Below are 144,179 nucleotides of genomic sequence, written 5' to 3' on the forward strand. Positions count from 1 at the left end.
CTACCCTTCTTTATGACTTAAAAAAAAAAAAAAAAACATTTAAAATCACTTAAGTCCTAGGAAGATTCTTAGATAATTGAAAAAGGAATGAGTCATAATGAGTTTTCACTGATGCATGTTGCCTCTCATCACTAATTCCACTGATATCCTATAGGGAACATAAAGAGCCTCTCATCTCACTGATTGGTGGCATGAAAAGGCATACATCTGACACATAGAGTTTAACTCTGCCCTTTCTGAACCAGATGGACTTGCCTAGGGACAGAAAGGAAAATGCCTTTGTTCTCTGGCCCTCTTGCCTACAGAAGCTCTAATCCAGTCAATGTTATTCCTGATGGATTGGAGAATCCCAGATGTCATGCTCCATCATTATCCTTCCAGATATTTATCCCACATTTGCACTTGCTCTCAGTTGCTATGCCATTGGGACTGTTAGAAGATTTAACTAACCATGGCGTAATTCCACATTTAGTGTAAAAGTTCTCTTTGGTTTTGATATATTAGCTATTCCATTGCCGGTTTACCTGATAGTTGGTTATAAGACAGTTTTACATTTCAGTCCCACAGGCAATTGAGAAATGAGTGTTTAAAATATTGTAAACAACACAGGGATCTTTTTTCCCCTTAATTTTTGTATCCTCAAAGCCTGCAGCGCCTGATGACTATAAAGTGCTCAATAAGTGTTTACTGAACCAAATCAAAATCTTAAGCAATTTTCATTCCAGAAATGTTTGTAAACGTTTTTGGATTTTAGAGACATATTTCTACTTCCCTGATGGCTCACTGGGTAAAGACTTTGCCTGCAATGCAGGAGACACAGGAAACGCAGGTTCAGTCCCTGGGTTGGGAAGATCCTCTGGAGAAGGAAATGGAACTCACTCCAGTATTTTTGCCTGGAAAACTCCATGGAGAGAGGAGCCAGCCTGGCGGGCTACAGGCCAAAGAGTGACAAAGAGCTGGATGTGACTAAGCATCCATGAACACAAAGACATATTTATATTTTGATAACCTCGTGAACTTAAGGGAGTCTGATTAAGACATTGCTGAATTAATAAATTATTCCCTCTGATACAGAATAGAGAATTCTGGTGACTATAACTCTTCAGTTCAGTTCAGTCGCTCAGTCGTGTCCGACTCCTTGCGACCCCATGAATCGCAACACGCCAGGCCTCCTTGTCCATCACCAACTCCCGGAGTTCACTCAAACTCATGCCCATCGAATCGGTGATGCCATCCTGCCATCTCATCCTCTGTCATCCCCTGCTCCTCCTGTCCCCAATCCCTCCCAGCATCAGAGTCTTTTCCAATGAGTCAACTCTTTGCATGAGGTGGCCAAAGTATTGGAGTTTCAGCTTTAGCATCATTCCTTCCAAAGAAATCTCAGGGCTGATCTCCTTCAGAATGGACTGGTTGGATCTCCTTGCAGTCCAAGGGACTCTCAAGAGTCTTCTCCAACACCACAGTTCAAAAGCATCAATTCTTCGGCGCTCAGCTTTCTTCACAGTCCAACTCTCACATCCATACATGACCACTGGAAAAACCATAGCCTTGACTAGACGGGCCTTTGTTGGCAAAGTAATGTCTCTACTTTTAAATATGCTATCTATAGAGGTTGGTCATAACTTTCCTTCCAAGGAGTAGGCGTCTTTTGATTTCATGGCTGCAGTCACCATCTGCAGTGATTTTGGAGCCCCCAAAAATGAAGTCTGACACTGTTTCCACTGTTTCCCCATCTATTTCCCATGAAGTGACTATAACTGTATAGAAGTATTAGTACAACCAGAATTCCTTATGTAAATGAACAGAGACTTCTAAATAGCGGGAAGGGTAAAAAGCTGTCACAAGACTGTGCACATTACAGGAGAGGTACATAGTATTAAAATCACTGAATTAAAGAACTTAGTCTTTAGTTTCTCTTTTAATCTTCAATTCTTTTGGTTCAAGGGAAGAAAAGATATTTGTTCCATTAAATAAATGGCAGTAGAGGGAGAGCAGTGCTGTGCTGAGCCATGTTGGAGGCTGAGGCAAAAGGGACATTTAGAATATTGCTTCTGATTTTTTTCCAAAAAATCAATATTTTGTTCACCATGGAGTTTATTCATTAATTTTTATTTTTAAAGATATTTTATTAAAATAGTATTTATCTGGATTACAGAGTTTTTTGATCCTCCCTTAAATTTTACAGCCAAGGCAAGTATCTCATTTGCCTTACCCTAGTTCTGGTCCAGGATGTGACAGTAGAAATGTTATTTTCTGGCTGGTGTAACTTAAAAAAAACCTTAGCCTCACATCTTATTGTGATGCTGCATCACTAAGGAAAAAATGTTAAAAAAAACAAACATCTAATGTATTATTTTTATTAAGGGAGGAAAAATATCCTATTTTAGAGAGATTTATATCAGATAAAATAAAATTATAAAAGCCTTTTGGTTTGAAATGCGTTCAGCTGTAAGTAATGGCATATTCAATGTATGTGGGCTTAAATTTATGAGTCTGTTTTTCTTACATAGCAAGTGGTTTGGAGGTAGGCACTATGGAATTCCTTTCCTTGGTCTCCTAATGCTTGTTGCCTCATAGTTGTGAACTTTCTACTCCAGTTCTAGCAATTTCTTGCTTTTAAATGCAGTAAGAAAGGGCAAAAACCTTGATAAGAATATATATCCCCTTTATTAGGGGTGCCCATGTCTTCCCAGAGGCCACACCAACATGTCTTTGCTCATATCCCCATTCAGAATAAAGAGCCAACAAGATCTCTTAAGGAGGCTGGGAAAGCTAGCTTTCACATGGACCTAGTCACATTCCTTCCCTGAACAAAAGACCCTTAAGCCAGAAGGAAATAGTCTGGAGATAAGAGTGTCCTGATATGAACTAGCTCCTGTAGAATTCCTGTAAAAGATGCTGTAACTATCTGAGAGTAAACACGAGCTGTTGTGTTTATAAACTCATCTTCAAGGATGACGTTCTTGAAATTGTTCTTTTTTAGAGACTTTGTAGTTTTTATTACTTTTTATTTAGAAGTGAGTACCAATTGCCATCTCCTTAACATTCCCATTGTTAAATCTTAAAATGTAAATAACAACAAATATGTGCACAGTTCTGCCAGAAAGAATAGGTGGATGGCACGTGTTAGCAACTGTGTTTAAAATATTGATTTCTATGAGTTTGATTTTGTTATCTAGCATGCTTTAGTCAAGCTCTCATTCATCAGCATTTGGGGTATCAATCCATTGACCTTCCTTTTCAAGAAAATGGAAACATAAGTTGGCCTCTGTTGACCATTACATATATGACAGTATTTTAACCAAACTATTTGCTACCAGAAAACTATAGAAATGTTTAAAAATAAGAATATTTACTCATTCTCCTACAATGTTGACTTTTCCAAATTATTTTGTTCATAGGTGCTTCTTACCTTTTAAATGGTAAATACTTCCTATTTTTCTTCAAATGACTTAATTAAGATGCTCCTCAGCTTGCAATGGGATTATGTTCAACTAAACCCATCGTAAGTTGAAAATATAAGTTGAAAATGCATTTAATACACTTATCCTACATCATCATGGGTTTCCCTGGTGGCTCGGGGGTAAAGAATTTCCCTGTCAATGAAGGAGATGTGGATTCAATCCCTAGGTTGGGAAGATCCCCTGGAGAAGAAAATGACAATCCACTCCAACATTCTTGACTGGGAAATCCCATGGACAGAGGCGCGTGGCAGCCCACAGTCCATGGGATCCACAGGAGTCAGACATAGTGACTAAACAACAGCAACATCATCATAGCTTAGTCTCGCTTACCTTAAATGTGCTCACAATGTACCATACAACATCCATTTTTCACCCTTGTGAATACTTGGCTGACAGGGAGCTGCGCTTTGCTGCCACTGCCCAGCACCACCAGATAGCATCCTGCAGCATACTGCTAGCCAGGGAAAATGATCAGAATTCAAAGCATGTTTTTTACTGAATATACATCACTTTTGCACCATCATGAATTAAAAAAATCATGTCGCACCATGGTTAAGTCAGGAACTGTCTGTATAGTATACAGCCATGTGGATATAAGGATGATCTTTCCCAAAGTCCATAGAATAGGATAGCAATTCTTTTCTCTAGTTTGTGAGTCACAGAGGAAGGATCAGCAAATTTCAGCTGGCCAGTTAGGCTTCCTGGAGGTCTCACAGGTTTAGGGAGGTTAGGGGTCAAGTTCTGGAAGCATTGGACAATCACTGTAGACTTGATGAGGCAAGAGTTTGGAGATCTTCCTGACATAAAGTGTAACATACTAACATAGGTACACATCATGGTAATTAACAGAATAGATTTTTGTTTCCTTTGTTGGTTTCTTTTCTTTTAGGATTACTTTTGTACCCCGAGAGAACATTATGAGTTGAGTGATAATTGTAGTAGGACTGGGACTCAAAAGACCTGGGTTAGCTATAAATGACTGCTAATATTTATTTATAACAACCTTGGCTTTATTACTCCATCCTTGGGGCTTGGCGTTCAGTTCAGTCGCTCAGTCATGTCTGACTGCTTGCGACCCCATGGACGGCAACATGCCGGGCTTCCCTGTCCATCACCAACTCCTGGAGCCTACTCAAACTCATGTCCATCAAGTTGGTGATGCCATCCAACCATGTCATCCTCTGTCATCCCCTTCTCCTCCCACCCTCAATCCCTCCCAGCATCAAGGTCTTTTCCAATGAGTCAGTTCTTCACATCAGGTGGCCAAAGTATTGGAGTTTCAGCTTCAGCATCAGTCCTTCCAATGAACATTCAGGACTGATTTCCTTTAGGATTGACTGGTTGGATCTCCTTGCAGTCCAAGGGATTCTCAAGAGTCTTCTCGAACACCACAGTTGAAAAGCATAAATCCTTTGGTGATCAGCTTTCTTTATAGTCCAAATGTTACATCCATCCATGACTACTGGAAAAACCCATAGCTTTGACTAGACGGACCTTTGTTGACAAAGTAATGCCTCTGCTCTTTAATATGCTGTCTAGGTTGGTCATAGCTTTTCTTTCAAGAAGCAAGTGTCTTTTAATTTCACTTATTCACAAATTGGTGTGTTTTTTTTTTTTAAAGAATAATTTCTTTCTTTGAATCTAATCTGGTAGAGAAACTGCATACATTTGGACTGATGAAAGCAGATCTACTCTACTTAAAATTATGCAGAGGGTCATCACCAACCCTGCCACTGAGAACCTGTCTTAGAATTTGAAATTCTGCTGCAAAATCCATAGGCTGCAGGGGAGAATGCTTAAATGCTCAGAGGGAGGAATGAAAAGTGAATAAGATCATAAGGGATAAATTGAAACTCATTTCTGTTGTCACTTTCCTGACTTTTTTTCTTTTTTAATTTTTTTGGGTTCCCGAGAAGTTCTAAGAAATTGCTTTCATGGCTCACCTTATGATTGCTTGAGTTAACTTGTTTTGAATATATAATTATCTTCATTCTAATCATTTTTCTATGCATGTGACATACACTGACTTTTACTGACATGCAGATGCAGCATCTGCATCAGCAATTTTCTGTTAATGATTTAACCTTCTTATTGTGTGAAGAGCAAAAATGAATGTGTCCATGAATTTGTCACAAGGCAGTCATCCATGGAACCCCCGACACAGTGCAAGAAGTAGAACATTGATAGAATTCCAGAAATGAGATTTGTGGCTGTCCCTTCTCCCCATTCCATGCCCCCATCGTGTGCCCCCTTTGTTATTCCGGTTTAGGATGGTGATGGGGTGCTACTGCTTCCATATCCGAGGCTTCACCATTCCTTTCAGCTTCCCTCTTCCTGCAGGCACCTCTTTTTTCACGTCTGTTCAATTAAACTGCTTGCATTTGCTCTGTTTCCTGTCAGAAATCTGAAGGACACGAAACCTCTGTAGAATGTTTAATAGACATGGTATTAGCAGTCTTATTCAAAAGCTTTTTAACATTTCATGATTAAATATGATTCTTGCTGAGAGTTTTTTTTTAAATACACATGATTTATCAGATCAAGGATGCTTTCTTCTTTTCCTAATTTCCTATATACATTTTTAAATCATGAATGGATACTGAATTTTATCAAGCCATTTTCTGCCGTGATTGAGACCATCATGTGATTTCTTTCCTTGATTCTGTAGATATTTGAATTACATTAATAGCATTTTGAATGTTAAGTTCTGTTGAGTTCCTAAAATAAAGCAGTTTGGTCTGGTGTGTTATTTCCTTTTTAAAATATTACCGAATTTAATTTGCATGTATCTTGTTTAGGATTTTTCCATCTATATTTTGAGTGAGAGTTATCCATATTTTTACTCCATTTAAAATATGCATTTAAAGCTCTAGTTTATTCCCTACACTAGTGATTAGTTATATTTTGCAGATTTTGATATATAGTATATTTGTCATTACCATTTATTTCAAAATATTTTTCTAATGGAAATGATGATAGTTTTATCACCATGCGTTATTTGAAACTGTATTTCTTAATTTCAAACTATGATGATTTTCTAGTTATCTTCTTGTTATTAATCTCTAGGTAAATGGCATTGTTGTCAAATGAGATACTACACAATTTTAATTTATTGATATTTGTTGATGCTGGCTTATTACTCGGAATATGGTTAAATTTTATAAGTGTTCTGTGTATGTGTAAGGATGTTTACTCTGCAATTGTTAGATAAATTATTTTCTATATATTCAATAGGTAAAATTGACTGTGCTTTTGAGCTATCTTATATTCTTAGGGAAAAGCAATCTTAGTGAAAAACTTTTTAACAAAACGCTGAATATTTGTCTGCTTCTTTTATCAGTTCCAAGTGAGATGTGTTGAAATGTCTTCCAATGTGATTGTGAAATTGCTTATTTCTTTTACGTCTGTGAAGATTTTGCTTTAAAGTTTTGCAGGTACTTTATTAGGGGTAAAAGTAGAACATTTTTATATCTTCCTGGTAAATCAAATATTTTATCTTTATGATACGTATTTACTTATCTCCAGTAATGCTTTATTTTCTTTAAAATTTGCTTTGATATTAATGTAGTCACCCCTACTTTCTTTCGGTTAGTGTTTTCTAGATCTTCTTCCATTCTTTGCTTTTCGAGTTAAGTATATCCTTATTGTTTTTTGAACAACATATAAAGTTATTTGAAACTGCACTCTGGCAATATATGTCTTTGAATTGGAGCATCAGTTCTTTCACCTTCACAATGTACTCACTGATACATTTTGGTCTAAGTTTAAAATCTTAGTGTTCCTTGTTACTTTTTTTTCTATCAATAATATAAATTTTAATATCCATAAATAGATAGTCTATGCATTCTATTTTTCTTCTGTGTACTTGTAAGATGTACATTCTTTTACCATCTTCCCAGTGCTTACGTAGAGTATGATATACATCCTTAAGTTACCGATAGTTCATGTTACTTGGTGTGAACACAAAACAATGCACATTTACCCAGACAGCGCACTGGGACCCTATAGGATGAGATGGTTAGATAGCGTCACTGACTCAGTGAACATGAATTTGAGTAAACTCCACGAGATAGTGAAGGACAAGGGAGCCTGCTGTGCTGTAGTCCATGGGGTTGCAAAGAGTTGGGCATGACTTAGCGACCCAACAACATCCTCTGCTAACATGTATGGTATTGTTTTTTGTCTTTTATTTCATTCTATACTTTAATCTCAAGGCGTTATTAATATTGATTTGATTAGCCAACATGCATTCATATTTTCTCAAAGACGTTTATTTTAATGTTTATTCTCCTTTTTCCGTCCTTGACCTTCCCTCTGTGCTCACTATTCTTCTGCCAATAATATATCTTTAGTATTTATTATAGTGTGAGTTTGATGATGGTTAAGTCTATTTGTTTGTCTAAATCCTATTTATGGTTACCTTAATATTTTCACTTGGAATAAAGTTTTATATTATCTGCCCTGCATTTTGCATTGCACACCTGCCACAGAATTTTGCAGATATTTTGTTTTCTGAATTGTATAGTTTTTGTTGAGGAGTCAACAGACACTCTAATTGTGGCTTCTTAAAAGATAATCTCTTTGTTTCTCTGTCTCTCTTTCATCTCTTTTAAGATTTACTTTTTGGTATTTAGTAATTTTGAAATGATTGTCTATATTTATTTTATTTTACTTATTTTATCTTGCTTAAAGTTCTCAGAACTTCTTGATTCTGTGTTTTCCATTATTTTTGGAAAAATCTCAGCTATTATATCTTTGCTGCTCCCTCTGTCTCATCCTCTTTTCTCTGCCACTTCATAGGTATATATATATATTAGACTTATGGATATATGCTATGTATCTACTTCTTTCTCTTATTTTTTAATTATTTTATTTACTTAGTTTTGGCTGTGCTGGGTCTTTGATGCTATATGGGCTTTTCTCTAGATACAGAGAGTGGGACTATTCTCTAGCTATGGTACATGGGCTTTTCATTGCAGTAACTTCTCTTGTTGCAGAGCATGGGCTCTCAGCTGTGTAGGCTTCAGTAGTCGTGGCACATGGGCTCAGTAGCTGTGGCTCCAGGGCTCTAGAGTACAGTCTCGATGATTGAGGCACACGGCTTAGTTGCTCTGCTGCATGTGGGATCTTCCCAGATCAGAGAATGAACTCATGTCTCCTGCATTGGTGGGCTGGTTTTTTTTTTTTTTACCACTGAGCCACCAGGAAGCCCTCTCTTCCTCTTATTTTTAAAGTGCTTTGCTCTTTTTATATTTCCTTTGAAGCCTTAGAATTCTCAGAACTCAAGACTTGTCAATTCAACTATTTCTTGAAATATCCTCTCCATCTATCTAAAACCAAAATAAGATTTTCCCAAAATGATATTTCTCAAACCTCACTCTTTTCCAATCATTCATATTTAAATAACTATCATTATTTCCATTTCCTCTTAATGTATATGAAAAATTAAAATAAAGTAGACTTTATTTCTTAGAGCAGTTTTTGTTCAGAAAAATTGAACAGAAAAATATGGAGAATTCCCGTTTAATCCCTTTCCTCCCGTCTCAGTTTACCCTGTTACTAATATTTTGCAAGATGTGGTACATTTATTTAAATTGATGATCTAATGAATGAACTAAAGAATGAACTAGGTTCATTCTTTGTATTGTGCAATTCTGTGGATTTTGCTAAGTGGATAATATCATGTATCCATTATTATTGTATCACACAGAATACTTTCACTGCTCTGAATATTCCCTGTGCTCTGCCCATGTATCCCTCCTTCCCATCTCCTGAAACCACTGATTTGATCTTTTTTACTGTCTCCATAGACTTACTTTTTCCAGAATGTCATATAATTGAGATGAATTATATGAAAATATGGGCTCCCAGGTGACTCAGTGGTAAAGAGTCCACCTGCCAGTGAAGGAGCTGCAGGAGACACAGGCTCAGTCCCCGAGTCTGGAAGATCACCTGAAGGAGGAAATGACAGCCCATTCCAGTATACTTCCTTGGAAAATCGCTTGCACAGAGGAGCCTGGCGGGCTACAATCTATGGGGTTGCAGACAACTGAGCAACTGAAGATGCATGCATAAGAAACAGATGTTGCCTTTTCAGATTGGCTTCTTTCACTTCAGTTCAGTTCAGTTCAGTCGCTCAGTCGTGTCCGACTCTTTGCAACCCCATGAATCGCAGCACGCCAGGCCTCCCTGTCCAACACCAACTCCCGGAGTTCACTCAGACTCACGTCCGTCGAGTCAGTGATGCCATCCAGCCATCTCATCCTCTGTCGTCCCCTTCTCCTCCTGCCCCCAATCCCTCCCAGCATCAGAGTCTTTTCCAATGAGTCAACTCTTCGCATGAGGTGGCCAAAGTACTGGAGTTTCAGCTTCAGCATCATTCCTTCCAAAGAAATCCCAGGGCTGATCTCCTTCAGAATGGACTGGTTGGATCTCCTTGCAGTCCAAGGGACTCTCAAGAGTCTTCTCTAACACCACAGTTCAAAAGCATCAATTCTTCATCACTCAGCCTTCTTCACAGTCCAACTCTCACGTCCATACATGACCACAGGAAAAACCATAGCCTTGACTAGACGGACGTTTGTTGGCAAAGTAATGTCTCTGCTTTTCAATATGCTATCTAGGTTGGTCATAACTTTTCTTCCAAGGAGTAAACGTCTTTTAATTTCATGGCTGCACTCACCATCTCCAGTGATTTTGGAGCCCCCAAAAATAAAGTCTGACACTGTTTCCACTGTTACCCCATCTATCTGCCATGAAGTGATGGGACCAGATATCATGATCTTAGACTTAGCAATATGCATTTAAAGTTCCCCTTTGTCTTTTTTGTAGCTTGATAGATAATTTCCTTTTATTCTTAAATAATATTCTGTTGTCTGAATGTACAGTTTAGCCGTTCACCTACTGAAGGACATGTTGCTTGCTAATTTTTTGGTTATTATGAATGAAGCTTTTAATAGTGTGCAGGTTTTTACGTGGAGACAATTATCAACTCATCTGGAAAAATACCTAGGAACATAGATGTTCAGTTCAGTTCAGTTCAGTCACTCAATCGTGTCTGACTCTTTGCGACCCCATGAATTGCAGCACGCCAGGCCTCCCTGTCACATCACCAACTCCCGGAGTTCACCCAGACTCATGTCCATCGAGTCAGTGATGCCATCCAGCCATCTCATCCTCTGTCGTCCCCTTCTCCTCCTGCCCTCAATCCCTCCCAGCATCAGAGTCTTTTCCAGTGAGTCAACTCTTCGCATGAGGTGGCCAAAGTACTGGAGTTTCAGCTTTAGCATCATTCCTTCCAAAGTACACCCAGGACTGATCTCCTTTAGGATGGACTGGTTGGATCTCCTTGCAGTCCAAGGGACTCTCAAGAGTCTTCTCCAACACCACAGTTCAAAGGCATCAATTCTTCGGCGCTCAGCCTTCTTCACAGTCCAACTCTCATATCCATACATGATCATGTTAGATCTTATTTTAAAACTGTGTTTAGCTTTGTAAGAAAGTGCCATACTGTCTGCCAAAGTACCTGTACCATTTTGAATTACTACCACTGATAAATGAGCATTCCTCTTGTTTCACATTCTTTCCAGCCTCTCGTGCTGCCATGTTTTAGATTTTAGCCATTCTAATAGGTACGCAGTGGGTATCTCATTGTTCACATCCATTAGCCTTTACAAAGTAGACTCTTTAGCCCTCTTTTTCTCTCCCTTAGCTCTTATCATCAATCTCTTTTGTAGATTTTCCTTCTACACATCTTTCCATTTTATCCATTCCCATCTTCAAAGCTGTTATCCTAGCCCAATCTGTTATTACCTCTAGACTACCTCAAATCTCTCTTATACCCTAAATAATACAACTAAAGCAATCTTTTCAAAAAGCAAGTCTGATTATATCACATCATCTGCAAAACTTGCTGGAATCTTCCCAATACATTTGCACTGTGTTAAAATGAAATCAGATTTTTTTTTTGTCAAGACCTACAGTGTTCTGTATCGCTGTCCTCTACTTACATCTTCAGTCTCATCTGGAATCACACCTCTGTACTCCCTGTGCTGACCCCGCTGGTCCTACTGAGATTCTTGAAAACACTCTTACAATGTTCCATTTCTTCTGCTAATTCTGATCTTCTTCCCCACTTCACTCCACTTCCTTCGCCTAGTTTGTTCCTATTCATCCTTCCACTGTAAGCACAAAAGTTATATTAATACATTATAGAAAGTTCTCCTGAGCTCACCAAATAGTGGGTTTTCCTTTATCCTTGAATGATACCATATATCTTATGTGAAAGTTGTAACATTTTACACTTGTTTATGATTAAATTAGGTTTTAAGTTTGAGGAGGGGTTTGATATTTGTTCATATATTTCTTTTTTTATTTATTTGAACTTAGTACATTCTCAGCAACAAACACACCACCTAGAATCAAGTAGATGCCTCATAAAAAATGTTGAATAAGTTCTTTTTTCTAGAGAATAATGAGATTTATTAGAAATCAAAAGTTAGGGGCTTATGAGCTATATAGTCAGATAAATCTAACTGGCAATTAGATATAAAGCAAAAGATAAAAAGAGGAAAGAAATAGAACTATCATTTTAATGCATAGTATTTTCTTCTTCTTATCACATGTAAAGAACCTATAGGAGAGAAACAGCTACTTAGGGGAAGCATCAAAGATCTTAAAAATGATGGCAATTAAAAATATATCTTAAATTAAAAAAAAATGCTTCTTTTATCTTCCAGTATCTTATAAACCCAAGAGGTTTTACTGTATTTCTACTTGGATAAAATACAGAATTTGTGGTTTTTAAGTGGCCCTGTCCATATGCATTAATGCTCCCTTAATCATGATGCCTTTCTACTTGTATTATCCCCAAGTTAAAAAAACACAAGTATATGTATGTCTATGGCCCAACAGGTTACAAGAACATAATAGAAAACAGCCCATTGTCATCCTTTCAAGCCCATTCCCAGATGTCTTTTCCACGCACTAAGTTTATTTGCATGTGATGAGATTTTGGCTAAACTTTGGACCACATTGTGCCTTTATAGTATTGCCCACTCTAAATAAAGGGTCTGCATTTCCTCTGAGATCTGAAAAATAGCCAGCACAAGGCTCTGCACCTTAAGGAAATTTGTGAATTATAATTAAGGCAATGAGAAGGAACTGTGTTTTGGGATGGTTCTTTTCTTTTAAGAATCATCATGAAGGCTTTGGATATGCATTCTTAACCTCTGATATAGACTGAGTCACAATGAAATCTTCTGGTAAGTCTAGTTTAGCCTGACTTAGTGCATTTATGTTCAAAGCTGAATTTTCTGCTGGAAATGGGTGGGGATAAACTGGATTGCAGAGAACTATTGACAGATTCTTTGGGAAGACATCACTTATTTCAGTGGAGGCTGGCATTTCAAAATTTCAAAAACCTTTTTGGGCACTAGTCATGTGCCAAGTGTAGAATTAACACGTAGGGATAAAAAGCGATTTATTTAGCTTACAAATGACAAAGGACCTACGTGTGCAGTGGACTATGAACTGTGTGAGAAAAAAGCCTTAATTAATGTGTGCATTGAGGTCAGGTAACACAGTGCTCCATAATTTGGTCCCATTCTATCTATGTGATCTTATTTTGTGTTTCACTTGGCTAGTAATTTACTCAGAGGAACTCCAGTGAGGGAACTCTGGGACTCTGGGCAGGGTGTTGTTAAGGGGCAACTCACTAGGCAGCCTCTAATCTTTCACTAGCCTCCTCTTTGTACTGTAGTAGTTTTGTTTTTGTCAATAACAACAACAAAAATGCACAATGTGAGAGTTGCAAGTTACGTTTTATTTGGGGGCAAAAGGAGGACTGCAGCCTGGGAGACAGCACCTCAGATAGCTCTGAGAAACTGCTCCAAAGAGGAAGGGGGAAGGTCAGTATGTATATGATTTTGGTGAAGGGGTAGTTCATGCAATCAAGGACTTATATTTGCCTAAGTTTTCTGCTAGTCACAAGGAGCTGATGTCACCATGAAGAGATTAAGTGCTTTTCTAGATATGAGGGGATACAGGGATTGGGTTCATAAAATCGGTTCCTGAAAATATCTATCTGAAGACCTGTCAGTTTTCCCAGAGCAGAGAGTGCCTCATTCCTGATCTCCACCCAGAACTCCCTTCAGGGGTGTTGAAGGTCAGCGGCTGCAGCAGCATGTGATTTGATCCTTGTAGAAGCAGATTGCAAGTGCCCATGGCAAGTGAAAATTTGCAGTTGGTGTTTGTTTTACATATTGTGCTCTTTCATCTGATTTTATTGGAAGGAGTGAATGACTAATACATTTTGAAAATTCTGATTCCAGGATAAACCATCTCTTCTAGTTAGACTGCTCATCTTTATTGTCTCCACTCCTCAATAATATATGTCATGCACCTTTGTTTGCTGTTTCTTTTTCCTTCTTCCAACTTGGAAAAATCTATGTTTTCCCCATCTATCATGTTTATGCTCATGGAAGATCCTTCCTCCAAGGTTTGGTTCCATGGAAGCTTCCTTAGTAACTCTCACCTAAGTCTATAATTGTTGTCTTTTCATCAAAATGTTGAGCATAACTCATTTCGTACAGTATCTTTGCTGCTAAGTCACTTCAGTCGTGTCCGACTCTGTGCGACCCCAGAGATGGCAGCCCACCAAGCTCCCCCATCCCTGGGATTCTCCAGGCAAGAACACTGGAGTGGGTTGCCATTTCCTTCTCCAATGCATGAAAGTGAAAAGTGAAAGTGAAGTCGCTCAGTCCTGTCCGACTCCTAGCGACCCCTTGGACTGCAGCCCACCAGGCTCCTCCGTCCATGGGATTTCCTGGCAAGAGCACTGGAGTAGGGTGCCACTGCCTTCTTTAGTAGATATTTATTAACTAAATGAGTATATAACAGAACAAAATATGAAAGAAAATAAGAAATTATCTGAAGGGTAACCCTTGTGAGTTCAGCTGTAGAAAGCATACAGATTTTCATTTTTCAGTCTTATTTTTGGAAACTTTATACAATTTCATTTCTTAAAAGAATAGAAAGAATTGGGAAGGGAAAAGCTAAATACATTTATCCCTCAGTGTCCCTGGGAATTGGTTTCAGGAACCCCTGCAGATATAAAAATCTGAGATTCTCAGATCCCTTATATAAAATGGCATAATATTTGCATATAACCTAGGAACATCTTCCTCTGTACATCTCTAGATTACTTATAGTACCTAATACAGTGTAAATGCTATGTAAATAGTTTTTAGTACAATGTAAATACTATGTAAATAATTACCACTGCACAGCAAGTTTAAGTTTTGCTTTTTGGAACTTTCTGGAATTAAAAAAATTATTTTTGAATCCACAATTTCAGACCTTGTGGATGTGGACTGACTGAAGTTTCCTTCAATGGAAAGCAGTTTTAATCTCTAAGAGCTATGCTATTCTCAGGATTCCCAAGTGTCTGTTTGGCCTTAAAGAAAGACACCTGACCAGTATGACAGATATTAGAGCTCTTTTTAGAATTTTATAATCTCTAAGGGAAGGTTGTCTCTTGTTATAAGTTCTTCTATTTCAAAAATTGAGTAAAACTTTTTGTGTATCTATGTACTCTGAAAAGGATAAGAGAAATGTAGTAGATTGAGGCATAATTTCTGCTTCTAGTGACTCACAATTCAGTGAAGAAACCATAACAAGAGAAGAAACACTGCAGCCTATGGTAAGAATTAGAGTCAATGTAGAAAGTGCAATAGTAAATAGAGGAGGGAGAGGTTGTTTTTTTCTGAAGGGATCCCTAATAGACCTGATACCTCTGTCTGATACCTCTATCTACCTTCAGCACTGCCTAAAGACTGTGTACAAATTCAAAAGGGGGAAATGAGGTCAGAGTATTGAAGGATCAGGGGGCATCATGGGAAAGGCACAGAGTCAGGAAATTATAGGAAATATTTGTCATTCGGTGAATCGTATGTGTGACCCAAGCGCCAGTTACAACTGGGGTGGCATATAAGATGTAATGTAGAAAATCATTACAACCAGTTCATAAAGGATATTTGATTTGATGTGCAGGTAGGGGCCACTGAATGTTTTGAGAAGGGGCTTGATATGACATGGTGAGGCTTTGGAGTTTGGTGACAAAACAGAAGAGGAAAAAAGACTTAGAAAACTGTTGGAATGCTCCTGACAAACTTTAATGATGACTGAACCTCAGGCAATGGCAAGGAGACCAGATGGAAGGACTGATGGTGAGAAATGCTTCAAGAACCAACCCACAGGATTTGATACCTCTTTGATGGGATCGAGATAGAATATATTTTAATAGAAAGATTAAGTACTTAAAGATGTCTGTGAAGTTTTGAGCTTGAAATACTGGAGGGGATGGTGATTATATTTATTGAGATAAAAAATATAATAGAGGAAACCTGGGGGTAGAGAGGAAGAACTAGTGGAGAAAGATGGTGTCTTTAGTGGTGCATATGTTAGATGTCAGATGTCTATAGGTTATCCATGAAGTGGTGTCCCATGGGGATTAAAGATGCATGGTCTGAAACAGGAATGGAGAATGTATTTGGGAATCATTACTTCAGAATTTCACCTGGAGAAAGGATAGGCTACCCACTCTAGTATTCTTGGGCTTCTCTGGTGGCTCAGATGGTAAAGAATCTGCCTGCAATGCAGGAGACCTGGGTTGAATCCCTGGGTTGAGAAGATCCCCTGGGGGAAGGCATGGCAACCCACTCCAGTATTCTTGCCTGGAGAATCTCCATGGACAGAAGAGCCTGGCGGGCTACAGTCCATAGGGTACCAAAGAGTTGGACATGACTAAGCAACTAAGCACGACAGAGTCAGACTTTATTTTCTTGGGCTCCAAAATCACTGCAGACAGTGACTGTAGGCATGAAGTTTAAAGATGCCTGCTCCTTGGAAGGAAAGTTATGACCAACCCAGACAGCATATTAAAAAGCAGAGGTATCACTTTGCCAACAAAGTTTCGTATAGTCAAAGCTATGGTTTATCCAGTAGTCATGTATGGTTGTGAGAGTTGGACCATAAAGAAGGCTGAGTGCTGAAGAATTGATGCTTTTGAACTGTAGTGTTGGAGAAGACTTTTGAGAATCCTTTCAACTGCAAGGAGATCAAACCAGTCAATCCTAAAGGAAATCAACCCTGAATATTCATTGGAAGGACTGATGCTGAAGCTGAAGCTCCAATAATTTGGCCATCTGATGTGAAGAGCTGATTTATTGGAAAAGATCCTGATGCTGGAAAAGATTGAAAGCAACAGGAGAAGGGGGGAAACAGAGGATGAGATGGTTGGATGGCATCATTGACTCAATGGACATGAGTTTGACCGAAGTCTGGGAGATAGTATAGGATAGAGAACTTTGGCGTGCTGCAGTCTGTGGGGTCACAGAGTCAGGCATGACTGAGTGACTGAACAACAACAATTATAAAGTAATAATTAAGTCACAGAGGAAAGCATAGAGCCTCAAATCCTTACAGATACTCATGGACAGTCTGGCTGAAGAAAAGATGTTGACCAAGTCCAATCATGCAACCAGGAAAATACCCTCTCAGGGAAGCCAGGAGAGGGAGTTATGAAAAGCAGAGAGAATGAGTAGATGAAGAATGTGAAGATTTGATTCTGCTAATCAGGCAGGTGTTAATGATCTAAAAATGTAATTTCCCTAGAGGAAATGGGGCGTGGAGGGTAGAACTCAGACTTCAAGATGTTGTGTAGTTCATAAGAGGGGAGAGATGAAATAGAAGCTTGCGGAGGAAAAGGAAGAGGACTGATTCTTGGAATATGCTTTGAATGTGTTTGTAGGGGCAGGGGAAAGAAAGAAAGAATCATCACAGGGAATAAGCTGCACACAAAATAAATTCTAATCATATGTAGAAATAAGTGGATAGAAGCAAATGAAAGTAAGTCTCTGCCAGAGAACAGACCAAAAGATAAGAGCAGTGGAAAATAGATAGGTCAATTTAATATCGGTGGGCATCAGAGAGCTCTGCCGGAAAAGGATATCTGGCTCTTAAGCAGTTTAGATCACAGTGATTTTGGTCACATATGGTGTGCACACATTTGGAGGGGAACCAACTAGCTAGAGTTTTATCTCCAAGGAAGGACTAAGAAGGGGTGAAACAAGGGAGCCTGGGTGCCAGCCACTCCCCATATTATGATGACATGATAATGATAGTAAGGGTGGCCTGCTCTGGCTCCAGGGCAAGAACCTGGAGGAAGTCCTGAGTAGGAAGCCTGGATGGAGTAAAGAGAGAACAAAGGAGGAAGGGGTCTGGAGTTTTTCAAAAGCACACAAATCCAAGCTAGTATCCTGAGATGATCTGGTATTGCACACTTGGCTTGTCAACCTTACTCTGATTTGGGTCCAAATCAGTATTTGGTTAGACATCATGTATTAAATAATTTTGAACCAGGTCACTTACTTTTTTACTCAACAGCACTACTGACTAGAGTAAACCTTAAACCAGAAGGTGGGGACAAGGGACTTTGCAGGCAGAATGTATAAGGGATCTGACTCAGAGAAGCCACAAAAGCCTCCTGCTTAGGTCACTCTCCCTGTTCTCAGAGTCCAGAAGGGTTGGGGCTTATCACTGTGAAGGGGATGGAGGAGAGGTAATCAACGATGGGAAGAAGTGGAAGTTATGAGAGGCTGAAGGGAGATGGCTGATTAGCTACTTAAGAGATTCAGTCAAAAATATGGGTAAAGAGAAAGCTATTGGATTTGGAATGAAGCAGAACAAATGGAAAGAAAATACATAAAGGGTTGGATGATTAAGTTTGAAAGGAAGGGAGCTAAGGGAACCATTGGCTTTAAATTTCTTTCAAACTGTCAATGTGGATAAGGGTTTGGGAACTTGGAAAGAACTGAAAAAGGTTTTCCATAGTTTCCATGGGACATTAAATGGTATACTTGAAAGTGGTTTATCAGAACTCATGAGCAAAGAACTAGAAATGTGAAATGCTAATGGGGGTAGCTGAGGAAGTCGATGGAGGCTGGGAAAGAGCCAAGAGATGGAAGTCAAGGCCCAGCAGCTGAAGGATGGACTTAATTGTGGTTAAAGAGTGGGACAATAGCAAAACTCTTGGACTGCATTCTTCTCTTGAGGTCAACATTAGAAATATTTTGTGCTTTTTCATTCAGCTGGGTTAAGAGCTCCTTGAATTATTTCAGTGACTCCTGCCACTAAGGGGAAGTGCAGAGAGATACAAATAGATATTCAAATCCCCAAAACAGTTGTCCAATAGAAACAAAGTGTAGATATCATTGATACTTAATTTTTTTTTAATAATCACAATAAAAATACATTGAAGCAGTTGTAAAGAACATTTTATTTAATCCAATATATCCAAAACATTATCATTTCGACTCATAGTCGATATAAAATTATGATAGATATATCTTACATTCTTTTTTTCTAAGTCCTTCAAATCTTGTGTGTATTATTTTTTTTCACCACTTCTCAGTCTGGATCCTAAATTGTTATTAGAAGTACTTGCCCTGTACTTAGATTTCATATAATTTACTGCTGTAAACGTAGGTTCCAGCTTATTCCAAACTTAATTAGAATTTTAGAAATTTCAAAGTTTAACTTTATATTCATTAAAATGAAATAAAATAAAAAATTTAGTTTCTCAGTGTCATAGCTATGTTCAAGTGCTCAGTGGTCACTTGTGCTCAGTGGCTGCTAACACTGGGCAGCACAGCCCAACACATTGGATACCTACTAATGTTATTAAGTGGTTATTGACTGTTATTGGGGTTTATGTAATATTTTACTGAGATTAAGAGGTGAAAATTGGACTCTGCTCTTTGGGAAATAAAAACCACGAAGGCATGAGAGAGGAGCGTATGATTCTTGTTGTTTGGGAAAGTGCCAGGAGACATACCTATATCAGCAGAGCCATACTCTGTCACAAAGAAAGGTCCTGTGCTTTGCTTTCATATTCAGATGATTTATAAAGCTGGCCATTCTTCTTAAAGTATAGCCCCACCTTAAGCATTTAAATGCAAATGATGATAAGTATATGATCAAATTATTCCCCCTATTTTCCAAGTCCTTTACTAGACTGTGGGCCATTGATAAGAGGCTTCTTGGAATTACCTTCCATTTTCATTATTTTTAAAAGCATGTGGCTCTTGCTCTTGCCCCAATTAGTAAACCTGGATAAAAGGAGCTGGTGGAAAGAAAAGAGATCCACATCGTTGTTAGCTTGATTTACACTGCCTGCTCTGTCTCACCTGTATAGAGCTCATAATGAATTTGCACATAAAGTTGATTGAGCTCTATGGGAATATTTAGATGAAAGAAATGCTGTAAATGCCAGGTATTTATTATCTTCATTATGGTCATATAATGTGGTAATAACAGATATGTTACAATTGATTTAATGGAGCTCTGTAAATTGAAGCAAGTTTTAGAGTTATTAATGCTAACTTATTTCCTGAATTTTGATATTATTCATGCATGTTGTTTCATCTGTGAACTTTTTCTGTGACTGGATGCTGAGTAGATCTGGTCTCAGGGAAGTATCATAGTGTCCTACATACACAGTTTACGAAGAAAATATAAATCGATTTGTCTATTATTAGTTTCTTACAAAGTAGGGAGGCTTGTGTAATCAGCCTTATTTTAAAGGTGAAAAAAGTGAGGCCTAGAGACATGTAGTTTGAGATTACATAATTAATTAGCAAATGACTGTGTGAAGATGAGTACCTATCCCTTTTTATCAAGAATTCACAATTTGTGAATTATGTGCTAATGAATAATATTCTGGAGAAGCAATATTTTTATATTCTTTTGAATGGTTAAGACAGCAGGCTCTGAGTGCAATGGCCCTGGTTCAAATCCCACTCTGCCTCACATTTTGTGATCTTAGCCAAGATACTCTCAAAGCTTCTGTTTCCTTACTTATAAAAAGGGAAATAATAGTGATTAAATGAGATTTTTAAATATTAGGCTAAAACTATTATTTAATCATAATTTGTAGTTGAATACATATATTTACAAGTATACATATATTTATAAGGACTGATGTTAAAGTTGAAGCTCCAATACTCTGACCATCTGATGTGAATAGCTGACTCATTGGAAAAAACTCTGATGCTGTAAAGATTGAGGGTAGGAGGAGAAAGGGGTGACAGAGGATGAGATGATTAGATGGCATCACCAACTCAATAGACAAGAGTTTGAGCAAACTCCAGGACATGGTAAAGGACAGGGAAGCCTGGAATGAGTGCTGCTGTCCATGGGTTGCAAAGAGTCAGAGTCAGACATGACTTAGGGACTGAATAACAACCAACAACATGGCATGTTAGATAAATAAATAACTGGAGACATGAACATTAGGTATAAGCACCACTGTGGCTACCATCTGAGCACTCATTTTCTCTATCAACCGCAGCTCAAGCCTCTTTGCCCTCTTATCCTCTACCTCCCAGCCCTACTAGCCTCTTTTTTCAGAGCTTTGAAACTGCTGAGCTCTTTCCCTTCCATGGGCCTATCTGGTAGCTCAGCTGGTAAAGAATCTGCCTGCAATGCAGGAGATCTGGGTTCAATCCCTGTGTTGGGAAGATCCCCTGGAGAAGGGAAAGGCTGCCCACTCCAGTATTCTGGCCTGGAGAATTCCATGTGGAGGCCTTGGGATCGCAAAGAGCGGGCACAACTCGACTGAGCGATTTTCACTTTTGCTTTTCCTTCCGCAGAGCCTTTGCAGAGGCTGGTCCCTCAGTCCAGAATGCTCTAATAGGCTCTTTGCTGGGTCCTTCCTTCCTTCCCTCTTTCCTTCCTTCTGGTCTCAGGTTAAATGTACCCACCTCACTTTCATGACTATCCCATCTAAAGACACTCCCTTTATCCTCCAGGTCTCTGCTTCTGCATAGCCAGGATCACAGTTTATTAAATTTTTGTTACTGCCTGATTCGATTTGCTTGTCCACGTAAGATTTTCCCAGTAATATTCTGGGAACCATATACAGTGTGTGTCTGTGCTTGAAAATGTTTTCTGCTGTTTAGTCCCTCAGTTGTGTCTGACTCTTTGCGACCCCGCCAGGCTCCTCTGTCCATGGGATTCTCCAGGCAAGAATACTGGAGTGGGCTGTCATTTCCTTCTCCAGGAGATTTTCCTGACCCAGGGATCAAACCTTTGTGTCCTGCTTGGCAGGCAGATTCCTTACCACTGAGCCACCTGGGAAGCATGCTTGAATATGTGTATATCCAATTTTGCATTCTGCTTTAATAACCTAGCATTTTACACTGGATACTTTCCAGTGATTAAAATAGGGGATGCTTATAAGTTTTTAATGTTGTGTCTTATTTGGTCACATGAATCACACTGGCCTATTTATTCACTTTTGTTTCATTGTACATCTTTTAACTTTTAAAAAACTATTTTAAGAAGCATTGTACTTAAGTCCCTATTCAAACCTTTGTGATAAATTTCTTTCCATAGAGATTATAACAATTTGTATTCTGTGATGGTGTTTGAGAACACCTGTTTTACATACTGTGAGCAGCACTGAATGTTAATCTTCATAAATTATGCAGGTTTACAGGTAACAAATAGCATTTCCTTATTTTAACTTGCATTTATTTGATTACTCAGGAATAATCAAGTTTCCATGTTTATTAGACGTTGATATTTCTTCTTCTAGATATGGGCTTTTATTCATTCTTCCATTTTGACTCTATGTTTTTCTCATTAATATGACCAGTTTTATGTTAAGAATATTAAACATTGTCTACATTAATACTGCAAATGTTTTTCCAATGTCTTGCTTGATATTTAATTTTGTTTATATTTGATACATATGCTTTAAAAATTTTAGACACTCAAGTTGACTGAACTTTACTTTTATGTTGTTTTTCTTCATATTTAGAAGGTCCTTACCTATGACAAGATCAGCTAAATATCTATCATTTTCTCAAACATATTTGACATTTTATATTTAAAATATTTTTATTTATGATTTTAACTTGCTAGGCCTTCTATTCTGGGGCTCTATGTCACATGATGTATTCTAATTTGTCTTTTCTTTTTAAAGAAAAATAACTATATTTTCTAAATAATCCATTTCCTCCTCATTGGCTTATGATGTTTTATCACATATTCTGTTCTTATGTATATGAGAAGGCTAGCTGGATACCTACACTGGTGCCTTTTTTCCTGTAATTACTGTAGGTTTAAATTATAATTTAATATCTAATAAGACAATTTCCCCCTCATTACTCTCCTTTTCCAAAGTTTTTTCATCTGCTATTACTTATTTATACTTCCAATAAGTAAGTGACAATTATGGTGGGCTGAATTATGACTCTCAAAGATATCAAAGTCCTAATCCCTATAACCAGTGAATGTTATCTTACATGGAAAAAGAGTTCTTACAAGATATAACTAAATTAAGGCCTTTTTAATGGGAAAATTTCCAGGGTTATCTAGACAAGCCTTATATGTAATCATGAGGGTCTTCTTAAGTGGGAGACAAAGAACAAAGCCATGTGAAGATGGAGCAAAAAGAGCTTTGAAGATTCTATCTACTGGCCTTGAAGATGGAGCAAGGGACCATGAAATAAGGAAGACAAAGAATGCAGGTCTAGAAGCTGGAAATACAAGGAAAAGGATTCTCCCCTAGGGCCTCCCAAGGGAGTATGGCCTTGCCCACACCTTGATTTCAGTGCAGTGAACTGGATTTTGGACTACTACCTCCAGAAAGTATGAGAATAAATGTATATTCTTTTAAACTATCAAGGGGTAAGTTATTCCAGTAGCCATAGGAAACTGATATTTCAATTTAATAAAGAAATGCTTGAGATGTTTGTGAATTTTTATTAATGTCATCCATTAATAGTTAAAGAATTGACACATTTAAATATTCAGTATTTCCTTCCAAGAAAATATATCTCTTATTTTTGAGTAAAATATATGGTTTTTGGGGAAGTTTCTTTCACCAATATTTTCAATGAAAAAGATTTTCATTTTTCAGAGAATCAGCAGTATATTTTTTATAAAGCAATTTTCTGGAGGGTAAACATAGAGGGAAAATGAGTGTCATTAAGATTGGCAGGAGCTGGGCATTTAACAGGTCAATTTCTATAATATTATGTAAGAAGCAACAATTTGATTCCTTAAAAGAGGTTAGAGCTTAAAGAAACAAACTTACAATTTTCCCCAAATTATTTGTTTGGAAGCCTCTTCCATAAGCAGGTTTTGTTCACTCTATCATTACAGATGATGAATAAATGGAAATATAAAGCTTCGTTATCTCTCTAAAAGACATTTTTCTGAAACACTGCATCATAGTATACCCAAAATAATTTTTAAAGACGGAAATAATGTTTTCCACCAAGATATTATAACTCTGAGGTTTCTGGCATTTTCTATATACTCATCTTCTCTGGTTAGCATTTGATTTTTTGTTGCCCTAATTTTGATAACCAAGTTACTATCAATGCAGACATTAAAACTTCTCTGTGTTTTTTAGAAATATTTACAGGAGGAAATTTGGACATGTTAGGAGTAGAGTTAATCTACTCATAGATTTTTAATATGACTCAATGAGACATTTTGGGCTGGCAACTTTTCTAGTATGTGTTTCTAAAAATGCAGATGCCTTGGTCTTCCTCAAATTATACAAGAGAGAAGCACAGCATTTGTATTTTTAAAAAGCTCTAGACATGATTCAGGGGTGCACAAAAGTTTCCTCACCTCGGATTGTGTAGTAAGCCCCCAGGAAGCAGAGATTTTCCTGAACTGTCAATCACCACCCGCCCCCCGGCAAGGCTTCCTGTTTGTTATCTCACTGACATCACCGTGTCCCCTTCTGTTTATGATGAGACGAGTCTAATTACTCTTTTTGCTCTAGCAGTATCTCTTAGAGTTTTCTCTTAAATAGTAAATCTTATTAAGGATCAGAAAGGACAACTTAAAATATTTCATCAATTTTACTTTAATTCATGGGGAAATTTTTATGATAGTGCAGCATTTGTGAACTGAAAATTAGACAGTTCTCTAGTGTACCTCTTTCAAAGGTCAAGGGTATATTATTTCTAGTTTATACTGATGTTGTGAATGTAAGTTTGATGGGAAAATGGAAAATGTCTTACAAATAGTGATTTTAAGAAATGGAAGTATGTCATCTTTTCTTTCCGACCTCTTAATCCTAAATCGTCTTCAAGGAACTGTTTGAACCCAGCCCTTTCCTTAAAGACTTCTCTTTCAAAAATTTTTATTTTTTAATTGGGGGATAATTGCTTTATGATGTTGTGTTGGTTTCTGCCATACAAGAATGCAAATAAGTCATGACTATATGTATACATATATATATATATATCCACATATACATATATATATTCCCTCCGTCTTAAGCCTCCCCGCACCATCCCACCCCTCTAGGTCTCCAGGTCATCACAGAGCACCGGACTGGGTTCCCTGTAGTGTACAGCAGCTTCCCGCTAGCTCTCAATTTTACACATGATAGTTTATATACGTCAATACTGCTTTACAATCTGTCCCACTCTTTCTTTCCCCCACTGTGTCCACAAGTCCAGCTGTATTGCAGTTCCTTTCCTGCAGATAGGTGTATCAGCACCATTTTCTAGATTCCATATATATAAGTTAATATAGAATATGTTTTTCTCTTACTTACTTTACTCTGTGTAACAGGCTCTAGGTTCCTCCACCTCACTACAACTGAAATTCGTTCCTTTTTATGGTTGAGTAATATTTCATTGTATATATGGACTACAACTTTATCCATCCGTCAGTGGACATCTAGGTTGCTTACATGTCCTGGCTACTGTAAATAGTCCTTCAGTGAATATTGGGGTATGTGGGTCTTTTTGAATTGTGGTTTTCTCAGGGTATATGCTCAGTAATGGGATTGCTGGATCATACAGTAGGTTTTCTTCCTAGTTTTTAAAGAAATAACATACTTACCCTTTCTTATTTCTAATTGTAAGGCATTTGCAATTATTTTGGCACCTGAATATTATAGCTTCTATTTTGCTTCACTTAATGTGCTAAATTTTCTTTTCAATAAGTTTGGGGCTCTTAAAGTCTGAGAACTTTAGCACCTTATGCGGCACTGAGAAAACAGTAGTCCCTCCTTATCCGTGGTTTCACTTTTTCTGATTTCAGTTACCCATGGATAACTGTGGTCTGAAAAATATGACATAGAAAATTCCAGAAAAAAACAATTCATAAGTTTTAAATTGCAGTCATTCTGAGTAACATGATGAAATCTCTCACCGTCCTGTTTAGTCACACTTGGGACATAAATCATCCCTTTGCCCAGCATTTTCTGCCCATTAGTCACTCAATGGCTATCTGGGTTATTGGATGCCTGCCATATTATTGCAGTTCTTGTGTTCAGGTCATCCTTATTTTCCTTAATAATGGCCCAGAACACAAGAGGATGATGCTGGAAATTTGGATATGCCAAAGAGAAGCTGTAAAGTGTTTCCTTTAAGTGAAAATTTCAAGTTCTCAAATTAATAAAAGAAAAAAAATAACTGTGTGGTGAGGTTTCTGAAATGTGCAGTGCAGGAAGAATCTTCCATCTGTGAAACTGTGAAGAAAGAAAAATTTATTTTAGTTTTGCTGTCACACTTCAAAAGTTATGGTCACAGTGTGTGATATGTACTTAGTTAAGATGGAATGGGCATCAGATTTGTACAATGAGAGACAAACCACATTGATATAACTTTTATTAAAATATATTGTTATAACTGTTCTATTTTATTATTTATTTTTATTAATCATTTACTGTGCCTAGCACATAAAATAAACTTTATTATAGGTATGTATGTATAGGAAAAAATATAGCATTTATAGGGTCCAGTCAGTACTATCCTAAATTTCATGCATCCACTGGGTGTCTTGGAACATAGATCCCATAAGTGAAGGGAGACCTACAGTATTGTCAAGTACATTTTAAGTGTATGAAATTCATATATTTATTTGAATGAAATAACATTTATCTTAACAGAGAAATTGATTCAATTGTCATGTACTTTTTTTTTCCATATAGTTAGAAAATTTAATGAAACTAAAGAAAGTGAGCACTTTTTTTAATGCATTTGGTCCTCAAAATATGATGGCCATCTTGGTATCATGCATTATGTTTTTTAGAACAATGCATTTAAAAAGCTATTGCACTCATAGGTAAACAGCAAAACCAAACTTTGTAGCTATGGTAATGTGCTTCTGGGGGGTACATACATGTTCTTATGTCTGTGTTTGGTTTACATGTGTGTGAGAGGTGAGGAGAAATTTCCTTAATGTAAATATAGAAGTAATACTTAGATGAGAAACAACAGGTGTATGATTTGAGATCATTTAAATCCATTATTATTCAAGAAATTTAAATCTCTCAACACGTCACCTGTCTGGATAATTTCTTGGCAATACTGGCTGAACTTGTTCAGTTGCTCAGTCATGTTCGACTCTTTGCTATCCCATGGGCTGCAGCACACCAGACTTCTCTGTCCTTCACTGCACCATCTCCTGGAGTTTGCTCAGACTCATGTCCATTGGGTCAATGATGCCATCCAACCATCTCATCCTCTGTCACCCTCTTCTCCTGCCCTCAATCTTGATCAATATCAGGATCTTTTCCAATGAGTCAGTTCTTTGCATTAGGCAGCTAAAGTATTGGAGCTTCAGCTTCAGCATAAGTCTTTCCAATGAATATTCAGGGTTGGTTTCCTTTAGGATTGACTTGTTTGATCTCCTGGCTGTCCAAAGGACTCTCAAGAGTCTTCTCCAGCACTGCAGTTCAAAAGCATCAATTCTTTGGTGCTCAGTTTTCTTTATAGTCCAACTCTCATATCCATACATGACTATTGGAAAAACCATAGCTTTGACTAGACAGACCTTTGTCTGCAAAGTAATGTCTCTGTTTTTTAATATGCTTTCATAAAAATAAATGACCCAATCAAAAAATGGGCCAAAGAACTAAATAGACATTTCTCCAAAGAAGACATACAGATGGCTAACAAACACATGAAAAGATGCTCAACATCACTCATTATCAGAGAAATGCAAATCAAGACCACTATGAGGTACCATTTCACACCAGTCAGAATGGCTGCGATCCAAAAGTCTACAAATAATAAATGTTGGAGAGGGTGTGGAGAAAAGGGAACCCTCTTACGCTGTTGATGGGAATGCAAACTAGTACAGCCACTATGGAGAACAGTGTGGAGATTCCTTAAAAAACTGGAAATAGAACTGCCTTATGATCCAGCAATCCCACTGCTGGGCATACACACTGAGGAAACCAGAAGGGAAAGAGACACGTGTACCCCAATGTTCATCGCAGCACTGTTTATAATAGCCAGGACATGGAAGCAACCTAGATGTCCATCAGCAGGTGAATGGATAAGAAAGCGGTGGTACATATACACAATGGAGTATTACTCAGCCATTAAAAAGAATTCATTTGAATCAGTTCTAATGAGGTGGATGAAACTGGAGCCTATTATACAGAGTGAAGTAAGCCAGAAGGAAAAACACCAATACAGTATACTAACGCATATATATGGAATTTAGAAAGATGGTAACAATAACCCTGTGTACGAGACAGCAAAAGAGACACTGATGTATGGAACAGTCTTATGGACTCTGTGGGAGAGGGAGAGGGTGGGAAGATTTGGGAGAATGGCATTGAAACATGTAAAATATCATGTATGAAATGAGATGCCAGTCCAGGTTCAATGCACGATACTGGATGCTTGGGGCTAGTGCACTGGGACGACCCAGAGGGATGGTATGGGGAGGGAGGAGGGAGGAGGGTTCAGGATGGGGAGCACATGTATACCTGTGGCGGATTCATTTTGATATTTGGCAAAGCTAATACAATTATGTAAAGTTTAAAAATAAAATAAAATTAAAAAAAATGAAATTAAGTTATACAATCATAAAAAAATAAATAAACAAACCTACATGTGTATGGTCAATTGATTGTCAATAAAGTTGCCTAGGCAATTCCACAGAGAAAGACAAGTCTTCTTTACAAATGGCTCTGGTAAACCTAAAGATAACACCAAAACCCTTACAATCTTTTAGAAGAAAAAAAAAAAGAAAAGGACTTTATGACCTTGGATTAAGCAAGAATTTTTTGTTTAGGGCACAAAAAATAAAATAATTAAATTAAAAAAAAATAATATGCTTTCATAAATACAGGTTTAGGTGGAGACCTGGGTTTGATCCCTGGGTTGGGAATATCCTCTGGGAAGCAAATGGCTACCCACTGCAGTATTCTTGCCTGAAGAATTCCATGGATAGAGGAGCCTGGTAGGCTCCACGGGGTTGCAAAGAGTCAGACATGACTGAGGAACTAACACTTTCAACACACTCGGTGTTTGTTAAAGGAGTGTCATTGTGTCTCTTCCACCTTTATGAAAGTGGAATTAAAATGTCTTTATAGAATACAACATTCTTTTTATTAAACTTTGCAGAAGGGCTCAGTGAAAAAAGGCTTTCACCATAAATTCCTTTCCTCTTATCTTTCTTTCCAGCTGTTCTGATTCTCTTAAAAAGCAACTTCTCTTGATGGTTTCTGCTAACAGGTAGTAAGACCAGTGATTTAAATCACTGATTACCTTCTTCTGGCTTTCAAACTATTCTAGCATGCTTCTAGTTAGAATAATGATTGCAGTGATAAGTCAATGTGAGAGTATGGTAATTTTATACATTAATGCTCATCGAGCTTCTTAGATTTACATTAGCTCCTGCGATAATAAAAAAGTTCTAATAGTAGAAGAAATATTTATGAATATGTGAAATATATATGTGCCTTCTGGCAGAATTAGAGAGCTTCACAAACCATGTTGGGATTCATTTTACTGCAACAAAATATGCATATCCAGGATGGGCAACTGGTTAACTTAGATTATTCTTGTATTCTTTCTCAAAATGCTGTATTTTGATCAGGTCTTCTAGCTGGGTCTTTAGAGCTCTTTAAGGGAAATTCACATATATTTATAAGACAAATTTAAAATAACTGCAAGTGACTACTCCTCCATCTTTCCTCCCTCAGGTACACAAGGGCACACAGACATGCTTATATTTACTATTTCTGTCCACAGAGTCTCAGTAGCCTGGTGACTTGCTCTGACATGTCTCGTAACAACTCTGACATAAAGGAAGATATATACTTTTTAATTGAAAGTAGCTACATTTTCAAATTCTTTAGTGAACCATTACTTAGCATAAAGTCACTTTGGAATCAATTAAATATGAACCTTTGTCACATCAGTATTCATTGTAAAGCACTTAGGTGATTAAAGACCCTTGGCTTCTAAATATTTGACTACTTACCAGCACCAGCCATTTAGAAGCTCTTTACACTTCCAGGGCTGACAGCATGAAAAAGTAAAACAAAATGAGAGGAAACATAATTGCCTTTAAATGAATTTTCCTTCACTATCTACATGGCTTGAGCTATTCTAGGGTGCTGCTATGCTCTCTCCAGTTCCCCATGCCTTCTGCTAACTTCTGGGGATTCCAGACCTCTCTGCATCTACATGGAGTATTTTTACATGAAAACACAAGATACACATAAATGAATAAATTTATAAATTTTCATCATCCAAGTGGGATTGAGCTAAAATATACATTTTACATCTAGCAAATGAAGCAAGTAAGAGCATGTTTAATATTTCAAGAGCTTTCTTGAAACAAATTTTTAAACATGTTGGAATAAATGTAAACAAATATATAGGAATGTTAATTTTAGATCATAATTTATGATACTAATCATAGTAACTACTCTCTTGAAGGAATTATATGTGAAGCTATGTGGCACATACGTGTTTCTTTCATATTCTCAACACCAATGCTATGAGGGTCCCATCCCCGGGTCCCATCCCTGGTCCCATCATAGAAAACTGAGACTTGGAGAAGTCAATTAAATAATGCAGGTAATCTATAGAAGATTATGCAGTGCTCTAATTTGGATTAGAATCCAGGTTGGCGAAACCACTGTTTTGTTTCTTGACCACTAAGCCCAGTGATTCCTCATAAAGGTTCTGTAAGAATCTTCAAAGAAATTTCTTTTTTTGTGTGTTTGTTTTGTTACTATTGTTGTTGTTGTTATTTTGGCCGCACTGAGCAGCGTGGGATCTTATTTGCCTGATCATGGATCGAATCCATGCACCTGAAGCGGAAGTGCAGAGTCTTAAACCCTAGACCTCTAGGGGAGTCCCTAAAGAGATTTCTCAGAAACTGTTCAAGTTCCTAAGTGCATAACTATTCTTTGCCTAGACAGTCACTGAATAAAGTTAAAACTATTTTAAGAATATCTTCTGCTCAACTTGTTTATAATTCGTAATTTTACCTGTTCAGATGGAACTTTCTAGTCATTAAATACATGATACTTTCATGAAATCCAGTTGCTTCATATACCAAGACTGTAATATATAGTCTGTATATTTAAAAATACACATGGTTTTGTAATCACGTGCTTGGCTAAATGCTTAACTAAAATTTACAAAATGTTTACCTGTGCTTTATTTGGATAATCAATGTCATTTAAAACTATTCCACATAATAACTATCCTAATTTAAAAGGATAAATGTTCTTTAATAAACTGAAACAAGTAATTATAAAAAGGAGATACATTTTTCTCCAACAGGATAATAATGACCATTGACAGTCATTAGTGAGTAGCTAATAGCCAAAGGGAGCATGAAACAATTATTATGAGACCATGAAATTGATTTATAATAAAAACAAATGATACACATTGGCAAATTTTTAAAAAAATGTCCTTTGATGTATTTGAAAATAATGATTCTTTCCAAGTTTATAATTCTACATTTTCCCTTCTCTCTAGGACCCATTTTTTCAATTCTACCAAAATTATTTTAAATTCAAATCAAATAAAATTTACATGCTTATTAATATGACTCATGCTTGATGAGAATTAAAATTTGGGTTTTTCTTGCTGTCAGTGAAGTCCTCCAATTGTCTCAGTTTTGTAAGATTACTGCCAAGTCATGCAACTTTGTTAGGAATGTTATGCTAAGTATTTACAGGCATGGAGAGTACTATGCTTGAATTTTTACACAATGTATTGTTCTGTGTATGTGTGTGTGTGTGTGTGTGTGTGTGTGTGTATACACGCACTCAGTCACTCAGTCATGTCCCACTCTTTGCAACCCCATGGACTGTAGCCTGGCCAGGCTCTTTTGTCCATGGAATTTTCTGTAAGAATGCTGAAGTGGGTTGCCATTTCCTTTCTCCAGGGGATCTTCCCAACCCAGGGATTGCACCCACATCTCTTGCGTCTCCTGCATGGGCAGGTGGATTCTTTACCACTGAGCCACCCGGGAAGCTCTGTATTGTTCTGTAACTTTATTTAACCTGCAATGTCATGAAGCTTCATATTTAATGCCAAGTTTTAATTATGTTGCACATTTTATTTTTTCCTTTCAATGTTCAGTTTTCTTCTATTTCATACCTTTTAGGTCAGGCACACATGTTATACTTCCAGTTACCGCCTGGGTGCTGAGTGCATTGCTATTTGGGGACTCACATGGCATCTGACCATCTCATGGAGTCCAGGTGGAGAGAGAAATATCTTTTGTGAGGCAAGATGCTGGAAGGATGAAAATGTTTTAGGTCAGTCAGTCAGAGGTTGCAGCAAAGTGAGGTGAGAAGAATTCCACTCAAATATTTCTATATTCTCTGTGGAATAAAAGGTGATCTTATGGCTTATGGTGAAGAGCTGGGAAAGCAAGCATAAAAGGGATCATAACATCTTAGAACAGCTGCCACAGAGAATGTGGAGGGGGCTGACTAGGGACAAAGGAAGTGATGATAAGGAATCTTCAAGCCCCCAGACCCATTTAGCCTGCATAAGTTTGCAATATGGACAGAATGTCACTTCAGGATGAATGCTGGTATAACTGCCTCTGGGCTGCCAATGCTGAACTATGCCCAAATATTAATTTGGGGGGATAAAAAAGTGCCATTTTCTCATTCCCACTACTCTATTAAATTAGATATATATATAATAAGATTCTTTTTCTATAAGACTGAAAGAAAATGTTTGTTAATTTTGAATTTTTAAAATAAGTCATGACATATCAATGCAATTGAATACTATACATATTTAAAGGATAAGGATTTCACAGAGATATTAACTATAGTTGCAAAAGGTACATGCAGCAAGTCCTCTTTTTTGTGTGTGAAAAAGTTGTAGTTAATACGTGCCCCAGTCTATAGGTGTTAGGTAGAAGTTTATAGGCTGCAACTATGAAAATTAGAAATGGCTTCATAACACCATATTCCTTTGCTTCCAAGGCTGAATACCTAACTGTCCTTTAAGTATATATGATAAACTCACAGTATATAAACTACCCACTTAATTATATCAGATATCAGTAGGACTTTGGATGGAGTCATTTGACTAAGTATATGGATGTGGCTTGGTGATTTAGATCTGATTAGAAATGCAGTACTTGGATGCAATCTCAAAAACGACAGAATGATCTCTGTTCATTTCCAAGGCAAACCATTCAATATCATGGTAATCCAAGCCTATGCCCCAACCAGTAATGCTGAAGAAGCTGAAGTTGAACGGTTTTATGAAGACCTACAAGACCTTTTAGAACTAACACCCAAAAAAGATGTCCTTTTCATTATGGGGGCCTGGAATGCAAAAATAGGAAGTCAAGAAACACCTGGAGTAACAGACAAATTTGGCCTTGGAATACAGAATGAAGCAGGGCAAAGGCTAATAGAGTTTTGCCAAAAGAAAACACTGGTCATAGCAAACACCCTCTTCCAACAACACAAGAGAAGACTCTACACATGGACATCACCAGATTGGTCAACACCAAAATCAGATTGATTATATTCTTCACAGCCAAAGATGGAGAAACTCTATATAGTCAGCAAAAACAAGACCGGGAGCTGATTGTGGCTCAGATCATGAACTCCTTATTGCCAAATTCAGACTTAAATTGAAGAAAGTGGGGAAAACCACAAGACCATTCAGGTATGATCTAAACAAATCCCTTATGATTATACAGTGGAAGTGAGAAATAGATTTAAGATCTGATAGAGTACCTGATGAACTACGGACTGAGATTCATGACATTGTACAGGGGACAGGGATCAAGATCATCCCCATGGAAAAAAATGCAAAAAAGCAAAATGGCTGTCTGAGGAGGCCTTACAAATAGCTGTGAAAAGAAGAGAAGTGAAAAGCAAGGGAGAAAAGGAAAGATATAATCATCTGAATGCAGAGTTCCAAAGAATAGCAAGGAGAGATAAGAAAGCCTTCCTCAGCAATCAATGAAAAGAAATAGAGGAAAACAACAGAATGGGGAAGACTAGAGATCTCTTCAAGAATATTAGAGATACCAAGGGAACATTTCATGCAAAGATGGGCTGAATAAAGGACAGAAATGGTATGGGCCAAACAGAAGCAGAAGACATTAAGAAGAGGTGGCAAGAATACACAGAAGAACTGTACAAAAAAGATCTTCACGACCCAGATAATCACGAAGTGTGATCACTCACGTAGAGCCAAACATCCTGGAATGTGAAGTGAAGTGGGCCTTAGAAAGCATCACTACGAACAAAGCTAGTGGAGGTAATGGAATTCCAGTTGAGCAATTTCAAATCCTGAAAGATGATGCTGTGAAAGTGCTGCACTCAATATGCCAGCAAATTTGGAAAACTCAGCAGTGGCCACAGGACTGGAAAATGTCAGTTTTCATTCCAATCCCAAAGAAAAGCAATGCCAAAGAATGCTCAAACTACCGTACAATTGCACTCATCTCACACACTAGTAAATACTCAAAATTCTGCAAGGCAGGCTTCAGCAGTACGTGAACTGTGGACTTCCAAATGTTCAAGCTGTTTTTAGAAAAGGCAGAGGAACCAGAGATCAAATTGCAAACATCCTCTGGATCATCAAAAAATGCAAGAGAGTTCCAGAAAAACATCTATTTCTGCTTTATTGACTATGCCGAAGCCTTTGACTGTGTGGATCACAATAAACTGTGGAAAATTCTGAAAGAGATGGGCATATCAGACCACCTGACCTGCCTCTTGAGAAACCTATATGCAGGTCAGGAAGCAACAGTTAGAACTGGGCATGGAACAACAGACTGGTTCCAAATAGGAAAAGGAGTATGTTAAGGCTGTATATTGTCACTGTGCTTATTTAACTTATATGCAGAGTACATCATGAGAAATGCTGGGCTGGAAGAAGCACAAGCTGGAATCAAGATTGCCAGGAGAAATATCAATAACCTCAGATATGCAGATGATACCACCCTTATGGCAGAAAGTGAAGAGGAACTCAAAAGCCTGTTGATGAAAGTGAAAGAGGAGAGTGAAAAAGTTGGCTTAAAACTCAACATTCAGAAAACAAAGATCATGGCATCTGGTCCCATCGCTTCATGAGAAATAGATGGGGAAACAGTGGAAACAGTGGCAGACTTTATTTTTCTGGGCTCCAAAATCACTGCAGATGGTGACTGCAGCCATGAAATTGAACAACGCTCACTCTTTGGATGGAAAGTTATGACCAACCTAGATAGCATATTCAAAAGCAGAGACATTACTTTGCCAACAAAGGTCCATCTAGTCAAGGCTATGGTTTTTCCTGTGGTCATGTATGGATGTGACAGTTGGACTGTGAAGAAAACTGAGTGATGAAGAATTGATGCTTTTGAACTGTGGTGTTGGAGAAGACTCTTGAGAGTCCCTTGGACTGCAAGGAGATCCAACCAGTCCATTCTAAAGGAGATCAGTCCTAGGTGTTCATTGGAAGGACTGATTCTGAAGCTGAAACTCCAATACTTTGGCCACCTCATGCGAAAAGTTGACTCATTGGAAAAGACTCTGATGCTGGGAGGGATTGGGGGCAAGAGGAGAAGGGGATGACAGAGGATGAGATGTCTGGATGGCATCACCGGCTTGATGGACATGAGTCTGAGTGAACTCCGGGAGTTGGTGATGGACAGGGAGGCTTGGCGTGCTTGATTCATGGGGTTCCAAAGAGTTGAACACGACTGAGCAACTGAACTGAACTGAAGAGCAGGTCAGAGCTTTTTTGGAAAAATCTGTACTTTCCCAGAAAATGGAGGAGCCCTCAAATTCTATTAGTGAAACATTGTGAGAGAGGAGAGAGAGAGGCAGTTGATTATACAACTGGGCATCAAAACTGTGTAATAGGTTTGTTCTTTGAAATTTCAGAGCTTACTTGTGTCATGAATATAGTCCATGGGTCATCATCCCTTTGAGGTTGACAGGTGCACAAAATAGTTCCTAAGCTAAAATGGAGTGCTTAGTGAGTTGCCTTTTCCTGCCTTTCATTCCCCCAACACACAGACACACATACACACACAGACACACACATACACACAAGTGGGAGAAGGTAGAGAAAGAAATCAGACTTTTCTTTGTTGTATGTCCATCTCAGCATAGGAGAATCTGTATATTTCTTCAAGTGGGAAGCCAGTGGAAATAATCACAGACCAGAGTTATAGAAGAACAGAAGAAATGCCTTATGGCGTTGGAGACAGTAAAAGAGGAGATACAAGAGCATTTCCTCTGGATTCCGAAAGGATTGGAGAGAATCAGTTTGCCCAAGTAGGATGTAAAAGTAGTGGAGAAGCAGGGCTAGGATGCCTGGCATCCTAGTATTTGAAGAAGCATAAGTGGAGGGGAAAATCACAATCCTGTAGCAGTAGTGAGGAGTGGACAATCCAAGTCATAGATAGTCAGTGTTTGTGGTGGGAATCTCTAAGAATCCCTCCTCCAGGGAACACCAGCTGGGCTGAGAGCTGAGGAAGCTCTAGGACTGGGAACAGATGGGAGGACATATCTGTAGAGTCCCAACAATGACCTAACAATGGCCCCAGTTGCTTAACAATGATCCTAGTCAAAAAAAATGATCTCTTTTTTATTACTGGGATGGTTAACTGTATGTGTCAATTTGACTTGGCTAAAGGACAGCTGGTAAAACATTATTTCTGAGTAAGCCTGTGAAGGCATTATTGAAAGAAATTAGTATTTTGATTGGTGAAGCAGGTAGTTCTCCCCATGTGAGTGGGCATCATTCAATCTATGGAGGGCCCAGATAGAACTAAAACGTGGAGGAAAGGTAAATTCATTTTGTCTCCTTGAGCTGAGACATCCATCTTCCCCTATCTCCAACATCAGCCTTCCTGGGTTCTGGGTCTTTTGGATTCAGATCAAGACCAACATCATTACCCCACACCCTATCCCTTGCCCTGTTCTTAGGCCTTCAGACTTGGACTGAATTGTACCACCAGCTTTCCTAATTCTCCAGCTTGCAGACAGCAGGTCTGGGATTTCTCACCTCCATAACTGCTTAAGCCAATATACATGCATATGCTTATGTTAATATATATGTATATATAAAGCCTATTGGCTCTGTTTCTCTGGAAAAGTATGACTAATACATTGACTAACCCTCTAACCCTATTGGGAAGTAGGCTAGCAAACCCATAAGAACACAGATATGTTAGAAAACAAGTGGATATAAAGAAAAACCTGGACATTAATGTAAAGCTAGGATGTTGACTATATCATAAACCTAAACCTGTTAAGAAATCATTGTACTGGGTTGAAGGAAATACTGAATTTGGAGTGAAATGTTCACATTAGTTAGCTAGCATTTCAGAGACAGTTATAAATTGATAATAAAAATTAAGGGAATTTGTTTAGAATTTTGACTATAATTCTTATTATATCAGCATGTACATACAGAAAGAGAAGCAGAAGAAAGATTATACCAAATTTCTTGTGGTGATTTGGAGCTGGGGTAGTCTGGAGTGGAATGGGGATGTGGGATTATAGCAATATTCTTTTAGTACATTGTATGTTTCTCAAATGCTTCAATTTTGTATAAGAATAATAATTTCTTTGGAGTAAGGAATATTCCTTCCAAACACAACAAAGATAGCATTGACATGGGGAAATGGCCTGAGCAAATACCATCATGACTTTCCTCCTACTGGGGTACTGAACTGGCAGTGAAGCCTAGCATGGAACTGGGACACCTAGAGTAGATCCCAAATGTTACATATGAGGCTTCAAATTCATTAATGAGAAGATGCCTGCCCCGGGCACCACTGTTGTCACTGCTGAGATGCCCAAGGGCCCAGTCATTTAAGTGTGGTTCTTTCTTTTTGGAAAAGCCCCATGGTAAGAATCTGACTCATGGCTAAGGTGAAATCTGAGTTAATACAGGGAGAAGCAAGGACTGTCGTCTTGCTTCATGCGTCCGTGAAAGAAATGCTTTTCCTGCTGACGGGAGTTGTCTGACAGAAACATTCAGGTAGAGTAGAATTACCGCCTCCCCCATTTAGCTCAGGGAGGATACTTGTCTATACAGGAGATGCCTCCTGGCAAAGTGGAGAGGACTTGATTTAGCTCCGTTACCTCCCATCTGATGATGGAGAAAATCTTGTGTCTTTCACTGCCTGACCATCCTCTAAGGCTGCAGAGCTGAGGTGAAAGTTCACACTGAGGAGACTCACTTTCTGACAAGAGACGGCAAGGGAAGCTCAAGAAGGAGACAGAGCTAAAAAATGGAAACTGGCGGCTCTGATGGAGAGGTTGCACCAATAAAATTGAAACACAGAATTAATACTGCTTAAAAGGGAGTTTGTGATCAGAAGGTTAAATGGAGGAACAACCTTTCAACACAAAGGAGAAACACTAGGAAATGGAAATCATGACTGAAGATATGAGAGACATGGAGGATATTCCCAGGAGAAATAATGTGCAAATAATCAGCATTCCAGGAGGATAAAGAGCAGATGGAGGTGGAATCAATAATCAAAGCAATAATCTTCAGCTCCCTGATCTGAAGAAAGATTAAAAGGGCTTACTGATTATGAGGCAAAAGTGTCAGTCATACATCTAGACACATCTTGTGAAATTTTGACCTCTGAGGAAAGAGAAAAAATATATACATTTTTCCTACAGCTCAACTCCAGAAAAATAAACGACCCAATCAAAAAATGGGCCAAAGAACTAAATAGACATTTCTCCAAAAAAGACATACAGATGGCTAACAAACACATGAAAAGATGCTCAACATCACTCATTATCAGAGAAATGCAAATCAAAACCACTATGAGGTACCATTTCACACCAGTCAGAATGGCTGCGATCCAAAAGTCTACAAATAATAAATGCTGGAAAGGGTGTGGAGAAAAGGGAACCCTCTTACACTGTTGGTGGGAATGCAAACTAGTACAGCCACTATGGAGAACAGTGTGGAGATTCCTTAAAAACTGGAAATAGAACTGCCTTATGATCCAGCAACCCCACTGCTGGGCATACACACTGAGGAAACCAGAAGGGAAAGAGACACGTGTACCCCAATGTTCATCGCAGCACTGTTTATAATAGCCAAGACATGGAAGCAACCTAGATGTCCATCAGCAGATGAATGGATAAGAAAGCTATGGTACATATACACAATGGAGTATTACTTAGCCATTAAAAAGAATACATTTGAATCAGTTCTAATGAGGTGGATGAAACTGGAGCCTATTATACAGAGTGAAGTAAGCCAGAAGGAAAAACATAAATACAGTATACTAACGCACATATATGGAATTTAGAAAGATGGTAACAATTACCTGGTGTACGAGACAGCAAAAGAGACACTGATGTATAGAACAGTCTTATGGACTCTGTGGGAGAGGGAGAGGGTGGGAAGATTTGAGAGAATGGCAATGAAACATGTAAAATATCATGTAGGAAACGAGTTGCCAGTCCAGGTTCGATGCATGATGCTGGATGCTTGGGGCTGGTGCACTGGGACGGCCCAGAGGGATGGTATGGGGAGGGAGGAGGGAGGAGGGTTCGGGATGGGGAACACATGTATACCTGTGGCGGATTCATTTTGATATTTGGCAAAACTAATACAATTATGTAAAGTTTAAAAATAAAATAAAATTGGAAGAATAAAAAAAAAAAAAAAAAGTTCAAATTTAATGGAAAAGGAATGTTTGGCTTCTCATATGTGACACTAGAGGGGCTTCCCAGGTAGCTTAGTAGTAAAGAATCTGCTTGGCGATGCAGGAGACCCAGGAGATGTGGGTTCAATCCCTGGGTTAGAAAGATCTCCTGGAGGAGGAAATGGCAACCCTCCCAGTATTCTCCAGTGTTCTTGCTTGAAAAAATCTCATGGATGGAGGATCCTGACAAGCTGCAGTCCATTTAGGCACAAAGAGTCAGTCACGACTGACTGACTGAGCATGCATGCAACATATCACATTAGAAGCTAGTGGAATACTGGTTATAAAATTTTGAGAGAGAAAGCACTGCTATATAAAAATTCTACACTTGTAAAGGTTATTCACATAATGACAAAAAAGGACGTTTTTTGATATGTAGGAACTCAAAGTATTATACACAAGTTCTCATTCAAAAGCACAAGGATTTCAGTTCAGTTCAGTCACTCAGTCGTGTCCGACTCTTTGCGACCAACCCCATGGACTGCAGGACGCTAGGCCTCCTTGTCCATTACCAACTCCTGGGGTTTACTCAAACTCATGTCCATTGAGTCAATGATGCCATCCAACCATCTCATCCTCTGCCATCCCCTTCTCCTCCTATCTTCAATCTTTCTCAGCATCAGGATCTTTTCAAATGAATCAGTTCTTAGCACCAGGTGGCCAAAGTATTGGAGTTTCAGCCTCAGCATCAGTCCTTCCAATGAATATTCAGGACTGATTTCCTTTAGGATTGACTGGTTGGATCTCCTTGCAGTCCAAGGGACTCTCAAGAGTCTTCTCCAACATCACAGTTCAAAAGCATCAATTCTTTGGTGCTCAGCTTTCTTCACAGTCCAACTTTCACATCCATACATGACCACTGGAAAAACAATAGCCTTGACTAGACGGATCTTTGTCTTCAAAGTAATGTCTCTGCTTTTTAATATGCTGTCTAGGTTGGTCATAGCTTTTCTTCCAAGGAGCAAGCATCTTTTAATTTCATTGCTGCAGTCACCATCTGCGGTGATTTTGGAGCCCCCAAAATAAAAGTCTCTTACTGTTTCCATTGTTTCCCCATCTTTTGCCATAAAGTGATGGGACTGGATGCCATGATCTTAGCTTTTTGAATTTAGCCTTTTGATCTTAGCTTTTTTAAGCCAATTTTTTTACTCTTCTCTTTCACATTTATCAAGAGGCTCTTTAGTTCTTTTTTGCTTTCTGCAATAAGGGTGGTGTCATCTGCATATCTGAGGTTACTGATATTTCTCCCAGCAATCTTGATTCCAGCTTGTGCTTCATCCAGCCCAGCATTTCTCATGATGTACTCTTCATATAAGTTAAATAAGCAGATACAAGAATATACCCCAGCATAAATTATAGTAATTGCTGACAAAGATCTAAAGCAAACTGAAAATAATATAATAAATAGCAGTGAGCAATGAATCCAGTAAAATATGTAGGTAAACTGAAGTGGATGAGGAAAAAGTGATTGCAAATTGTAATATCACTGGTGAAAAAGTACACTGAGAAGAGGCACATAACTTAAGGAAATAATATGGAATTACATTTCTGAAGTACAAAGTTCAGAAAAATCTAGAGTTTGGACATGGTATGAGTGAGTCAGACAATAAAATATTCTTAAGGTTTTGCCATTTAAAAAAATTACAAAAATGACTTTTCATTTTCTGTTCCTATGTACTATATAGCCAAATAATGCTAAGACATTGTATCATGAATGATAAATGTATTACTAATTTTAATAAAACAACAGATAAATATGGGTTTTAGTATGACTGTTTAAAACACAGGCTGATCATATTCAAGCAAATAAAAAAAAATTCCAAATTATTTGTAGGGGGCAATTGAAATGCAAAACAAAATAAACTGAGCACAAAAACAACTTGTTCAAATCAGTGAAAAAAAATAAGAATATAATAAGGAAATTAACATAAAATTAGATGGAAATGCAAATAAACACATCACTTTTCATAATAAATGTAAATAGACTGAATTCTCTATTTAAAGACAAAGTCCAGTTAAATGAATTTTTATAAAAAACATAACTAAAAAAAAAAAAAAACACAAGGGCTATAAATACAAGGAAGGGCAAAGACATATAAAGTAAATGCAAAGAAAATGGGGTGGTTATCATATCAGAAAATGGAGAATTCTAGGCAAAAATCAATCAGTAAATATATCAGAGAGCTATCATATAATAACATTTTTTAAAAACAGCAAAACTACCTGGTGTATGTAGCAGGAAGGGTCCAGTCAGGAGATAATATTCACAGGGATATGCCAGCAAATCTGGAAAACTGAGCAGTGGCCACAGGACTGGAAAAGGTCAGTTTTCACTCCAATCCCAAAGAAAGGCAATGCCAAAGAACGTTCAAACTACCACACAATTGCACTTATCTCACATGCTAGCAAAGTAATGCTCAAAATTCTCCAAGACTGGCTTCAGCAGTATGTGAACCGTGAACTTCCAGATGTTCAAGCTGGATTTAGAAAAGGCAGAGGAACCAGAGATCAAATTGCCAACATCTGCTGGATTATCAAAAAAGCAAGAGAGTTCCAGAAAAACATCTACTTTTGCTTTATTGACCACGCCAAAGCCTTTGACTGTATGGATCACAACAAACTGTGGAAAATTCTTAAAGAGATGGTAATACCAGACCACCTGACCTGCCTCCTGAGAAATCTGTATGCAGGTCGAGAAGCAACAGAACGGGACATGGAACTACAGACTGGTTCCAAATCAGGAAAGGAGTATGTCAAGGCTGTATATTGTCACCCTGCTCATTTAACTTATATGCAGAGTACATCATGAGAAATGCCAGGCTGGATGAAGCACAAGCTGGAATCAAAATTGCCAGGAGCTATCAATAACCTCAGATATGAAGATGACACCACCTTTGTGGCAGAAAGTGAAGAGGAACTCAAAAGCCTCTCGATGAAAGTGAAAGTGGAGAGTGAAAAAGTTGGCTTAAAACTCAACATTCAGAAAACGAAGATCATGGCATCTGGTCCCATCACTTCATGGCAAATAGATGGGGAAACAGTGGAAACAGTGTCAGACTTTATTTTTTGGGGCTCCAAAATCACTGCAGATGGTGATTGCAGCCATGAAATTAAAAGACGCTTACTCCTTGGAAGAAAAGTTATGACCAACCTAGATAGCATATTCAAAAGCAGAGACATTACTTTGCCAACAAAGATCCATCTAGTCAAGGCTATGGTTTTTCCAGTGGTCATGTATGGATGTGAGAGTTGGACTGTGAAGAAGGCTGAGCACCAAAGAATTGATGCTTTTGAACTGTGGTGTTGGAGAAGACTCTTGAGAGTTCCTTGGACTGCAAGGAGATCCAACCAGTCCATTCTGAAGGAGATCAGCCCTGGGATTTCTTTGGAAGGAATGATGTTAAAGCTGAAACTCCAATACTTTGGCCACCTCATGCGAAGAGTTGACTCATTGGAAAAGACCCTGATGCTGGGAGGGATTGGGGGCAGGAGGAGAAGGGGACGACAGAGGATGAGATGGCTGGATGGCATCACTGACTCAATGGACGTGAGTCTGAGTGAATTCCGGGAGTTGGTGATGGACAGGGAGGCCTGGCGTGCTGGGACTCATGGGGTCACAAAGAGTCGGACATGACTAGGTGACTGAACTGAACTTAGAAAATATATAATGATAGTCCCTGGATGGTGATGTTCACCATGGTACTGCAGATTGCAGCTGACAAGCAGGAATTTCTTGGTGGAAAAGGAACAAAAGTTCCAAGAGGCTGCCCATATGGGGCTGTTGAATCCCCTTGGAAGCTATCTAGGGTGCCTGTGAAACGTAAGTGGAAGCTGGCTTGGGTGCCTGTGGAACTCAGCTGAAAGCTGCCATTAGAAGAACTGCTAAAATTTGCTGGGGGCCAGTTCCATTGAGAGTCCTGCATGCCTGCCATCTGGCAGAGGCTCAAGGAGGCAAGCTCACTGGAACCAGAAAGATAAGCCCTTTCCTCTGCAGTGTCCCTCTACCGTCCTCTACCAACAAAGGCTAATATTGTGCCCCAAGCGGAAGGAGAAAACGCCCATAGGTGCAGCTCCAGGATCACAAATTGGGCAATGAAGGGTAGACGGACAGCTGAGAGACAATAACTTGATAACTGGCAGAGGATTCAAGGAGAACTTGATCAAAGAGATTTGAAACAGTGGGACTTAAATATCCCCCTTCCAGAGTGTGATAGATTACATTAAATGTAATGCAATTAAAAGGATTTCAGACAGAAAAGGTAAAAAACACAATAAAATCATCACATTCAGTTCAGTTCAGTCGCTCAGTTGTGTCCGACTCTTTTGCGACCCCATGAACCACAGAACACCAGGCTTCCCTGTCCATCACCAACTCCCGGAGTCCACCCAAACCTATGTCCATTGAGTCGGTGATGTCATCCAACCATCTCGTCACGTCCTCTGTCATCCCCTTCTCCTCCTGCCCTCAATCTTTTCCAGCATCAGGGTCTTTTCAAATGAGTCAGCTCTTCGCATCAGGTGGCCAAAGGATTGGAGTTTCAGCTTTAGCATCAGTCCTTCCAAAGAACACCCAGGACTGATTTCCTTTAGAATGGACTGGTTGGATCTCCTTGCAGTCTGAGGGACTCTCACGTACTTGACCACAAAAATAACTCTTAAATCTTTCAAAGTATGGCTATTTAAAGGTCATTATTTGGTGACAAAACAAAAATAAACAAAAACAGCACCTCAAGAATGAGGTAACTAAAATAAAGTTTAATCATGTCTTAAAACAATTTCAATTGAAATTGAGAGGTTTTTAAAATATCTGGATCAATTAGAAAACAAAGTACATTGTAATCTTGAAGTTGATAGAAATAACATTCATTATCAAAATCCATGGGCTGTAGAATAAAATTTAAAATGCATAATCAAGGATTTTATTATTAGCAAAAGAGAGACAATATATAAGTTTAAGTGTTCAACTTTAAAAATAAATAAAACTCAATAAAATAAAATGTATAAGGTTAAAGCTAAAATAGAGGATTAAAAGCAAAATAAATAGAAACCGAATGAAATACTAAATAAAAGCAAGAGCAGATAGAGAAATAAGTGATTTTAGCAATCTATAACATAAAATAATTACACAGAAAGAGACAAAATATTTGAAAAGACCAATATCAAATATTTCAAAAATATTTGAACAGACAAATTTTTGTATTGTGTGTGTTCCCAATTCTCTAACATTAAAATGTATAAGGTTTTGCTGGTTTTATAGTTAAGTTCTAACTCACCTTCAAAAAAGGCATTTTCTAGGTATTTGGATTTTACTGGAGCATGGGAGGAAAAAAACACCTTTAAAAATTTATTTTATAAAGAGAACATAATCTCTCACACAAAAACTTGATAGTACAAAATTTAGTCTAGGTCACCTGTGAGTATAGACATAAATAGTCCAACTATAAATAGAATTGCAGCAGTGTTTTAAAGTAATAATACGCTGTGGGCCAAATAGTTTATCCCAGGGACACAAGAATGTTTCAAAATTAAGATCCAGCTATACAGTTTGTAATATTATATTACAGGGGAAAAAAACACTTGCCTTTCCCTTCTCCAGGGGATCTTCCCAACCCAGGGATTGAACCCAGGTCCCCTGCATTGCAGATGGATTCTTTATCATCTAAGCTATCAGGGAAGCCCCTCATTATCAATAGAGTCTGAATAATTTAATTAAAATAATCAATTTAAAGGAAAAATAAATTGTGAATAAAAATTGTTGATTTTGTTTTCCAAGAAAAAGAAAATTCTAATGAATGATAAAATAGTGAGGCTGTTGATTTTAAGATAAAATGCAAAGGAAGGTTTCTTTCTGTATAATTAAAATAACCAATTTAAAGAAAGACTAAATTGTGACTAAAAATGGTTGATATTGTTTTCCAAAAAAAAAGAAAGAAAATTCTAATGAATGATAAAATACTGAAGCTGTTGATTTTAAGATAAAATACAAGGGAAGGTTGCTTTCTATAAATCACTATTTTAAATTTTATTTTGTATTTCTAGTTCATGCAACATAACAAAGGAATAAAGTAAGTTGAAAATAAGAAATAAAACTACTATGACTTTCATATAATTTGTTTGTATGCCTAGAAAATTCCACAAGTCAGAAAAAAAGACTATTATCAACAACAAGAGGATATAGTAGGTTACCTGAGTATGTGATAATGATACAATTTAATGACTTTCCTTTATAGTTAAAAAACTCTTTTAGAATGGAAATTTAAAAAATATACTCATTTCAATAGCAGCATTAATCATACTCTCCTTAGGAATAAACTAACAAACTAAAATGTTAACAAAATTGTATAAAGAAAAACATTCACTGAAGGACAAATAAAAAGTGATGTTCCTGAGGGGAAGATTTACTAACAAGCATATAAATCCTTCCCAAATTAGTATTTGCAATTAACATGTTTCCAATTCTAGTCCCAATGCTATCTCCTGGATTCAATTCCACAGTTCCTTTGCATATAATTAGCTTTCTGGCAGAAAGCAGATGGCACATTCAAATGGTGTAATTGAGGAAAGTTTAATGAAGAGATAATTTACCAAGGTTTTGGTAGGGTGATCTGAAAACCACAGGAGATGGTGAAGCCCTCGAGACTCATATTACCATTCTGAGTCCTAAGCAAATGGGCAAGGGGAGGGAGTGGAGAACAGAGAGTTCCAACTCCAGCTATGGGAGAGGACCACCCAAGGAGAAGTGTGGTGCACTGGACGGAAGCCACTGAGGATTGAGGACTGTGGACTGTAGCCCTGCTGGGAAGGAGCTGAGTGAACAAACGCCATCTTCCTTTAGTCTACTCTTGCTGCCTCTCATTGGCCAAACTCAAATGGAAACAAGAGGCAAGAGATTCAGGGTGAAGCAGTCCAAAGATGCCCAGCTCCCAAGATAAAGAGGCAAGCGAACCTGGAGAAGCAGATACAGATGTCCGGTTCTGTGTTAAAGAATCATGCATAATGAAAATATTGATGACTACATGTAAGAGAAGAGGATTGGTCCTATTTCAGATCTTGAAATTTTCAACAAATGCACGGATTGAGAAAAGGAATAGGCAAGCAAAGAACAGAGTGGAACAGAGATCCCAAAATAAGCTTGAGAATGTATGCAAACTAGATATATGTTAGAGATTCTATTCCGTTACATAGAGGAAAGAATGACTTACCTGATAGTTTCTAACCATTGATTTGGAATAAAAGAAAGTTGATATTCAACTCATACAACAAAAATAAATTACAGACTAATGAAAAACCTAACTAGAAAAAACTATAATGTATCTGAAGAAATTATGGTGGGTTATTTCTTATAATTATGGTTTTGATTGAATTTCCTAAGTAAGACATGTCACAAAGAAAAAAATGTAATGAATTTGAGCAGATAAAAATAGAGTTTGGATCACAAGAACTAGCAAACAAACAGATTCATGACAGCAAGAACATATCTGTGACAACACACAGAGGATTAATTACTATAAAATAAAGCTATTCCCTAAAAATATGTAAAAAAGTCATACCATTAAACAGAAATGGGTAAACTGTATGTTTGTATAGATGGTGTGAGAAGAGGAAATATAAATAATAAGGATATGAATACATGTTAAACCTAATAGAAAAATCTAGAACTTGAAAGCATCATTATCAGAATGGAAAAGTTAAGAAATATTAGGAACATCTAGTGATGATGAGAATGTGCAAAAACAAGTGCTTTCCTACTTACTGTTGGTAGGAGTGAAACTACTACATATTTCTACAAATTATTTTTCAAGTACCTCTTAAATTTAAAATGTGAATATAGTTTGTTCTATAATTCCACTTGGAAATGTTAATGCATTCTATAGGAATAAAATAATTAAACTGTAAAGGATATCTTTTCTTTCCTTCCTTCCTATGGCCCTCTCTTCCTGTCTTACTTCCTTCTTGTTAGTGATTTTTAATAAAAAACATGCATTTAACATGGTTTAGTTATTAATAAATGTACTTCAGCAATGGAAAGCTGTATTGCAGAAACTGTTAGTGCTTTCAAGCACTCATAGTTTCTCCTATATTTCCAAACTGCATTGTTTTAGCTTGGGACCACACAGCTACCTCTGGCCAATGAATATATAGCAAAAGGACAGACCACAGAGGCAATTGGCAGGAGTGTGACTCTTCCCACCTTCTCTTCCTTTGCCAAGTGTGCCTTGGAGGCCATGTTTCCATAGATGACATAGTTACAACATGGAGGAGAGCTGCCTGACCCTTGTTGGATTTACACCATCAAGAAGTAATCTATTGTGTGATGCACCCGAGATTTTGGAGTTTATTTGTTATGACAGATACGTTAGTTTTCCTCTAAAGTTCTCAACTGATTGGCTAAGTCTCACCCGCAATGTCAAGAGTAATGGTCTACTTAAAGTCAACTGATTGTATTTTTTAAGTTTATTTTTTAAATTTTGGGCTTCCCTGATAGCTCAGTTGGTAAAGAGTCCACCTGCGATGCAGGAGACCCTGGTTTGATTCCTGGGTTGGAACGATCCCCAGGAGAAGGGATAGGCTATCCAATCCAGTATTCTTGGCTTCCCTTGTGGCTCAGCTGGTAAAGAATCTGCCTGCAATGCGGGAGACCTGGGTTTGATCCCTGGGTTAGGAAGATTCCCCTGGAGAAGGGAAAGGTGCCCACTCCAGTATTGGGGCCTGGAGAATTCCATTGACTGTATAGTCCATGGGGTCGCAAAGAGCGGCATACGACTGAGTGTATTTGCCTGCTCAGGGTTTTTGTTGCTGTGCAGGGACTTTCTGTCTAGTTGTGGGAGCAGGGGCTATTCTTTCATGGCAGTGCATGGGCTCTTTATTGAGGTGGTTTCTCTTGTCGTGGAGCACAGGCTCTAGAGTGTGCAGGCTCCAACAGTTGTGGCGCATAGGCTCAGTTGCCCTGCGACAGTGGGATCTTAATTCCGGAACCAGGGATTGAACCCTTGGCCCTTGCATTGGTAGATGTATTGTTAACCACTGGATCACCAGGGAAGTCCTAAAGTCAACTGATTATAGATATTAACAAATCTACAAAATACTTTCACAGCAACATCTTGATTCGTGTTTGATTAAACAGCTGTGTGCTATAGCCTAGCAATGATGAAATATAAAATTAACCATTACATAGATCTATGTGTACAGGAAAAAAAAATGTCATATTGGTAAGTGGAAAGAGGCAATTGCCAATGAATTGTTCAAAATATGAGGCAAGTACTTGTGGTTGTCTTAAGTTCTATTCTAACTTTCTTTGGGCATGCCTCTATGTACTTCTGGGACTGAGAGGGCAGAAACTACTTCCCAAGCTCATGTGAAGCTTGGGTTCCAGATGTGGCAAGGTTCTCCTGGACTGACACAAAGAGGTAAGGAAGAGCAAGGTGAGACCAGGCTCAGGCGTGTGGGAAGGTCAACTCTTCTCTAATGCATGATGTTGGAGACATTTCTAGGGCAGCTCTGGGATAGGTTCAATTGTCAAGTCCAGTATTCTGGCTGCCCAGGTGTGTAGTTTCAGCAGTAGAATATCTGCTAGACTAGTCTATGGTGTAGATGAGCCTTTCTCTTGGACCCTTTTAATGACAAATCCGTCCCATGGCTTTGCCAGAAATTCCCTACTAATTCTCTATTAATGCTCCCTAATGAATTCTTTCTGTTTAAATAAGCTATATTTGATACTGTCTTCCATTACTAAGAACCTTAGCCAGTAATGTACAATCTATGACTACAAAAAGAAATAGACCTTTCTGTTTCATTTTTAGTATAAATATATATAAAAATTTATATGTATCATGCAAATATTAAACAAATAGGAAATAGATTACAGATTATACAGGTAGCATGTAGTAGAAGAGGGAGGGAAATTAATTTTTTCAATCAGAGTCCAAACCAGTCAAGAAAAGTTTAAACCACTCAAAGCTAGAGAGGCACTACCTCTGGGACTCACTGCTATTTATGATAAACATTCTCTTTTGATTCATTGCATTGAGTTGGAATTTCTAGTAATTGCAAACATAAATTTTACAAATTTATACTCATAAATTTTTGAGTGTATATTCATATCCAAAATACTAGAAGGTTAGATCATATGCAATTAATCTAAATGTAGCTTACATAAGTACATCTACTTATATTTATTTAAGATGCTGTTGATATCCTATAGGAATTTGAAGTAAATGTCACAACTTTAGTTAAAATGTGATGTGTCTATGTTAAAATGAAAAGATTCTTATGGAATTTTATTGCTTCATTTTGCATTTGTTATAGTTGGTTCTCTATATCAGATTTGTTATCAGTTATTTGGTTAATGTTATCTGATATCTATTTATAATACTTAAGTGTTTTTAAAGCCCTGAAAAATATCACAGTCCCACAATATTAAAGAGATGGTTACTGAAAGGTACCCTCTCCTCATTGTCTCTCCAAAGCCTGTAGCGGGCAATTAATAGTTTTAATTGAAAGGTGTGTGTGTGTCCTAAGTTACTTTAGTTGTGTCTGACTCTTTGCGACCCTGTGGACTGTAGCCTGCCAGGCTCCTCTGTCCATGGGGTTCTCCAGCCAAGACTACTGGAGCGTGTTGTCATTTCCTCTTCCAGGGGATCTTTCCAACCCAGGAATCAAGCCTGCGTCTTTTATGTATCCTGCATTGTCCAGCAGGTTCTTTACCACTAGTGCCACCTGGGAAGCCCAATTGAAAGGTAGTTTGACCGTTTTTCAGCCCTACTTTATTTGTTCCTCACCCCATCTACAATGCTTACTGAGAAGGTTCCCAAGAGTGGAATGGCAGCCCTGAGGTCTTTCACAGCCTCGGCCCTCTCCAACCTCTTGATTTGCTTTTCTGCTGTATTAGTGTTCCCATGACCATCATTAGGCCTGGAGAATTTCGAAGTTGGAACGAGAGGGAATAGGAGCCAATTCTCCCTCTCGGATGCAGAGGTGAGGTTCTTACCAAGCTCATCATCAGTATGAGGGAAGGAGACTGATGTTCAGAGAAGAGATAAATGATGGTGAGTGAGAATCCTGATGGTATGTTTGGTTGCCTGGGCCTGATTGCTTACCATGCAATTGAAATATGAGTTTCAGTCACTTGCAACCAAAAGAGACTCAAGTAGTGGAATCTCTGACATAGCTTTAGTTTTCTTGAGATGAGTTAGGCAGAAAACAAAATTGCCTACCCTGCAGGATTTAATAATGGATTAACTAGCAGCTCTGAATTGGGAGTCGGGTGGTTCAAAGTGCCGAGTGCTATTTGGAGGCATGGTATCCACGGGTAGGTGAGAGGAAGGTCTGCACTCAAGGGAAAATAACACTGAGTCCATGCATCCCTGTTTTCTGGTGCCCAGATGGAAGCTTTCTCTCCACTCCTCCTGGGACTCCCAGACACTTCAGATCATTACTCTCTTCCTCCTTCACTGATGCTCCCACCAATCCCCCATCACCGTCCTCCTATCTCCACTCTTCCTTGGTTTGGGGGAGCAGAAACCCTCTTATAGCATGAAGGAGCTGGATGATCATGAACAAGCAGCCTCATTTCATCTAGGATCATTTCCTAATGTACAAAATGGAGGATGTTGGCAAGGTCACTTCTTGGGCCTTAGAAAGCATCACTACGAACAAAGCTAGTGGAGGTGATAGAATTCCAGTTGAGCTAGTTCAAATCCTGAAAGATGATGCTGTGAAAGTGCTGCACTCAATATGCCAGCAAATTTGGAAAACTCAGCAGTGGCCACAGGACTGGAAAAGGTCAGTTTTCACTCCAATCCCAAAGAAAGGCAATGCCAAAAAATGCTCAAACTACTGCACAATTGCACTCATCTCACATGCTAGTAAAGTAATGCTCAAAATTCTCCAAGCCAGGCTTCAGCAATACATGAACCGTGAACTTTCTGATGTTCAAGCTGGTTTTAGAAGAGGCAGAGGAACCAGAGATCAAATTGCCAACATCCGCTGGATCATGGAAAAAGCAAGAGAGTTCCAGAAAAACATCTGTTTCTGCTTTATTGATTATGCCAAAGCCTTTGACTGTGTGGATCACAATCAACTGTGGAAAATTCTTTAAGAGATGGGAATACCAGACCACCTGACCTGCCTCTTGAGAAACCTATATGCAGGTCAGGAAGCAACAGTTAGAACTGGACATGGAACAACAGGCTGGTCCCAAATAGGAAAAGGAGTACATCAAGCCTGTATATTGTCACCCTGTTTATTTAACTTCTATGCAGAGTACATCATGAGAAATACTGGACTGGAAGAAACACAAGCTGGAATCAAGATTGCTCAAATATCAATAACCTCAAATATGCAGATGACACCACCCTTATGGCAGAAAGTGAAGAGGAACTCAAAAGCCTCTTGATGAAAATGAAAGAGGAGAGTGAAAAAGTTGGCTTAAAACTCAACATTCAGAAAACGAAGATCATGGCGTCTGGTCCCATCACTTCATGGCAAATAGATGGGGAAACAGTGGAAACAGTGTCAGACTTTATTTTTCTGTGTTCCAAAATCACTTCAGCCATGAAATTAAAAGACGCTTACTCCTTGGAAGGAAAGTTATGACCAACCTAGATAGCATATTCAAATGCAGAGACATTACTTTGCCAACAAAGGTCCATCTAGTCAAGGCTATGGTTTTTCCAGTGGTCATGTATGGATGTGAGAGTTGGACTGTGAAGAAGGCTGAGTGCCGAAGAATTGATGCTTTTGAACTGTGGTGTTGGAGAAGACTCTTGAGAGTCCCTTGGACTGCAAGGAGACCCAACCAGTCCATTCTGAAGGAGATCAGCCCTGGGATTTCTTTGGAGGGAATGATGCTGAAACTGAAACTCCAGTACTTTGGCCATCTCATGTGAAGAGTTGACTCATTGGAAAAGACTCTGATGCTGGGAGGGACTGGGGGCAGGAGAAGAAGGGGACGACAGAGGATGAGATGGCTGGATGGCAACACTGACTCGATGGACGTGAGTCTGAGTGAAGTCCAGGAGTTTGTGATGGACAGGGAGGCCTGGCGTGCTGCAATTCTTGGGGTCGCAAAGATTCGGACATGACTGAGCAACTGAACTGAACTGAATCTAAAATTATGGATGATGAGGTGGAAAGGATGATTTGGAATGTGATGTACTTTTCAAAAAATAGGTACGTAAAACATAAATTTTAACTTATGCTTTCAAGCAAAACAAGTCGGGAGATCGGTGGAGACAGGGCAATGCCGGGTTGTGAAAGAACTAATTGCCAAGAGCAGCAAGAAGATAAACATGGTTGTAGTGATATGTGTCAGCCAGGGCTGTGCAATAGGAAACACAGTGGTAGCCTGCTTTGTCCCCAGATGGTTGTGACAGGGCCAAGGAAAAATAAAATTATTTTTAAATAAATACCCTCTTTATTAAGAAGGTCTCAATTACCCAACATTTGAATTTAGCATACTCCATGTGATGAACGACTCAATTGCTTAAACTCCTAATTATTCTGGGAAATTTATATTTTGTGACAGTATTTGGCCAATTTGCAAAATAACAGAATCAACACTTTGCAGAAGTATTTGAAAAGCTTATAATAGGGAAAAGTTAGAAGCTCTCTCATTCATAAATAACTATCATGACATAAAGCTCTAGTAGACCATGAAATAATTTTGTGAACAAAAAGTTTATAAGAGAAAATACCTATGAAACATCCATAAAGAATAACAGAAGGGGGTTATGTGAAATAGAGTGAAAATGTTATAAATTAAAAGGTAGTTTGACTTTTTTAAAGCCCTACATTATAATTATTTGAGAGTAATAGTCACACACACACACACACACACATATATATATGTATACATATATATATATATATATACATATATGTATCATTTGACTCACAATTTCTAACTAATTAAAATACATGAACATTTTCATCCTGAAAATTTTTTCTAATTGGCTCCCATAGTACAGAATATATGGTGTATTTCATATTGGCACTGGAGAGTCAACAATCCGGATAGATGAAGGAAATCCTGGAAAATCAAGGAGAGGTGAAGCACAAAACTAAAAATAATGTGTAGGAGACACTATTGGTTGTCTATACAACAGCCTTGTATCCTGCTCTTCCCTATTAACTGATTCTGAGTTTGTTTCAGCATTTAGGCATGTGGCAATGTGCCCAGGGTAGGTGAGTTCCTTCTCAGGCTTCATAGGCTGAAACAAGGCAGGATAGTTCTTTGCCAATGACTGATTAGGAGAGGTGGGACATGTGACCCAGTTCTGACTCATGACTTAGAAAAGGGTATTTGCTGGGGTATTCTGGGAAACATTTTTCTTCCTGATGTAACTGAACACAGGTAGGAAGAGCACCCTCCCCATTTCTTTTTAGCCTTTGGATGTTGTCATACAAAGAGATGATTTTGGCAGCATGGCAGCCATCTTAAGATCATGAGGAGAAAAGCCAAAACATCTCAGATAATATAACCCAGAACCCTGTCATCGAAAGGCTCATGATTTAACTAACCCTGGAAACATGTAACTCCAGTCTTTTTGTTATTGAAATAGTTAACTCATCTAAGTTTTTTTGTTGTTGCTATTTGCAGGCAAAGCCATACTATCAGATACAAAAGTGACCCAATCCTGTTAATGTGTGTTCATTATGGAAACAAACAGTCCTGAATTTGAATAGTAGCTTTATCAATGAATACTTGTATGAACTTTACAAATACTTTACCTTTTCTCATGTCTAAAATGGGGATGATAATGGAGTCCAGCTCACTGGATTCTTGAGAATATTAAATGGCATGCTGCATTTAAAGCAGTTAATAAAATGCTGGCCACGTGGTGAACACACAGTGGAAGTTAGCTATTTTTTAATTAGAGTTTACATTGGTTATTATTAAGAGGCTTGTGACTGTGACATATGCAGCTGTATGGCAGCTTCATCAAGGCAAGTTAGAGAAAAGTAAGCACTCTCTTCTGACTTGCCTACCCCTAATCAGCACTATTCCGTTCACAAAATGGCCCTTTAGCTCCCTCTTTAATTGCTGCAGAAGACTGAGAACAAAGGAAGACTCAGGGAAAACCGTTCACTGGAGGATGAATGCAGCCTAAAGGCTGACAGTGTGGGAAACTGGGCGCCCTGGGATGGGTTATTAAGATAGGGCTGTGGGTGATTCTGGAGTTGAGCAAGGCATGGGGGCATCTGCAGATAAGCAGAGTCGGATTACTGAAAACATTGTGGTAGAGGAATTTTGAGAAACTGACAGAAAACTAAAGAGATGAAAATATTTGGCTGTTGGAGAAAATAGGATAAGACATTTCCACGTTATTTTACTGCACAATTGTCTGCATCTCTCCTGTTCACTTTCATTTTTGTGTTCAGTCCAGGGTAAATAACAAGGAGTCAAATGGTACAAGGAGGAGGATTTACAAACAGTTCTTTCATCTTTCTGCCCTGAAATCTTTTTTCCCCCATAAGCTCTTAAAGTGATATTGACCCCAATGGAGTCTCTTGGTTTAAATAGATTCTGCTGCCAAACTTAATGCTAGGACACCAGGAGTGTGAACAAGTGTAAGGTGGAGCTCTCCAGCCTTTGCTTCAAAGTGGGATTTAGTCAGTCACTCTGAAAGGCATGCGGCAACAGGGTGCCATCTCAGCATCTGCATCCCTGTCTGTTGTCCCCTCTGCCCTCAAGGTTGTATAGGAGCTCAGGGGAACTAGCAGTTTGGCTGAGTGGTCTTAGGCACTCCGATATGGAGTCCCCTGATTTTAGTACTTCACTGTGAAATCTAGCTCCAGACATTCCCAGCCATCTTATCACCTTAAGACTGCACAAGAATCACCCGTAGTGCTAGTTAATAGTATAGATTCCAGGAACCTTCTGGTTCAGAGCACTTGTACAAGTCCCAGGAATCAGTGCCTTTCATCAAGCATCCTCAGTGATTCTAATCCAAGAGATTCAGAAATTACATTTTTAAAAACATGCTCTGAGTACCAGGACTGCCATCATAATGTCTTTCGATTTCTCTCTTTTTCTTAATTCCTAAGAAGTGTAGATGCTACTTATGAATAACTGCTGAGAAATTCTCTTTAAAAATTAAACTTAACTGGGTAATGTTCTGAAATTAGAGCTTTCCCTTGGAAGACCAGGTTACTATCAGAAGGAACATGTCTCTCCTGGGAAAAGCCGACACCAGTGAAATACTCAAGGACCAACTAGGCCTGCTTCCTTAATCCTGGCACTTATTCAGGGGGAAAGCCCTCTTGGAAGTTGGAACCTCACCAAAGGGCAGTGTGAGTGGGGGAAGTGTGTCCTGCAGGGATCAGAAAAGTCACATTCAGGCACATCCATTAAATTAGTTAATTAATGAGATTTTGTAATAATTAGTTTAGAGACAAGCAAAACTTTAGTGACAGGATAAAGGAACCAATCTGTGCTTTCCCCCGTGTTAGGAGGACACAGTTGTAGCACTGAGATTGGAAACAGTGTGTAAAAAGACTTCCAGGCACTTGGTACCCAGTAGGGTGTTCCTGAGAGTGGGGTAAGAGGGTAGAACAGAGGAGGAGAGACTTCCACTCTAAAGCATAATGACCATATATGTTTGCACAGAGAGTTTTCTCCTGCAAACTTCATCATACCTGTGATGTCATGGGTTGAATCCCAGAAGAGAGATTTTTTTTTTTTTGAGGGGTGGATTCAGCCTAGTTGGCAGGATCTTAGTTGTCCCGACCAGGGATCAAACCTGGGCCTCTGCAGTGAAAGCACTGAGTCCTAACCACTGGACTGCCAGAAAATTCCCTAGAAATTTTTAATCTTTTTTTGACATAGATCATTTTACTGAAGTTACAGATTCTCTCTCCAAGAAGTATGTATGTAGGCATGCCCATGAAAAAGTTCCATATCATGTCAAGGATTCATGAACCTCCTGAAACTCATTTGTAGACCCCAAACAAAGAATGTCCGCTTCAGAATGAATACAGCAGATCCTGGAGATGGAAGGATAGGATCAATGAAGATCAATGAAGGATACGATAATTCAATAAAATAAACTTTTGGTTGAGTCAGGCATTGATTTCACAATAGCCTCTCTCTGAAGCCAGACTACTTGGATCAAATCCTGCTTCCTTCCTGGTTTCCCAGCTGTACCACTTGAGGCAGTAGACTTCCCTTGCCTCCCTGGACACAGTTCCACATTTCTAAAATGAGGATGATGACACAGACACTGTTACTGTGAGGACTGAATGTGTAAAGTTCTTACTGGCACATAATTGTTTGCTGATGTGTGTGTGTATGTTAGTTGCTCAGTCGTGTCTGACTCTTCAACCCCATGGACTCTAGCCTGCCACGCTTCTCTGTCCATGGAACTCTCCAGGCAAGAATACTGGAGTAGGTTGCCATTCCCTTCTCCAGGAAAGGTTTGCTGATACTATTATTTAATTCTCTTTCTCAGTGAATGATGTCAACATCAACCACTTATCCAGCCTGTCTTGCTTATTGTTATCACTTAAATTCTTATGCTTCTGCTCATGCTGTATTTTGTTAAATAGAATAAAGCCTCCATGATAATTGATTTTAACATTTTAGACACTGCATTTCATACAGAGCACATATTTAATAAAATTGTTGAAATAAATGAATTTGTGGAATGAATTTGACTAGGCCTCTCTAAACGTCCCTGTAATCTTTCCCTTCCTTTTTACCTTCATTCAACAGCTTTAATTCAGGACTTTACTACTTATCAGGCTTCTCAAAACAGCCATTGCCTAAAAGCATTTCTGAAATCTGTCCGTATATTAGAGTCACCTGGGCAGATTTTAACTGTAGATTAGTGTCCTCTGCTTCCCTGGTGGCTCGGATGGTAAAGCATCTGCCTGCAATGAGGGAGACCCGGGTTCGATCCCTGGGTTAGGAAGATCCCCTGGAGAAGGAAATGGCACCCCACTCCAGTACCCTTGCCTGGAAAATCCCATGGACAGAGGAACCTAGTAGGCTACAGTCCATGGGGTCGCAAAGAGTCGGACACGACTGAGTGACTTCACTTTCTTTCTTTCTTTCTTTCTATGAGGTGTATAGGATTAGCAACTCTGAAGTGGTAGTACTGAAGAACATAGAATAGTTCTAGAAGTTTCTCATGTGATTTTTCTTAATCATTTTTTTTCAAATTTATTTATTTGGCTGCATAGGGCCTTAATTGTAGCACGCGGGACCTTCTTTCTAGTTGCAGAGGGGGGGCTTAGTTGCCCTGCATCCTGTGGGATCTTAGTTCCCCAACCAGGGACTGAACTTGTGTCCCCTGCATTAGAGGCAGATTCTTAACCACTGGATCATCAGGGAAGTCCTCTCTCACGTGATTCTTAAGTAATGCTAGTTTTTGGAACTACTTGGTCTATGCTTAAAAATAGTCTCGATTCCTTGTCTTTTCATGAAAGACCATCCACTCATTTCCATGTATTTCCCCAAGTATTGACCCCCGCTCCATGTAGCCTATACTCTAACCATACAAAACAACTGCTGTGTTTCCTAGCACTGTATTCTTTCATGATGTGCTTTGTGCACTTCTGAACTTTGAATATAGGTCAATTTTTGTTTGTTTTGTTTGAAGTCAGATGTTAAAAAGTATTCTCTTTCCTAGATTCATCCCTCTTTAGTAGTCTCCAACAAAGTTCCAGTTTTCAGTTTTAAATGTTGGGTTCATTGATAGAACAAAGATGAATTTCATCCCTTGAACCAAGTGAATCATTCTTTCCCCCAGCTGCCATGTAATTCACATGCCATAACATCTGTTCTATTAAAGTATAAAACTTACTGATTTTTAGTATATTCTCAAATTTATAAAACCATTACCATTATCTAATTCCGGAACATTGTTCTCATCCACAAAGGAAACTTTTATATATTTTAAATCACTCCCCATTTCTCATACCCACCCTCAAAACCTCTGGCAGCCACTATTTACTTTTTGTCTCTGTGGATTTGCTATTCTGGACAGTTCATATAAATGGAAAAATACAATATATGGCCTTTTTTTTTTTTTTTTTTGTCTGGCCTCTTTCACTTGCCATAATGTTTTCAAGAGTCATTCATGTTGTAGCATTATCAGTATTTCATTTTCTTCAACTGGAAAATGATATTCAAGTATGTGCTGCTGCTGCTGCTGCTAAGTTGCTTCAGTCGTGTCCAACCCTGTGTGACCCCATAGACAGCAGCCCACCAGGCTCCCCCATCCCTGGGATTCTCCAGGCAAGAACACGGAGTGGGTTGCCATTTCCTTCTCCAATGCATGAAAGTGAAAAGTGAAAGTGAAAGTTAAGTTGCTCAGTCGTCTCCAACTCTTCTCGACCCCATGGACTGCCGCCTACCAGGCTCCTCCTCCCATGGGATTTATGTGTTTATTCATGAAAGCAAGGCAAAGAACTAAAAAATATAAATTTTTGTTTGTAAAAAGACAGAAAAAACAAAATTGTATGTTCATAGTTATTTTTATCCGACAACTCTCAAAAAACACTTTTATTTGAAACTCTGAGAGAATAGACAGGATACTCAAAAAGGTTGTGCCTGGGTGAGAGACAAGCATGGTAGGAAGAAGTTTCACTACATATCTTTCATATTGAACAATGTGAATGTATACCCAATTCAAAATTTTAAGAAATAATATTAGCCTGCTATATTTTGGAAACTGAAGGGCAATTACTTCTGTGGTGAAAAAGGCATGCTTTGAACACTGACCGTATAAAATTTGACTAGTTTTACTATAAAGCTGCCTTGGTTAGGAAGCATATGGTTTCAATCAAATAAATCTCTGGATGATTTTTATAAGTCTTTCATCACCTATTGATTCTGAAGAAAAAATCCTTTGACATCATAGTCTATGTTTGGTCCGATTCCATATTACTAGCTTGATTTCCTTTCTCATAATTTCTGAAGCAATTTGCTTCTATGCTTGAGCAGGGATTCAGTTCAGAGATAAAATAGAAAAATTATTAGCTAAATCTGATGCATTATTTATTCTGTTCTGCTTCTTACTCTCTGAATCTATGGTTTTCTGTTCAATTTATTTTTTTTAAAAAAGGAATATAAATATTTCTAGACTTAATGCTTTGAACACTGAATTTGAGATGGTTTTACATGTTTAATCATTTCTTTCAATTCCATAACGAGCTGAAAAATAGACTTGAATGGGTTTTTAGCAAACTTGATCATATTGTTCTCCTCCAGAACTATTATATTTTGCATAATTCTCTCCATAATTCTGATATTTGACTAGTACTTGTAATTTATTGAGGACATTTTTTTTCACTTTCATACATTTTTATTAACAATATTTTAAAAAATCTTATACCCTTTCATTTTTAGTTTGTCAATACTTTATTTAGCAGAATTTGGAGACTGTATAATTTATTTATTTTTGCTTTTATTTTCCATTCAATGAAAGCTGATAGTTGGGAGATGATTGTTATTTTTAATCTCTTGCAAAATACAGCATCACCAAAAGAGTTGAGAAGTCATCCTTATATTCCAAATCTTTCTTTATTATAGGACTTCTTTTCTCTGAACTCCATTTCCAACATGCTAGCTCATAATGCTTCTAAATTTCATCTGGGGCTAACACACTCACTCGGAGAAGGCAATGGCGACCCACTCCAGTACTCTTGCCTGGAAACTCCCATGGGCGGAGGAGCCTGGTAGGCTGCAGTCCATAGGGTCGTTAAGTCGGACATGACTGAGCAACTTCACTTTCACTTTTCACTTTCATGCATTGGAGAAGGAACTGGCAACCCACTCCAGTGTTCTTGCCTGGAGAATCCCAGGGACGGGGAAGCCTGGTGGGCTGCTGTCTATGGGGTCGTGAAAAGTCGGACACGACTGAAGTGACTCAGCAGCAGCAACAGCAGCAGCAGCAACACACTCACTGCTTACAAAAAGCTGATAGCATTTGTGAGATATGGGGGAAAAAATCAAAGGAGTTGATTAAATTGACATAGAGAATTATTTCTCTTGAGAAAGTGATTTCTACTGTTCAGTTGGAATACTGACAGCTTTGTAAGTCTCTATGTAATATCAGCAATAATCTAAACATTGTTTTTAAATGTTGTAACATAAAATGCCTTTTTGAGACCTTTCTTTTCTATGGAAAATATAGGATCCCAGATCCTATATTTTATCTCACATAGATATAATAAGGATTATAATGAAATAAGGATTTGCTAACTATGATTTTCTGAGAAATTTGTCTCTATTAAAAGAAAATGTAGTGAGGTCATTTCAGAAAATTCTCAGGGTATTCAGATTTGGACTATATGGTTGCCATAAAAGAGACAGATACAAAGCATGGTGTGAGTGTTAGAATCATCTCTCCTATACTGAAGGAGAGCAATGTCAAGGGAGGCTTTGCAGAGAAGGTGACCTGAATAGATCATAAAAGGATGTGGAGGAGTTTGCCAAGTGGAAAAGGTGTGAAGGGCAATGATGTGTATACAGAGGAAAGCACTTTGTATAAAAACACAGAAGCATTAGACAATGGTACTTTTGGCCAAATGAATGGAAATTTGATGAGACACTGGGAGAATAACTGAAGATGAAGGAATTCAGCCACATAAGGGACAAATCAAAGAGGTTCTTGTAATCCATCTTAAAGATTTTAAAAGTATTTTTGTAATCACTTTTTGATAAATAAAAATAATATAAATCTGCATGAATTTTAACCTTAGGTTGGGATTTATAATGTCTTACAGAAACAACTAACTCTATTAGAGTCTAAAACCTAGACTCCAGAAAAAGTATGAATGTATGTGCGTGCTAAGTTGCTTCAATCATGTCCAACTCTTTTTGATCCTATGAACTGTAACCCACCAGGCTCCTCTGTCCCTGGATGCTCCAGGCAAGGATAATGAAGTGGGTTGCCATGCCCTCCTCCAGGGGATCTTCCTGGCTCAGGGATCAAACAGGTGTTTCTTAAGTCTCCTGCATTGGCATGTGGGTTCTTTACCATTAGCCCCACCCGGGAAGCCCCAAAAGTATGGATACATTAATTGAAAGTCAGCCCCAATTCATTGTCCACTTTCTCACCTCCCATTGACTTCTCCAGTTGTGGTTTAGCTCTGCTTTCACTACAACATCAGAGTCGTTTAGATTACTGTCATAGACTGAATGCTGTGTTCTCCACCCCCACGTCCCACCCCCGCCCCCAGCTGCCAACTTCATATATTGAAATCTTAACCCTCAATATTATGGCATTAGGAAGTAGGACCACTGGGAGGTAATTAGATCATGAGAGTGGAACACTCAGGAGTGGGATTCATACCCTTATAAGAAAAGACATGAGAGAGTTGGCTCCCCTATATGTGTTCTTCTCCATACAAAAAAAGCAAGATGATGGCTATCTGTAAACCAGGAAGATGGCCAGTATCAGAAACCAACCTTTCTAGACTCCAGACTGTGAGAAATAAATGATGTGGTAATTTGTCATGAAAGCCTAAATTAAGAGAGCCACCACTGACCTTTATTTATAAATTAATCACATATATTTCAGCTCTTCTTGTTTGGCCATTTGGGAGCACTTAACATTATATTCTACTATCTGTTTCTCTAAACTCTCTCTTCTTATGTTTTCCCATATGCCCTGCTTCCCTGATTTTCCTTGTGTCTACTTTCCCTTTTACAGTCTACTTTGAGAAACCCTAATCTATCCAAATTTTTAATTTTGATCTTCATGAAGTTCCAGGTCCTTTTCTCTTTTCACCATGTCCTCTCTATTGAGGCAAGTCTATTTATTTCCATGATTTTAATTAGTTAATATCTGTATGCTGGTGATTTTCAAATTGCTTGCTAAGTCACCTCAGTCGTGTCCCACTCTTTGCAAACCTATGGACTGTAGCCCACTAGGCTCTTCTGTCCATGGGATTCTCCAGGCAAAAATACTGGAGTGGGTTATCATTTCCTTCTCCAGGAGATCTTCCTGACCCAGTGATTGAACCCACATCTGTTATGTCTCCTGCATTGGCAGGCAGGTTCATTATTCCTAGTGCCACGTGGGAAGCCCATTTCCATCCAAAATTTCCCTTTTGAGATTCAGATAATATTATTTTCTAAATGTTTCCACTCGGACATTCAATAGTGCAGGCTCACAGCATCATGAAGTCATGAGGTAATCATCTTCTTCCCCATATCTATTCTTTTTGTTTTTTCATAAATGTTATGAAACCAAAATAAGATAGTATCCTGTGTACAGTGGTAGTAATGGATATATTCCAGTCTAAAAGTCAATGTATATTTTCAAACTGCAATAGTCTCTCAACTGTAATGGGTTCTGTAGATAGAGAACTAGAAACTCTAGTCTTTCTCTAATTTTATCATCTGGCTGGGAGCAAGACAACTAGTAAGGTATGAATTAAACAAAAACCATTCAGGATAAATTACATAGAACTGCCTGTAAGTGAATTTTGTTGTTGTTTTCAGCTGCTCAGTCAAGTCCGGTCTTTGTGACCCCATGGACTGCAGCACTCCAGGCCTTCCTGTCCTTCATCATTTCCCAGAACATGCTCAAACTCATGTCCTTTGAGTCGGTGATACCACCCAACTATCTCATCCTCTGTCGCCCCCTTTTCTTCTTGCCGTCAATCTTTCACAGCATCAGGGGCTTTTCCAATGAGTCAGTTCTTCACATCAGATGGCCAAAGTATTGGAGCTTCAGCTTTAGCATCAGTCCTCCCAATGAATATTCAGGATTGATTTCCTTTAGGACTGACTGGTTTGATATCCTTGCAGTCCAAGAGACTCTCAGGAGTCTTCTCCAGCACCACAATTCAAAGGCATCAATTCTTTGGTGCTCAGCCATCTTTATGGTCCAACTCCCATGTCCATACATGACTACTGGAAAAACCATAGCTTTGACTAGACAGAATTTTGTTGGCAAAGTGATATCTCTGCTTTTAAATATGCTAAGTTTGTCATAGCTTTTCTTCCAAGGAGCAAATGTCTTTTAATTTCATGGCTGCAATCACCGTCTGCAATGATTTTGGAGCCCATGAAAATAAAGTCCACCAGAGTTCAAACGTATCAATTCTTCAGTGCTAAGCCTTCTTTAAGTGAATAGATGCGAGAAATCAAAGCTAAACTATTAGAAGAAATTTTGCCAGAGATGGGCTTGGTGCTAGGTTTTAGAAAATAAGTAGAATTTGAGAACATGAATGAGGAATAAAATCTATTTCACAAAAGGAGAATATTTTATGAAAATTAAAAACAAAGTATTTAAAACAATTTTTTTTTTTTTGGATAAAAACACATATCAGTAAGCTTGTAGAAACTTTAACCTTGCTTCAGGTTTCAACTGCCTTAGCAAAACACGCTAACATTTATTGGTAAAATTTCCCTCCTGGTAACTATTATTTAACTTGGTTATTAGTGGTGGTTAGGGACAGTGGCTAAAACCAAGGTATTGGTTTTGATTTTTGTGTAGTCTGAATTAATCCCACGGGCCAGAACCATGCTTCCTTTATACTAAGCCTGACTCATTTGAAAAGACCCTGATGCTGGGAAAGATTGAAGGTGGGGGAAGGAGGGGATAGCAGAGGATGAGATGGTTGGATGGCATCACCGACTCAATGGACAGGAGTTTGAGTAAACTCCGGGAGTTGGTAATGGACAGAGAGGCCTGGCGTGCTGCAGTCCGTGGGGTCAGAAAGAGTTGGACATGACTGAGTGGGTGAACTGAACTGAATTGTCCTTTCTCAGAGGCAGGGTCTTGGGTACTGGTTGAAAAGACATAGGCAAATAGATGGGTTGAGTATTCTTCTTTATTATGACTCTTTAGAAGAATCTCTCTGGTTCTGTCTTGTTAATCAATTAGGGCTGTGGCTTAACCCTTCTTTTAGTCAATTACAGCAAGTCAGGAACAGATTTACTTAATTTTCTTTGAGAAATGTCATGTGCTAGTAGATGACTGTATAGACTGAATTGAATTGTGTCTTTTCCTACTCTGAAGTATATACTGAGGTCCTAGCCCCCAGTACGAATGTTCACTGTATCTGAAGACAGGGTCTTTAAGTAATTAAATTAAAATGATGCCATTAGAAGGAACCCTAATTCAATATAACTGGTATCCTTTGTAGGAAGAGAAAGATTTGGATTCAAACAGGTATAGAGGGAAGACCATGTGACGACAGGGAGAAAACAGCCATTTTCAAGCCAGGGAGAGAAGCTTTCGGAGAAAACAACCATGATGGCCCCTTGATGTCAGCCTTCCAGCCTCCAGAATTGTGAAAGACATTTCTGTTTTTGATGCCTCCCAGTCTGTGGTATTCTGTTATGGCAATCCTAACTAACAGTGATAAAGAGTAGAAGTTTATCTTTCAAAGCCAATCTCTAACCAACAGCTAGGATAATGCTTTGGCTACACATCTTTAAGATAACTTAAGGATAACGCTTTTGCTATGCATCTTTAAATAACTTTAAAATGAATAATATTAATTTTTGTTAGAGTCAATAAAATAAAAATGTGGTATTTAATACCAATTTATAGTTCCACATGAACTTTCAGGTGCTGCTTTACTGAAGGACTATTAATATAGTAAAATGCATCCTGATGTACAATAAGTAATGTGATGTGGTCTTATGTATGTTATTACACATTCTGGTACAATCTAGAATTCATTTTTAAAAAAGAGATCAGAAAAACACTGTTTGAAATAGATACAAGCCATGGATGATAAAGTTCTTTATGTTACCCACAGATGTTAAATGGATTGTATAGTAATGTGAAAGTGCCAATCCTATATTTCAGGTTGAAAAAGTCATTTCGATTTTAAACTCCTATTTTTTCTTCCTCAAAAATTTTTTTAAACTCCCATTCACCACTGAATTCTCATGCTTCATCTCAATTTCAGCCATGTATTGTGAAGTTACACAAAAGTTCATTTGGCTGATTATGAGACATCCCAATATGAGAAGATATTTTTCAGTTAAAGGAAGCTGAAACAGATTAATTTTAAGATTTTGATCATTCAAAATGGGTTTGGCCTTTGATTTAAGAAATGGTTTTACTTGAAATGATTTGGATTGGAAAGAGCAAATATGTGACCTTTGAAAATGACGCCCTAACAACAGGTATGGATGCTGGTTCATAGCTAGGGCTGTTGCAGGGGCCTCCCCAGCGTTTCTCCTGGGCAGATGTGCACCAGCCGCCATGAAACACCCATCCATGAGGGATGGCAGCTCGGATGCCCTGTTGGGGCCAAGAGTTCCCCAGAGCAGCTCAGTTCTTCCCCCTGAAGCTCACTCAGGATTTTGTAACTTCTGTCCAGTTTTCTCCAGCATCACTTACAGCAACAGTTCTTAATTTCCATTGCAACACACAAGACAGTTTGGCTGAGTTTTCCTGTTGAAATGAAGGCATGTAGACTCAAACACATACCCACACTCATGGCCACAGCATTTGGAACCATCAGGGTGCCTAAGTCAAAGTCTACAGTATCAGCCTTGTCTCCTGAAATGGAACAAGTACCTAAAGGCTGGCTGGACAGAATAGGGGTGAGATGGAGGAAGCACTTCACAAATAGTTTCCGATTGACAGTAGTCCAGGAGGCACTTGGCACTGAGCTTAATGCAATTTGCATATTTACATTCATTCATACTTATTGGTGTAGGATCAGTCTTTCCCTCCTTTTTTTGCTTCCACTCAATCTCTTCTTTCTCCAAAAATGTAGTATGCACTTATAATAGTGAATAATTATGAGAATAAAGAGTACAGGATAGAAAGTATAGCCATTTTTTACATATCTATTCCTATCATTTTATCTTGGTGAACATACCTACCTATCATCTGTTTATAAAATAGTTTGTCTCAAGCTAAATATATCTAGTTTTATATTATGATGTCTAAAATATAAGCATTTGACATTTTATTAAATCATCTTTAAGAATTAGATATTTAATGATCATGTGGGTTTTTAAATCATTTTATTACTGTCTACTGTGAAACAGTTGTTTAGGTTTAATTTTTTTTTGCTCTTATATTTTAAAAGATTTTTTTTTGATGTGGACCATTTTTGAAGTCTTTATTGAATTTGTTATAATATTGCTTGTGTTTTACCTTTTGGCTTTTTCACCACTTGGCATGTGGGATTCCCCGACCACAGATCAAACCACCACCCCCCGCACTGGAAGGCACAGTCTTAACCACTGGATCTCCAGGAAAGTCTTGTTTTGCTATTATAATTAATACACTTGTTGTAGCAATGTCGTAAGTGCCTGAAAAATTCAGTGCTTGAATAATGACTGGCAGGTGTCTGGATGTGACTGCACAGGAACTTTAGTGGGACAATTCTGAGACATGGTGTCAACTCCAGAGTTTCCCTGAGGGATTAGCTGAAGCTTGCCTGAAGCTTTACCTGCAATTTCACCTGCTCCTGCTTCTTCCACTTTCTGACCACATTCCCTTGGGAGAACTTCCTTAATAAATCACTTGCGATACACCCTTGTCTTGTTGTCTGCTTATGAAGAACTGGTTGTAAAATATCTTTTCATAAATCTATGCTTATTTTCATAAGATAATGCCTTAGAAAATTTCAACTATAGGAGTATATAAATTTTTGAAGTGTTTGACAGATACTGGTAATTTGCCAACTATAAAAATTATATAGAATCAAAATCCAGCCATCAATATATGCATACTCCTTCCAGTGCATCCTCTGGAATATTATCAATTATCATTTGAATAACTTTTTGTCTTGTCGGTAAGCAAAGAAAACTTCATTGTCATAATTATTTGAGGTCTCTTTGGTGAGCAGTTTCTGAAACAAACTTAGTCAAACTCTCTTATACTTGCATGTGGCTATGGTATCGTGCTTCTGACTATTCCTCAGAGCAGTAGGCCCTGGGCCAGCTCCTTTTCTCACAAGTGTTACCTTCTCTGGAGGTGGAGGTAGACCCCTAGTGGCCATATTTGTGCTGTGTCAAGACCCTGATCCTACTACAGATGATGGAACTTAGAGTAGGTGTCTAATTATTTAGGTCCATTAGTTTCTCTTTCTTGTGAATATAAAACAGGTTTAAAGCCAGAAAATCTAAAAAGCCAAGAGACAAAAAAAATCCTTTTAGAAATGGGACTCTGCTTAGAGCAGCACCCTAAAATGGTGATCCATAGATCAAATGAGCAATGGGATAGAATATTGGGTGTAAAAATTGACTCATGCTCATGTGGAAACCTGATAATCAAAGAAACGTGTGTCACAGAACACAGAAGTAAAGAAAGGACTACTTTATAAATGATGCTGGGAAAACATATTAATCTGGAAAAAAGGAAATAGATCTCTACCTCACATCATTGACAATAACAAATGCAGTTGGAACAAGAACTTAAGTGAGAAGGGTAAGTTTCTAATAAATTTAGAGAAGAATATGAAAGGAGGAACCAACACTTGTAGGGTATAGAAGGATTTTAATACAATACACCGATAGCTCACACCACAGAAGAGCTGAGTAAAGACTGAGAAATCTGATTACATTCAATTTAACAACTTCCATTCTTCAAAAGCAGCCACTAAGAAGAGAAAAAGAAAAATCACAAAGAGGGAGAAGATATTTGATAAGTATCATAATAAAGATATTATTAATATCCATACCAAATAAAATGCCTATAAATCAACAAAAGGAAAGCAAGATAATAGAGAAAATGAGCAATAGATATAGAGATATTTTGTAGTAGGGGAAATATATGTGGCTCACAAACATGGAAATACCCTCAACTTCATTTTTAATCAGGAAAAGGTAAATTAGGCATAACGAAATAATATTTCACCCACCAGAATGACTGTTAAGTCTGGCAGTACTAAATATTGATAAGTATATCCAGCAGTGGTAACTCTCACAAGCTGTATTTTGGAGTGTATGTTGGAATAGATTCTTCGGAAAACTATTTGAAATTACCTTTTAGATTTTAACATTTCCATCCAAAGACTTCAAAAATTCTAGTTCTAGGTGTATAAACCTTACAAAACTTGATATCACCCTACACTGTCTTGTAATAGCAAAAAATATGAGCAACCCAAATGCTCATGAGCAGTACGGTAGATAAGTATGTTCTGGTGTATTCAAATGCTGGTGTATTATAGAAAATGAAATCAGAGATACATATATCAAGAGAATACTTAGTAGAAAAGAAAATCACAGGCCACATACTATAAATATGTCAATTCAAAATCAGAAAAAAATACATATAAGTGTTCATGTATAATGCACAAAACTATTAATAGAATAAAAGCAAAAAAACAATGAACACAAAGAAATAGAATTGTTATTACATCTATCTAGAGGAGGAGAAAGGTAATGAAATCAGGAAGAGCATACAGGAGTCCTCAAAGTTGATGGTAATGTGTAATTTCATAAATTGGATGTTAAGTTCATAGGTTTGGTTTTATCATTATTTTCGTAACTATGCAAAATACTAAATACACTAATATACTTTCATCCATATTCATAAGTATGATGTATTTTATAATAACCAGATCAGTTTGGGATGTAGTAAACAACATATAACAAAAACAGAGTCTACAAGGACACTGCTACTACCCAAGGCATTTTACTGAGCAAGTCATTTTACTGAGAAAATGAAAGTGAGATTACTCTTATTATTATTCTGTGAATAATGAATGATTATTTTTTGAGAATCTCATATATGTCAATTACTATTCTAGATGCAGTGTTCAGAGTCTCAAATGATCATTAAAATCTTGGTTCTCTTGGAGTTTTCAATCAAGATAGCATGGGGAAAGAGCTAAGAAATTAGCTAACAGATATATGATATGTCAAGGGCTGACAGCTATTGCAAGAAAAAAAGTTACCTTTTCAGTAAATTACTATAAAATTGAACAAAACATATGAAGTTTTTAATCATTTTTTAAATGATTGTTATTAATCATTGCACAAAAGACAATGTAGGACTATGATCCTTTGGATAAGACAAGCATCCATGAGCTCAGTGACTGACCAAAATCCTCCTGGATTTCTACCCGGGATCCTTTCCTAATGTAGAGCAGGGAGATGGAGCCCAAGCAGCAGAGTGGGTTGAACTTCTGGGCTGAGGAAGTAGAGGATCAGAGTTCCAAGCTGCTGAAACAGTTGAAGTTTGTAGGGCAGCACACCTAACGGAGGCAGCTGAACAGAGAGGAAACCTGGAAGTCTGTGTGGGAATTTCTCCCATATCAAGTTTCTTCTCAATGCTTGTGGACAAGCATTGAGCTGCATATATGACGCATATGACTGCTGAAAAGCTGCGAAAGAGGTTAGCTGATTTTAGAGGTCCTTCAACTTTGGAGGACATTGGAGTTGCAGCCCAGTCAGAGTGGAGAGACCATGCTGAGCAGCTGTAGCTGGCAATGACACAGACCTTAGAATGCCCACACTTTAGGAAACGTGTCACAACTTACAGTAAAGGACACATCTCAGTTCTAAATTCCAAACCAAAAGAAATCTGCCACAACAAATAATAAAATGAAGTCTAATAGAACCAAAATAACACTTCAGTAATTTGACTGCTTGCTGGAAAAAGTCAACACACTTTAAAGGATGAAGTCATAATTTAGACACCTACATCCATTATCCACAATCTAATACATACAATAAAAATCACCAGACCTGAAAAGAAATAGGAATATAGCACCCATAGTCAATAAAAATAGTCAACCAAAACTAAATCCAAGAATTTACAAAGATTTTAAAGTACTGTTATGTATATATTCAAAGACTTAACAGGAAAAATGGTTATAATGAATGAATAGCTTGGGAATCTCAAAAGAGAATAAAAACTCCAAAAGAAAGAAAAATTTCAAACTAAAATACAGTACCTTAGAAGAAAAACTTATATTGCACAGGAAAGCATCAGTGAGTTTCAGGACTGATTTGGATTTAACCAACATGAAGAAGAGAGAGAACGTGATTAAAATAATAAACTGAACTTTAGTAACCTATAGGATATATTCATTAGCTAAATATATGTGCAATTGGACAAGAATAGATAAAGGAGCAGAAAACACTTAAACAATGGCCCAAAATTTCCCCAGTAAGGTGAAATGCATAAAATTAGACACTCAGCAAAGGCTAGTCAAAGTAAGACAAAGAAAACCACACCAGATGTGCAACATGTAAACTACTGGAAACCTAAGATGAAGAGGAAATCTTCAATTAGCAGAGAAAAAATTACCCATTACTTTTAAACTGATGGCAAACTTCTCATCAGAAACACTAAAGGTCAGAATCAAGGGGAAAATATCTTTAAAGTGTTGGACAAAAAAAAAAAAAAAAGTCAACTGAAGTGCTATATCCACCAAAAATATTCTTTAAGAATAAAGACAATCAAAGAAATTTTCAGGTAATAAAAAAATAAAGAATTAAGCAACCGGCAATAACAGAAATGCTAATGTTAAGTTCTTTATATTTAAAGAAAATTATATCAATTGGAAATGTCAATCTATAGCAAGTAATGAAGATTATCATACATGGTAATCATGTGAATAAATATATAATAGTATGTGTTTTCATTTTTCATAATTTCTTAAATACATGTGACAGTTTTGAGCAAAAGTTATGCCATGTTGTATTTTAGGATCTATAGCTGCTGCTGCTAAGTCACTTCAGTCGTATCTGACTCTGTGCGACCCCATAGACAGCAGCTCACCAGGCTGCCCCGTCCCTGGGATTCTCCAGGCAAGAACACTGGAGTGGGTTGCCATTTCCTTCTCCAATAGGATCTATGGAGGTAATATTAATATAAATATATGTAATATCAGATCAGATCAGTCGCTCAGTCGTGTCGAACTCTTTGGAACCCCATGAATCACAGCACGCCAGGCCTCCCTGTCCATCACCAACTCCTGGAGTTCACTGAGACTCACGTCCATCGAGTCAGTGATGCCATTCAGCCATCTCATCCTCTGTCGTCCCCTTCTCCTCTTGCCCCCAATCCCTCCCAGCATCAGAGTCTTTTCCAATGAGTCAATGCTTTGCATGAGGTGGCCAAAGTATTGGAGTTTCAGCTTTAGCATCATTCCTTCCAAAGAAATCCCAGGGCTGATCTCTTTCAGAATGGACTGGTTGGATCTCCTTGCAGTCCAAGGGACTCTCAAGAGTCTTCTCCAACACCACAGTTCAAAAGCATCAATTCTTCGGCGCTCAGCCTTCTTTACAGTCCAACTCTCACATCCATACATGACCACAGGAAAAACCATAGCCTTGACTAGACGAACCTTTGTTGGCAAAGTATTGTCTCTGCTTTTGAATATGCTATCTAGGTTGGTCATAACTTTCCTTCCAAGGAGTAAGCATCTTTTAATTTCATGGCTGCAGTCACCATCTGCAGTGATTTTGGAGCCCAGAAAAATGAAGTCTGCCACTGTTTCCACTGTTTCCCCATCTATTTCCCATGAAGTGATGGGACCAGATGCCATGATCTTTGTTTCCTGAATGTTGAGCTTTAAGCCAACTTTTTCACTCTCCACTTTCACTTTCATCAAGAGGCTTTTGAGTTCCTTTTCACTTTCTGCCATAAGCGTGGCTACATCTGCATATCTGAGGTTATTGATATTTCTCCCAGCAATCTTGATTCCAGCTTGTGTTTCTTTCAGCCCAGCATTTCTCATGATGTACTCTGCATATAAGTTAAATAAACAGGGTGACAATATACAGCTATACAGCTTTGACATACTCCTTTTCCTATTTGGAACCAGTCTGTTGTTCCATGTCCAGTTCTAATGGTTGCTTCCTGACCTGCAAACAAATTTCTCAAGAGGCAGATCAGGTGGTCTGGTATTCCCATCTCTTCCAGAATTTTCCACAGTTTATTGTGATCCACACAGTCAAAGGCTTTGGCATAGTCAATAAAGCAGAAATAGATGTTTTTCTGGAACTCTCTTGCTTTTTCCATGATCCAGTGGATGTTGGCAATTTGATCTCTGGTTCCTCTGCCTTTTCTAAAACCAGCTTGAACATCAGGAATGGAGTAAATGGAACCATACTGTTGAAAATGTCATTTATATGAAGTAAAACAACATTAACTCAAAGAAGATTATGCTAAATGTTGTATATCCTAGAACAACTGTAAATAAGGCAAAAGAAAAAAAAAAACCCAAAATATGGTTAAAAAGCTAATAGAAGAATCAAAACCAAATACTAATATTTGGTTAACTGCAGAGGAGACAGGAAAAGAAAAATGAAGAAACAAAAAGAAAATTGGACAAAAAAATAAATAGCAAAATGATAGATGAAAATCCAATCACATCAATAATAACATTAAATGAAAATGGACTAAAATTAAAGGCACAATTTAAAGATAACAGATTATCAGACTTGTTAGAACTCACAACTATCTACAAGTTGTGAGGTTGTCTACAAGAGAAATTTTTGTTTAAACCAAAAGCTCAAGCAGCTTTATTTGTTCTATTATTCAGTCTCTGCTTTCAAGATGCTGCCTTAAAATGTAAATCATCTTTATCTACCCTTAGCTATATTAATGATGACATCAAACGCTATGCCTCTAGCTCCATCCTCTTTTTGTGCTATGGTACCCCCAAGAGTGGGCTTCCCTGGTTGAGCCAGGATTCCCTAGTAAAGAATCCACCTGCAACATAGTAGACACAGGAGTCACGGGTTCGATCCCTGGGTTGGGAAGATCCCTTGGAAGAGGGCATAGCAACCCACTCTAGCATTCTTGCTGGAAAGTCCCATGGACAGAGGAGCCTGACAGGCTACGATTCATGGAGTCTCAAAGAGTCAAATACAACCAAACTGTATGAGTACACACTTCTAAAAGCACACTTTTATTTACGTTTCTTGTCACCTCAGAAGGAACATTCTTAAGGTTGAGCTAGTCATTCTGTCCACCTAAACAAATTTCCCTTTCCATTCTTCCTTGTCTATCAATGGGATTATTAGTTTCTAATTATATAGGTACAAAACCTTGACATCAGCTTAGATTTTATTACCTTTTAATAACTGCTGCTGCTGCTAAGTCGCTTCAGTCGTGTCCGACTCTGTGCGACCCCATAGATGGCAGCCCGCCAGGCTCCCCCGTCCCTGGGATTCTCCAGGTAAGAACACTGGAGTGGGTTGCCATTTCCTTCTCCAATGCGTGAAAGTGAAAAGTGAAAGGGAAGTCGCTCAGTCGTGTCCGACTCTTAGCGACCCCATGGACTACAGCCCACCAGGCTCCTCCATCCATGGGATTTTCCAGGCAAGAGTACTGGAGTGGGCTAACTCACATTAAATTTTTTTCAAAATGTGTTGTTCCACTGGCATACATTTTAGGTCATCTCTATCTGATATATTTTGTACAATGGCCACTGAGTGTTTAAGCAGACAAGATAGATGTCATCTCTATGTGCTTCTCCAATTTCTGCACATATTTTACTTTTTACAATTTTACTCATATTCTTCTTGACTTCTTCTGTTTTCATGAATGGAGCCATTAAAACAGTCCCTGATAGCTGTTCTTAGGTATTTAATTGATTTCTATTGAATTTCAAGCTTAGGGATTTTGTAGTTATTTAGTAATATTCCTTCAAAATGTTATTTATTGTGGAAGACATTTTAATAGCATTGAAAGAAACAGAAATGTATCTAACCACTGGCCCCTAAAAATTATAATGTTTAAGTCATAATCTTTTAGGGATATATTTTTGCACTTTGCCTTTAAACATCACATTTTTAAATCTCTGTTGAAAAGTCTTGAAATTAGGAGGAGTGATGTTAGCAAAATGATGGCATAGAAATTTTTAATGCTCATCCTCCATCAGAAACATTCATTGGAACAACTATACACACACAAAATACCTTTATAAGAGCCAAAGATTCAGGTGTGGTATTACGGCACCTGGAATAAGAAAAGATATATTGAGGAGGGTAGGAATAATAGATCCACATACCACCATCATCCATCCTTGAAACATGAATACCCTGCAGAGATATACACCCTCCTGATGAAGAACGAGAAGGAAGTATGGCCTCAGCTTCACTACAGACCTTAGTGCCAGCCTGCCTTCACATCAGGCTGATTTCTGTAGGCCAAGATGGCTCTCCACAAGCTCCCAGAAACCCAGTCCCCTCACTCACCTGGTGTCTGTCAGATCCAGTGATCTCATGCGGCTTCTGCAACTCTAGGTATCTTCCCATCACCGGGCTGCCAGTAAGCTCCCACAAACGCAGGCACTGGGCTCACTCTGGCAGCCTGCTGGCTCAAGCCCTAGGAGGATCCCATGGCCCTCAGGCTCCCAGTTAGCCCTCAGGAACCCAGGCTCCTGGCTGGGCCCAGCAGGACCCCAAGAAACAGAATGAAAGCTATCTATAGTTTAACACTATTATTTAAACTTATTTTAATAATATATGTTTTATTTTCTTTATTAACATATATTGTATTTTCAAATCTTTTCTTTCTGGGAATTCAGAGTACCCTTAATCATAGATGGCTGAGAGCAGTATCTTGTCCTGATTTGCTCTGGTTTCTTCTCTCTGAGATCAGTGTATGTTTTATCTGTTTGCTTATGTGAACACAACCACATTGATACACTGGGCTTCCCTGGTAGTTCAGCTGGTAAATAATCTGCCTGCAGTGCAGGAGACTCTGGTTCGATTCCTGGGTCAGGAAGATCTCCTGGAGAAGGGATAGGCTACCAATTCCAGTATTCTTGGGCTTCCCTGGTGGTTCAGATGGTAAAGAATTCTCCTGCAATGCAGGAGACCTGGGTTCGATCCCTGGGTTGAGAAGATCCCTGGGAGGAGGGCGTGGCAACCCACTCCAGTATTCTTTTCTGAAGAATCCACATGGACAGAGGAGCCTGGAGGATTGCAGTCCATGGGGTCACAAAGAGCTGGACATGACTGTGCAACTAAGCACGCACACTGGTACATTAGGGGAGTTCTCAGCCACACTATCTGTAGTTTCAGAGCAACTACACTTTGAAAGAGAATCCTGATCACTGTACATCCTTGGCTTTATTATGGAGACTTTAAGGAATTTCTGTCTTTCTACAAAGCAAATTACCCAAAGTTTGCCACATTTTTTCTCCTCTCATTTTTCTTCCTCCTCCTCCTTTTTTCTTCTTCTCCTCTGTAATTAAAGCAATTTGTTTACTTTATTTTTGCTGCAATGCACAGCATATGGGATCTTATTTCCTGGACCAGGAATCAAACCCCATCACCCCCTGCAGTGGAAGCGTGAGGTCTTAACAACCAGACCACCAGGGTAATCTCTAATTTATTTTCAAAGGATTATTCTTGCTTGCTCTTTCTCTGGCTAGAAAATGAAAAAAAGTTGCCCTACTGCTGCCAAAATCTTTGAGCTTATTGATCCTTTCTGTGAAGTACAGTTAGCTTAGTTCTGGGACTGAGACTCAAAGTTTTGCATCTTGGCTCCGGTAGAAGCCACACCCACCACATGAACTTAGGCTAAGTACCTTCTGATAGCTTTGAGATTCCAGGGTATTCTTACACTCAGGGGCTTTGGAAACTTGTCTGTAAATGTGTGGTCTGCATTTTTGTGAATAATTGTCTTGTTGAATTCCCCTGGTATATGGTGGAGCTATGTGTGACAAAGAGCCAGCCTGTCGAAGTTAGGACAGGGGGAGCCAAGGAAAGGGACTTTGTGTGAGCTGGCTCCATTGTTTCATCCAATGAGCAGCCCATCCCTGTAGAGGGTTGTGGAGCTAGTGACAGCCTGAATGAGCAGGAGGAACTCACATGCAGAGTCAGGGTCTGGTTTGCTTTTCAGTTTTCAACTAAAGGCAGGGCATGGTCCACGTAGAGAGAGTCCTTGGAGGGTTGTGTCATAAATAAATATATCTGAGAATAGCTTTCCCTTTTCCATAGGAGCACTAGGTCTCCAATATACATTTTTTGATTTTAGAGGATTCCCACAGACAAACTTTAGTTTTTTCTTACTGTTCCCTTCCAACCCTTTGTTTCCAAAGAGACAACTTTCCCTATTCAAAATAGCAGGAATATACCCAGAGATAGACCTAGAGGTTGACATAGGAGACGAGGGCTTGGAGAGAAAATGAGAAGAAGAGAAATTAGATTAAAAACCAACGTCCTATGTAAAAAAAGAGGAAAGAGCCTAGAGCAAAGGGCTTATGTCTCTGCTCCCTCCACTTCTCCACACCAGGCTGATTCCTGCATCCCAGCTGACGAGTGCCTCATGGCTGAGCTGCTCTTCCTGTGGAGAAATTTTTACGCTTAAAAGCTAGTCTTTGAAAAATAATATATGCTTTTTTGAGTTATGTTATTACTTTTATGTAATGGGGAACTGAGTGTCATTAATTCAGCTTTGGATAGGAGAGTTATTAATACCGAATGTGGTGCTGGTTTTTTTATTTATGAGCACTTTTCTTTTAACGCTGAGCTAGAATGGTCTCCACACTGCATTTCAGGTATTGATTTGGAATCCGAAAGTTTAATTTATTGCCTTAATCGGAATCTAGGGTATTTACTCAGCATTTGCCTTTCCCTGGTAGAGTGTCTCTGTATGGCTCTCCTCTGGCATCTCTCTTCTTTTCCGTTCCTTGCCTTTCTTTGGGTGTTTAACAGCTCCCTCAGGGCATTGCCAATTATTTATGACATACTTCTCCTTGTAAGATCTAGTCGGAAAACCTGTTCCTATGGAAACTGCTGTTTTCAAACAGGATGGTTCCAACTTCAAAACAATATCATCAAATATGCAACAGCACACAGATCTTTCAATGGCAAGCATATTCTAATGATTTGTACAACCAAATCTAAAAACCTGAACATTTAAGAAAAAAAGGGACAAAAATGTATGGAAAGCCCATCTGATTGAGTGCGAAATGAGGTGATTCTCTGAAGATAACTTCTGGGAATTAGTTTGACTTGACATATTTAGGGATGCCTGGTGAGAAGAGCTAAGCTTTGAAATTATAGTTATCAGGGACCTGTGACTTTTGTGAACTAGATTTAACAGAGATGGGCTAAACCTAGGTTTTGACATTTCTCTGCTTTTAGTACATCTTTAATATTTTCGAAATCTACCTATTGAAATCTACTTATTCAAAGCTCAGTGCAGTGGCAACACAGAGCCAAGCACTACATTTTTCTATCCGGAGAATTTATTAGCTTATTACCCAGCCATAGTTTGTTTCCTTTGTCCCACTGCTCATTTATTTCAAAGTGGAGGAAACAAAAGACAATATTACCCTGAATGATAACTCCTTATGGAGAGCTTTGTTAATCAGGTTACTAAGGCAAAATTACTCTACATATATTCTTGATTGATATATTTTCTTTTGTTTGTTGAAAGACAGCCATTTTCTTTCACTGCATTCAAATCCAAATTTTGCTAGTTACCATGGCAATATTTTTGAAGTTAGTATCACTCTAATGTTCCATCATGCCCTATTATGATACAACTTGAATTTGTTGTAGACTTCATCTGTGCATCAATTATGCTGGAGAATTCTGAGGGTGAGGGGTGGGGAAAGTGAGAAAAAGAGATACAGAGGATTAAAATATTGCATAAGAATATAAAGACTAGCCTATATAACTTAAGAATAGTATGCTGTGTTGAAGGGGATAAGTTATTCTTTTAACCCCTATTCATTGGTTGCTGCTGCTGCTGCTAAGTCGCTTCAGTCGTGTCCGACTCTGTGCAACCCCATAGACGGCAGCCCACCAGGCTCCCCCATCCCTGGGGTTCTCCAGGCAAGAACACTGGAATGGGTTGCCATTTCCTTCTCCAATGCATGAAATTGAAAAGTGAAAGTAAAGTCGCTCAGTTGTGTCCGACTCTTAGCGACCCCATGGACTGCAGCCTACCAGGCTTTTCCATCCATGGGATTTTCCAGGCAAGAGTACTGGAGTGGGGTGCCATAAATCCAGGCATAATTAAGTCCATTGTCAGAAATATGCCTGTTTTTTTATTTTGAGCCAAAATACTACCCAAAACGTGTAAACGCTTAAGGAAAAATCATCATGTTTAGGTTAAAGATGCCTTGTTAGAATCCTTGCTGAGAAGTTCATGTTTCAAGACTTTGGCTTGCTCACTCCAGGACATGACCGATGATTGGAAGTTTCTCTTTTAATGTGTATCATTTGTGAGTAGTGTTAGAAGCATATGGGTTTCTTCAGGACAGTTGGCACCAAATGCAAGAAGTAAAAAGCAAGAAGTAAGAAGATATCTACCTATACCCAGATCCGTGGTCAAAAGGAAATGTCCATGTTTAGACTAGAAGGAGTCTGATTATATGTAGTCAGACTGTTTCATCTTTGCCCTGTTGCTCAAGTGTTCATTATTCATCACCTGTTATGAACTTCATACAGCTCCTCACTCCCCTGAAGACTAAAACATCATTTGCACTAATTTGTAAAACTTAGGAAATTATGTAATTATATTTTGTAGCCGAGTGACCATCAACCCTGTATGTACTTTTGGAGTGATGTTGGTTATTGGAGGGTAAAAAAATCTTAATCTTTTTATATATTTAGAAATATTAGATCAGCAAATATAAATTCACAGATGGTAAAATTTCATGGGAGAGTGACTCTTATATCTAAAAATAACTCCTTAGGGAAATAAGAATGAAAAAAGGCTGAAAAAAACTGATTCAATGCAAGTCCCAAGTAGGTTAACTAACCTGACCACTTTACACAGCTAGTTAGAGGAGACACAGTTCTTGGTCTCAAATCTCTAGACTTCCTCACAAAATTTCTAAATTTATTCAGTAAACATCACATATAGTGATGTGTTACAAACTGTGTTAAAATATGAGACACAAAACCAAAAATATCATAGTCCCTAACATGAAAGAGACCCTGACAAATGTCTGGAGATTACAGAACATTGTGGTAAGGACTCCGATGGGAGTACACTATCATACAGATGCTCTGCTCTATCTAGTACTGTGGAAGGACTCATTACATTTGTGTATTGATTTACCTTAAGATGTCCACATTTCGATGAGCTTGACATTGGTTTCTCAGGTGGATTTGTTCTTTGGGAAGCACGTTATGTGCTTTGTTAGGGTGTAAGAGAAAGAGTGGGCTTCCCAGGTGGGGCTAAGAAAGCACTTGGGTGTTCTTCTTAAAACGGGGACGTAAGTCAAGTGTGTTGTCATAAGCCTTAGGTCCTGACTTTTAGTAAGCAGGGGATGGGTTGCTCTGTTTAATCAGTTAAATTTTAACCTACTTGTGCTCTGATGCTTGAGGCCTTCTCCTTGGAGATATGTTTTTGATATTATGGGGGTCCATCAGTGGCATGTCAACAGGAATTTTGCTCATTGGGATGATGATGAAACCTTGCATGTAAATCACTGACTTCAGGTGAGATCCAGTAGAGAGGAATATGGCTTGTCCCTATTGAGTGCAGTCAGTTCAATAGAAGATGGGCAGATAAGAGGGAACTAGGGGCTCACACCTGAGTAATCTGTTTAGTCAGTGGCTCTTTGGAAGTAACTGGGGGCTCTGGATTTTGCTTATTGTATAAGAATACATGAAGATCCCTTAGATAACAAGCAGAGGATGTTTATTCAGAGTGCTATGTCAAGGGGGTCACTTGGTTTGGCAGAAACTCAAAGATAGGCTGGGTAATAGGAAAGCATTAAAAAAAAGTGGTGATGGGAGGACTTCAGGCTTGCTCTGATTGGAGGTTATTGGCATAGGAGGTGGGAAAATTAGAAGCAAGGCATCCATGTGATTGGTTTAGGGATCATATTTGACTTTTTTGATTGGTTCTGATTTGGGTGGCAGACAAAAATGAGGTAAACTGGCATTGACTAAGTTCTGACCTTTGGGGCAAAGAATTATTACAGAAGCTGTGGTTTGGCTTCCTGAACTGATTGCTAGGAGGTTATAAGTCAAATTGCTATTGTCATATAAGGTCTGGTGAGTGTATATTCCATCTCTCAGCTGGTATGCACGTTCCCCTGCTACAGATTACATATTAAGCTGTTATCGGTCACTTTAAAAAATATGTGAATAAAACCTCCTTGGAACACTTTTGAGAAATGAGTTGGCCAGGAAAAATGAAAGAAAGGCCTAGGCTGAGTGTTTCAATAAATCTGGGAATAACTATGACACGAATTTCCTGAGCTATCTGGAACTCGTACAGCTTCCTCACATCTATTTTCCCCAAGGTGATTAGAACTAAAAGTTTAAAATGAAAACATCTCATGTACATATTTTCTCCAACATTCAGTAAAAGAGCAGTTGGGGAGGCTGTGTCATTATTTACAGCAGCTCAGGGAAGCCCGGAAGTGAATAGAACTCTTGGGTTAGATTTAAAAGCTGGCTGAATCTAAAGGGTACAAAAGGGAACCCTTGCTCACTGTTGGTGGGAAAGTAGATTGGTGTAGCTACTACAAAAAACAGTACAGAAGTTCCTCAAAAAATTAAAATTAGAACTACCATATGATTCAGCAATACCACTTTGTGGTATAGATTTTGAAGGAAATGAAATCACTATCTTGAAGAGCCATCTGCACCTCCATGTTCAATGCAGCATGATTTATAATTCCCAAGACATAGAAACGACTTGAATGTCTATCAAGAGATGGAAAAAGAAAATGTGATATTTACAATGGAATATTATTCAGCCCTAAAAGAAGGAAATCCTGCTGTTTATGACAACCTGGTTGAAACTTAAGGGAATTATGCTAAATAAAGTTAAGTCAGACAGAGAAAGACAAATACTGGATAATCTGATTTACATGTGCAATCTAAACAATTGAACTCATAGAAACAGAGAATTGAATGGTGGTTGCTGGGGGTGGGCATTATGAAGGGGGCCAATAAGTGAAGTGGTTAAAAGGTACAAACTTACAGTTTTATAAAAAATAAATAAAACTGGTTGAATCCTTGGAGCCAGAGTTGAGAAATTAGGGAGAGGGAAGGAAAATTAGTATTTGTTGAAGACTTGTTTTATATCAGGTACTATGTTGGAACTTAGCAAACATCTCATGTAGTATTCCTATTTTACAGATGGGAGGAAATGAGACAGAAAGTAAATGAGTCATAGAATGTAAATGAGTTCCAGATTATAGAAATTATAACTGTAGGATCTAGTATTACTATTGTCCATACCAATATAACTATTATTCCAGGAGATTCTTTCCCTGGGATATAAAAGTTGCAAATAACTTTATTATTTATTCCAGGAATTTCCTAAAAGATTCATTAACTCATTAATATAAAGTATCAGTGAATTATTAACTCCATAACACTCTTTGAACCCTTATCTCAAAATCCTCACCTTGTTCTTATTACCATTCTTAGACTCTCATACCAAGATCTTTACACAGTCCTAATCAAGTCTCTCCACCCCTGTCCCACACAGCCATTGAAAGACCTGCCTTAAAACAGACTTCAAAATCTCAGTAAATCAGACCTCGATCCTCTGTTTTCAAGACTCTTGATAGAATTTGCAGGCTTTTACTGCACTAAGCAAAAAATTCTACTTTATCTTATCTGGTTGATCCCTTCATTCAATACTCATCCTGAATGTTTGTGCAGCTAATTGTGTTACGTCTTCTCCTTTCCATGCTTAACTGCTACATTCTTTATTGAAATATTTCCTTTCTTCCATCTCTACCTTCTTTGTCACTGGAGTCCACTTAGATGTGCCACACTGACACATAGTCAGACAGACAGACACACACATATACAGAGTCAAAACCCTCATCTGGTGTGGCAGAAACCAACACACTTCTGAAAAGCAATTATCCTTCAGTTAAAAAATAAATAAATCTAAAATTAAGAAAAACTAAACAACAACAAAAAATAAACCCTCATCTGCATTTCAGTGTACCTTCAATTATGAAGGTCCCATGTCATTGCTCTGTCTTTTTCCTGGTTTGTGTGGGTGAAGTCTTAAACAGCAATGGACCACAGGCTTGCTGTTACAATAATCCACCTGGGGGAAAAAACACATACAACCTGTTATTTTATCTGTGATAGATCAGAACTTTTACTACATAGTGATATCCAAGTTGCAAAGTGGTATTAACATATATCTATTCTGATTATTCATTCCAAGGACAAAATAAATAGGTATACTGAAGTAAATAGTTGATGGGAGTGAGAAAGTAGCAAATCTTGATGAGCAAATATTAGTTGAACTTGCTGCTGCTGCTGCTGCTAAGTCACTTCAGTCGTGTCTGACTCTGTGCGACCCCATATACTGCAGCCCACGAGGCTCCCCCGTCCCTGGGATTCTCCAGGCAAGAACACTGGAGTGGGTTGCCATTTCCCTCTCCTTAGTTGAACTTAGGACTTTTAAAATTAGTTCACGAATGATGACTTGAAAACCAGATCAAGTGAGGTAGATGAGGACAAAAGTAGCAGCAGAAGAAAAAAATGACATAATTTTTATCCTAACTTTTGATGTTTTATAAAACAAGTGTGTGCACGCTAAGCCACTTCAGTCATGTCCAACTCTTTGGACCCCTATGGACTGTAGCCTGTCAGGCTCCTCTGTCCATGGGATTCTCCAGGTAAGAATACTGGAGCGGGTTGCCATTCCCTTCTCCAAGGGATCTTCCTGACCAAGAAATGAACCTGCATCACTTATGTCTCCTGCATTGGCAGGCAGGTTCTTTACCACTAGAGCCACTTGGGAAGCCCAATAAATAAGTGCAACAACCCCAGTTCTGTTGTATGGAACTTTTATTCTCAATAATAAAGAGTGGGGAATAGAGTGGAAGATGTGTAGAAAGTTAGAAATTATAGACAAGTGCGGATTAGAACCATGAGAATTACTGGGTGGTGAAAGGTATTAGAATTCTAGAGGTGGTTTTTGAAGAAACTGAATGTGTAAACCAAAAGTTGTATTGTTTTTCAATAAAATCTGTAGTGCTTCTGGTTGCATATGTTTTTAAATAGGCTTCAGGCAACAATGGGTTAATTTTTACAAGGAAGAAATAGAATATCTGCCTCTCTGGGACACCCTTAAAGAGCCATGTTGAATCAGAACAAGTGAATCCAAGTTATAACAAATTCCACAGTGTGCAAGTATTGGAAGTAGTTTGTTTATGCTAAGAAATTAAGGACATAAAATTATATTTTGGGTGGAAGGAAATCGGTGGTAAATGTCAGATAATGAGATTCTAGCATCACAACATTTCAGGGTTGTTTTGAAATCTATTATGGGTAACGTGTAATCCAAACAGGAAGACAAGAAATTAGGTGTTACAAAGCAGGAGATTTCCTTTGGGGTATGTACTGAGATGAGGGAGTAGTCTTCTCCAATTTGCATTTGGAGGGTATTGTTTCCTTAGAGTGATGAAAAGGGAATGGAATCATAAATGACAATCAAATGTCAAATGGGATTACACAACTTTGAATCCCTTGTATTTTAATCTTTAAATATTGCAGGATTCTGAACTTAAGAGTAAGTCATGGCATTAAATTCTCATCTATTCAATTTCTACTTTCAGTGTGAAATTATGCAGTTTGTTTTGAAAATTAGAGTATTTTTCCTTTGCATTTTCAACTTGATATTCACAAACAATATTGAATACTTTGGGTCCTAGGTAAGATAAATATTATTAATAATTTTGTACTGTTTATACTGTTTTTTATTGCAATTAGTAGGTGATTTTTCAGCTCTACATCTTCTGTCCTTATTCCAACCTCTTCCCTTTAAAAATCAGTATTTTATGAGAAAGATAGATCAGAAGGCTGAAACATACCTGCTAATAATCAAATAGGAATGATATTTGACAAACTGATTTCATTATATGATTGGCACTTTAATAAGTAAAATAACTTAGAAATACACATCTAATTTATATTTAAAATATTCCAGTCAGATGTATGACTTATTCATGGCAGAACTATGAATATTAAACCATTACAAATACTTTGTTTTATTATTATTTTAAATGATGATAATTATACCATTAGCAATCCAAGAAATCTTCCAAACTAAAATTTACAGATACAATTTGGTTATGCCATGAAAATATGAATTTACTATAGTAATTAAAAAAAGAAGAATATACTTTTAAACCTTGACCCATATTTGTAAAGTTTCTATGAAAAAAATGAAAAACCTTACTGAATGTAATTACAAAATTTCAGTCTTATTTTTCCCTAGAAGAAACAGTATATGCTTAGTCGCTCAGTCTTGTCCAACTCTTTGCAGCCTCATGGACTGTAGCCTGCTAGGCTCCTCTGTCCATGGGAATTCTCCAGGCAAGAATACTGGAGTGGGTTGCCATGCCCTCTCCAGGGGATATTCCCAACCCAGGGATCAAACCCAGGTCTCCTGTGTTGCAGGTGGATTCTTTACCCTCTGAGCTACCAGGGAAGCCCAGAAAATACAATATGATATATTTCTTCCTTATTGGAGTTTCTGGAGTGTTTATAGGGTTTATGGTTGACTCAGGCACATAAACAGAGGTGGTGATTATAAGCCCAGTGTTACATCTCAAAATTTCCTTCAGCAAAGTAATGGAGAAAGAAAGCTGGAGAAACTTTGCATTACATCCAAGGGAATTTCTAGTGTATTCACTATCTACATTCCCAGAGGAAAAGGAAGAGGAAGTTTAAAGGAGAGACTGCAGCAATTCTACTTAGCAGTTCTACATATAATTATTGAGCTGGATACAATTCAAAGCATTGTGCAAAGAATGAAAATGAGTAAATTTAGTCAGTGCCCTCAAGGAATCTTTTCCTCTTTTTTCCTTCCTAATACAACAGAGATTTTCCTTTTGGGACACTCTTCTAGTTCATAATGTAGCAGCCATTTGTTTGGGGACTGATTCTAAACCCAAGTTCAAGGATTGGTCTAAAATATACAGATTTCCCTGTTGGTCTAGTGGTTAAGAATACCTTCCAATGTAGGGGATGTGGTTTGATCCCTGGTCTGGGGGCTAAGATCCCATATGCTGCGGGACAACGAAGCCCACGTGCCACAATTAGAGAGCCGCCTCGCTGCAAGGAAGACAGCACAGCCAAGTTTAAAAAAAAGAAAAGATCTACATCAAGGATTACCACATTTTTTCTATAAAGGATCAGAGTGTACATATTTTAGGTTTTGTGGAACCATACAGTCTCTGTCGCAATGACTCACCTCTCCCTTTGTATTACTACAGTGAGAGGGTAAACAAGTGTGTATGCCTATGTTCCTACGACACCTTATTGACAAAAACATGCTGTAGGCCCAGTTTGTCCCCTGTGCTTTTTGTGGCAGTGTCTACCCCTGGTCTAAACCAAACTCCAGTGCCACTACTATTGATTCCGTCATCAACAAATCGATGCATGATATTTCCTTAGTTAAAGGGATTCTTGAGAAATGGGGTCAGTTAGCTGGAAACACAAGACTTCTTTTTTCAGTGATTATGGGTATTGTATCCTGTATCTGCCCTGGGTGAATGAGAAAGTTACATTTGTTGCCAGTAGTCACCTTACCACTACAAAGGAAGCCAGCTCTGAGAATAAAACCAAGACAGGAAGGAGAGAAGAGTGAAAAAACTGAAGAGTTGCAGATATTTGGAACTCAAGTTCTTCTTTAACCAAGCTAGAAGTCTGTCCTACTTCATCACTTCTCAGTTAAATAAATATTTTGTGGTCTTAGCCAGTTTGTGCCTGGAAAATCCCATGGATGGGGGAGCCTGGTGGGCTGCAGTCCATGGGGTCGCTAGGAGTTGGACATGACTGAGCGACTTCGCTTTCACTTTTCACTTTCATGCACTGGAGAAGGAAATGGCAACCCACTGCAGTGTTCTTGCCTGGAGAATCCCAGGGACGGGGAAGCCTGGTAGGCTGCAGTCCATGGGGTTGCTAGAGTCAGACACGACTAAGCGACTTCACTTTCACTTTTCACTTTCATGCATTGGAGAAGGAAACGGCAACCCACTCCAGTGTTCTTGCCTGGAGAATCCCAGGGACGGGGGAGCCTGGTGGGCTGCCATCTATGGGGTCGAACAGAGTCGGACACGACTGATGCCACTTAGCAGCAGCAGCAGCAGCAGCCAGTTTGTGTTAAATGTCACTTGTAACTGAAAGATCCCAAGTGATAGAGGGGCATGGAGTAAAATACAAAATAACTGCCAATATTACAGAGGCTCAGAAAAGAGTCGAAAGTCATTCTGAAAAAGTTTTATTAAATGATGGCATTTGAGGCAAAGTTCTTCATTATAATTTTACAATAGAGGTGGAAGATAAGTATCAGCAAAGTGTTCATGGGTGGCAAATTTCTGGATAGTCAAATACCATAATATTAGGTAGCAATTTTGATGTTTGATAGTATTTTTTATATTTGTTAGTATTTTCAAGGAAGAACAGTGGGGGATTTTTGGAGTCAGTGTGAGAAACCTGGGTAAAACCTCAGATTGGAAACCTTGATGGTTGAACAGAAGGCTTGGTGATAAATAAAATTGAGGTTTCCAATAGGTTCTCGGAAGTGTCTGATATATTGAGATACAGCATGATGATAAAAGACAATTAATTGGGAAAATAATGTGGATTTGGAGAAGGAAATGGCAACCCACTCCAGTGTTCTTGCCTGGAGAATCCCAGGGATGGGGGAGCCTGGTGGGCTGCCGTCTTTGGGGTCGCACAGAGTCAGATATGACTGAAGCAACTTAGCAGCAGCAGAGATGTGCCAGCTATAGGATACCAACATATGGAAGGGCACATGTAAATCTCTGGGGAACTATGGAAAGGGAAAATGGGCATCTGATTTTATTTCCCATAGTCCCTTTGAGGGAAAATACAAATGCAATTAGGAGGAACACTAATAAAGTTCTTAGGAATGGTGCAGGTGACACTGCCAGGAACAAGCTTAAATGATGACAGATTACCACTAAAATCACTTTGACTAGGGGGGACTGGCTCACCCTAGGGCTTTTATTTTTACAAAATGTCTTATGCAAAATTGAGTCCAGGGCTGATTTGTTCATATATTGGCAACAAACCAGATTATTATCACCGGCTCTTCTCTGTCTTGTCCTTTCCCAACAGAGCCTTTAGCTTCTCCTCTGGACAATGACCAGCCCGCATTAAATTAAATATCTATTTTAAGGGGAACCAAATCATTATCCAGTCACATGTGGCCATGTTGATGAGGCCCAATCTAGAGGTATTTGCCTAAGGGATGCTGGTTTTCATGAAGAAAACATAGAGTTTAGATTCATCGGACAAACTCGGACAAATACAAGTTTATCCTGACAGTTCAGTCCCCTGTGGTAGTTATTATGAACCCACTCTGTGCAGACTCTTGCTCTGTTAGGTGAGGGGCTGCAAAGGTGAACAAGACACATTCCCTGCTCTCAGGAGTTGCGTTACTTCCCTCTTGCTGACTCCCACCCATCTCCTTACACGTCTCACCCTGTTCCATTCTTCTCAGCCTCTGCAAATCACTTTATAAATTAGCACCCAGCTGTGATCTCAAAAAATACAGTAAGACAAAGCCTGGGGTTAATTCTGCATTTCAGCTGCCTTGTTTAGCCACTAATTAAATGTTTGTTAGAAAATCACCCTTAATAAACAACTAGATTATATTAATTATCTGTTGCTTGGATCTTCTAGAAGGCTCATTCTCACCCTTGGCTGCATATAACAATTACCAGAGAGGATTCAATAACACCCAGGCCAACCCCCACCCTCTGAGATTTGGATTTAATTAGTTTGTGGTGAACCTGAGCATTAGTATTGTTTTAAAATTCCCCCAGGTGATTCTAACCTCGCAGCCACAGTGCAGAGGGACTCTTCTGGACTATTAAGGAATCTCTTGGAACTGGCTTGCTTTTCTCTAGTGCCACTCTGAGAAGGTGGCTATCATTATGTGCCAGGAATGGTTTATTAATAAAATTTAGCCAGTTCTCTTGGCTCATGACTCTACCTGTGATCCTGTGGTTTCTACACCAGGTTTCCTGGAATGGAAACTGCTGAAAACAGTTTATTCATGGAGTGTGGGGGAAGGGAGAGTTGTGAAAAATAAGAACTTTTGTTGAAAGTTGCATAATTTAAATTTTATGACAACATCCTCCTTTGCATTCCAAGGGACTGAGATTTTGAAGGTTATGACTATTTCCAACGTTATATTTATTTTTTTATATAGTCACTTAAAAATTTAAACCTGTTAGTGAATTTTTTAAAGATATAAGTTCATCTTGCAAAGAAAAATCTCATTGTTGGCAGAAAGTCTATTTTCTGACTTTCTGACTCCTCTTGCTTCAATTTTTGTTCTTTCCATGTACTTTTCAGGGTGGAATCCTAGGTTTAATTTGAGGGACTTCCTCATTTCCCTGAGGTTTCTTCTTTCTCTCTTTTCCCACTTGAAACGTACAGACAAATTCTCATTATGCTAATATTCTCAGTAGCTGATTATAAAAAGAAAATCAAAGTGGTCATTTTACTGCACCGTATGAATGAAACTAAACCTAACTAAACTAAACCTTATGAATTAAACTAAACCTAACTCACCCCACATTTTTTTTTAAGGTGGCATTTTTCCCCTCTATCACTGTTAGCTGTCTTCTAGTTAAAATCAGTCATTTACGGTGCTTTGCACTTTAATAGAGCTCTCACAGAACATTTTATAAAAACCGTAGAATGTGATGTTTTGGCACAAATTTGTACCAAAAACTTACCAATTTTGATGTATGGGGTATTTACTCAGTCAGGTCAAGTAATATGGTGTATAACACATTGATATTCCTTGTAGTGAAATATTCCTCTGTCATTACTACTTCCCCAAACAAACAAATGCTTTCCAAACGTTTATTTATTTTCTACTTATTCCCCATATTGTAATTCTACGCACCTTTCCTAATACAAGAACATTTTGAATGCTTTATATATGTTTGTTATATATTCTGACAAAAATCTGTCTTGGTCTTTGATGCATGTACTTTTAATATATTCTAACATGGCAACTAAATGTCCATCAACACAGTGCATGGATAAAGAAACTGTGGTACATATACACAGTGGAATACCACCTTGGTCATAAAAAGAATGAAATAATGCCATTTGCAGCAACATGGATAGACGTAGAGATGATTGTACTAAGTGAAGTAAGTCAGACACTGAAAGACAAATATCATATGACATCACTTGTATGTGGAATCTTTAAAATGATATAAATAAATTTATTTACAAAACAGAAACAGATTCACAGAAATAGAAAGCAGGCTTATGGTTACCAAAAGGGAAAAGAAGCAGGGGGCGGGGGGGAGATGGATAAATTAGGAATTTGGCATTAGCAGATACAAACTACTGTATATAAAATAAACAGAAAGGTTCTACTGTATGGCACAGGGAATTACATTCAATATATTGTTATTCAGTCTCTAAGTCATGTCTGACTGTTTGCAACCCTGCAGCATTCCAGGCTTCCCTGTCTTTCGTTGTCTCCTGGTGTTTGGTCAAACCCATGTCCATTGAGTTGGTGATGCCATCTAACTATCTCATCCTCTGTTGCCCCCTTCTCCTGCCCTCAATCTTTCCTAGCATCGGTGTCTTTTCCAGTGAACTGGCTCTTCACATCAGGTGGCCAAAATACTGGAGCTTCAGCTTCAGCATCAGTCCTTCCGGTGAATATGCAGGGTTGATTTCCTTTAGGATTGACTGATTTAATCTCCTTGCAGTTCAAGGGACTCTCAAGAGACTTCTCCAACACTGCAGTTTAAAAGCATCAATTTCTAGGTGTGCATCCTTCTTTATGGTCCAACTCTCACATGACTACTGGAAAAAACATAGCTTTGATTATATGGACTTTTGTCACCAAAATGGCATCTCTTCTTTTTAATACCCTGTCTAGTTTGTCATAGCTTTTCTTCCAAGGAGCAAGCATCTTTCAATTTCATGTCTGCAGTCACTGTCCTCAGTGATTTTGGAACCCAAGAAAATAAAATCTGTCACTGTTTCCATTTTTTCCCCCATCTATTTGCTATGAAGTGATGGGACTGGATGTCATGATCTGTTTTTAGAATGTTGAGTTTTCTTTTTTTTTTAAATAGAAATTTATTTTAATTGGAGGTTAACTACTTTACAATATTGTATTGGTTTTGCCATACATCAACATGAATCCACCATGGGTGTACACGTGTTCCCCATCCTGAACCCCCCTCCCGCCTCCCTCCCCATACCATCCCTCTGGGTCATCCCAGTGCACCAGCCCCAAGCATCCTGTATCATTCATTGAACCTGGACCAGCGATTTGTTTCATATATGATATTATACATGTTTCAATGCCATTCTCCCAAATCATCCCACCCTCTCCCTCTCCCACAGAGTCCAAAAGACTGTTGTATACATCTGTGTCTCTTTTGCTGTCTCGCATACAGGGTTATCGTTATCATCTTTCTAAATTCCATATATATGCGTTAGTATACTGTATTGGTGTTTTTCTTTCTGGCTTACTTCACTCTGTATAATAGGCTCCAGTTTCATCCACCTAATTAGAACTGATTCAAATGTATTCTTTTTAATGGCTGAGTAATGAAACTATAAGCAAGGTGAAGAGACAGCCTTCAGAATGGGAGAAAATAATAGCAAATGAAGCAACTGAAAAACAACTAATCTCAAAAATACACAAGCAACTCCTGCAGCTCAATTCCAGAAAAATAAACGACCCAATCAAAAAATGGGCCAAAGAACTAAATAGATATTTCTTCAAAGAAGATATACAGATGGCTAACAAACACATGAAAAGATGCTCAACATCACTTATTATCAGAGAAATGCAAATCAAAACCACAATGAGGTACCATTTCACGCCAGTCAGAATGGCTGAGATCCAAAAGTCTACAAGCAATAAATGTTGGAGAGGGTGTGGAAAAAAAGGAACCCTCTTACACTGTTGGTGCGAATGCAAACTAGTACAGCCACTATGGAGAACAGTGTGCATATTCCTTAAAAAACTGGAAATAGAACTGCCATAGAACCCAGCAATCCCACTGCTGGGCATACACACCAAGGAAACCAGAATTGAAAGAGACACGTGTACCCCAATGTTTATCGCAGCACTGTTTATAATAGCCAGGACATGGAAGCAACCTAGATGTCCATCAGCAGACAAATGGATAAGAAAGCTGTGGTACACATACACAATGGAATGTTGAATTTTAAATCAGCCTTTTCATTTTCTTCTTTCACCTTTAGCAAGAGGCTCTTTAGTTTCTCTTCACTTTCTGCCATTAGAGTGGTATCCTCTGCATATCTAAGGTCATTAATATTTCTCCTGGCAATCTTGATTCCAGCTTGTGATTCATTCAGTTAAGCATTTCACATTTATTTCAGTATCTTGTAACAAATAATGGAATATCTTGTAACTGTAACGGAAAAGAATCTGAAAACAAATGAATCTCTTTGCTATACACCAGAAACTGACATAACATCATAAATCAGCTATACTTCAATGTGTGCTATGGGTGTTAAGCCACTTCAGTTGTGTCTGACTCTGTGGCCCTATGGACTATAGCCTGCCATGGGATTCTTCAGGCAAGAATACTGGACTGGGTTGCCATGCCTTCTCCAGGGGATCTTTGCTATCCAGGGATCAAACCTGGGTCTTCCACCTTGCAGGCAGATTCTTTGCCACCTGAGCCACAAGGAATGTAAAATTTAAAAAATGTTTCCTTAAAAAACTGGAAATAGAACTGCCTTATGATCCAGCAATCCGACTGCTGGGCATACACACTGAGGAAACCAGAATTGAAAGAGACAAATGTATCCCAATGTTCATCGCAGCACTGTTTATAATAGCCAGGACATGGAAGCAACCTAGATGTTCATCATTAGATGAATGGGTAAGAAAGCTGTGGTACATATACACAATGGAGTATTACTCAGCCATTAAAAAGAATACATTTGAATCAGTTCTAATGAGGTGGATGAAACTGAAGCCTATTATACAGAGTGAAGTAAGCCAGAAAGAAAAACACCAATACAGTATACTAATGCATATATATGGAATTTAGAAAGATGGTAACAATAACCCTGTATACGAGACAGCAAAAGAGACACTGATGTATACAACAGTCTTTTGGACTCTGTGGGAGAGGGAGAGGGTGGGATGATTTGGGAGAATGGCATTGAAATATGTACAACATCCTATATGAAACGAGTCGCCAGTCCAGGTTCGATGCATGATACTGGATGCTTGGGGCTGGTGCACTGGGACAACCCAGAGGGATGGTATGGGGAGGGAGGAGGGAGGAGGGTTCAGGGTAGGGAACACATGTATACCTGTGGCAGATTCATTTTGATATTTGGCAAAACCAATACAATATTGTAAAGTTAAATAAAATAAAATTAAAAAAAAATAAAAAATGTTTTTCTAAAATATTTATTAACTTTTTAATATTCTTATTATACAAAAGTACTCTTTTTCCCCTGCTCTTGTACCTTTAAAAATCCTAAAAGGAAGGGGAGATTCAGTTCTTACTGACCTTTCCTAGGTGTTCAACACGTCCATGTTTTCTCAAGAAAAAAAAAATGAGTTTGCTGAGAAGGCCATGTTTAGGAGACTACATCAGTCTTATGCTTATGTTTCTAGGGTTCAGCAATGGTGTCACCTTTGTCCAAGCACCTAAGCACAGTAAGATAAGGATAATTTTGCAGGCAGCATGCCCAGAGACTAGTAGTGTTGGTGGCAGCTATATTAGGTTATTTATATGAAGTATCTGGAGAATATCCCTCTCCATGTCATCTAGAATTGCAGAGTGTGCCTTCCCAGAGAAGAACCAAATTTCAGGGGCATGATTTCTGGGGAAGGAGATAATAATCTAGAAGACATCCCTGTTCTCTCATTTTCATGTTTTTCTTACTTTTTGCTCGTCCCCACACCAAACCAGGTCACATTCTGTTCACTACCCGCATTGTTGAATTTAATTCCTGAACAGAAAACCAAGGTACCCCTAGATCTACAGACATTTAGGTTCATGTGGGTGAATAGCGCTGACCTGGAGTCTGGAAACCTGGACTTGAGCTCTGATCTGGCTTCCACTGAGAACTTGGCCCACTCTTCACCTAAGTCTCAATTTCATCTTTTATAGGTGTATAGATTACTTGTATGTCTCTAAGTTCTTTTCCACTTCCATGTTTCTAGTATTTTTGTTTCAGGTCTGTGTGAGTGTGATCTTTCACAGCAGGAGGAGGTGTCAGTAGCAGCATCTGAGAGTGAGAAAGTTAAAAATGTTGTGGGTTGGTTTTAGAACCCTGCCAGGTGCTCTGTTTTTGTCACTTCATCCAGTTTTACATTCTGATTATCCACACTTGACTCAAACTCTGTTAAAAATGGGAATAAACCTCACTTTAAGCAGAAGAACATTTCTTGTAAGTATAAGCAATTGTTGTTGTTCAGGCGCTAAGTTGTGTCCTATTCTCTGCAACCCTGTGGACTGCAGTACACCAGCCTTCCCTGTTCTTCACCATCTCCCAGAGTCTGCTCAAACTCATGTCCATTGAACTGGTGATGCCATCCAACCATCTCATCCTCTGCTGTCCCCTTCTCCTTTGGCTCTTGATCTTTCCCAGCATCAAGGTATAAACAACACTTTTATTATGACAAACTTCTTTGTTATGAGAAATAATCACTTATTAATAGCCTGTCTTATGACTTGCACTATGATTAAATGCTTTTTGAGAGTACCCTGCCACATTGGAATTCATTGGGAGTAAGAACTGTGATAAAGAATTTAATTTGCTAATTGAAGTGAGGGCTGGAATTAAAGGGAAACCTCTATATTCCAAATGTGTCAATGCCAGGCTATTCCTTAGGCTCTTTGAGGTTTCTTAAACTTTAAATTTCTAACTTTATAAGAAACATGCAAGACTGAATCTCTTATACTGTTAAATTCTCAAACATTTTTAACCGAGAGCAAAAGAGCATAAACCTCTAGCAATAGAGACAAACTAAGAACATTTCTAGGGCATGTTTCTAACACCAAAATGTCTGATAAATTATTAAAATACATGATTAATAACATTTGCAGTGCCCTGAGTTTTTACAGCAATTTGTATCTTTCAAAGGGCATGATATTATTTTATTTGCTCTTCTCATTTACCCTAGAATATGGGTAAAGAAAGAATTATTATTATATACTTAAAAATAGTCTTTAAAGAATAATAATAGTAGAAAACATTTTACAGCCAGGTTCTTTACCACTAGCACCAGCTGGGAAGCCCTGGGACTCTAGTTGAGGCATATCAATACATACAGATTTCATAGGAGGAGGGGGAGAGAAGAAAGGGGAATGTAGGTGAAGGGTATTCTAGTGTTGATTGTATTAGTTTTTCAACCTTTCTGTCAGTTTGAAAAACTTCAAAAATGAATGTGGGGATAAAAATATATGAAATAATGCCATTTGCAGCAACATGGATGAACCTAGAGATTATCATACTGAGTGAAGTAAGTCAGACAGAAAAAGAGAAATATCATATGATATCACTTATATATGGAATCCCTCCTTTTTGAAGGAAAGCTATGACAAACCTAGACAGTGTATTAAAAAACAGAGGCATCATTTTGCCAACAAACGTCTGAGTAATCAAAGCTATGGTTTTTCTAGTAGTCATGTACCAATAGGAGAGCTGGGCCATAAAGAAGGTTGAATCCTAAAGAAATGATGCTTTTGAATTGTGGTGCTAGAGAAGACTCTTGAGAGTCCCTTGCATAGCAAGGAGATCAAAGCAGTCAACCCTGAAGGAAATCAACCCTGAATATTCATTGGAAGAACTAATGCTTAAGCTCCAGTATTTTGGCCATATGATGCAAAAAGCCAACTTGTTGGAAAAGACCCTGATGCTGGGAAGGATTGAAGGTAGGATGAGGAGGGGATGACAGAATGAAATGGTTAGAAATGCAGCACCAATGGGCATGAATTTGAGCAAACTCTGTAGATAGTGACAGACAAGGGAGCCTGCTGTGCTGCAGTCCGTGGGGTTGCAAACAGACATGAATTAGTGACTGAACAAGAGCAACAACAATTTTGTAAAAAGGTACAAATGAACATATTTACAAAACAGAAATACTTACATAAATCAGAAACAAACTTATAGTTACCAAAGAGGAAACCTTGTGGGAAGGGATAAATCAGAAAGCTGGAATGAACTTGGAACGACAGTAGTGTGCCTTCATGAAGAGAGATATTTGTTCCCTGCTCAGGAACTGACCCTGAGTAGCCAGGATGAAAACCAGGAATCCTAGCCACTAGACCACCAGAGGGTAGAGGCAAAGTTCCTTTGTCTCTTATCCCCATTGAAACAAGAACATTTCAAGGAGGCAAAAACTGTAAAAACAGGTTAAGCATTTATTATTAGACCCAGTACAGTGAATACGAGAGCACACAGAGAAAGTTTATTTAGGATAGAAGCTAGGCAGAAATACACACCCAGAGGAAAAGGGTATGAGCATCCTCTCTAATGAAGAGAAGCACGGTAAAGAGGTGCCTTAAATCACTGATACAGGACAATTCTTCAGGGTCTTTGTTTACCTTTGGCCAATTATCTCATTTCTTCCCCCACACCTGACCTATTCTAGGACCCTTCCCAACATGCGCGTGCAACTTTATCCTAAGACGGATTCCACCGCAGATAGCTGTGGGGGTATGTCCACATACTTATGGAGGGGCACCCCCTCTATTTAGACCTCCAAGGAGCCTTCCTGCACAGGTGCAGACAGGGATGTTTTCCTTGGTCATGTTACCTCTTTATTTCAGCAGAGCTCAGCTCCTTCCACTAGCTTTGTCCTTGGAGTGTCTTGTGAGAACAGAGCTTCAGTTTTACTCCACTTGACAAACACTAGCTGTCCAACCCAGGGAACCCATCTATCTCTTACCTCAGAAAGAACACACACCCACTAGTATATATAAAATAGATAACCAACAAGGACCTATCGTATAACATAGGGAACTCTACTCAATATCCTGTGATAACCTATATGAGAAAAGAATCCAGAAAAGAATGAATATATGTATATATACAAATATATACGTTTCCCTGGTGGCTCAGACAGTAAAGAATCTACCTCCAATGCAGCAGACCTGGGTTCTATCCCTGAGTCAGGAAGATCCCCTGGAGAAGGAAGTAGCTACCCACTGCAGTATTTTTGCTGGGGTAAGTCCATGGACAGAGAAGCCTAGCAGGCTATCATCCATGGGGTCGCAAAGAGTCAGAGACAACTGAACGACTAACACACACACACACATACACATATATCCAGGGGCACATGTCATGAAGAAGACATTTGATGAGATGTACTGGGCCAAACTATTGACTGAAACACCTGCTGAACTTAGCCAGTTCAGAATTTCTCAGCAGGAGTTTCGTGATTACAAGCTTTCAAATACATTCCCTTGTGCTGGGAAGAGGGTTCCCAGGATATCAAGGAAAGGACTTCATTCTGACCAGTAGTAAGTGCCTCATGACCTTTCCATCCCTTTTTGCTTACCTTCATTTGCAGTTTAGAAAGCTAGTGAGATGTATGCTCTTGTTTATTCTAATATTAAAACCTGAGTAAGGACTTATCCTCCACTTCTAGGGCAAATAACACCAGCTTGCTTCCTCCACCCTACTTCATTGCTCTTTTTAAATTTAGCTCCATAACCACTGTTTCTATGTCCTTCTTTTTCACTTCTTACTCTGGCTCTGCCTCCAAGATTGCAGGCAGTTCCTTAAAAAAAAAATCTCGTATCAGGCAGTATAGTTCTTAGTATTTTTTAGGTATTTATCATTTAGCAAAGGATGAAATGGCTAGATAGGGGCTTCCCAGTTGGCACTAGTAGTAAAGAACCTGCCTGCAAATGCCAGAGGCATAAAAGATACAGATTTGATCCCTGGGTCAGGAAGATCCCCTGTAGGAGGGCACAGGAATCCACTCCAGCATTCTTGCCTGGAGAATCCTCATGGACAGAGGAACCTGGTGGGCTACAGATCATAGGGTCACAAAGAGTTGGATATGACTAAAGCGACTTAGCATGTACACATGAGATGGTTAGATAGCATCAGCAGCTCAGTGGACATGAATTTGAGCAAACTCCAGGAGATGGTGAAGGAAGAGGAGTCTGATGAGCTACAGTCCATGGGGTTGCAAAGGGTTGGACACGACTTAGCAGCTGAATGACAATTTAGTACTTATATCAAACTGTGCCACCAGCATTATTTGGCTGATTTTGCTCAAATTTCAGTGGAAAACTGACCAAGCTTAAATGAATCACTTGAGCATATTCTGTCTGTAAGAGAAATATCAGGAATAAGTGGGATACAAAATGTGAAATTTGAGTGTTCTACAAAGTATTGACACAGTAAACTGCTATTCCATTTGAATGTGGAAGACAGCTAGCCTTCACTAGAAAATGCTTAAAAAATAAAACACAGACTTCTTTTACCTTGGACTGCAAGGAGATCCAATCAGTCCATCCTAAAGGAGATCAGTCCTGAGTGTTCATTGGAAGGACTGATGCTGAAGCTGAAACTCCAATACTTTGGCCACCTCATGCGAAGAGTTGACTCATTGGAAAAGACTCTGATGCTGGGAGGGGTTGGGAACAGGAGGAGAAGGGGACGACAGAGGATGAGATGGCTGGATGGCATCACTGACTCGAAGCACATGAGTTTGGGTAAACTCTGGGAGTTGGTGATGGACAGGGAGGCCTGGTGTGCTGTGATTCATGGGGTCGCAAAGAGTTGGACATGACTGAGTGACTGAACTGAACTGATACTCTCCCAAGTTATGTTAATGGTACAAAACTCTTTCAAGAATTAATATACACTACTGTCTTAAGTGACTAGTAGAAGAGGATGCTAAAGATATGTCATTTGTACCTAGAAATCATTTAAAAGAAGTAAGACTTTAAAACAATAGGAAAATAATTGAAAAAAATGGAATCATCTACTTAGGAACTTTAATACAATATGAATTTGGCTAAAAAATGGAATATAATTATCTATGTACACAAAATTTAAATCAACCTTGGAATAAAATTCACTATTCCATCATTTTTCACTTGAAGGAAAATATGAAACACATTTATAATAGTGAGAGAGAGAAATGGACATCAATTTCGTGTGCTTTCTGTTGATTATCGTTTGTGGGTATTTTCCCTGTGAGCATGCTGCCTTAGGCATTTTCATTATGTACTTTATTTAATGTTTCTTGCGATTTAATTTGACCAGTAATAAATTCAAAATCCATTTAATGTCAGATTATGTTCATTTAAGAGTCTAGTGAGTCCTGGTATTTGCTTATAAACATAGAACTCCATCCGCTTAGTCAGTTCCTAGTTTGATACTCTGGAAAAGAAAAATATCTTCCTTTCCTGTACCCTGTAGTAACATGATAGTGATACAAATGCTTTATTTTCCTTATATGTAGCTATACATTGATTATTTTCCACTGCAAGTACTGTATGTTATTTTAATCTCATTAAAATAAACAACCACATTTGAAAGCAGCTATGGGAAAGAGCATGTGTTGGTTTATGCAACACATGGTTTATATATTATGTTGGCTTGTATTTTCAGAAATGAACAAGACCTAAGTTGAAACATCAAAGAGCTTTCACTCTGTAGAAAGCATGAAGTGAGCATATTCTACCAAGCTGTGAACCCAAGCTGGGGTATTCTAATTTCTGTAGACTAGCATTAGGCAGTAATTTGGATAGAGTAATGCTTAGAAGACATTAAATAAATGTTTGTTGAATCAATAAATATGCATAAATAAATATAATGCATTACTATATAGAACTTTAAACAAAGTACTTTTGAGAACAATAACAGAGGAAGGAAGATTATACCTGATTGAAAATAGAAGGAAAGACTTCAGTGGAAAAAATACCACTTGAAATTGAAAAATGAGATCTAAAATAGATAGGGAGGTTAAAGTGAGGTGTGGACATTGTCCAGGGGAGATGGAATTACGCACAATGGCTAATGGCAAGTAGAATGATGTAGAAATGTTAGTCTGTGTAAGATATAAGTGGATGAGCACTTACACAGGGTGAGCATGCATTAAATGTTGAACAAGTACACATGCGTGTACTGTTATGCTGTCATGCCAAAATTCAGCTTGTTTAGAGATAATAATGATCTTTCAAAAGAGTATTTTTGTGTATCGTGTGGTTTCATAAAATATTTTACTGAGATGTTAAAGCTGGTTTTGTGTATCTCTCCACTACTAATGTCCTACTTTTTTGCTTTTGTTTGCAGGTAATATGTGAGTAGGTTTTAATTTCTAACTGATGGCTTCCTGAGGCTGTCCAGGGCTTTTCTGGTGGCTCAGTGGTAGAGAATCTGCCTGCAAGGCAGGAGATGCAGGAGACACTGGTTTGATCCCTGGGTTGGGAAGATCCCCTGGAGAAGGAAATAGCAACCTATTCTAGTATCCATGCCTGGAGAATCCCGTGAACAGAGGAGCCTGGCAGGCTACAGTCCACAGGGTTGCAAAGAGTCAGACATGAGTGAGCCTGTGCCACCACGGAAGGTATCCGAGTGCCTGTAAGAAGGGCTTCTTAATCTGAAAACTGCATGAGTATGTTGAATGTTTCAGGGAAATATGATTTGTGGGATCTCCTAAGAACAGAGCAATCTTTGATCTAGAAATGAGAAATTGCTGGGGAGTCAGATGAAGCCATCTCCAGGACATGGTGGAGACCGCTGTAGGGCAGCCTGGTGTGTTGTAGGAAACAGAGGTTTTTTAAAAGTCAGCCAGTCCTGGCTTCAAGCCGTGATTCCGATTCCCACAAACAATGCTATTTTGAGATAGTTGCTTAAACACTTTGAGCTTCAGTTTCCCCCCGGCTTTGTTAAATAACGCAGTTGTTCCTGCTTCTCTAGACTGTTGTGAGGATTAAATGAGGTAGTGTTTACATGAAGCATCTGACCCCTGGTGAGTGCTCAGTACTCCCTAGTGGGTAAACTCTGAACCAATTATGTCATAACATTTCCCTTAAAAAATGGAATGCAAGCACATTGAATTCTTTCCATGTTGCCATTCCATCAGTTTATCCTTGTATACAATATTTCTTAGAGATGTTTATAATTTATCTGTCTCTCCAGAGTCTTATTCAAGATGCTCTACCCAGGAGGAACCTAAGAAATACTTCTTAAAAAAATAATTTCCCATCAACACATCATTCTGAGCCTACTCTTATTCCAAACAACTCTGAACCATATCAATATCACTGACAAGTTTCCTCAGCATCTTGAATCACCCATTTGAATTGATCATGTGTCAACCCCGAAAATGTTACCCCTGATAGCCTTATTAGGTAAACAAATGCCAATCATGTGATTCACTGTTTAAAAAACAAAATATGAAAACGTCTCCCTTAAATAGGCTTCGCTTGTTTCACTGATTTTTTGCCAATGCAATTTCCATGTGTTGTTTGGGTTATAATCATATATTCCCCAAGTCGACAAGGAGCAAGCAGGTATCTGCAGTACATTGAGTTTCACTTAAACTTGCTGTTGACCTTTCTACTTGCTCTTGGCTCACAATGTTCTTTTTCTAATATGGTTAATTATTTCAACCACTTATTTAAAGTTCCCTTTTTGGATATCTTTGTGCAGCAGGAAACCAGTATTGCTAGAGTTTAGTTAAACAGAAGCTAGTATATATAAATAGGGACAACATTTTTCTTTAAGCTGAACAAAAGGAAGTCTCTGAACTTTTAAGTCCTGAAGTGAAATTACTGGAATTTACTCCTTTAATATATGCTAAGTAGCTGGTACCAAAAGGCAGTGTTCTCGTGGAGAATAAGTGAGTCAAGGACATTTTGTTCCACCTATAGGACAATACGCTGCTTTTCCATTGTAAGACAGCACCCTCATTTCTAAAAGTTGAATAGAATGCTGCTTACAGAGGAAAAACAAACATTTTCAGCTGGTTAAATTTGAGATGTTGAGTGAAGTTCATTACAATGCCTGAAGCACTTTTATTTGATCTCAAATTGGAGAGGTTTTCATATTCTAGAAGCTTTTGTCTCTCAAGGTTTTGTTGAGATATTCAAACAAATATTTAAAACTATATTTGAGATAGTGCACTTAAATCTTCTTGTCCTTAAATATTAATTTAAGCTGTGGTCTAGTTGAACATATCCTTGTATTTGTTGCTATTTAGTCAGAGATGAATTATGTGAGGAATAGGAATATAAGTTCTGTGCTGTACTCAGTCACTTCAGTGGTTCTTCCTACAATTTGATGTAATTTGATGTAGCTGGGGACTTGGGGTAGAAAGGAAGATGTATCTGTGAGAAAGTTCTCAAAGTTGCTATTTAAGGATTAATAGGAAATTAATACAGAAAAAACACAGAAAACCAAGGCTGTGGGAAGCTAGTGCAGTAGTAAATGCACATCTTCCCAAGGTAAGGAGGATCTGGGTTATACAGGTGGTTTGTCCTGATTTCCTCATCTATTTATTTGCAACTTTTTTCTGTCTCATGTCTTGTATTTTTGGAAATCATACTGAATCTAAAAATAAAGCACAGTTAAAATCAGTTCCTATTGTCTGGGATTTCTTTGGAAGGAATGATGCTAAAGCTGAAACTCCAGTACTCTGGCCACCTGATGCGAAGAGTTGACTCATTGGAAAAGACTCTGAGGCTGGGAAGGATTGGGGGCAGGAAGAGAAGGGGACGACAGAGGATGAGATGGCTGGATGGCATCACTGACTTGATGGACGTGAGTCTGAGTGAACTCCAGGAGTTGGTGATGGACAGGGAGGCCTGGCATGCTGCGATTCATGGGGTCGCAAAGAGTCGGACATGACTGAGCAACTGATCTGATCTGATTGTCTATTAAACAAAAGTAATTTAAAAAGTAAGATTCTTCTTTCCTATTTATTCTGTGAAAGCTTTTTCAACATGAGCCTTTTAAAAGGCAACACTGGAACACATAAAATAATGTCCTCAATTGCCCTTGCTAAGAAAAAATAAAAGTGCTGTACTTACTTTGATTTGAGATAAAAGTCAAGGGCAAAATATTAAGTCACATTGTTGTAGAGTCACTTTCACTACATTGTATAAGGCAAGTAGAGCGTTCTGGCAAAATGATTGGATAGATGGGTAAAATCCTGAGAATTATGATGAATGAAAGTTAACATTTCTGTAACAGAGTAGTTCTCAAAGTGTTGTAATCCCTAAGTTAACAGCATAAGGTATCATCTAGGGACATGTGAAAAATATGATTTTCAGTCCTGCCCCAGAACTACAGAATCATGGATGTTAGATAATTCTGACACATGCTCAAGTTGAGAGCCATCATCTGAGATGATTTCCTAAAGGGATAACCTCAGATGGGCTTTAACCTCTACCCTACTGTTTTTAATCATTAAAGAATAATATAAACATATTAAAGAAAGCTTGGAGATTATAAAATGTAAGGTGAGAAATCAGAGGAGGAAGGGGAAGAGGAGAATGATGGTGTCATCCTACACACCCAAATGCAAGAATTTTGACTGTTTGTGACTTTTCTTTAAATTTTTTTATGCTTAGGATTTTTTCACAGTACTGACTAATATATATACACATTTCTGTATATACACATGTTTAATCGCTCAGTCATGTCTGACTCTTTTGTGACCCCATGGACTGTAGTCTGCCATGTTCCTCTGTCTATGGAATTTTCCAGGTGAGAATACTGGAGTGGGTTGCCATTTCCTACTCTAAGGGATCTTCCGGACCCAGGGATGAAACCCACAGCTCCTATATCTGCTGCATTGGCAGGCGGATTCTTTACCACTAGCTCCACCTGGGAGCGCCCCCTATATATTATAACCTGCACTATAAATGTAACATTGTTTCACATTATTGCCTGGATGTTTAAATCTCATTTTCAGGTCTTCAAAAAATCTCATTCATTTAACTATCTGCCTATGGTTGGATATTTGGATTTTACAATTATAGATTCCTGATGCTGGGAGGGATTGCGAGCAGGAGGAGAAGGGGACGACAGAGGATGAGATGGCTGGATGGCATCACTGACTTGATGGACATGAGTTTGGGTAGACTCCGGGAGTTGGTGATGGACAGGGAGGCCTGGAGTGCTGTGATTCATGGGTTCGCAAAGAGTCAGACACGACTGAGCGACTGAACTGAACTGAACTGGTAAATATATGTGTGTATAATATATTTTCTACATTTAAAAATGTGTGCTTAGTCACTAATCCTATAAGTAGACTTCCTGGGCCAAAGTATATGAATATACTATAAGATATTCTATTGGTTAGATTTTAAGCATTATCTTGACTTTCTAGGTCCCCCTTATTTCTGAGTCATGGAGCTTTAACTCAGGAGGCAAGCCTATGTCAACCTTTGCCTGTTTATGTTTCTTCATATATTCTATATATTTCTAAGTATATTCTATATTTCTAAAGTTTGTAGCAAATCTTCCTAAAGTTTGTCCCAAGCCCAATATTTACTCTAGGTTTTGAGTTCTACCTGTACCATTCCCCATACATAGGTGTTCAAAGCTTACGTTGAATTAGCAATAATCATGCCTTAGATCAATTCATTGGCTATGATACTGCCACTGCATAAAGCTCAAAGGTTTGAAAAGAAGTTGGGTGTAAGGCCAGAACCTCAGTAGTTTTTACATGTAGTTATTATTGGACCTAAAAGTCCTCAGATTTCTTTGCAAGTCTCCCTTCAACAATATTCATATTGCCCCCCTCCCCCCATCAATTTACTTCCATGTTCATATTGAAAGGTTGCAGCCCCATTTCAATGCTCAGTGGATTCTAAGTGTCTTACTTCAGATACAGTGGTGCTCTTTTTTCCATTTTTTAAAATTACCATTTTTTCAAGATCTTGTTTGACCCTTTCTTTCTTTTTTAGAAATGTGTTTGCAGAAAAGGTATATTTGTAATTAGAGTATGGCTACTCTCCCAACCTGGTTTTAATATTTTTCTACACCTACCTACTCATTGGTGGGTTTGTAACTAACTAGGAAGGCCACAATAGTCTTGTTTCCATGTATTTTACTAACTTCCTCTTAACTATTCTGTGTTCTTATTTTTTAATGTCTTTCTGCCCTGTCCTGTTATCATTCCATTGTGGATATGTTACACAGGAAAAGATGGATGGGTAAACATTATCAGGCTTCATGCCATCAAATTCTTGCTAAACTTTTTTACCCAGACTTGCCTTCCCTAGAACTATAAGACATTAGGTTTGAAATTTGGAGCCAGAAAAAGGTATTCAGCAGACAAAAGACCCTCTGCTTATTATTTCTGTGGATAGGTTCAGAATGCTTTTGATTTTGGTTGCCAAATCAATATACTTTTTAAAGTCATCTTTCCCTTACTTAAAGTGCAATTAAAGAAACTACATTCAGTCTTTCAGTCAAGTGCAGAAGTACAGTTTAATGAATTTCCTTCCACAGAATCCTAAGAAAGTGAATGTAACCTTGGAAGTATTTAATTTGTGCCCAGGGAATAATTTACATGCCTGGAGAAACTCGATCAAGATCCAACAGGAATTTAGGAAATTGACTCAAGGCTAGGCTAATATAATAATCCCACCAGTGTTCTTGTACCTTACTTCCATGTATTTATGATGTCCTCAACACCTTACTTATTTTGTATCATGTATCTTCAAATCGTATCCAGAGAAAGAACAGAGTTTCAAATATAACTACACAGGTCACTCCATTTTTTTTTTTCTCTTTAAATATGGGCTGAGATATCCAGTGGGTGATTAGAATTAGAAAGGTGGATTCCTCAATAAAATAAGAGTTTGTCAGTTAAGTATTCCTTGTCCAACACCTATAAAAAATAGAAATAAATTAATTAACCAGTAAATGCACATGCATTAATACTAAGTAAAGAGAAAAGCATCCATAGGCTCCAAAATTCAAAACAGGCCTGAAAGTGTTCTCAGAGAAGAAACACATGAAAGTAAGTGAAACCCCATTCAAAAGTCAGTCCATTCATTGTTTCAAATAGCAGCTTTATGTAAATCTGTTTTAGAAAGAGTTATATGAAAAAGTGAGAATATTTAATTAGTTCTTTCCAATATCTAAGCACTTTTATGAAGTCCTGTCTTTTGAATTCACTTACAACTTGTAATGATTTAAATTTAGAGCCTTATGCTCTTTTCTGCTATGACCTTGCATGCCAATCTTGTTCTATCAGACATGTCTGTGCAAGACTTTAGCTTAAATGGTATGCTGCTACTGCTAAGTCACTTCAGTCGTGTCCGACTCTGTGCGACCCCATAGACGGCAGCCCACCAGGCTCCCCTGTACCTGGGATTCTCCAGGCAAGAACACTGGAGTGGGTTGCCATTTCCTTCTCCAATGCATCAAAGTGAAAAGTGAAAGTGAAGTCGCTCAGTCGTGTCCGACTCTTCGCGACCCCATGGACCGCAGCCTACCAGGCTCCTACATCCATGGGATTTTCCAGGCAAGAGTACTGGAGTGGGGTGCCATTGCCTTCTCCGTTAAAGGGTATAGGATTTGAGTTTTTCTCACTGAACTTCTAGGTTTCAGGAAAATCAAGGCTTGTAGCTAAATATCAGGTTCTGTGTCTCAGAACATTTCAAATATAATTATGTTGGGGGTTATCCATCCAGAGTACATTGAAGCCACTGACTGTGGGAAGGTTGTAGAAGGAAAAGAATGATAACTGCATAAACTGTACATGAGAGTCTCACGTTAACCCAAGTAATACGTTGTGGTACATATAAGTGACACTGCGTCTATCATGGGCTTCCCAGGTGGAGCTGCTGGTACAGAACCTGCCTGCCGATGGAAGGAGAATTTAGAGATGTGGGTATGATCTCTGGGTTGGGAAGATTCCCTGGAGGAGGGCATGGCAACCCACTCCAGTATTCCTGCAAGGAGAATCCCATGGACAAAGGAGCCTGGCAGGCTACAGTCCACGGGGTTGCAAAGAGTTGGACATGACTGAAGTGACTTAAGACACACATTTTTATCGTATTATAAGCATCCTTTTAGTTAATGATGGTCCTTTTTTTCCCTCCTTTACTTATATGTGAGTAAAATCTGAGAGAGATGGTAGCAGGATTACTGCATTGTCATTTTATGACTGTTCAAACACTACTAGTTTTTATGGGACTATAAGAAGTGTGAAGAACGATTTTTTGCTACAACAAATGTGAGTCACTATGAACAGAGCTCTCTTGTTGGTTTAGTGGACCTGTGGGTGAAGAAAAGAGACAAAGAAGGGGAGAGGCAGACTTTTGCCTTTATTCCTATGATGCTTCTTAGTATTCCACTCTCCGAAAAAAATATGGGTATGTTCTATTGATCTCCAGTAGCATATTGGGCACCTACTGACCCGGGGAGTTCCTCTTTCAGTATCCTATCATTTTGCCTTTTCATACTGTTTATAGGGTTCTCAAGGCTAGAATACTGAAGTGGTTTGCCATTTCCTTCTCCAGTGGACCACATTCTGTCAGACCTCTCCACCATGACCCACCCTGCTTGGGTGGCCCCACACGGCATGGCTTAGTTTCATTGAGTTAGACAAGGTTGTGGTCTATGTGATCAGATTGACTAGTTTTCTGTGATTGTGGTTTCAGTGTGTCTGCCCTCTGATGCCCTCTCTCAACACCTACCATCTTACTTGGGTTTCTCTTACTTTGAACGTGGGGTATCTCTTCATGCAGGCTCCAGCAAAGTGCAGCCGCTGCTCCTTACCTTGGACGAGAAGTATCTCCTCATGGCTGCCCCTCCTGACCTTGAACGTGGAGTAGCTCCTCTTGGCCCTCCTGCACCCATGCAGCCGCTGCTCCTTGGGTGTGGAGAAATAAATCCAGAAAGAATGAAGGGATGCAGCTAAAGCAAAAACAATACCCAGTTGTGGATGTGACTGGTGATAGAAGCAAGGTCCAATGCTGTAAAGAGCAATATTGCATAGGAACCTGGAATGTCAGGTCCATGAATCAAGGCAAGTTGGAAGTGGTCAAACAGGAGATGGCAAGAGTGAACATTGACATTCTAGGAATCAGCGAACTAAAATGCGTGAATTTAATTCAGATGGCCATTATATCTACTATTGTGGACAGGAATCCCTTAGAAGAAATGGAGTAGCTATGATGGTCAACAAAAGTCTGAAATGTAGTACTTGGATGCAATCTCAAAAACGACAGAAGGATCTCTGTTCGTTTCCAAGGCAAACCATTCAATACCACAGTAATTCAAGCCTATGCCCCACTCAGTAATGCTGAAGAAGCTGAAGTTGGATGGTTCTATGAAGTCCTACAAGATCTTTTGGAACTAACACCCCCAAAAGATGTCCTTTTCATTATAGAGGACTGGAATGCAAAAGTAGGAAGTCAAGAAACACATGGAGCAATAGGCAAATTTGGCCTTGGAGTATGGAATGAAGCAGGGCAACGCCTAATAGAGTTTTGCCAAGAGAAGGCACTGGTCATAGCAAACACTCTCTTCCAACAACACAAGAGAAGACTCTACACATGGACATCACCAGATGGTCAACACTGAAATCAGGTTGATTATATTTTTTGCAGCCAAATATGGAGAAGCTCTATACAGTCAGCAAAAACAAGACTGGGAGCTGACTGTGGATCAGATCATGAACTCCTTATTACCAAATTCAGACTTAAAAAAGTAGGGAAAACCACTAGACCATTCAGGTATGACCTAAATCACATGCCTTATGATTTGAGAAATAGATTTAAGGGACTAGAGCTGATAGACAAAGTGCCTGATGAACTACGGACGAAGGTTCGGGACATTGTACAGGAGACAGGGATCAAGATCATCCCCGTGGAAAAGAAATGCAAGAAAGCAAAGTGGCTGTCTGGGGAGGCCTGAAAAATAGCTGTGAAAAGGAGAGAAACAAAAAGCAAAGGAGAAAAGGAAAGATATAAGCATCTGAATGCAGAGTTGCAAAGAATAGCAAGGACAGATAAGAAAGCCTTTCTCAGCGATCAATGCAAAGAAATAGAGGAAAACAACAGAATGGGAAAGACTAGAGATCTCTTTAAGAAAATATCAAGGGAATATTTCATGCAAAGTTGGGCTCAATAAAGGACAGAAATGGTATGGACCTAACAGAAGCAGAAGATATTAAGAAGAGGTGGCAAGAATACACAGAAGAACTGTACAAAGAAGATCTTCACGACCCAGACAATCACGATGGTGTGATCACTGACCTAGAGCCTGATATCTTAAAATGTGAAGTCAAGTGGGACTTAGAAAGCATCACTACAAAAAAACCTAGTGGAGGTGATGGAATTCCAGTTGAGCTATTTCAAATCCTGAAAGATGATGCTGTGAAAGTGCTGCATCCAATATGCCAGCAAATTTAGAAAACTCAGCAGTGGCCACAGGACTGGAAAAGGTCAGGGTTCATGCCAATCCCAAGGAAAGGCAATGCCAAAGAATGATCAAACTACTGCACAATTGCACTCATCTCACATGCTAGTAAAGTAATGCTCAAAATTCTGCAATCCAGGCTTCAGCAGTACATGAACCATGAACTTCCAGATGTTCAAGCTGGTTTTAGAAAAGGCAGAGGAACCAGAGATCAAATTGCCAGCATCTGCTGGATAATGGAAAAAGCAAGAGAGTTCCAGAAAAACATCTATTTCTGCTTTATTGACTATGCCAAAGCCTTTGACTGTGTGGATCACAATAACCTGCAGAAAATTCTGAAAGAGATGGGAATACCAGACCACCTGATCTGCCTTTTGAGAAATTTGTATGCAGGTCAGGAAGCAACAGTTAAAACTGGACATGGAACAACAGACTGGTTCCAAATAGGAAAAGGAGTATGTCAAGGCTGTATATTGTCACCCTGCTTATTTAAGCTATACACAGAGTACATCATGAGAAACGCTGGGCTGGAAGAAGCACAAGCTGGAATCAAGATTGCTGGGAGAAATATCAATAACCTCAGATATACAGATGATACCACCCTTATGGCAGAAAGTGAAGAACTAAAGAGTCTTGTTGATGAAAGTGAAAGAGGAGAGTGAAAAGTTGGCTTAAAGCTCAACATTCAGAAAACTAAGATCGTGGCATCTGGTCCCATCATTTCATGGCAGATAGATAGGGAAACAGTGGAAACAGTGTCAGACTTTATTTTTTTAGGCTCCAAAATCACTACAGATGGTGACTGCAGCCATGAAATTAAAAGACGCTTACTCCTTGGAAGGAAAGTTATGACCAACCTAGATAGCATATTGAAAAGCAGAGATATTACTTTGTCAACAAAGATCTGTCTATTCAAGGCTATGGTTTTTCCAGTGGTCATGTATGGATGTGAGAGTTGGACTGTGAAGAAAGCTGAGCGCTGAAGAATTGACACTTTTGAACTGTGGTGTTGGAGAAGACTCTTGAGAGTTCCTTGGACTGCAAGGAGATCCAACCAGTCCATCCTAAAGGAGATCAGTCCTGGGTTTTCATTGGAAGGACTGATGCTGAAGCTGAAACTCCAATACTTTGGCCACTTCATGCGAAGAGTTGACTCATTGGAAAAGACTCTGATGCTGGGAAGGATTAGGGACAGAGGAGAAGGGGATGACAAAGAATGAGATGGCTGGATGGCATCACCGACTCGATGGACATGAGTTTGAGTGAACTCCGGGAGTTGGTGATGGGACAGGGAGGCCTTTCTTGCTGCCTTTCATGGGGTCACAAAGAGTCGGACACGACTGAGTGACTGTACTCAACTGCCTGACTGACTGATGTTCTATTGATAGTGGTGGGGATTATTACACTTGTAGCCACAAGACATTCCTCATTAGAGTGAAGAGAAGGAAAAAGAAGGGTGGGGAAAAGGAGCAGAGAGATTAGTGATGGACAGCAGCATTGATGCACTGAAAGCTTTCCTATCATTAAGCTGATGATTTATTCATTTATAATGCATTTATATTCGCTATGTTAAGGAGGGCTCCCTAATGAGCCTCTGTATCATCTACCACTAGTAACTTTATCAGTTTCACTCATTTCCCTCTCTCTATATATGCTTTTTTAAAATATAATTTTATTCATTCATTTATTTACAGCTGTGCTGGGTCTCTGTTGCTACACGGGCTTTTCTCTAGTTGCGGCGATTGGGGACTACTCTCTAATTGCAGTGCATGGGCTTTTTATTGCAGTGGTTTCTCTTGTTGTGAAGCACAGGCTCCAAGGTTTGGGGGCTGTAGGAATTGCGACACCTGGGCTCTAGAGCACAGGCTCAATATTTGTGACACATGGACTTAGTTGTTCTGCAGCATGTGGGATCTTCCTGGATCAAGGATCGAACCTGTGTCTCCTGCACTGGAGGGCAGATTCTTTACCGCTGAGCCTCCTGGGAAGCCCTACATGCCTCTTTTTGAACTCTTACAGGAACAGATCCTCACTCTTTACCCAGGTATGCTATTACTGTGCCATAAACAAACAATAAACGTTTGTCTACTCTTTACAATAGTAAATTAAAACACCTAAATCCAAACATAGATAAATAATTTGTTCTATCATTTTTCTTCCAGGGGGTTTGATTAGGTGGTTTTTCTAAAGAGATATGTGTTTAACAAATCTTGACATTCAGGTTTAGCGCATGAATTAGCCATTCTGGTCACAGCTTTGATGTACATAGATGCTAGCTCAGCACTGGGAGACTGTGTGGAATGAGATTCACTGAGGCAGTTCTGGACAGAGCCAATGACCTGGAAAACTCACTCTTGACCTGTCTGGCTGTGGGTATCTTTTCTCATAGTGGTTACAATCACAGTGACTAGTGTTTAATAATTCTTCAAATATATACCCAAATCTTTCACATTGGCTCTAAATATTAGCATGCAGTTTTCCAAAAGGAAAAAAAGAAATTATAATTTAATAAATAATTCTAGTCTAGAAAGCAGCAAAAATGGTTCTTTTTTTTTTAACAAACAGGTTGAAAGAATATAAACAGCTGTCATAGAGTTAGAAAGCTTTTCTAGATCTGATGTGTAAAATGTAGGGGCATTAATGTATGTTTAAGAGGTCACAGTGAGCCAAGGGGTGAGAGCATGACATTCTGAATCAGACATACTTGGTTCAGACACTAAGCCTTATTTTCCTCATCAGTAAGACAGGGTTAGAACAGTGAAAGCATTCTGAGGATTAACTGAGAATGTGTGTGAGGCATTGCAGAATGTCTTCCTGTGTCCAGACACAGCAATGCTAGCATCAGCATCATTATAAATATACTGTTTACATGGTGCTCTGCCTTCTAGACTGAAGCACTCAACAGCTTGCTACATATTCTCTCTATAAACTCAACTTCTCAATGAATCTTTGCTGCCAGAAAGAATTTTTCAAAATGAAAATATAGCATATAGCTTTGCATGGAAGCCATAGGTCTGGGAGAACAGGCTTTTAGCTAAGTTTTCATCAGATCATAGAGTTATAGTATACCTACTGTTCACACCAGTTCCTTATGCCTGACCAATGATTCAATCTCTATAAAACCTTGTACTCTTCTTAACGTACCAGTGATGAATGCTATGAATATGAGACATTTTTATATTCTTTGATGCTTGCTCCTTGGAAGAAAAGCTATGACCATCCTAGACAGCATATTAAAAAGCAAAGACATTATTTTGCTTACAAAATTCCATCTAGTCAAAGGATGGTTTTTCCAGTAGTCATGGATGGATTTGAGAATTGGACAATAAAGAAAACTGAGTGCTGAAGAATTGATGCTTTTGTTGTTGTTGTTGTTTTCTATTCATTTATTTTTTGGAGGCTAATTACTTTACAATATTGTATTGGTTTTGCTATACATTGACATGAATCAGCCACCGGTGTACATGTGTTCCCCATCCTGAACACCCCTCCCACCTCCCTCCCTATCCCATCCCTCTGGGTCATCCCAGTGCACCAGCCCCAAGCATCCTGTATCATGCATTGAACCTGGACTGGCGATTTGTTTCACATATGATATTATACATGTTTCAATGCCATTCTCCCAAATCATCCCACCCTTGCCCTCTCCCACAGAGTCCAAAAGACTGTTCTATATATCTGTGTCTCTTTTGCTGTCTTGCATACAGGGTTATCATTATCATCTTTCTAAATTTTATATATATGCGTTAGTAAGGAGATCCAACCAGTCCATTCTGAAGGAGTTCAGCCCTGGGATTTCTTTGGAAGGAATGATGCTAAAGCTGAAACTCCAGTACTTTGGCCACCTCATGCAAAGAGTTGACTCATTGGAAAAGACTCTGATGCTGGAAGGGATTGGGGGCAGGAAGAGAAGGGGACGACAGAGGATGAGATGGCTGGATGGCATCACTGACTCGATGGACATGAGTCTGAGTGAACTCCGGGAGTTGGTGATGTGACAGGGAGGCCTGGTGTGCTGTGATTCATGGGGTCACAAAGAGTCGGACATGACTGAGTGACTGATCTGATCTGATCTGATCTGATATTTTATTGATGTTTTTCTTTCTGGCTTACTTCACTCTGTATAATTGGCTCCAGTTTCCTCCACCTCATTAGAACTGATTCAAATGTATTCTTTTTAATGGCTGAGTAGTATTCCATTGTGTATATGCACCACAGCTTTCTTTTCCATTCGTCTGCCAATGGACATCTAGGTTGCTTCCATGTCCTGGCTATTATAAACAGTGCTGCGATGAACATTGGTGTACACATGTCTTTTTCAATTCTGGTTTCCTCGGTGTGTATGCCCAGCAGTGGGATTGCTGGGTCATATGGCAGTTCTATTTCCAGTTTTTTAAGGAATCTCCACACTGTTCTCCATAGCGGCTGTACTAGTTTGTATTCCTGTGGTGTTGGAGAAGATTCTTGACAGTTTCTTGGACTGTAAGGAGATTCAACCAGTCAATCCTAAAGAAAATCAGTCCTGAATATTCATTGGAAGGACTGATGCTGAAGCTGAAACTCCAATACTTTGGCCACTTGATGCAAAGAGCTGACTCATTTTGAAAAGCTCCTGATGCTGTGAAAGATTGAAGGCAAGAAAGAGGAGAGGACAACAGAGGATGAGATGGTTGGATGGCATCACCGACTCAATGGACGAGTTTGAGTAAGCTCCGGGAGTTGGTGATGGACAGGGAGGCCTGGCGTTCTGCAGTCCATGGGGTCACAAAGAGTTGGACACACCTGAGCAACTGAACTGAACTATCTTATTCACTCAAACAGAAAAATAGTTATTAGATTTTTTTTCTAGGGATAAATCTTAGCCTTATATTAGGAGAGATACAAAGGTAATGGGAATAGAGTATGCATCCATTATCATAAGAATTTGCATGATTCTTCTTTTTTCAAATATAATTATTATTTTCCAAGTGTTAACATTTGTCTTAATAGGAAAATATCCTTTTATGCCATGCATAGATCTCTTCTTTGAATAAGTCAGAGTAATGATGGATATGCAGAAGATAAAGCCTCCATTATGGTTACACTAGATCCTTCCATTGATGAACAGAAAAGAAACACAAATGGGAAAAAGGCTGCTACCACATAGGCAGTAAATTAAATAGCTATTTCATCATGCTCAGGCTACTTAGCTTTGATTATACACCATTTTGATAATCAGGCAGTTAAACCCATTACTAATAAAGGTAGCCCTTAGGTGCTGAAGTTCAAAATTCTTTAGAAAAAGGAAGGTAAATGAGCCTAAAAGATGTTCAAGATATCAAAAATGGCAATGATAATTTTAACCACAGCTCTCTTTCTATGGTTAAGCTTATATGCTGTAGTAAATGTGGCAAATATCATTCTGGTATAAATCAGGATAATTTTGGCTCACTTCTTTGACTCTGAACTTAGACTGGAAGTCTGTACATCAACACATTAACTGACTGAACTCACATAGTGTCTTTATTGACATTTAAGACAATGGTATACTTTTTCCTTCAAAAGAATGAAGTCTTATTGATCTCATTCAATCCCTTAGAGGGACTGAGGCATTGAGTGATAGCACAGGGAGGCTATTCCTGTCACCAGTGCTTGCCTCTGTCTGCACAGGAATCACACCATAAGAGAATGAGGCTTGAAATCCCATTGGGAAATCATGGCTGGCTGAAAAATTTTGCACGTAAGAGGTCAACAGTTTCATCCATGGCATACAAGTTCCTCAGGTGGAGTGCTTATCAACCTTTTTATAAAAATGTCAAAGCACGTGTAGAAAATGATAATATTTCCTGGGGTAAATCAGAGAAAATTTGGGAGTAACTATATAAGATATGGTGATGAAAATTATTCCATTTTTTATAAAGCAAATGTTAGAAAAAAATACTAGATCTTTAATTGGAAAAATGCATCTATGTAAAAATCTTGAAATGTCAAATGAGAAACTTGTGCTTCCTTCAGTGAACATAGCTGTAATTTTTGTTGGGCTTTTATACTGGAAATAACCACAAACAATTTCTGATTAAGTTTTTAAGTGATGATATCTTAAAACATTTTTTTGTCTTCAAATTTGGGGTAGATATTATCAATAAGAAAATTTGTCCCCACAAATAGGTAATAAAAAATATAAAACTATTGTTACAGCAATTCAAAAACTTATCACAGTTAAAATTAGATTGAAAGAATGTAACCAGTAATTATTTTCCAGCCTGGAACTATACGCACGAGGAGTTTGCCCAATTGGTTGTAGGTTGGGTTGCTGTTACATGTGATTCTCTTTGAGTGCCTCTAGTAGTAACACCTCCCTTTTTGTCCATGTGGAAGAGTTACTCCTGGGCTCTGCACAAGAGCCTTAGGACAAAACAATAAGTGCTGGTTATAGCTAGGAGTTCTCACCACCTGAGGAGACCATGAGGAATACTATTTTAACTCACTCCTCTTGGGTTGCTCTTGGAGGAGCCCCAGAAGTGCAGTCTAATGACCAGAGGCAATTGGCTTTGGGATCCCAACCAACCCCACACTCTGTTCAAAGGCTGCCTAAATCCAGAGGGGATGCATATCTCACAGTACCCCTACAACTGTTTTATGAAGATTCACCCTAGAGTCTGGAGCTAACTGATCGAATACCTATATAGACTAAACATAGGATGGCCGTGAAGTGTCCTTCCTTTCCTAAGAGCTGGGAGATGACTATCTGTGTTGTGCTGTGCTTAATTGCTCAGCCATGTCCAACTCTTGAGACCCCATGGACTGTAGCCAACCAGGCTTCTCTGTCCATGGGATTCTCCAGGCAAGAATAATGGAGTGGGTTGCCAAGCCCTTCTCCAGGGCATCTTCCCAACCCAGGGATTGAACCTGGGTCTCCTGTGTTGCAGGCAGATTCTTTACCTTCTGAGCTACCAGGGAAGCCCTGGGAGAGTGCATAACATTTATCTTATTATCATATTTTCAGTTCCTAATTCATAAAAGGACCTCAGTAAATTTATTTTGAAAGAATGAGTGAATAATGAAAGAAGTGAGTTTACCCACTGATGGTTAAGACTAGTCAAGGTGATGACTTGGAAGGATAATGAACCTCTAGTGCCAGTAATGCCACTGGAATAGAAGCTTAATTTAGTTACTCAAGAAATAATCACTGAATTCTTACTATGTGCCAGACACTTCTCTGAGTGCTAGGGATCTAGAAGTGAGCATAAGAGTCATAAATCTCTCATGGAAAATAAAGGACACAGAAATATATAATATAAATAAGTTCAAAATATATGTTGTGTGATTGTGAGAGAAATGAAAAAATAAGGTATTAAAGAGGAATACGGAAGGCCAGAGAATTTAATTTTGAGAAGGGAATTATGGGAAAGTGGAGCTTGAACAAAGTCCTAAAAGAAGTGAGAGAACAAACCATGGAGATATGTGGGGGAAGTGTATGCCTGGTACATTGATCAGCAAATGCAAAGGCCCTGAGACGGGAGCGTGTTGTTGTGTTCAAGAAATAATAGGGAGACTAGTCTGAATGGAATAAAGTGAGTGAAGAGGAGAGTAACAGGAGACAGTGGTGGTCCGGATCATATAGAACCCAGTAGGCTTATTAGCAATATTTTCTTTTAATCTGAATGAGATGAGATGCCACCACAGAGGCAGAGGTGATGAGCAAAGGAATGACCTGAATGAGGTTTAATAGGACCCCTCAGGGTGCTCTGTTGAGAATCAACCAAAAGAACAAAAAGAAGAAGCTACCAGTGAGGAGGCTTTTTTAATAATTCAGGTGAGAAGATAGTGTAACTTGAAAAAAGTTTACCCACCCTTTCAAGTTGGGCTTTCCTAGTGGCTCAGTGGTAAAGAAACTGCCTGTCAGTACAAGAAATGTGAATTGGATCTCTGAGTTGGAGAGATGCCCTGGAGAAAGAAATGGAAACCCACTCCAGTATTCTTGCTTGGAGAATCCCATGGACAGAGAAGGCTGTAGTCCATGAGGTTGCAAAAGAGTTGGACATGACTTAGTGACTAAAAAACAATAACAACTCTTTCCAGTCAGGCCCCGGTAAGGGTTTTTCTGCCTGGTGCCCTTCAGGGCAATAAGATGAAATGGAATTCGGTTCAGAGACAATGTTTCATTCTTGGATCAAAGAACAGAGACGTGTGAGCTCTTACTCTACAGTACAGGCTCTGCCCAGGGTTCCATGAGTAGAACTGCTCTATGGAGATCTCCAGGGTTTGCGCAGCCGCAGTGCTCACAGCTCCAGAGTGTAGTGCTGGGCGCAGTGCGCATGGCCCACTGCCACTGCCGTCTTGAACTGAGGTGGTGTGCGCAGGGCTTCTGCATATGGCTCACCAAGCTGAAGCGCTGGGCTAGCCATTTCTCACTAGGAACTGTGGTCTAAAGTGACGGACATGAGGCCTCCACATGCAACATCTTGTGAGCTAGTGTAACAACAGTAAGCACTAAGGAAAAAAAAAAGTTTGGAGTTTTTTATTATTTTATTTATTAACTCTTTTTATTTCCTAGAAATTGTTAATGGGTTTTAACAATTTCACAAAGTCAGATGTGGTGTGTGTGAGGAGGAGTCAGGCTCAGGATCTCTGTTAGAGGTGGAGCCCAGAAGATTTGTGGTTGGAGTCAATGTGGGGAATGAACGATGAAAGGAGTCAAGGACCGTCTCTAGATTCTTGTCTGGAGCAATGGAAAGAATGGAAAGAGTTATTCTGCCATAAACAGCTTAACCAGTATGAAGTAACCTAATGAAATTCTGTATCAAAATGGAACTCAGAGACACAATTTTGGCTATGTGTCTCTAATATGTCCTTCTTTTTAAACAATAATTTATGAAGAATAACATATGCAGAAATGTAGCAAGTAAAAGAATAAACTGATGTCAATAATGATCGACATTTTGTCAGTTCTGTTTTTTCTATTCCCCATCTACACATTTCTGATTTTTTTGGAGTATTTCAGAACCTGTTAGACATCATGTTATTGTTGGAGGAGGTCATTGAGAAGACATGACTATGGTTGATGGGTGAGCTGGAGGCTCAATAGGAAGCTCCTTATGCCCTTACCTGACCTTGGAGTGTATGTTCTGCCCATCATGCCCATACTCAGAGGACTGAATTCATTATTAAACCCAGTTAAGGTCTCTATATAAACTTAAGATTCTGGCGGGTGGATGTGGAGATCTATTCATTTTGAGGTCACCCAAGACAAGCCTCGGCTGTAAGTTCCCTTGCTTATTAGAACTGCCACCTACCAATCTGGAGTGGTCTCTCTCTTCTTGTTCACTCTGTACCAGGTCTAGTTTAATATTTCACCCAGGAAACTCCCCGAGTTGTGACTCAACAGTTATTTCCCTCCTAAATCACTTGGTATGCTTTGCTTAATTGACAATGAATTTTTATGTACCCATCATGACACAATTATTCCTGGAAAAGTTAGCAATGATTTCTTAGTACTTATACACAAGCCATTTTCAAGTTTCCCTGATTGTCTGAAGATCATCTAACAGTTGTTTTGTACAAATCAAGATTCAAAACAAGAGCCTCCCATCACATTTGATTGTTCAGTTCAGTTTAGTTGCTCAGTCTGATTCTTTGTGACCCCATGGACTGCAGCACACCAGGCCTCCCTGTCCAATACCAACTCCCAGAGTTTACTTAAACTCATGTCCATTGAGTCACTGATGCCATCTAATCATCTCATCCTCTGTCGTCTCCTTCTCCTCCTGCCTTCAATCTTTCCCAGCATCAGAGTCTTTTCAAATGAGTCAGTTCTTTGCATGAGGTGGCCAAAGTTTCAGCTTCAGCATCACTCCTTCTAATGAATATTAAGATTGATTTCCTTTAGGATTGACTGGTTGGATCTCCTTGTGTACAAGGGACTCTCAAGAGTCTTCGCCAAAACCACAGTTCAAAAGCATTACTTCTTTGGTGCTCAGCTTTCTTTATAGTCCAACTTTCACATCCATACATGACTACTGGAAAAACCATAGCCTTGACTAGATGGACCTTTGTTTGCAAAGTAATGCCTCTGCTTTTTAACATGCTGTCTAGGTTGGTCATAATTTTTCTTCCAAGGGGCAAGTGTCTTTTAATTTCATGGCTGCAGTCACCCTCTGCAGTGATTTTGGAGCTGCCCCAAAAATTTAGTCTGTAACTGTTTCCACGGTTTCCCCATCTATTTGCCATGAAATGATGGGACCAGATGCCATGATCTTAGCTTTCTTAGTTTAAGCCAGCTTGTTCACTCTTCTCTTTCACTTTCATCAAGACACTCTTTAGTTCTTCTTTGCTTTAAGCTATAAGTGTGGTGTCATCTGCATATCTGAGGTTATTGATATTTCTCCCGGCAATCTTGATTCCAGCTTGTGCTTCATCCAGCCCAGCATTTCTCATGATGTACTCTGCATAGAAGTTAAATAAACAGGGTGACAATATACAGCCTTGATGTACTCCTTTCTCAATTTGGAACCAGTCTGTTGTTCCATGTCTGGTTCTAACTGTTGCTTCTTGACCTGCATACAGAGTTCTCAGGAGGCAGGTCAGGTGGTCTGGTATTCCCATCTCTTGAAGAATTTTCCACAGTTTGTTGTGATCCACACAGTCAAAGGCTTTGGCATAGTCAATAAAGCAGAAATAGATGCTTTTCTGGAACTCTCTTGCATTTTTGATGATCCAGTGGATGTTGGCAATTTGATGTCTGGTTCCTCTGCCTTTTCTAAAACCAGCTTGAACATCTGGAAGTTCACAATTCACATACTGTTGAAGCCTGGCTTGGAGAATTTTTACCATTACTTTGCTAGCGTGTGAAATGAGTGCAATTGTGCAGTAGTTTGAGCATTCTTTGGCATTGCCTTTCTTTGGGATTGGAATGAAAACTGACCTTTTCCAGTTCTGTGGCCACTGCTGAGTTTTCCAAATTTGCTGGCATATTGAGTGCAGCACTTTCACAGCATCATCTTTTAGGATTTGAACTAGCTCAACTGGAATTCCATCACCTCCACTAGGTTTGTTTGTAGTGATGCTTTCTAAGGCCCACTTGACTTCACATTCCAGGATGTCTGGCTCTAGGTGAGTGATCGTACCATCATGGTTATCTGGGTGGTGAAGGTCTTTTCTGTGTAGTTCTTCTGTGTGTTCTTGCCACCTCTTCTTAATATCTTCTGCTTATGTTAGGTCCATACCATTTCTGTCCTTTATTGTGCCTCTCTTTACATGAAAATTTTCCTGTATTTCTAGTTTTCTTGAAGAGATCTCTAGTCTTTCCCCTTCTGTTGTTTTCCTCTATTTCTTTGTATTGATCACTGAGGAAGGTTTTCTTATCTCTCTTTGCTATTTGATTGTTAAGCCTTCTAATTGTCTTTTATTCAATGAGTCCCTTTCCTTTTTTTCTCTGATTATATATATATATATATATATATATATATATATATATATTACAGAAACTTGGTCCTTTTTTCTGCAGAATGCCCCACATTATGAATTTGGCTGATTATCTTGCCCTAAGAGGACTTTTAAAAATCACTGTCTACCTTTCTATTTTTTAAAAATGAATTTTTTTTCTTAGGATTTGATTTAACTTTAGTATTTTTGTTCTAAATATACGTAGGTGGTGCTGGTTATGTCCTGTTGCATCATTAGGTTTTTTAATCCTCTGATGTCTGTTACTTAGATCTATTATTAATAAAATTGGAATTGAAAATGGTGATTTTAAAAATTGTATCATTTTTCCTGTACTTTTATCAGGCACTCTGTGGAAAAGAACTTGCCATTATCAAATATTTGTTAACCCTGAGATAAAGTTTTAAAGGAAAAGCAGGATAAATATTTGATATTTGTTCTTTATTTGTTTATTTTCAGAATATTGAATTGGTCTATTGTGATAAACAGTGACTTCTACTTTTAACAATCATCATGAATTCACAGGTTCTTATATTTTGATGTGTTGCAATCCATTGTAATTACTTTTTACTGTTTTTTGTTTGTTTGTTTTGGCTCATTCACTTACTCTATCCTTGGCCAATGGAAGCCCCTTTAATTTGGCTCCTCTGTTTCTGTGTCATTGGCTCATTAGTCTTTGCTAGTTTTCTTGCTTTCTGGTACAGGATAGACAAGGTTAACCATGTTTATTTTCTTCACCAGGTAGAAATCAGCCATTTCTCTGAAGACCCTTAATTTTTGTTAACATAAAATAATTGTCAGAGACTACAAGCTGTGTGGTGGGTGTCCTCATTTTATAGACTGTTATTGCCTTTGGGGCCAGTTATTATAAGGGGAAGAAAAGGACAGTGATCTTGGGATTTGCTCTTTCTGACAGGCCTCACTTCGACTCAGTACTTACTGGTATTTCGTTCAGGACAGATCTAAGTGTTTCTCAGTGAACAGCATGCCAAATCCTGGTCTGTAAGCCCCAGGAATATCCCACAAACACTGCTAGTCACCGTTAAATTTAACTACTTTCATAAGGAGTTACTGTGTTTGGTTGAAAACCATTGAAGATTATGCCCTCCCCTAGCTTCATTTCCATGGTCTCTCTCTCTCTAAAAAAAAAAAAAAAGTATTATTTTGACATCACGGTTTTGTTAATATTGGGAAAAAGATGCCTCAAGCAGAGAACCTGGGCATCTGGAAATTAGATGAATGAAGTTATTCATTACCAAATTGGTATTAGATTTCATATAGTAGCCTGTATGAATTTGTTTAATGTTGATAGTCATTGAAAGACTGATTATTTGGGGATATGCTGATACATTTTATTTCATTTTCTAGATATTCAAGACAGAAGTAGAACCTGGGTTTTGGTGAATTTAACAAGGTAATTTTACTTTTTAAGACTAAATGTATTTTCTCTAATGACCCTCAATTTAACTTGCCTTGCATATATTTTTATTCACTTCATTCCTGGTACTGGTGATAGATAAACATTATAGAAAAGATAGAAAGAATAACATGATGTTTGGAATGTCCCATTTGTCTATTTGTAATGAAGATATAATTCTACAACAATTGTTCATTGGATCAATGACAACAGATTTCCCTCAGGTTTTAGTTAGTATTCATTTGGCTGGTGGCCAAGAAATTTAACTAAGGGGGCCTAAACAGAAAGGAGAATTTATTGGTTCATGTAACGGACAGTCTAGGATTAAGATGAGCTTCCTTCAGACATGGTTTAATTCAGATGCTTAAATAAAGTTATTAAGATCAAATTTTCTGAGTCCATTGTCTCTGATTTTCTCAGTGAGTTGCTAACATTTTTAGGTTGGATCCATTTGATATTGCAAGATGGATGCAGTTGGGCTGAGTTTTACCTCTTACAAATCCCAGTTGTTGGTGGGGTGCAGAGGAGGGAATAGATTTCTGGAAGTAAACATACCTGTGTATCTGACTGGCTCTGATTGGGTTACCTACCCATTCTTTAATTTATCACTTTGGCTGAGAGTACTGGTTCCTGTAATTTATTTAAATCTATCAGAGTCTGTTCATGGAGAAAATTACAGGGGTCTGAGGGAAAAGGAATGAGGAAGAGGTGGTTTGGGTGGATGGTTACCATTTCTAGGGGGTCATGGATTCTGGAACCAAATAGTAGTTAACCACTTAACTTCCTGAAAGTTATTTTTAAAAGCTTTGAGAATAAAACTAAACAAAAACAAAACAACTCCTCACAACAATGGAGCCTTTTGTTTGAAAAAGTCAATTTATTTCAGTTTCAAAATTAAAAGCACTTATGGCCTATAGGCTCAAAGATTTTAATAAGACTTTGATATCATCGTTCAAAGTTGAATGAGAACTACCTTTCTTTTGGATCAGTAGTCAAAAAAAATAATTAACCATTGTAGTAGTTAAAAGTGGTATCTCGTGATATTAATTTGAATTTCTCTGATAACTAATGAGGTTGTGCATTTATTGACATATATTTTGCCTACTTTTATATTGAGTTGTATTTTTGTTAATTTGTGTGTGTGTATGTGTGTGTGTCTGATGGATCATTTTGGGGAAAAGATGCCTTGTGGAGTTTATGGCTTGCCTCAGCAGGCAAACCACTACACAGACCCCTAGGGTTTTTGAGCAAGACCATGTCATATACTGTGTAGTATTATAAGCCTTTTAATAAACAGTTTCTGGTATGTTCCTAAAGAGTGCAGTAGAGACAGAGCAACTGATCATGGGATTCCAAGTAACTGTGCAGGCGTAACTTATCATAAATTTGATTTTTTAGACCCACCAAGTAATAAGGTTGACTGGGCAAGAAGAAACCCATTTTATGATGGAAATGATAATTCTGGGGTCAAATATGAGTACAAAGAAGCAAGTTGAATGAGCAGATACCCAGTGTGTTAGTCCCTTAGTTGTGTCCAACTCTTCAAGACCCCATGAACTACAGTCCGCCAGGCTTCTCTGTCCACGGGGTTCTCTAGGCAAGAATGCTTGAGTTGGTAGCCATTCCCTTCTCTAATGGTTCTTTCCAATACAGGGCTCAAACCCTGGGTCTCCTGCATTGCAGGTGGATTCTTTACTGCCTGAGCCAGCAGGGAAGCCCAAGATACTCAGAAGTCCATATTATTTAGCACAGTTCCACCAATGTTTCTCCCTCAGCTCTTATTACCATATGAGTGATTCTTGACCATAATCTCACAGAGGCAGAGAAAATCTGCTCTTGGTTCACCAATGGGTCAATTCAGACGTGTAAACCAAAAATGAATGAAGACCTCATTAAAGCCTCTCTCAGGTGTAAATTCAAATGTGAGTGGTGAGGAGAAATCCTCAGATGAGCAGAGCTGTTGTTGATGCATCTGGCCATTAGCTTTGTGTGGAAGGAAAAGGGTTCAAGGTTAGAATATAATGGAATGATTATGATAATTAAGATCCTATAAGAAGAAATATTAGAAGGTTGGAGGACAAGAAGTTCTGGGTTAGATGCATGCGAATAGACACTTAGGAGTGGACACAAAGTTTGAAGAATATCATATCATATATTAAAACACAATCGAGTACCTTGTGACTACCATCTGTCCATTTCCCCCACCACCTGACCCTTGGAAACCACTATTCTATTATCTGTTTCTATGAGTTTGCTTTCTTAAATTCCACATATAAGGAGATCATATAATATTTGTCTTTACCTGTCTGATTTCTTTAACATAGCAAAATGCTTTCAAGGTCCATCCATACTGTTGCAAATGGCAAATTTCCTTCATATTTATGGCTGAACACACATAAATACAGACATATATGTGCATATATATAGTATGCATTTTCTTTATCCATTTTTATGTTGATAATTGGACACTTTGGTTGTTTCAGTGTCTTGGGTATTGTGAATAATGCTGCAATGAACATGGGGTGCAGATATCTTTTTGTGATAGCTATTTCATTTCTTTTCAATACACACCCAGAAGTGGGATTGCTAGATCATATGGTAATTCTATTTTTAATTTTTTGAGGAAACTCTATACTTTTTTCCATGGTAGCTGTGTCATTTAACATTCTCATCAACAATGCACCAGTGTTCTTTTTTTCTCCACTTTCTTGCCAGCACTGTTGTCCCTTGTCTTTTTGATAAGAGCCATCCTAACAGGTTTGAAATGATATCCCACTGTGTTTTTGATTTACAATTGCCTAATGATTAGTGATGTTAGGCATCTTTTTATGTACCTTTTGGCCATTTGTATGTATTCTTTGGAAAGTGTATATTCAGGTTTTCTGTCTATTTCTTAATCATATTTACTTATTCCTTGTATATTTTGGACATTAACCCCTTATCAGATACATAGTTGGCACATATTTTCCCCCATTTCATTTTGTTCATTTTTTCACTTACTGTACAGAAACTTTTTAGTTTGATGTAGTCCCACTTGTTTAAACATTTTTGCTTTTGGTTTATATCCAAAAAGCCATCACCAATACCATTTGTAAAACAAGTTTTCCCCTATGGTTTCTCCAAGGAGTTTTATAGTTGTGGCTCTTACTGTTAAGATTCTAATCCATTGCAAATTAATTTTGTAAGTGGTGTAAAATAGGGATTCACTTTCATTCTTTTGCATATGAATATCCAGTTTTCTTAAAAGCATTTATTGATGAGACTGTTCTTTCTCTATTGTGTATTACTGGCATCTATATCATATATTACTTGACTGTATATATGCGGGTTTATTTCTAGGCTCTTAATTTTGTTCCATTTGTCCATTTTTAATTCCAGTACTATACTGTTTTGATTACTATGGTTTTATAATATAGGTTGAAATCAGGAAGTCTGATGTCTTCATCTTTTTTTTTTCTTTCTCAAACTGGCATTAGCTATTGGCTTCTTTTGTATTTCCATCTGAATTTTAGGATTGTTGCACTTATTTCTGTGAAAAATGCTATTGGAATTTTGATAGGAATTGCATAGAATCTATTCCTGGTTTGGGGTAATATAGACATTTTAACAATATTAATTCTTCTGATTCATAAGTGCACAGTATGTTTTCATTTATTTGTATCTTTCAATTTCTTTTGCCATTGTCTTATAATTTTAAGTGTATAATTTTTGGTTAAATTTATTTCTAAGTTTCAAAAAAGACTTTCAGTTAGAATGATAGGCAGAATACATAGGTGCAGAGATATCAATTACCATCATTCCCAGTGACCTAATTTTAAGGAATCTGTATTTTCCATTCCGAAATTCTAGGCTGTAAGGATAAATAGTGAAAGTTCCCAGAAAGGAAAAGAGTCCTGCCAAAGGATATAGCAAGAGTTCCATTTAACCATAAGCGATGTTTGCTGCATTGGGTTTCTACTATTAAGGGAGCAATAGGCAAGACTAGTTACCATGCTGGAGACAGTTCAGTTGCTTAGTTGTGTCTGACTATTTGCAACCCCATGGACTGCAGCACGCCAGGCTTCCCTGTCCATCACCAACTCCTGGAGCTTGCTCAAACTCAAGTCCTTCAAGTCAGTGATGCCATCCAACCATCTCATCCTCCGTTGTCCCCTTCTCCTCCTGCCTTCAATCTTTCCCAGCATCAGGGTCTTTTCCAATGAGCCAGTTCTTCACATCAGGTGGCCAAAGTATTGGAGCTTCAGCTTCAGCATCAGTCTTTCAAATGAATATTTGAAAGGACTGATTTCCTTTAAGATGGACTGGTTGAATCTCCTTGCAGTCCAAGGGACTCTCAAGAGTCTTCTCCATCACCACAGTTCAGAAGCATCAATTCTTTGGTGCTCAGCTTTCTTTATTGTCCAACTCTCACATCCATACATGACTACTGGAAAAACCATAGCTTTGACTAGAAGGAACTTTGTTGGCAAAATGTATCATCTTTTTTTTTTATTAATTATTTTATTGAAGGATAATTGCTTTACAGAATTTTGTTGTTTTCTGTCAAAGTTCAACATGAATCGGCCACAGGTATACATATATCCCCTCCCTTTTGAAACTCTCTCCCATCTCCCTCCCCATCCCACACCTCTAGGTTGATACAGATCCCTTGTTTATGGTTCCTGAGCCATACAGCAAATTTCCATTGGCTACTGATTTTACATGTGGTTGGAGAAGGCAATGGCACCCCATCCAGTATTCTTGCCTGGAAAACACCATGGACAGAGGAGCCTGGTAGGCTGTAGTCCATGGGGTCGCTACGAGTTGGACACGGCTGAGCGACTTCACTTTCACTTTTCACTTTCATGCACTGGAGAAGGAAATGGCAACCCACTCCAGTGTTCTTGCCTGGAGAATCCCAGGGACATGGGAGCCTGGTGGGCTGCCGTCTGTGGGGTCGCACAGAGTCGGACACGACTGAAGCGACTTAGCAGCAGCAGTGTAAGTTTCCATGTTATTTTTTCCATTCATCTCACCCTCTCCTCCCCTCTCCCCATGCCCATAAGCCTATTCTCTATGTCTGTTTCTCCATTGCTGTCCTTTAAATAAATTCTTCAGTACTATTTTTCTAGATTCTGTATATATGCATTAGAAGATGATATTTATCTTTCTCTTTCTGACTCACTTCACCCTGTATAATAGGTTCTAGGTTCATCCACCTCATCAGAACTGACTCAAATGTGTTGCTTTTTACGGCTGAGTAATATTGCATTGTGTCTACGTACCACCACTTCTTTATCCATTCGTCTGTCAGTGGACATATAGGTTGCTTCTATGTTCTAGTTATTGTAAATACTGCTGCAATGAACAATGGGATCCATGTGTCTTTTTCAATTTCGTTTTCCTCAGGGTATATGCCTAGGAGTGGGACTGCTGGGTCATATGGTGGCTTTATTCCTAGTGTTTTAAGGAATTTCCATACCATCTTTCATAGTAGCTGTATCAATTTACATCCCCACCAACAGTGCAAGAGCATTCCTTTTTCTCCACATCCTCTCCAGCATTTATTGTTTGTAGACTTTTTGATGATGGCCATTCTGACCAGTGTGAGGTGATATCTCACTGTAGTTTTGATTTGCATTTCTCTAATAATGAGCCATGTTGAGCGTCTTTTCCTGTGTTTGTTAGCCATCTGTATGTATTCTTTGGAGAAACATCTGTTTAAGTCTGTCTCCAATTTTTTTTTTTTTTTTTGCCATTTGTTCATTTTATTCATTCATAGAGTGCTTGGAATTTTTCAGAATTGATTTTATTTTATTTTTTTTTCTAATTTTATTTTATTTTTGATCTTTACATAATTGTATTAGTTTTGCCAAATATCAAAATGAATCCGCCACAGGTATACATGTGTTCCCCATCCCGAACCCTCCTCCCTCCTCCCTCCTCATACCAACCCTCTGGGTCGTCCCAGTGCACCAGCCCCAAGCATCCAGCATCGTGCATCGAACCTGGACTGGCAACTCGTTTCCTACATGATATTTTACATGTTTCAATGCCATTCTCCCAAATCTTCCCACCCTCTCCCTCTCCCACAGAGTCCATAAGACTGTTCTATACATCAGTGTCTCTTTTGCTGTCTCGTATACAGAGTTATTGTTACCATCTTTCTAAATTCCATATATATGCGTTAGTATACTGTATTTATGTTTTTCCTTCTGGCTTACTTCACTCTGTATAATAGGCTCCAGTTTCATCCACCTCATTAGAACTGATTCAAATGTATTCTTTTTAATGGCTGAGTAATACTCCATTGTGTATATGTACCACAGCTTTCTTATCCATTCATCTGCTGATGGACATCTAGGTTGCTTCCATGTCCTGGCTATTATAAACAGTGCTGTGATGAACATTGGGGTACACGTGTCTCTTTCCCTTCTGGTTTCCTCAGTGTGTATGCCCAGCAGTGGGATTGCTGGATCATAAGGCAGTTCTATTTCCAGTTTTTTAAGGAATCTCCACACTGTTCTCCATAGTGGCTGTACTAGGTTGCATTCCCACCAACAGTGTAAGAGGGTTCCCTTTTCTCCACACCCTCTCCAGCATTTATTATTTGTAGACTTTTGGATCGCAGCTACCTGTATTTTCTTTATAATTTTCGCGACCTTGTTTGTTTTTGTTTGTTCGTTTTTTCTCTCTTTCTTTTCCTTCTTCTTTTCTTTAACATCGTATTTTTGAAATTCCAAACTCTACTCTAGATTTTTAATTTTTGCTTTCTGGTATTAGTTATCAATTTTGTACCTGTACTTTCTTTATAATTTTCGCGACCTTGTTTGTTTTTGTTTGTTCGTTTTTTCTCTCTTTCTTTTCCTTCTTCTTTTCTTTAACATCATATTTTTGAAATTCCAAACTCTACTCTAGATTTTTAATTTTTGCTTTTATGTATTTGTTACCAATTTTGTACCTTTAAGGACCCAATCTTCAGGACCCATTTTTCACTAGGGAGTGAGATTACTGGCTTGACTGCTCTCTCTCCCTTTGGACTCTCCTTTTTCTCCACCAGGTCGCCTGTGTCTCCTCCCTAACCCCTCTCTACTCTACCCAACTCTGTGAAATTCTGTGTGTTCCAGACGGTGGAGAACACTTAGGGAACTGATTACTGGCTGGATCTGTCTCCCTCCTTTTCATTCCCCCCTTTTATCCTTCTGGCCACCTATGTTACCTTCCTCCTTCTTCTCTTCTCTGTATAACCCCATGAACATCTCTGAGTGGTCCAGTTGTGGAGTGCACATAAGGAAGTGACTACTGGCTAGCCCACTCTCTCCACTATTGATTCACCTCATCTCATTTGGGTCACCTCTAACTCCCTCCTCCCTCTTCTCTTCTCCATGTAACCCTGTGAACCTCTCTGAGTGACCCTCACTGTAGAGAAACTTTTCATCTTTAATGTAGATGTTTTATCAATGGTGCTGTATAGAAGGAGAAGTTTTGAAACTACTGTAAAAATAAGACCGATAACCGGAAGCAGGAGACTTAAGTCCAAACCCTGACTCCAGGGAACTCCTGACTCCAAGGAACATTAATTGACGGGAGCTCATCAAATGCATCCATACCGACACTGAAACCAAGCACCACACAAGGGCCAATAAATTCCAGGGCAAGACATACCAAACAAATTCTCTAGCAACAAAGGAACACAGCCCTGAGCTTCAAGATACAGGCTGCCCAAAGTCACCCCAAAACTATAGACATCTCATAAATCATTACTGGATATTTCATTGCACTCCAGAGAGAAGAAATACAGCTCCACCCACCAGAACACCGACACAAGCTTCCCTAACCAGGAAACCTTGACAAGCCACCTGTACAAACCCACACACAGTGAGGAAACGCCACAATAAAGAGAACTCCACAAACTGCCAGAATACAGAAAGGACACCCCAAACTCAGCAATTTAAACAAGATGAAGAGACAGAGGAATACTCAGCAGATAAAGGAACAGGATAAATGCCCACCAAACCAAACAAAAGAGGAAGAGATAGGGAATCTACCTGATAAAGAATTCCGAATAATGATAGTGAAATTGATCCAAAATCTTGAAACTAAAATGGAATCACAGATAAATAGCCTGGAGACAAGGATTGAGAAGATGCAAGAAAGGTTTAACAAGGACCTAGAAGAAATAAAAAAGAGTCAATATATAATGAATAATGCAATAAGTGAAATTAAAAACACTCTGGAGGCAACAAATAGTAGAATAACAGAGACAGAAGACAGGATTAGTGAATTAGAAGATAGAATGGTAGAAATAAATGAATCAGAGAGGATAAAAGAAAAACGAATCAAAAGAAATGTCTCCAATTTTTGATTGGGTTTGTTTTTCTGGCATTGAGTTGTATGAGCTACTTATATATTTTGAAAATTAATCCATTGTCAGTTGTTTCTTTTGCTATTATTTTCTCCCATTCTGAGGGATGTCTTTTCACCTTGCTTATAGTTTCCTTTGCTATGCAAAAGCTTTTAAGTTTAATCAGGTCCCACTTGTTTATTTTTGTTTTTATTTCCATTGTTCTAGGAGGTGGGTCATAGAGGATCTCATAAGTTCTATAGCTTCTGGTCTTACATTTAGATTTTTAATCCATTTTGAGTTTATCTTTGTGTATGGTGTTAGGAAGTGTTCTGATTTCATTCTTTTACATGTAGCTGTCCAGTTTTCCCAGCACCATTTATTGAAGAGGCTGTCTTTGCCCCATTGTATATTCCTGCCTCCTTTGTCAAAAATAAGGTACCTATAGGTGCATGGGTTTATTTCTGGGCTTTCTATCTTGTTCCATTGGTCTATATTTCTATTTTTGTGCCAGTAGCATACTGTCTTGATGACTGTAGCTTTGTAGTATAATGTGAAGTCAGGAAGGTTGATTCCTCAAGCTCCACTCTTCTTTGTCTGGACTGTTTTAGCTATTTGGGGTCTTTTGTGTTTCCATATGAATTGTGAAATTGTTCTAGTTTTGTGAAAAATGCCATTGGTAATTTGATAGGGATCACATTGAATCTGTAGATTGTGTTTGGTAGTATAGTCATTTTCACAATATTGCTTCTTCCTACCCAGGAACATGGAATATCTCTCCATCTGTTTATGTCATCTTTGATTTCTTTCATTAGTGTCTTATAATTTTCTGTGTACATTTCTTTTGTCTCCTTAGGTAAGTTTATTCCTAGATATTTAATTATTTTTTCCAATGGTGAATGAGATTGATTCCTTAATTTTTCTTTCTGATTTTTCATTGTTAGTATATAGAAATGCAAGTGATTTCTGTGTATTGATTTTGTATCCTGAAACTTTGTTAAATTCACTGATTAGCTCTAGTAATTTTCTGATAATGTCTTTAGGGTTTTCTATGTATAGTATCATGTCATCTGCAAACAGTGAAGGCTTTAATTTTTCTTTTCCAATCTGGATTCCTTTTATTTCTTTTTCTTCTCTGATTGCTGTAGCAAGGACTTCCAAAACTATGTTGAATAATAGTGGTGAAAGTGGACACCCTTATCTTATTCCTGATCTTAGGGAAAATGTTTTCAGTTTTTCACCACTGAAAATAATGTTTGCTGTAGGCTTATCATATATGTAGGCCTTTACTATGTTGTGGTAGGTTCCTTCTATGCCCATTTTTTGAAGAGTTTTAATTATACATGGGTGAATTTTGTCAAAGGCTTTTTATGCATCTATTAAGCTTATCATATGGTTTTTATCTTTCAATTTATTAATATGGTATATCACAATGATTGATTTGCATATATTGAAGAATCCTTGCATTCCTGGAATGAACCCAAGTTGATCATGGTGTATGAACTTTTTGATGGGTTGCTGAATTCTATTTGCTAAAACTTTGTTGAGGATTTTTGCATCTATGTTCATCAGTGATATTGGTATGCAGTTTTCTTTTTTTAGTGTTGTCTTTGGCTGGTTTTGGTATCAGGGTGATGGTGGCCTCGTAGAATGAGTTTGGAAGTGTTACTTCCTCTGCAATTTTTGGAAAGAGTTTTAGAAGAATAGGTATTATCTCTTCTCTAAATGTTTGGTAGAATTCTCCTGTGAAGACGTCTGGTCCTGGGCTTTTGTTATTTGGGAAAATTCTGATTACAGCTTAAATTTCAGTGCTTGTAATTGGGTTATCCACAATTTTTATTTCTTTCTGTATCAGTCTTGGAAGATTGAACTTTTCTAAGAATCTGTCCATTTCTTGCAGGTTATCCATTTTATTGCCATGTAGTTGTTTGTAATAGTCTACTACTTTCTATTTCTGCATTGTCTATTGTAAGTTCTCCTTTTTCATTTCTAATTTTGTTGGTTTGATTCTTCTCTTTTTTTCCCTATTCAGATCAGATCAGATCAGTTGCTCAGTCATGTCCAACTCTTTGCAACCCCATGAATTGCAGCATGCCAGGCCTCCCTGTCCATCACCAACTCCTGGAGTTCACTCAGACTCACATCCATCGAGGCAGTGATGCCATCCTGCCATCTCATCCTCTGTCATCCCCTTCTCCTCTTGCTCCCAATCCCTCCCAGCATCAGAGTCTTTTCCAGTGAGTCAACTCTTCACATGAGGTGGCCAAAGTACTGGAGTTTCAGCTTTAGCATTATTCCTTCCAAAGAAATCCCAGGGCTGATCTCCTTCAGAATGGACTGGTTGGATCTCCTTGCAGTCCAAGGGACTCTCAAGAGTCTTCTCCAACACCACAGTTCAAAAGCATCAATTCTTTGGCGCTCAGCCTTCTTCACAGTCCAACTCTCACATCCATACATGACCACAGGAAAAACCATAGCCTTGACTAGACGAACCTTTGTTGGCAAAGTAATGTCTCTGCTTTTGAATGTGCTATCTAGGTTGGTCATAACTTTCCTTCCAAGGAGTAAGTGTCTTTTAATTTCATGGCTGCAGTCACCATCTGCAGTGATTTTGGAGCCCCCCAAAAATAAAGTCTGACACTGTTTCCACTGTTTCCCCATCTATTTGCCATGAAGTGATGGGACTGGATGCCATGATCTTAGTTTTCTGAATGTTGAGCTTTAAGCCAACTTTTTCACTCTCTACTTTCACTTTCATCAAGAGGCTTTTGAGTTCCTCTTCACTTTCTGCCATAAGGGTCATGTCATCTGCATATCTGAGGTTATTGATATTTCTCCTGGTAATCTTATTCCAGCTTGTGTTTCTTCCAGTCCAGCGTTTCTCATGATGTACTCTGCATATAAGTTAAATAAACAGAGTGACAATATACAGCCTTGACGAACTCCTTTTCCTATTTGCAACCAGTCTGTTGTTCCATGTCCAGTTCTAACTGTTGCTTCCTGACCTGCATACAAATTTCTCAAGAGGCAGATCAGGTGGTCTGGTATTCCCATCTCTTTCAGAATTTTCCACAGTTTATTGTGATCCACACAGTCAAAGGCTTTGGCATAGTCAAGGTCTGGCTAAATGCTTGTCAATTTTGTTTATCTTCTCAACGAACCAGTTTTTAGTTTTATTAATCTTTACTATTGTTTCTTTCATTTCTTTTTCATTTCTTTTTGCTTGGATCTTTATGGTTTCTTTCCTTCTACTAATTTTGGGGTGTTTCTGTTCTTTGTCCAGTCATTTTAGGTATAAAGTTAGGTTGTCTATTTGATGTTTTTCTTGTTTCTTGAGGTAGGATTGTATTGCTATAAACTTTCCTCTTAGAACTGCTTTTGCAGAATCCAATAGGTTTTGAGTTGTTATGTTTTCGTTATCATTTATTTCTAGATAATTTTTAATTTCCCTTTTGATTTCTTTAGTAACCTGTTGATTCCCATCACTTCATGCAAATAGATGGGGAAACAGTGGCTGCTTTTATTTTTCTGGGCTCCAAAATCACTGCAGATGGTGATTTCAGCCATGAAATTAAAAGACACTTACTCCTTGGAAGGAAAGTTCTGACCAACCTAGACAGCATATTAAAAAGCAGAGATATTATTTTGTCAACAAAGATCTGTCTAGTCAAGGCTATGGTTTTTCAGTGGTCATGTATGGATGTGAGAGTTGGACTATAAAGAAAGTTGAGTGCCAAAGAATTGATGCTTTTGAACTGTGGTGTTGGAGAAGACTCTTGAGCGTCCCTTGGACTGCAAGGAGATCCAACAAGTCCATCCTAAAGGAGATCAGTCCTGGGTGTTCATTGGAAGAACTGATGTTGAAGCTGAAACTCCAATACTTTGGCCACCTGATGCAAAGAGCTGACTCATTTGGAAAGACCCTGATGCTGGGAAAGATTGAGGGCAGGAGGAAAAGAGGATGACAGAGGATGAGATGGTTGGACAGCATCCATGAGATGGATGAGATACATTTAATCTAATGTATCATTTAAGACTTGTGTTTCCCAGAAGAAATCAAAATATGCATAGAAACAAATGAAAATGAAAACACAACATCCCCAAACCTATGGGATTTAGTAAAAGCAGTGCTAAGGAGAAGGTTCATAGCAATACAAGCTTACCTCAAGAAACAAGAGAAAAAATCAAATAAATAACCTAAGTTTACACCTAAAGCAACTAGAAAAGAAGAAATGAAGAACCCTAGGGTTAGTAGAAGGAAAGAAATCATAAAAATTAGGGCAGAAATAAATGAGAAAGTAACAAAGGAGACTATAGCAAAAATCAACAAAACTAAAAGCTGGTTCTTTGAGAAGAGAAATAAAATACACAAATCATTAGCCAGACTGATCAAGAAAGGAAGGGAGAAGAATCAAATCAACAAAATTAGAAATGAAAATGGAGAAATCACAACAGACAACACAGAAATAAAAGGATAATAAGAGACTACTATAAGCAACTATATGCCAATAAAATGGACAACTTGGAAGAAATAGACAAATTCTTAGAAAAGATAATTATCCAAAACTGAACCAGGGAGATAGAAAATCTTAACAGACCCATCACAAGCTCAGAATCAAAACTGTAATCAGAAATCTTCCAACAAACAAAAGCCCAGGACCAGATTGCTTCACAGTTGAAGTCTACCAAAAATTTAGAGAAGAGCTAACACCTATCATACTCAAACTTCCAGAAAATTGCATAGAAAGGTAAACTTCCAAACTCATTCTATGAGGCCACCATCATCCTAATGCCCAAACCAGACAAAGATCCCACAAAAAAAGAAAACTACAGGCCAATATCATTGATGAACATAGATGTAAAAATCCTTAACAAAATTCTAGCAAACAGAATCCAACAGCATATTAAAAAGATCATACATCATGACTAAGTGGGCTTTATCCAATGGATGCAAGGATTCTTCAATATTTGCAAATCAATCAATGTGATACACCACATTACAAAATTGAAAGATAAAAACCATATGATTTTCTCAATAGATGCAGAGAAAGCCTTTGACAAAATTCAACATCCATTTATGATAAAAACCCTCCAGAAAGTAGGCATAGAAGGAATACCTCAGCATAATAAAAGCCGTATATGGTAAACCCCAGCAAACATTATAGTCAATGGTGAAAAATTGAAAGCACTCCCCTAAAGTCAGGAACAAGACAAGGGTGTCCACTCTCACCACCACTACTATTAAACATAGTTTTGGAAGTTTTAGCCAAAGCAATCAGAGAAGAAAAAGAAATAAAAGGAATCCAAATTGGAAAAGAAGAAGTAAAATTCTCACTGTTTGCAGATGACATGATTCTCTATATAGAAAACCCTAAAGAATCCACCAGAAAATTACTAGAGCTAATCAATGAATATAGTAAAGTTGCAGGATATAAAATTAACACACAGAAATCCCTTGCATTTCTATACAATAACAATGTGAAAACAGAAAGAGAAATTAAGGAAAACAATTCCATTCACCATTGCAACGAAAATAATAAATACTTAGAAATATATCTACCTAAAGAAACAAAAGACCTATATATAGAAAACTGTAAAACACTGATGAAAGAAGTCAAAGATGACACAAATAGATGGAGAAATATACCATGTTCATGGATTGGAAGAATCAATATAGTGAAAATAAGTGTATTACCCAAAGCAATCTATAGATTCAATGCAATCCCTATAAAGCTACCAATGGTATTTTTCAGAGAACTAGAACAAATAATTTCACAATTTGTGTGGAAATACAAAAAAACTTTGAATAGCAAAGCAATCTTGAGAAAGAAGAATGGAACTGGAGGAATCAACCTGCCTGATTTAAGACTATACTACAAAGCTACAGTCATGAAGACAGTAGGATACTGGCACAAAGACAGAAATATAGATCAATGGGACAAAATAGAAAGCCCAGAGATAAATCCACGCATCTATGGACACATTATCTTTGACAAATGAGGCAAGAATATACCATGGAGAAAAAGACAATCTATTTAACAAGTGGTGCTGGGAAAACTGGTCAACCACTTGTAAAAGAATGAAACTAGAACACTTTCTATCACTATACATAAAAATAAACTCAAAATTGATTAAAGATATAAATGTAAAATCAGAAACTATAAAACTCCTAGAGGAAAACATAGGCAAAACAGTCTCTGACATAAATCAAAGCAGGATCCTCTATCACCCACCTCCCAGAGTAATGGAAAGAAAAGCAAAAACAAACAAGCAAACAAAAAAAACCCAAATAGGACCTAATTAAACTTAAAAGATTTTGCACAATGAAAGAAACTATAAGCTAGGTGAAAAGACAGCCTTCAGAATGGGAGAAAATAATAGCAAATGAAGCAACTGACAATTAATCTCAAAAATATACAAGCAGCACATGCAGCTCAATTCCAGAAAAATAAACGATCCAGTCAAAAAATGGGCCAAAGAACTAAATAGATATTTCTCCAAAGAAGACATACAGATGGTTAACACATGAAAAGATGCTCAACATCATCTCATTATCAGAGAAATGCAAATCAAAACCACAATGAGGTACCATTTCACGCCAGCCGGAATGGCTGCTATCCTAAAGTCTACAAGCAATAAATGCTGGAGAGGGTGTGGAGAAAAGGGAACCCTCTTACACTGTTGGTGGGAATGCAAACTAGTACAGCCACTATGGAGAACAGTGTGGAGATTTCTTAAAAACTGGGAATAGAACTGCCATATGACCCAGCAATCCCACTGCTGAGCATACACACAGAGGAAACCAGAATTGAAAGAGACACGTGTACCCCAATGTTCATCGCAGCACTGTTTATAATAGCCAGGACATGGAAGCAACCTAGATGTCCATTGGCAGATGAATGGAGAAGAAAGCTATGGTACATATACACAATGGAATATTACTCAGCTATTAAAAAGAATGTGTTTGAATCAGTCCTAATGAGGTGGATGAAACTGGAGCCTATTATACAGAGTGAAGTAAATCAGAAAGAAAAATATCAATACAGTATATTAGTGCATAAATATGGAATTTAGAAAGATGGTAACTGTGACCCTATATGCCAGACAGCAAAAGAGACACAGATGGAAAGAACAGACTTTTGGACTCTGTGGGAGAAGGCAAGGGTGGGATGATTTGAGAAAATAGCACTTAAACATGTATATTAACGTATGTGAAATAGATTGCCAGTCCAGGTTCGATGCATGAGACAGGGCACTCAGGGCCGGTGCACTGGCACATCCCTGAGGGATGGGATGGGGAGGGAGGCAGGACGGGGTTTCAGGATGTGGGACACATGTACACCCATTACTGATTCATGTCAATGTATGGTAAAAACCACTACAATATTGTAAAGTAATTAGCCTCCAAGTAAAATAAATAAATTAAGAAAAAAAAGACTTGCGTTTCCTTATTAATTTTCTGTTTTGATAATCTATCCATTGGTGTGAGTGGGTGTTAACATCTCCTACTATTATTGTGGTGCTGTCAATTTCTCCTTTTATGTCTTTAGTGTTAGTCTTATGTTTTGAGGTGCTTCTATGTTGGGTGCAGAGATATTTACAATTGTTATGTCTTCCTCTTGGACTGATTCCTTGATCATTATGTAGTGTCCTTCCTTATCTCTTGTAATATTCTTTATTTTAAGGTCTTTATTTTGTCTGATATGAGGATTGCTACTCCAGCTTTCTTTTGCCTCCCATTTGCATGTAATGCATTTTTCCATCCTCTCATTTTCAGTCTATACGTGTCTCTAGGTCTGAAGTGGGTTTCTAGTAAACAGCATATATTTGGATCTTGTTTTTGTATACATTCAGCCAGCCTGTGTCTTTTAGTTGAAGCATTTAATCCATTTACATTTAAAGTAATTATTGATATATATGTTCCTATTGTCATTTTCTTAATTATTTCAAGTTGACTTTGTAGATCTTTTTTCTTCTCTTGTATTTCTTGGCTATATAAGTCCCTTTAACATTTGTTGTAAAACTGGTTTGGTGGTACTGAATTCTCTTAACTTTTGCTTGTCTTGAAAGCTTTTTATTTCTCCATCAATTTTGAATGAGATCCTTGCATTGTACAGTTATCTTGGTTGTGGATTTTTCCTTTTCAGTACTTTTAAACATATCCTGCCATTCCCTTCTGGCCTGCAGAGTTTCTGCTGAAAGATCAGCTCTTAAGCATATGGGGTGTCCCTTATATGTTACTGGTTTCTTCTCCCTTGCTGATTTTAATATTCTTTCTTTGTGTTTAGTGTCTGTTAGTTTGATTAGTATGTGTCTTGGCATGTTTCTTCTTGGGTTTATCCTGTGTGGGACTCTTCCTGCCTCTTGGGCTTGATTGAGTATTTCCTTTTCCATGTTGGGGAAATTTTCAACTATAATCTCTTCAAAAATTTTCTCATAACCTTTCTTTTTCTCTTCTTCTGGGGTCCCTATAATTCGAATGTTGGTGCATTTGATATTGTCTCAGAGGTCTCTAGGACTATCTTCAGTTCTTTTCATTCTTTTTATTCTGCTCTTCAAAAGTTATTTCTACCATCTTATCTTCCAGCTCACTGATTCATTATTCTGCTTCAGATATTCTACTATTGATTCCTTCTAGAGTATTTTTAATTTCAATAATCGTGTTGTTATTGTTTAATTCTCCTAGGTCTTTGTTAACTGATTCTTGCATTTTCTCCATTTTGTTTTCAAGGTTTTTTATTATCTTTACTATCATTATTATGAATTATTTTTCAGGTAGCTTGCCTATTTCCTCTTCATTTATTTGGACTTCCGTGTTTCCAGTTTGTTCCTTCATTTGTGTAGTATTTCTCTGCATTTTCATTATTTCTTTTTTAACTTATTGTGTTTGAGATCTCCTTTTCCCAGACTTCAAGACTGAATTCTTTCTTCCTTTTGGTTTCTGCCCTCCTGAGGTTGGTCCAGTGGTTTGTGTAAGCTTTGTATAGCGTGAGATTTGTGCTGAGTTTTTGTTTGTTTTTCCTCTGATGGGCAAGGCTGAGTGAGGTGGTAATCCTGTATGGTGATGATTGGGTTTGTATTTTTGTTTTGTTTGTTGTTTAGATGAGTCATCCTGTCCAGGGTGCTACTGGTGGTTGGGTGATACAGGGTCTTGTATTCAAGTGGTTTCCTTTATGTGAATTCTCACTATTTGATACTCCCAAGGGTTAGTTCTCTGGTAGTCTTGGGTCTTGGAGTCAGTGTTCCCACTCCAAAGGCTCAGGGCTTGATCTCTGGTTAGGAACAAAGATTCCACAAGTGGTTTGTTATGGCATTAATTGAGATTAAACCAAATACCCAAAGATGAGCCCCAGACGAATGGCAGTTACAAAATCAGGCAAATAATATTAAAATAATGGAATATATGCATATACATATACACCCATGAGCATAGTGAAAACAGTCCAACAAAAATAAAGTACAGTAGATTGACCCAGCGAACAAAGTAAATCAAATATTTACTAGTTAAGAACAAAACTAACTGAAGTGCAAACTGGAAAACAAAACTAAAGCAAGTAGCTAAGTGGGGGATAAAACAATGAAAATAAAACTAACAAAACGTTGAGAGGAAAGGAAAGAAAGGGAAGAAAAAATAGATATGCAAAGTTAAATAGAGATAGATGAAGAAGATTTATGTACATTAAAGATTAATTGCAAGGGGAAAAGAACAGTAGGAAAGGCAAAGAAAGGAGCAAATGCAGAAAAAATATAAAAGTATAAAAAAATTAAAAATTAAAATCATAAAAAAGAAAGAGAGAAAAAAAAACCAAAGAAGAAAGAAAAAAGGGATGAAAAAGGAAAACTCCACAGAACTGCAGAACCCCAATGTAGAGGCAGAGGTTCGTAACGACAAAAAAAAGTGTGACTGAATATACATATATACATATACACCCATAAGCAAAATGAAAACAGTCCAACAAAAATAAAGTACAATAGATTGACCTGGTGAGCAAAGGAAACCAAAAATTATGTCTACCAGAACAAAACTAACTAAAGCACAAGCTGGAAAACAAAACTAGAGCAAGGTGCCAATTGGGGAATAAAACAATGAAAATGAAACTAACAACTATGTTGAGAGGAAAGGAAACAAAGAATAGATATGCAAAGTTAAATAGAGGTAGATAAAGAAGATTTACATACATTAAAGATTAACTGCAAGGGGAAAAGAACAATAGGAAAAACAAAAGAATAGATGTAGAAAAAATAATAATCGGTTTAAAAAAATAAAAATTAAAATTAAAAAAAAGAGAAAGAGATAAAAAAGGAAAACTCCACAGAACTGCAAAAGCCCAACGTAGAGACAGAGGTTTATAGCAGCAATAAAAAATGTGACTGAGAAAAATAAAAAGCTCAAAAACTTAGATTTCATAATGCCAATAAAATTGACAACTACAACGGGTGTGGAGAAAGAAAAAAAAATCCTAAAGAATCTACAGAGCAAGTCAAAACATAAGAATAATTGTTTTTCTTGAGTCACTGCTGTCAGAGTCCTTTCCCTCTCTGGGAGTCACAGTCCACCTCACCTCCCTAGGATGTCCTCCAACACTGTGCTGATCTCTGAACTTGCTGTGGGGGCAGCTCAGATTCTAATCTGGTCCTACTCCTATCTATCCTTTCCTCCAGTGTCCATAGCTATCAGAACTAGTGCATTTGCTTTTGTGGGAGCTCTCAATGATCTTTTATATACTCCATAGACTCAGAGTCTGCTGAGTTGATCATGTGGATTTATTCTGCAGCTTGTACTGCTGGTGGGAAGGTTTTGGGTCTTCTTCCTTAGCCACACTGCCCCTGGGTTTCAATTATTGTCTTATTTTCAGCTTTGTGTGTGGGTCGTCCATTGGGATTTGCTCCTGAGGCTGCCCTGGAGGACTTGGGTTTGCCCCTGTGAGGGTCAGGAATGGAGGTGGTGCAGCTGCTTGGGTCACAGGGGTTCTGGCAGCACCCAGTACTCAGGGGAGTTGGCGGCTAGGGGAGCAGGAAATATAGTGGTCTAGTCAGACTCGACTGAAGCAACTTAGCAGCAGCAGCAGAAGGGTATGGCAACCAGTATTGGCCAATATGCTCTTGTATTCTTGCCTGGTGAATTCAGCTCCCTGAGAGAAGCCTGGTAGGTCACAGTCTACAGGGTCGCAAAGAGTTGGACATGACCAAAGCAACCCTTCGTGTTTAGATGCAAGAATTTTTTTTTGCCTGTGGCAGCTCTGCTTCAGTGAGAATTGAGGATGAAGGTGATGCAGCTGCTTGGCTTGCAGGGACTCTGATGGCACCAAGTGTGTAGGGACACAGACTGCCTCCTCCGCAGGAGTTATGGCCCTATCAGAGTCCTTTTTCGAGCTTCTTGTAGCTGGCGATCAGAAGGCCTCTTTGGCCAGTCTTTCTCTGTAGCTCCACCCATTCAGGCACTTAGAGGGCTCCCTTGCCTGGGGTCCTTCTCTGTTGTTCAGCATGTCATGCACATAGAGGAGGGCCCAGTGGCTGGGGTCCTACTCTGTAGCTCAGCATATTAGTCACTTAAAGGAGTACCCTGGGTGGGGTCCTACCTTCTAGGTCAGTGCATCAGGCATTTGATGGGCCAGCCTTTCTATTGTTCAGCTGCCAATGCTGGTGTGGGGGCAGAGGGAGAGGCTATGGTCATGGCTCCACCCTCTACACGTGGCTCAGAAGTATCACCTTGTTTCCATGGATGCCCGGCTTTCCTCCACTGGCATTTAAACACCATGATCTCCTCCCTCACATCCCACTGTTCGATCTCTCTACAGTCAATAGCAGCCCAAGCCCTGGGATCACTCCACACCCCCAAACTCCAGCTCCTAGCCACTGTGCCTTCCGGGGGCCCTCATCCCTGTCCAGGGTATGTATGGCTGCAGCAAGGACTGTCTGATTCTCTTTCCATTTAGGCTGCCACAGATCACCTGTTTCACTCTCAGCCTTAAATGTTTCTCCTCTGAATTAGACAATTGTCCCAATGTGGGGATCAGATCCCTGCTTCAGTTCCCCCACCTGCTGAGGGCAGGTCCAGTCCTACTAACACTTCTGTTTTTCTGCCTAGTTCCTTCATCCCACCGAGTTTTGCATGGTTCTATATATTCTTTTTCACTGGTCAGGTACTCCTATCCACTCTCAGCTGGTGTTCTGCATGCCCTTCTGTCTGAAGGTGTATTCCTGATGTATCCATGAAGAGCGATGTTCTCCATGTCCACCTACTCCTCTGCCATCTTGTTCTTCTGTCTCTGCTTTTTAATATGTTGTCTAGGTATCATAACTTTTCTTCCAAGAAGCAAGCGTCTTTTAATTTCATGGCTACAGTCACCATCTGCAGTGATTTTGGAGCCCAAGAAAATAAAGTCTGTATATTGCATAGGACCTGGAATGTTAGATACACGAATCAAGGTAAACTGGAAGTGGTCAAAGAGGAGATGGTAAGAGTGAACATCAGCATTTTAGGAATCAGTGAACTAAAATGGACTGGAATGGACAAATTTAATTCAGATGACCATTATATCTACTACTGTGGGCAGGAATCCCTTAGAAGAAATGGAGTAGCCATCAGAGTCAACAAAAGAGTCTGAAATGCAGTACTTGGGTGCAATCTCAAAAATGATAGAATGATCTCTGTTCATTTTCAAGGCAAACCATTCAATATCACAGTAATCCAAGTCTATGCCCTGACCAGTAATGCTGAAGCTGAAGTTGAATGGCTCTATGAAGACCTCTAAGACCTTCTAGAACTAACACCCCCAAAATGATGTCCTTTTCATCATAGGGGACTGGAATGCAAAAGTAGGAAGTCAAGAGATACCTGGGGTAACAGGCAAGTTTGGCCTTTTAGTACAAAATGAAGCAGGGCAAAGGCTAACAGAGTTTGCCAAGAGAGCACGCTGGTCATAGCAAACATCCTCTTCCATCAACACAAGAGAAGACTGACTCTACACATGGACATCACCAAATGGTCATTACTGAAATCAGATTGATTATATTCTTTGCAGCCATGCTGGAGTAATTGACCCTAATTATCACAGGGAGTTAAGGCTGCCATTACCGCATGGCTTACACTTAACTGATTACTTGTGATTTCTTTGTATACTGCTTGGACTAATTCTGATAGTAAAGGAACAAATGCAATAAACCTGCCCTGAAGAAAGAATAATGAACCAGGGCTTGAACCCACAGGGATGTGGGTCCAAGTCACACCACCAGATAATTCACTGAGATTGGCCTTAGGGTGAGATGAGGGTGAGAGGAATAGAGATGGAAAAGGGAAGCAATGATATTAGCTGTGGCCCCATGACCAACAGTGACAGAGGCTGTGGTTCATCCCATTGATTTTCCCCTTCTACATTTCCCCCAGGAAGAGAAGCCCACTCTAGTCTTAAAGGATGTGTTCTCAGAACATATACAAAAATGTATCCAAAGGGCACAAGGTGTGAACTCCTATGGCTGTTATAGTTCTCATTTAGGAATTAAGAATTTATTCCACCGGTTCTTGAGTACTAAAAATATTGCCATTAATGTCCCTATTTGAGAATTTCCTTTGGAGGACTGAATGAGAAGGAAAAGTTTGACCCAAGGTCCTTCCAAGGGAAACCTGCACCCATGAAGGTGGACCATTGCAACACTGACGCTTACCATAGGGTTGGCTGAGACTTTGTTGGGATGGCATTTCAGCTCTACTTTCTCTCTGCTCAATCCTAATACAGTTCTCTTTCCCTCCTTTAATTTTTACATCCTGAAAAATCACCTGTTAGTAGGTAAAAACATTTTCTTAAACTTCTCAGCATTTTCCCCCAAATATCCTGGCACAGGGTTAGAAAGCTGATATCTTAACAGGACTCAAAAATCAAAGAGTGAACAAGAGGCTGTTTTATCTTGTTGGGGGGCTGGCATTTAGGTTGGTCAATATGATAGTATCTAGCTCCAGGCTATAACAAGTGCATCTAGATCCCATAGTAATGACTAGTACTGACTCTTGGTATAGATAATGCAGGTTCTGGGATATTTAGCAGCATCTTCTATTGTGAACTTACACTTTTGAGTATTATATACTCTGACTTCCTACAATGCCAAGCAAAGTGCTTTGCATTTAATAGGCATTTAGTAAACGCACCTGTTCATAATTATAAGCAAATAATTAAATTGATAAATCATCTGTGTTAAAATCCGCGGCAGAATATACTTTCTTCTTTGAGGAATGGTCATGTTAATTGAATAAGAAAATGATTAATTTTGTTTAATTCAAATTAGCAACTT

Source organism: Bos grunniens, chromosome 11 (genome assembly GCF_055505025.1).
Source record: "Bos grunniens cultivar Pamir isolate PY7600 chromosome 11, Bosgru_T2T1.0, whole genome shotgun sequence".
NCBI classification, from domain to species: domain Eukaryota; kingdom Metazoa; phylum Chordata; class Mammalia; order Artiodactyla; family Bovidae; genus Bos; species Bos grunniens.